Source organism: Aotus nancymaae, unplaced genomic scaffold (genome assembly GCF_030222135.1).
Source record: "Aotus nancymaae isolate 86718 unplaced genomic scaffold, 86718_ANA_hifiasm-v0.15.2.pri h1tg000059l, whole genome shotgun sequence".
Lineage (NCBI taxonomy): Eukaryota > Metazoa > Chordata > Mammalia > Primates > Aotidae > Aotus > Aotus nancymaae.
The window spans coordinates 179,685-320,640 of NW_026988473.1; the positions used below are offsets into that span (position 1 = coordinate 179,685).

Below are 140,956 nucleotides of genomic sequence, written 5' to 3' on the forward strand. Positions count from 1 at the left end.
GTCACAAAGACTTCCAACCCAGAGCCCATGTCAGCAGCCCACCCGGAGCCTCACCTCTTCTCCTGGGAGCCCAGTGTAAAGATTAGAGCCCCAGAGACACCTCGGGGCCCAATGGGCAGGCCTGAGTTCTGGAGGGACAGTGTCCCGGACACTCACCAGGGCCCTGCAGCAGCTCCCTGAGTGTGTTGTATGAGTGTTCACGTGTGGGTGCATCGTGTGCAGACCTGAAGGTCAAGGTGTGTGCAAGGAGACTCGTGCACCAGCACAACTGGAATCTGTTCCATTTTGGACATTTCCACACATACAAAACATTGCAAGCACAGCAGCGCTGGAGCCGACAGGAGATCCAGGCCGCCACCCCGCCTCCCCTGCCTCCCGCCACCGGCTGTCTCTGTTCTCAGACGTATTCCAACAATCACTCAAAACATGGTGGATTACTATGAAGTTCTAGGCATGCAGAGACATGGCTTACCCAAGGAGAGTAAAAAGACCTGTCAGAAACTGGCACGGAGGTGCCACCCAGATAAAAATCCTGAGAATAAAGAAGAAGCAGACTGAAAATTCAAACAAGTAGTGTAGGTGTAAGAGGTGTTGTCAGATGCTAAGAAACGGAACATCTATGACAAATATGGCGAAGAAGGATGAATTGGTGGAGGAAGAGGTGGAAGTCACTGTGACAGTTCGTTCAAGTCTGGCTTCACATTTTGTAACCCAGTTGGTATCTTAAGGGAATTTTTTTGGTGGAAGGGACCCGTTCTCATTTGACTTCTTTGAAGACCCTTTTGAGGACTTTTTTGGGAATCAAAGGGGTCCCCGAGGAAGCAGAAGCCAAGGGACTGGGGTCGTTTTTCTCCACGTTCAGTGGATTTCCATCTTTTGGAAGTGGATTTTCTTCTTTTGATATGGTATTTACTTCATTTGGGTCCCCGCATCATGGGGGCCTCGCTTCATTCTCTTCCACGTCCTTTGGTGGTGATGGAATGGGCAACTTGTGATCACTATCAACCTCTGCTAAAATGGCCAATGGCGGAAGTCACCACAGAGAGAATTGTCAAGAGTGGTCAAGAAAGAGAAGTTGAAGAAGACGGCCAGTCAAAGTCCTTAACAATCCACGGTGAAGAGCAGCTGCTGCGCCTGGATAACAAGTAATTCCACGCAGGCTCTGAACAGAAATGGTAGACTGGAACGAGCACCATCTGAGGATTAACAGGAACTTTTTTTGAAGATTTCAAAGGAACTCAACTTTCAGTATAATAGTACCTAGTCTATTTATAAACAGCTCACTGGAGCCTCTATTTGTCATAGACTTTTGAGTTTATTGTTGGGACCACATAATAGGACTATTTTTTTTTGAGATGGAGTCTCACTCTGTCGCCCAGGCTGGAGTGCAATGGCGCGATCTCGGCTCACTGCAACCTCCGCCTCCTGGGTTCCAGCGATTCTCCCGCCTCAGCCTCCTGAGTAGCTGGGATTACAGGTGTCCACCACCACGCCCGCCTAATTTTTGTATTTTTAGTAGAAACTGGGTTTCACTATGTTAGTCAGGCTGGTCTCAAATTCCTGACCTTGTGATCTGCCCCCCCCGGCCTTCCAAAGTGCTGGGGTTATAGGTGTGAGCCACTGTCTGTGGTCCTTTTTTTTTTTTAAATTGTAAATCTGTGCATGCACTTTGCTTTTTTCATCAAATGTACTGCAAGGTGAGCCTTGACTCTTTAGTGTAGGACAAGATTGCTCACTAACACCAGCATGGACCTGCTTTTCCACCATGTCTGAAAAGTGAGCTGCGTAGTGTTGGCCTACTGTGACGTTCACAGTGCCAGGACAAATCTTCTACAGAAGTCATTTCAATTGTTTTTTAGTATTCAGTAGTGAAAGATATTACTGCATTAATGGTAATACATTTCTGGTTTAATATAAAATAAGGTTGTTTTCTAGTTGTGCATGAATGCTGGCAACTTGGTAAGTTTTGACAATTGTTTACATGTTTAAATATGTAATGTTAAGATTAGGCTTAAAAAAGTAAAGCTGGTCAACTGGGTCTTGGTCATTTGCTTTAAAAATAAATAAATAAAATAAATGTGAATGTGCATTCTTTCCTGAATGGGATCTTTAAAAAAAAAATTACACGTCATGCAGGTAGAATGTGCTAAAAACACCAACGAAACAAACACACATAAACAAAACATCACCAACAGTGTGGTGCTAAGGTGCCCTCTTTCCCCAGAGGTAATTGCTCTTCTGCATTTGGAGACTTGCTTTTTCCACTTCATATACTGTGTGGGAGATTCATCCCTGCCAATGGCTAAAAATTCTTTTTTCAGCCAGGTGCTGTGTCACGCAGGTAGAATGTGTAAAAAACACCAATGAAACAAACACGCATAAACCCACTACCAAGTTTAATAAGCAGCCTTTATCTCCTGGGCTCAAGTGATCCTCCCACCTCAGCCTCCCAAGTAGCTGGGACCACAGGCACACATCAACATGCCTGGCTAATTTTTTGTAGAGACTGGGTCTTGCTATGTTGCCCAGGCTGGTCTGGGACACCTAGACTCAAGTGATCCTCCTTCCGATCCCTCCCAAAGTGCTGGGATTACAAGTATGAGCCAGTACGCCTCGTCAGCTGGGCAGAAATTGCCAGAACCAGGGAACGCTTCACCATGTCCCTGCCTCTGCAGTCGTGGATGAGGTGAACACCATCAGCTTAGGCCCCTCAGTGGCTAAAATAAGCACAACACCCTTTTAGCCCTGGCAGGTCACAGAGGGTAAAAGAAAGAGAAAGTGTGTTGTTTCAAGTACTAAGGTTTGGGGGATGTTTGTTGCTGCAGCATAACCCAGGCCATCCTGACTGCTACATTGTCCACAGGGCAGAACTGTTGCTGGCTCACAGCTGATCATCAGGGAGTGTATTTCCCAGCCACCCTCAGATCTAGGTGCAGGCAGGTGACTACTTCTTGCCAGTAGAATGTGATTAAGCTATGAGTGCCTTCTCCACCCTCTCTTTTCCTGGATGCCAGCAGAGAGTGAAGCATCATGAGACCCCAAGACAGGGCTTGGCAAACCACGGCAAGTGGACAAGCTCTTACTCACCATGGGTCAAATCTGTCACACCTATTTGTTTATCTCTTGTCTGTGGCTGCTTTCAAGCCACAGTGCAGAGTTGAACAGTTGTGATGGAGACAATGTGGCTAATACAGTTAAAAATATTTACCATCGGCCAGGCGCGGTGGCTCAAGCCTGTAATCCCAGCACTTTGGGAGGCCGAGGCGGGTGGATCACGAGGTCAAGAGATCGAGACCATCCTGGTCAACATGGTGAAACACCGTCTCTACTAAAAATACAAAAAATTAGCTGGGCATGGTGGCGCGTGCCTGTAATCCCAGCTACCCAGGAGGCTGAGGCAGGAGAATTGCCTGAACCCAGGAGGCGGAGGTTGTGGTGAGCCGAGATTGCGCCATTGCGCTCCAGCCTGGGTAACGAGAGCGAAACTCTGTCTCAAAAAAAAAAAAAAAAAAATTTACCATCTATTCTTTTGCACAAAAAGCTTGCTGAGGCTGGGCACGGTGGCTCATGCCTGTAATTCCAGCACTTTGGGAGGCCAAGGCAGGTGGATCACGAGGTCAGGAGTTCGAGATCAGCCTGGCCAATATGGTGAAACCCGTCTCTACTAAAAAAAAAAAAAAATACGAAAATTAGCCAGATGTGGTGGCGCATACCTGTAGTCCCAGCTACTCAGAAGACTGAGGCAGGAGAATCACTTGAACACGGGAGGCAGAGGTGAGCTGAGACAGTGCCACTGCACTCCAGCCTGGGTGACAGAGTGAGACTTCATCTCAAAAAAAAAAAAAAAGCTTGCTGACCCCTGACCTAGGAAATAGTGGAACGAAGAGATGCAGGAACCTAGATCCCTGAGTCATCACATTGCACTCCCCTTGTGCAACTTTTATTATGTTAAACTACTGAAATTCGAGAGTCTGTTACATAAACTGGCATTACAGTAATTAACACAGGCTCCAACACTCCAGTGGTGACATGAATTCAGCAGCCATGGGGCAGTGAAAAGAACACTGGCCTGGGCGCCCCAGACCTGGTTTCTTCCACTCATTCATTCATTCATTCAGCAAATATTATTAGTGAGCACCAGCTGCGTCCCAGGCACGTGCATTGCATTGGATACCATTTCTGCCCTCAGACCTTGCAGTGTGATGAGACAGTTGAGACTCTGCTGCTAATTCTGTAAGCTGGGACAAGTTGTTTCCTCCCTGTAAGAGGAGGTATCCCTTTAGAGACCCTGGTCCTGAGTCTGAAATTGTCCAAGGCAGATATTATAGGTTGAATTGTGTCCTTCCAAAATATATGTTCAAGTCTTAAGCCCTGTTCCCTGGTAATGTGACCTTGGAAATATGGTCTTTGCGGATATAATCAATAAATTAAGCTAAATTCATACAGGATTAGGGTGGGCCTCTAATCCACTGGCTTTGTTCTTTTAAAAATAGTACCATTATTATTATTTGGAGACAGGGTCTCACTCTGTCATCCAGACTCGAGTGCAGGAGCACAATCTTAGCTCACCACAACCTCCGCCTCCCAGGCTCAAGTGACTCTCCTGCCTCAGCCTCCTGAGTAGCTGGGATTACAGGTACGTGCCACCATGCCCAGCTAATTTTTGTATTTTTAGTAGAGACAGGGTTTCACCATGTTGGCCAGGCCAGTCTTGAACTCCTGACCTCAAATGATCCACCCACCTCCACCTCCCAAAGTACTGGTATTACAGGTGTGAGCCACTGCACCCAGCCTGTCATTTTTTTTCTTTTTTTTTTTAAAGTAGATATGGAGTTTCTCCATGTTGGTCAGATTGGTCTTGAACTCCCAACCTCAGGTGATCTGCCTGCCTAGGCCTGCTAAAGTGCTAGAATTAAAAGCGTGAGCCACCGTGCCTGGTCTGTTGTTTTTTTTTTTTTTTTTAATAGATATGGGGTCTTGCTGTGTTGGCCAGGATAGTCTAAAACTCCTGTCCTCAAGCAAGCCTCCTGCCTTGGCCTCCCATAGTGCTGGGATTACAGGCATAAGCCACCACCCCTGTCCTGACTTTGTCCTTATAAGAAAACAGAGATACAGAGACACACAATGGTGAATATGAGATGAAAATGGAGGCAGGGATTGGGGTGATGCATCCAGAACCCAAAGACTTCCAGCAACAACCAAAAGCTTGAAGAAGCAAGAAACCTTCGTTCCCTAGAGCCTTCAAAGAGAGCACAGCTCTGCTGGCCTCTGGAACCATGAGAGAATAAATTTCCATTGCTTTGAGGAGCCCAGTTTGTGGCCACATGTGACGGCAGCCCCAATAAACTGGTTCAGCAGGATGCACTGAGGGCCAGCTGGGGTCTACGGGCACTGCAGGATCAGGGAGGCATCTGAGATCTCAAAGCAGAGGGGAGTTCATCAGGTCCTTGTTTGTACCCTCCCTCTGGGAAGGAGCTATTAAAAGAGGCTGTGAGCCCTCCAGTGGGAACCTGGAGGTGGAGTTCATAGGGCTTGTGAACTGGGAAGAGAAAAAGGGGACATATTTATTTTCACTAACTCAATGAAATGTGCCATTTTCTTATTTATTTATTTGTTTATTGCCATTTTCTTCACTTGTGAGTGTAGGCAAACCACAGTATGTTAACAATACCATTGACTCTGTCGTCATGAAAAATTACAGGTATTTTCATGTTATGTTGCAGTTGTTGTATAATTCCAAAATATTCCTTATCCTCATCGTCACTTCAAAACTGTGGTTAGCAGATTTGCCACGTGATCCTGCTGTAGGAAATATTACTAAAGAAGCATAAATGGCACTAAATCACAAACTTATTTTTAAAATATATTTTGGTAACTGTATGACAGTAAAATTGGTTACTATTGTCAGACTATGTATTTTACTTTAAGCATTTTAAAACATTGTTCAGAGAAAGGGTCCATAAACCTTCCCAGGTGCCAAAGGCTTTCATGATTCAAAATATTTTTATTTTATTTTTATTTTTTTTTTTTAAGAGACAGGGTTTCACCATGTTGGCCAGGCTGGTCTCGAACTCCTGACCTCAGATGATCCACCTGTCTCGGCTTCCCAAAGTGCTGGGATTACAGGCGTGAGCCACTGCGCCTGGCCAATTCAAAATATTAATAGGTTGAAAATCTCTGTTGTAAAGTAATAGAATCCCCAACTTTGAGCTGGGCACATGGCTGCCCAGAATAAAGACTGCATCTCTCAGACTCCCTTGCAGCTAAATGTGAATTATGTGACTAAGTTCTGCCCAATGGGCTATGGCTAAGGGCAGCCATGTGAGAAGGTTCTGACCAATGGGCTATGAGTAGAGAGAACTTCAACGTTATATCCTTCAAGTGGAGGTGATGCACAGTAGCTTTCTCATTCTCCTATTTGTGTGTCCTAGCACTTGAAATGCAGTTATGTAGGGGAACCATCTTCTATCAAATGGGCGACGACCAAATCCCTAGGGAAGGGGGAGCAGCAAGATGGAGAGAGCCTCGGCATCTGGGTGATCCCAGGGAGCTGAGCTACCGTTTAACTCAGACCATTCCAAGAGAAAGAAACAAGCTTCTAACTTAAGGCTCAGTTATTTTGGAGACTTAACAACAATCACAACAACTGAAACAGTTACTGAAGAATATAGAGTCTAAGGCAGGGCCAAGCCCACCTTTCGGAAAATGAATGGTGCTAGAATGGGGCCCCTAGCCCTGCCTGCTTGCACTGATTCCTCCCACTCTTGCAGCCAAGGTGAGAATGGGTTCTCCTAAGCCCAACTTACTTTGGACATTTTGGACCTGTGAACAGGGGCCAAGACCCTACAGGGAGTGGGGTCCCTCCAGGTAAGTCTCATGCTAATATTCTGTCTCTCAGGGTAGAGGACAATGACATGGGGCAGCATGCCCCTGCCCCCCACAACCTCCAGAAGTGACTTACTGCTGAAAAGGGAAGAGAACTGCCTGAAGCACAAGACATCAGCTGTGAAAACGGATTTACTTGTTCTCAGAAAAAGTCCATTTCACGCCACAAATTATTTTCTGCTCCTCCCATCGTGAGGTGGCATCCATCTCTCCCTCCTCTGAGTCTGGGCTGGCCTGAGACTTGCTTAGACCAACAGAATGTGGTGGAAATGATGCTTGGCTAGTTCCAGACCTGGGTCTGAAGGGCTCTGTCGGCTTCTAGTATCTCCCTCTTGGAGACCTGAGCCATCAGGTAAAGAGGTCCAGGTACCCTGCTGAAAAGACTGGGCAGCAAAAGACCATGCAACAGGACAGAGAGAGAGGGAGAGGGAAAGGGAAAGAGGAAAAGATGGAGGGAGAAAGAGAGAGACAGAGAGAGAGAGACAGAGAAAATGCCCAGCCAGCTCCCAGCTTGTCCAGCCAGCCCAGCCAGCCCAGAGGAGGCACCTAGCATGTGGATGAAGCCGTCTTGGAACTTTCAATCCCAACCAAGCTCCCAGCTGAATGTACCCATGGGAGTGACCCAGCCCATCACACGGATCCAAGATGAGCCGTCCCTGCTGAGCGCCCCCCCCAAGCTGCAGAATTATGAGCAAAAAAAAAAAAAGATGGATGTTTTAAGTCCCTAAGTTTTGGCGTGATTTACTATGTAATAAGATGTCATGGAAAACGTTAGCCACCCTGTAAACACTCCAAAAGTTTGGTCATAAAAGCAAACCATGAGCCTTATCCTGCCCCAGATACAATCACTAAGTATATGTAGCCCTTCCCCATCCCATGGCCAACTTGATCATGCTCCATCTACACTGCCCCCACAATCAACTCTCCTTTTGGTTGGAAGAGGTGGGTGGGCAGCAGAGCTAGGTCTTGACCTGCCAGGAGGAAATCCACAGCCTGGGCAGGACACTGATGCCGGATGCTGATACATTTCATCTTCAAGGAAGATCTGAGAGGGTCCCTGGCACAAACCCCAGCCAAGGGGTCCCCATACAAGTTTTTCCTCCCAAATATTCCAACTGGGGCAAAAGGAAGTGGTTCATGGGGAATCCCTGGGAAAGCCACAGGAAAAGCCAGCACAGCCTTGGGCGGTCTGAGAGGGGAGAATTTTTTCTGTAAAGGGTCACCCCATCTCCTGCATTCTTTCACTGCATTTCCAGCCACCACAGCATCTATGAAAGTCCTTATTCTTCCTCTCTTGGCTCCACCCAAACATTCGCTGCTGTAGTGGAAGATGGACTCCAGCTGCAGGGGGTTGGGGAGAAAGAGACCTTTCGTTCTCTCTTCTCTCTTTCCTTCCTTTTTCTTTCTCTTTTCTTTCCTTTCTCTCCCCTTTCTTTCTCACTCTCTTCATAGACAGACCTTGTCAGTTACTCCAGGGCTGGCTCAGGGTGTTCCTGCTGGGGTTGCAGAAACCCCACAGAGACCCGGTTTTCAATGAGTAGCTGTCTCACCCTCATAAGCCACAGCAGCCCTGGCCCCAGCTCCCTGTCACCTGCGTCTGACACTTCAGCCATCATTTAACATCAGAAAGTTTATTGCTGGCCCACAGGGGCTCAGCCCTGCCCTAATGGGCCTACCTCAGGGGTCCTGCCCTTTGAAGAGGGTCTTTATGGTAATTGATGGTAATAGCAGGCAGCCTGGGGCCCCAGGTAGAAAGCCCCCCTGGGGGTAATCAAATTAGCCTGGAAAACAAATTACTTTCAGCCAAACCAAATAACTTTCAATCACAGAGCAACATATAAGACCCCGCAAACCACAAAGCCTTTCACAGTTTAAGGAACAGACAAGGGGTTGGGAGACCTGGGACAGTGGGCTGATCACAGCACAGAGATGATGTCAAGCCAGGCCTCCTTCCCCCTATCCAGTGGCCAGGGCTGGGGGCCAGTCTTGGGCTGGGTTTACCTGTGACCAAAGTGTGTGTATGCTTTGTTTTTTGGGGGAGGCAGTGGTGTTCCCTGGTCAAGCTGTCACTAAGTTTTCGGTGAGAGGCCCTGTCTATTGTATACGAATACATTGCGGGTCTCCTCTCGATGGAGAGATAGCTGTTTCCCAAGCGAATCATAAGCACAGCCCTGGGAGGCAGGTGCTTTGATACCTCCCAGGTGTATCCTAAAGAGAGAATCCCACTCAGACTCACTGGTCATGTTACAAATAAGGTGACCAGTTCCAGCTACGCAGGAGGCTGAGACGAGAGGATCACATAAGCCCAGGAGGTTGAGGCTGCAATGGGTTGTAATTGCACCACTGCACTACCGCCTGGTTGACGGAGCTAGACCCTGCCTCAAAAAAACAAAAAACCCACAAAAAACAAAGCCCCAGAGCCTCTGTGCACATGCAGGAGGGACCTACACAGTCCACGTCTATAGGATGTAGGTGGTCTAGGGAGCTCCTGTTGCGGGTATAGGCAGCTCACCTGGTGGACCCCCAGAATCTTCCACCCCTAAGCCAGGGTCTGCTCCGGCTTCCAGGCTGGCTGACACTGGAGGTGTTTGCCCCATCTCTGCCTCTGTGGATGGCGAGGAGGTCGGAGGTCCTGCCAGGAGCAAGGAGAGCTAGGCCCGGGTTGGCAAATGGAATCAGGCAGGGCTGACCTCCTGCCCAGGTGTGGGAGGCTCCCACCTGCCTGCACAAGGGAGATGCGCCGAGGCTCTCATCTGCTCAGCAAGCACTTAGTGAAGCACCTCTGGGGACCAGGCCAGCACCCAGCCCGGGTGGGGGTCAGTCATCGAGCCCCCCACGGCCTCGTAAGGAGGCGAGGGTATAACCAGAGGCCAACTGGCCACAGTGGATGCGTGGCCCAAGGACGGAGGGGCACCCTTGAGGCAGCAGCCCCTTGGTTCAGGGGATCCCTGAGAGGACCCAGGTTAGGGCTAGTGACCCAGGGAAGGGGCCTCCAGGGCAGAGACCAGCAATGTCAGGCAAAGTCACAGGTGGCCAGATCCAGGGCCCCCCACAGCCATTCCTAGCTGGAGGGCACTGGTCCTGGCCACAGGTTTGCCACTGGTCTGTGGGCGGGCAGGAACTCTGCGGTGGCCAGGACCTCTGCGGTGGCCAGGACAGGTAGAGGTGAGGCGAGCTTGGAGGCAGGAGTGCAGAGAGGAAGAGGCAGCCGCCGTCCCATGAGCTTCACTCCACAGCCCTCAGGGTGAGCCCAGGTTTTCTAGCCCTAGCCTTGGGACATGAGGTCCAATCCACACAGGGCCCCTTGGACAAGTGGCTTAACCTCTGGTCTTATCGCATGAAGCCAGGAGGTTGAAGCTGCTATGGGTTGTGACTGCGCCATGCACTACAGCCTGGGTGACTGAGCCAGACCCTGTCTCAAAAAATAAAAAACAAACCCCACAGAAAAAGCCCCAGAGCCTCCATGTACATGCAGAAAGGGCCCGCAGAGTCTACAAAGAATCTTTTAGAAGATTCTTTCCCATCACGCCTCCTCTCCTCCAGACAGCCTGTATGCAGCCCCTCCTCACCCTCTGCCTCCTGCTCTGGGCCCAGATGCCTGGCCCCTGACTGTCGTGGCTCCCGCCTGTGTCCGACCCCAGCACACGGCTCCACACTTGCCCCATCTCTTGCCCGGCCCCAGAACGCAACTCTACGCTTGCCCCTCTCTCCTACAGCATTGGGTGTTGTCCTCTGCACTGTCCTTCCCCAGCCCCGTGAAACCCACCCAGCCAGGCGGGCCCCTCCCTGGGATCCCCGACCTGCTCTTGGCACATCCAGCAGCTGCTCCTCAGCCCTCAGCCTGCAAGACCTCTGATCACCCCTTGTCCCTACATGCTTCATGCAATGTGGGTGCCTCTCACCCCCAGTCACCTCCTCCTCTGTCCCCTGTGCTGCTTTCCCTGCATTCGCTGACCTCCTAAGGCCACAGGGCTGCGGCTCCATCTGACCCCTCTCCCCCATGTTCACCGGCCAGGCAAGCTCCCTCGTATGGCTTGGCTGTGTCCCCACCCAAATCTGATCTTGAATTGTAGCTCCCACAATTCCCATGTGTTGTGGGAGGGACCCAGTGGGAGATGACTGAATCATGGCGGCAGTTTCTCCCATGCTGTTCTCGTGGTAGTGAACGAGTCTCACAAGAGACTCCTCTTGTGAGCTATCTCTCCATCGAGAGGAGACCCGCATTCTCAGTGTGAGAATGAACTAATGCACTTCCCAACGCCCTTGAGTTGAAATTCATTGACTCTGGCGACCCCGAATGTCTGTCTCTCTGGACTCCAGACTCTCACCTCCAGCTGCCCGGAGATTGCTGCATGGAGGTCTCACAGGATCTCCAACTCCACAAGTCCAAACTGTGCCAGGACCTCCCACTCAAACCTGCCCCTTTCACCCACCTCCCAGCTAGGGACTCAGCCACTCCACCCTCCGGCCCCCAGGCCAGAAGCCGCGTCCAGCAGTGGGCCCTGTCCCCTCATCCATCAGGATGGAGGCAGAATCTGACCACGCCTGGTCCCAGCCACCATCGGGGTCCACCTGTGCCCCTCCCTGCTCTGTGCACTCTCCTTTGTGCTTTACACTCTGGGACTCTCTTGCTCAGGACAAAAGCCAGGGTTCTTACAAGGCTTCCAGGCCCCCACAGATCTGTGAGCCAGAGCCCAATCTCAAGCAGCCATGCTGTGGAGAAACCCACGTGTGGAAGAGCCCTGGGGTCCTTGGTGGAGGGGGGCGGCTGCCTTAGACCTCTGACCAAGCCCGGCCTCCTGAGGATGGAAGTCACGGAGGGAGGCCAGTGGGCAGATAGAGCAGGCATGAGCTGACCTTGCTGAGTCCCCAGTTCCTGTGCACAGAATTGTGAGCAATGCTAGGGTTTTGTGTGAAGCCACTGAGTTTGGGAAGGCGGCAGCTCCTGATGTATTGCACACTTAGCTGTTCAGTTATTTTTCAGTCCCCACCCCCTCCACCAGAATGATAGCTCCTCAAAGGCAGGGACTTGACTTCGTTCCCTGATGAGTCCCCAGCACCTAGACGCTGGTGTTTGGCTGGTTACTGAGGCACTCGGTAGATATTTAGCCTATCTGAATATTAACTGAGGAAATGGCAATGGGGCATGTTGCCTGGCACTTGGCTGCTAGCAGGCCTCAGAGAATGTTGCCATCAGGTCTCTGGGGCATGCTGACAACAAGGCCCAGCCCCCTAGTGCCAGGGGAGGAGGCAGCCACCCTCCCTCCCAGGCCCGGGCTGGCCGGCAGAACCCATGTGCAGCTCTGATGACGGAGACATCAGCTGCTTCTCATCTGTCCCCTCAGTTCACCTTCTGCTTCTCTGACTCTCAAATGGTCCCTTAATTGGCCATTTGGCCCTTAAATTAGGGGTGATTAGGATCAACCCCAAAGCATCATTTCAGATGGCGGACAGGGATCTGAAGTCCCTCTTTGGGGTCCTGGGGGTCCTTCGACTTAGTCAAACAAAGGTCAGCCCTCTGGCCTGGCATAGGAGCCTTGGTAACCTCTGACCCTCAGCTCTTAAACCTGACCCTGGTGATTCAGACCCAAGAGACTCACTGCAAATGGCCAACTAGGAAATGCCCTAGGATGCAGTGTGGGGATGGCCTCTCGAGTGCGTGGAACCTACAGAATGTCCCCCTGCGCCAGCGTTGTGCTGGTCACCCTTTCCTTCTGCCCCTGAGCTCCCAAGGGACAGAAACGCACGCAGATCCCACACCCAGCCCAGGAGGCCACAGCACCCTCTCTCATGGACTTGAGGCTCATCTTGCAGCAGCCACTGTTGTTGCCATTCCAACCTCCTACCTGCCGCCTGGACCTGGGCAAGTCTGCAAACATCGGCAAGCCTCAGTCTCCTCATCTGCAGAATGGGGACGGTCAGGGTACCTGCAGCTTTGTAGTGTTGTTCTGAGGGTCGTATGGCTCTATGGGCATGCCATTCTTTCTACACATGAGGCAGAGTGAATCCAAGCTCCTGGCCGCTCTAGAACCACCATCCCTCCCAGTTCCCAAGTCGGTTCCACCAACCAGGCTAGAGAAGGCTTGGTGAGCTCAACTGGCCCAGGGAACTTCCAGCGCCCCGTCGTTCTTGCAGTCTTTCTCCTGGGCTTGTGTGCAGGATGGTGTGTGCAAGTTTGTGCACCCGTCGAGGCATTTCTCTGGGCAGCCCGCACCCTTACGCACACACACACATGCACACAGGCCCAGGCAGGCCAGCCCGGTACAGCTGCGCGGGCTGCACCTGCCCCAGGACCCCTCCTGGCTGACGTCCAGCCTCCCACTGCCTGCCAAGCTGCATGCCCAGAGCGAGGGGCACCTTTTTCTCTGTTGCACAGACACTGCGAGTGCAGAGCACCTGCCTGCCTTCCCCTCCTGGTGATGCCCATCTCTCTCAAAGGCTTGACTCTGGCTTCCCCAACCCCCAGCCCCACTCCTCACACTTGCGGCTCCAGCCATATAGGTCGCTCCCCACCTCCTGTTCTATGACCTCTCATTCTCACCAGCTGCCCTCAGTTCAGCCTCAGCCCTAGGGTGTGCCACCCTCATTGTGGCTCTGACTGCCCAGAACCTGCCCTGCTCATCTGCGGCACCCTTGAAGGCAGGCAGCGCCAGTGGAGTGCGGCGGTTGGGCAGGTGGAACTCACGCCCTGGGCTCCACGTCCCTGGGCCTGGCCTGGACACACAGACTGGGCCATCCCATGGGAGCAAGAGAGGCAAGCTGGCTCTGTCCGGGAGATGCCTCAGAGCCAGGCCTGCCACTAGCACCCATCCGGTGCCATGGAGGGCAGCCTGTCAAGCACCGGAGGACACGGTTGTGTGGCCTTTGAGCTGGCCCAGGACAAACACCTAACACAAGGCTAAATGGGGACAGTCATAGCACCTGCAATTCTGTAGGCTGTTCTGGGAGTCATATGGCACAATGGGCATATAATTCTGCCCATATCATTCCACCCCTGAAACACTGCTGGGAGGCAGAGAGCCACACACCCTGTCCCTGGGAGCTCCTGCGTGTGCTCCTCAGAAGCCGAACAACCCAGAGAAGATGGATGCCCACAGTGGGGCGACAGCATAGTGGGAGCTGGAGGCCTTGGGTGCCAGCCCTGCTTGGCCTCGGAGAGTAGGGCTTGCTCTCTGGGCCTCAGTTTCCCCTCAGAAACACAGTGTTCCTTCCCCCTCTGATGGTGGATGCGGCCGGGACTTTGCAGACAGGAAGTAGGTTCACCCCAAGCATGAAATCGCAACCGCGGCTCCTGACGGCAAGGGGACAGGGATGGATATTTCTGCATATTCCAGGTAGTGAGTGCAGGTGTTAGCAAATGCTTACCGGGTTACCTCAGAATCTAAACCGTTCCCAGGGCCCACGCCCAGCGCCAGCGCTCCCCATAGGTTTATTTACACCTGGAAGCTGCAGGCGCTTGATGTGGTCCCTCTGATGTGCGTGTACTCTGAAACCTAAACCCCCTTTGCTGCAGGCCTAGGGAGCCTCCGCAGGGACCCAGGGAGAGGCCCCAGCAGGGCAGGCGCCCGGTCCACCCTGACTCACAACGTCCTGGGGTGCCTGCCACCTGGCCCGTTCCATTGGGGTCTCGTCTGCGTCCACCTCTCCTCCAGGTTCCTCTCCCTCTCTGGGGGTCCGAGGGCCATCGCCCTGTGGAATGCCACACCTCGAGAAAGGAGCAGCTTCCAATGAGCTTGCCTCCCACCTCTGGGCAATTTATGGGGTCACGAACCACCTCAAGGGTGCAATTCCTTGCCCTGGTGCCAATTGGCCTCCGAAGTGCTTTACAACCTTTACAACCTGCTTATAGCACCGAGAAAGGGAACTGGCCCCCCTGGACAGCCCGAAACCCTGGTGGCCCCGCCATTTGGCACCCAGGGCCAGGCAGGCCTGGAAGCTGCCCTGAGCCCAGTCACCGAGACAGCCGCCTCCCCTCTTCTGCCCGGCATTGCAGTCATGCACCGTCATTCTTTAAGCAAAAGCATCAAAGGGCGTGGCTCTTCAGAGGGACAGGAGCGTGAATCCCCCCGTCTCTTGCTTCAGGTTTCCAGGTGTGAAAAGGAGACAAGAAAAGCGATTCTTCAAAATTGTCACGGGGTTGAAATTAGTCGACAGCTGTCAAGCAATGGCCCGTTGCAGACACTTCATAAATGGTGATGGCTTTATTAACATCAAAGTGGAAACGGCCAGGAATCGCACCTTCCAGGGGTAGGCATGGCCACTGGTTTATGGCTGCGCCTTGCAGACCTGTCCTGGCTAAGATATCATGCATACTGAAGGTGCATAAAAGGCACACAGCAGTTTTTTGTTTCGTTTCTTTTTGTTTTGTTTTGTTTTGTTTTGTTTTGTTTTGTTTTGTTAGATGGAGTCTTGCTCTGTCGCTCAGGCTGGAGTGCAGTGGTGTGATCTTGGCTCACTACAACCTCCACCTCCCGGGTTCAAGCGATTCTCCTGCCTCAACCTCCCAAGTAGCTGGGATTACAGGCACCCACCACCGCATCTGGCTAATTTTTGTATTTTTAGTAGAGACCGGGTTTCACCATGTTGGCCAGACTGGTCTCAAACTCCTGAACTCAGGTGATCCGCCCGCCGTGGCCTCCCAAAGTGCTGGGATTATAGGCATGAGCTACCGCACCTGGCCCACACAGTGGTTTTGTAAATAATTTTAAAGAGAAAACTCACAGAACCAATGGCCGTGCAGGAGACAGACCCTCCCATCTCCTTCCTGATCCCAGCTGATCCGTCTCTCCCCAAGGGAATCGCTGTTCTGACTTTGCCGTGCTTTCCTGATCGCTTTACAGCCTAGGCATGCTTCTCTAAAAGATGTCTTTTTTAACTTTTCCCTATTGTGGCTCTTGCCTTTTCCCGCTTCATTATATTTGTGAGGTTTATTTGTGTGAATGAGTGAACTTGTAGTTCGTTTATTTTTCCTTGCTGTATCATTCCACAGTGTGAATGTGCTGTTAGGTTGCTGCAAAAATAATTACGGTTTTTGCCATTACCTTCAGTGGCAAAAAAACGCAATTACTTTTGCACCAATGTGATACAATTGAGATTGGGACACATGGGCTGTCCTAGTCTGGAGCTGTTGGAATCTGACTGCTCAGCTGGGTGCTGAGGGGAATCCACCCAGCACTCATACAGCACAAGGATCTTCAACTTTACCAAATGATGCCAACCTGGCTAGGTGTGGTGGCATGCACCCGTAGTTCCAGCTACTTGGGAGGCTAAGGTGGGGGATCCCCTGTGCCTGAAAGGTCGAGGCTACAGTGAATGATCACACCACTGCACTTCGTGTTTTAAGCAGACTATTTTGCCCTTCAGATATGTATAGATCTTTGAAAAGGAAAGTTAGATGCAAAACGTAGCCAGGCGTGGTGGTAGGAGCCTGTAATCTCAGCTACTCTGGAGGCAAAGGCAGGAGAATCGCTTGAACTTGGGAGGTGGAGGTTGCAGTGAGCTGAGATCCAGACGTTGCACTCCAGCCTGGGCAACAAGAGTGAAACTCTGTCTCAAAGAAAAGAAAAGTTAGGGTTAGTATGTGGCTACACAGATATCAAACAAAAAGGCTTTCGTATAAATGCTGTGTGTGCAGAGAACACTCTTGGACACATACAACAAAAATCTGGTAACAGCAGGACCACTGAGCGCAGTGCGGGGGTTGCTTTCTTATTTCATTTTATACCCTCTTTATGGGCTCATATGGCAGGTGACGTTCTGAAGCCTGGTTTTATGGAATGCCAGGGACATCGTCTCTGTCAGCAAACATCTTGCTATTGCTACAGACTGGCACAGCCACTCAGGGTTTGGGTACCGAAGTGTCCCCTGAGACTGCACATTGAGATCAGCTCCATTGTTTCACTATGATAAAGAAGAGTGTAACCTGTTTATCGGATAGACATTTTTACACACTCAGGTGATCTCCCCCACCCAACTTCCAGCTGTTATATTTTTCAAGTATTATGAAAGTGCTGCACAAGGCCCGGCACGGTGGCTCACGCCTGTAATCCCAGCACATAGAGAGGCTGAGGCGGGTGGATCACCTGAGGTTGGGAGTTCGAGACCAGCCTGGCCAACATGGAGAAACCCTATCTCTACTAAAAATACAAAATTAGCCAGGTGTGGTGGTGCATGCCTGTAATCCCAGCTACTCAGGAGGATAAGGCAGGAGAATTGCTTAAACTCGGGAGGCGGAGGTTGCGGAGAGCCGAGATCGTGCTGTTGCACTCCAGCCTGAGCAACAAGAGCGAGACTCCATCTCAAAAAAATAAAAGCACTGCACAGTCTTTAGAGAAAATTAGAAAAAAAACTAAAGAGAAGAGCCCACCAGGAGCTCCCCACCAATGACCTGATGTGCTGGGCGTGTGTTTTTCCCTGAACTGGGAGCCACTCTGCACCGAGGTTTGCATTCTAAGCCACAGTCTTTCCTGCTGCTTAGAACCCAGGCAGAGCGGCCCTGGGAAACCCTACCGCCATGACCCTCCTGCTTGGGGTTGAAGGTAGTCTAAGCTTCCTCATCTGTGGCAATAAGCTCAGGCCAGTGCCCAAGGCAGTTCACCCTGAGCTCCTCTCCCTGGGGTGTTTGTTGGGCTAGCCAGGAGCTCAGAAAGTTTCTCTTTCTCCTATGTCATCTCCCCGACTCTGACTTCACTCACGCCACAGACAATCATCGGGCACCTCCAATGATCTGAACGCTGAACGAGTGCTGAAGAAACAGCAGTGCTCAGGTGAGCAAGCTCCCTGCCTGCCCCATGAGGTCACAGTCCCCAGCAGGAGAAGCACACTGAGTCACTAAGTAAATGCACAAATAAAGAATTCAGCCCGGGCGCAATGGCTCATACCAGAACTGTGGGAGACCAAGGCAGGAGGATTGCTTGAGGCCAGGAGTTTAAGACCAGCCTGGGCAACGTGGTGAAACCCTGTATCTACCCAAAATACAAAAATTAGCCTGGTGTGGTGGCATGTAGTCCCAGCTACTTGGGAGGCCGAGGCAGGGGGATCCCTTGAGCCTGAAAGGTCGAGGCTACAGTGAGCGGAGATCACACCATTGCACTCCAGCCTGGGTGGGTGACAGCGAGACCCTGTCTCAAAAAAAAAAAGTCAGGTCACGTCATGTTAGAGCCAAAAGTCAGGCACTCTGCACTCTGTTCTTTCCCTACATCTACCCTTTGCCTGAGCCCCCCAGGCCGCCATATCACACCCCCTCCCATCTGTCCACCAACTGTGGGGTTATGCAGTGCGAAGCCTGTGCCACTGTGCACGGCAGCCTTGTACGAGGGTCCTCGTCCTCCCTCGCCCCTTTGTCTCTCAGAGACCAGGAAGCTGGTAACCAAAGGTTCGTAAGGCCTGGTGTCTGCCAGCCCACCCTTCCTGGAAGCTTCTGCATTACAGAAAAAGCACACAGGAAGGGCACCACTCTGCCCTCCGATGGCCTCTCTGGGTTGCTGGGAGGTGCCGCGAGAGAAGAACAGCACCTGCAGTGTGCCAGGTAGGGGGCTGGGTGTTTCCGCCAGCTTTCATTTACTCTCCAGGTGGTTCTCTTTTATGGGTTAGGAAACTGAGGCTCAGAGAGGACAAACAGCACGGAAAAGCTGGCCAGTGGCAGACCCAGGAGCGCAGCAGCTTTGGCAGCCGGTCCCTGGCCTGTAAAGGGGGTCCCCTCCCCCTTTGGCGGAGGCACAGGTGGTGATCCCCAATTTGTTCCCCGTCCATTAACAGCCGACCTCTGAACCATATTGGGCGTTAAGGAATTAGAGCCGAGATTGCCACCTTTTGGGAGCTGACACCCCTATTCTTATGTAACCCCGCCCCGCCTCCCTCCGCCCCTCCGAGTGTCGACTGGCAAACATCTGTCCTGTAAATCAAAGCACTTCCAGACTCGCCAGGTTTGACAGGTCTCCGAGAATTTCATGGAGCCCTTTGGAGAAGACACCATCACGAGCTGCGAAAGCATTTGAAAAAGTTAAAAGCCTCCTTCGCAAGCACAAAGTGGCCCGGAGAGCCTGGCTCCGAGAGGTCACAGCCTTGGGCAGCCGAGCCAGTGAGCCAGGGAGCGGTGGATTCCATCCCAGGAGGCCAGCTCCTCTGACCCTCTAAGGAAAACATCGGGGAGGTTCCGGCTGGAGGATCCTGAGTAGAAGGCCATTGTGCTGGAGCCTGGGTATTTGTTTGGGAGGAAGGTGACATTCGGGGACGGGCAAGACAGCGCTGTCTGCACACCTTTGACCACTGAAGCTGCACGGTGTCCCGGCATGTGGTCGCTCACTGCTGACTGATGGGACTCACTCAACCACTCCACAGGCCTCTTTTGTCCTGGCCCCAAGTTGACATTTTTAAAATATCTCTTCCTGGTTTAATAGCTCCTGTGTTGTGATGATAAAAGTGATCCATTTTCAGTGTAGGAAACGCAGGAAAAAAGAGGCGGATAAAAATAAGGATTAAATGGGTGCATTCTCTTACTCCTAAAAAGGATGTACTGGGATGGGTGTTTTGTTCTTTTCTCTCTCTCTCTTTTTTTCTCTTGCTTTTACAGAATCAAACTTTTTTTTTTTTTTTTTTGAGACAGAGTTTCCCTCTTGTGGCCCAAGCTGGAGTGCAATGGCGAAATCTTGGCTCACTATAATCTCCACCTCCCAGGTTCAAGCAATTCTCCTGCCCCAGCCTCCTAAGTAGCTGGGACTACAGATGCCTGCCACCATGCCAGGCTAATTTTGCATTTTTAATAGAGATGGGATTCCACTGTGTTGGCCAGGCTGGTCTCGAACTCCTGATCTCGTGATCCTCCCACCTCGGTCTCCCAAAGTGCTGGGATTACAGGTGTGAGCCACCGTGCTGGCCTATAGAATCAATTTTGCTGTAGAGCTGGGTGTCCTGCTGTCTTCACCTTGCCTCACGTTAAATCAAACCCATTAAACTTAGCTTTTCTTAGTCTGTCTCCTACTCTAAACCCGGGTGGCAAACTGTGGCCCATGGGCCTTAATCCAGCCTGCTGCTTCTTTACATACAAGCTAAGGAGGTTTTTTAAACTTTCTAAAAAAATTTGTATATTTCTTGAGATAGGGTCTCACTCTATTGCCCAGGCTGGAGTGCAGTGGTTTGATCTCAGCTCGCTGCAACCTCTGCCTCCTGGGTTCAAGTGATTCTCGTGCCTCAGCCTCCTGAATAGCTGGGATTACAGACTCCCACCACCACGCCTGGCTAATTTTTTGTATTTTTAGTAGAGATGGGGTTTCACAATGTTGGCCAGGCTGGTCTTGAACTCCTGACCTCATGATCCACCCGCCTCAGCCTCCCAAAGTGCTGGGATTACACGAGTGAGCTACCCACGGAGCCTGGCCCCAGATTTCAGTTTTTAAAAATAAAGGTTTATTGGCGCACGGCCATGTCCACTGGTGAATGCATTGCCTGTGGCCACTTTCATGCCACGACAGCAGACTTGAGGAGTTGCGAGAAAGGCCTGTGGCCCTCAAAGCTGAAATTTACTGTCTGGCCCCTTACAGGAAGAAATGGCTGATCCCTGCACAAAACTGAGCCCTGCGTATTTCTTTAAGGACGTACTTTATGTTAAACTCCTACAAGTAGAATTGTGTGGTTAAAGAGGATGAAGTTTGAATGTATTCATTCCCTGAATCAGCTCACTTTGTGCTGATCCCAGTGCCAGGGTGGGAGCTGCGGCGAAGCCCATGAGACTAGGCCCTGCTCTCCTCAGCTTGTCTCATTCCGAAAAAGCCAGGCACCAGCTGGGGAAGTCCGTGGGCATCAGGCAGGGTCTCCTGGGCCCTGGCCGGGACTCTGGACTCATCGTGATGGCAGTGTGGTTTCCCACGGGAGTGGATTGCGATGGATGCTGCAGGGGTCTGCCAGGCTGGAGACCCTCACCAATTTGCATCTCCACCCACTGGCCTCGGGAAAAGCTGCTCCCCTGACACCCAGGAAGCTCTATCTAGCAGGACTTCTCAGACAAGTTTCTGTCGGTTTGCTAGGTAAGAAGGAAGGCTTCCCCTCCGGTTTGAACATCCTCATCTTTGTTGGTTCCGTGTATTTCTTCTTCTGCAAACAGTTTCTCGTGACTTTCCAGGCGGATTTGGGAAGTTGTTGAATGATTTTGCAGAAAACAGGGATGCTCAGAAAGGAAGCCAAACCTCCATCCTCACCCCTGCTTGATTCTGCATGGAGTTTGTCTCTGCATGCACCGTCCTCAGGAGGGGGAAGTTAGCAAACTACACCACACCTCCCCTGCCAAGGGAAGCCAAGGGCCAGCTTCCAAACGTGGGTGGCTTCACTCGATGGGGACACACCCAGGCTGCAGTTGCTGGGGACCTGGGAGGCAGCTTTGCAAGGCTGCCAGGCCAAGAGAGGACAGGGCCAATGAGCCTATCGGCTCCCAGGGTGCTTGGAGCTGGGCCCCTCGTGAACCAACATCAAAGGTGTCCCTGGCCCTCTGCTAGGAGGACCTCTGCTGGGAGGACCTCTCTGAGTCCATCCTCAGGGGCATCTGGACCTGCCATCTCCCTCCAAGCTGCCTCTGCCCAAGGTCCCCCAGAGTCCCCGACAGGTGTGCTCTCTGCAGATGTGCTCCCCACAGTGTGTGCTCCGGGACACTCTGGGGACCCACTGCCCACTCCCCCTCTTTGGGGAGCAGAGGAGCTCCCGGGATTGGGGTCCATGTGCTGAGAAGGATGAGCACTGACTCATGGAGTCAGCTGAGTGATGCCCCCAAAAGATGTGTCCCCCAGAACCTGTGGGTGTCCCCTGATTTGAAAGAGGGTCTTTGTGCATGTCATAAAGTGAAGGATCTCAAGATGCAATGATCCTGGATTGGGCAGGGGGGACTAAATCAAATGATGAGACTCCGCAAAAGAGAAGTTATCCGCAGAAGAGAATGGCAGAGCGAGAGCTGAGACAGAGAAGGCAGGGAAGGCAGGGAAGGGGGAGGCTGACCCCACACTGGAGAGCAGGAAGCCTCTGCCCTCGGGCCCCAGGAGCCCTGACCCCTCCAACGCCTTGCAGCTTCCAGCATGGTGAGAGCAGAAATCTCTGTTGCTGAAGCCACCATCTGTGATCATTGTCGCAGGAGCCCAGGGGACTCATCAGAGTCCCACCGTCGGCCGGCCGTGAGTCCCCACCCTGCAGCTGAAGAGCTGTGTGGCCTCAGGCAGGAAAACCTGCCCCCTTGTGGGCTGGCGTGAGACCTGCGGTCACTTGTTCCGCTGATTAGAGCCTGAGGGGCCAGGGGCCCGGTGGGCGGCCCTCGCTGTTCTCAAGACCGGACCTGGAACGCCAATGCACGCTGCTACCACTCAGAAAAGCCCCGAGTGCTGCTGATGCCTGGTGGGTGGGGTGCTCCCTGGGGGTCTTCGTGGGTACAGGAGGTGCCCCAGCTGCCACCACCCCTCACAAGACCCCAGCTCAGCTCAGCAGAGCCCAGAGCTCAACCAAGTCTCATCGGGATGTCACATAAACAATCAGGGTCATTGGTCCCAAGTTCAAGAGGAGCAGAGACTGTGACTCCGACTGTCACGTGTGGAAGCTTCTAGAAGAAACCGTTAAACAGAGTTCATGAGAATCAGATGCTGGAGATGGAAGAGGAAGCACCGCTCACAGAGGCCAGGTGTTCCACACTGGCGGGGTCACCCCATCCTCGCTTGGCTCACCTTGCCAGCCTTGCCATGAGAGGCACCCAATAACCCACCGGGAATCAGGCTGTGTACAGGCTGACTGCACCATCATAAATGAGGCTTAAAAGGAAATCCATGTGTTTTCCACCCTGGCTACGGAACATCTGGGAATAAGCCCCTAGCTGCAACCAGGACCACAGATTTAATCCCAGCAAAGGACCTCAAGCCCCAGCAGTGAAGGCAGTGTATAGGGAGAGGCAGGAAGGAGGAGAAGGAAGGTGGGAGGAGGAGGAGGGAGGAAGGAGGAGGAGGGGCGGGTGAGAGTCAGGGAGGGGAGGAGGGAGGAAGAGGGAAGGGGGGAGGAGAGGAGGGAGGAGAGGAGAATGGAGGAGGAGGAAGAGAGGAGGAGGAGAGGAGGGGAGAGGAGGACGGAGGAGGAGGGGAGGAGGAGGAGAGGAGGAGGAGAGGGAGAGGAGGACGGAGGAGGAGGAGAGGAGGGGAGAGGAGGACGGAGGAGGACAGAGGAGGAGGAGGAGGAGAGGAGGAGGAGGGGGAGAGGAGGACGGAGGAGGAGGAGAGGAGGAGGAGGGGGAGAGGAGGAGGAGAGGAGGAGGAGGGGGAGAGGAGGACGGAGGAGGAGGTGGAGAGGAGGGGAGAGGAGGGGGAAGACTGGAGGCAGCGGGGTAGGGAGGAGGAAGGAAGGAGGTCTTTTTCAGTCTCCACTGATCAAGGCTGACGGCCTCTTCACCTCAGTGCTCTCATCTGCAGAATGGGGCTGTGCTAGATTCCGCACACAGCCTAGGCCAGGCACTTGCATCTGTTCCCAGTCCCACGGAGGACCTGAAACAAGAAGCGAGATGGTCGGGGGGAGAGGATGGTGGGGGAGGGGATGGCAAGGGTTCAGGGCAGGCACCATCCTGGGGCAGAGGGTTGAGCAGCTGACGAGAGCTCCTTGCAGGGTGGCAAAGCATGGCATGTCCTGGGGGGACTGGCAGCCCTGGCTGGGGCTTTGGGAAGAGGCCCCTCCTTGTCCAGTCTCCCACATCCCAGCCATTTTGCCTGGCTCCCTCTGACCACCCTCTGCAACCCCGTGTCCATCCTGTTTCCTAGGTGGGAAAACTGAGCCAAGGGCTTGTCCCAAGGCACACAGTGGGAGCCTTCGGCAGGAATTCTCCAGCCCCCTTGATGTGTGGTGTGCGCAGCCAGAAACCCTAGCTGGAGCTGAGTCCAGAGCATCTGTTTAAATACCTCAAAGCGGCTGGGCGCGGTGACTCACACCTGTAATCCCAGCACTTTGGGAGGCTGGGGCGGGCAGATCATGAGGTCAGGAGTTTGAGACCACCCTGACCAACATAGCGAAACCTGTCTCTACTAAAAATACAAAAATTAGCCTAGCATTGTGGCGGGCACCTGTAATCCCAGCTACCTGGGAGGCTGAGGTGAGAGAATCACTTGAATCTGGGAGGAGGAGGTTGTGGTAAGTTGAGATCATACCACTGCACTCCAGCCTGGGCAGCAGAGTAAGACTCCATCTCAAAAATAACAATAAACAAACAAACAAATAAATAAATAAATAAGTGCCTTAAAGCAGGAACACCCCTGTCCTCCCCTGACCTGCTCAGGAACACCCCTGTCCTCCCCTGACCTGCTCGAAAGGCAGTGCGAGAAGGAGGCTGCAGCCCCTGCTTTCTCTGCCCTCCTCCTTCCCTCCCTCCCACCCTTCTCCCCTCCACTGAAGGAGATTCATCACACCCATGCCCTTCCAGGGCTATGCTGGGCCAAGGGAGTCAGGAGTGACCAAGACACACACACACGTGTGCACCACCGTGGAGCTTACAGACACCAGGCAGATCACGGACAAAAAATCACGCAGTTGATTATTTTAAGGGAATTATGGCAAGCGCAGCAAAGGAGACAAGAGCTCTCGCTGGGCCTTTCTGAGCCTCTGTCTGCTCTTCTGCAACATGGAGAAGGAGCCTGAAGAGCCGCTGTTGAACTACACAGCACAGGCGTATACACATGAGCACACGGCTGTGTAATACGCACACACACGCACACACAAGCACATGCACTCACACAAATGTACACATGAGCACACGGCTGTGTATACTCACGCACACACGTGCACACACGAGCACATGCACTCACACAAATGTACACATGAGCACACGGCTGTGTATACTCACGCACACATGTGCACACACGATCACATGCACTCACACAAATGTACACATGAGCACACGGCTGTGTATACTCACGCACACACACGTGCACACATGAGCACATGCACTCACACAAATGTACACGAGCCCACGGCTGTGTATAGTCACGCACACACACGTGCACACACGAGCACATGCACTCACACAAATGTACATGAGCACATGGCTGTGTATACTCACGCACACACACGTGCACACATGAGCACATGCACTCACACAAATGTACACGAGCCCACGGCTGTGTATACTTACGCACACACACGTGCACACACGAGCACATGCACTCACACAAATGTACACGAGCCCACGGCTGTGTATACTCGCGCACACACACATGCACACACGAGCACATGCACTCACACAAATGTACATGAGCACATGGCTGTATATACTCACGCACACACACGTGCACACACGAGCACATGCACTCACACAAATGTACACATGAGCACATGGCTGTGTATACTCATGCACACATGTGCACACACGAGCACATGCACTCACACAAATGTACACATGAGCACACGGCTGTGTATACTCGTGCACACACACGTGCACACATGAGCACATGCACTCACACAAATGTACACATGAGCACACGGCTGTGTATACTCGTGCACACACACTCACACAAATGTACACATGAGCACACGGCTGTGTATACTCACGCACACATACGTGCACACACGAGCACATGCACTCACACAAATGTACACATAAGCACATGTGCACACATACTCAAACGGCACACACATGAGAGCACACACACACACACACACACACACACACAGAGCCTGGCCCCAAGAGAGCCTTCAGCTGTATGGTGCTTCTCAATAATAAGAAAACAGTTGCAGAAAGCTCTGGATCACAGGACGTGGGAGCTGGCCTTGGCCTGGGCGTGGATTGGCCTCTCAGCTTCCTATCTGAGAGTGACTTCAGAGGGGACACGGACTCCTCCGTGCTGAGGAAGACCCAACAACCAAGTTTGTAAAACTTTCCTGTTTGAAAAAAAAAAAACACTCAAAGCGTGCCTCTAACCCAAAAGGAAGCTGGCAATTGAGAAAAGACTGAGTCCCCTGTCCTTGTTCAGGGCAGGATGAGGATGGAGGGATGAACTTGGGTCACTCCCCAGGGACCAACTGCCTCAGAAAATACGCCCCCTGCCTGTCACAATGGGCATGCAACATGACTCCCATGACATGCCCCACAGGAACCCGGAATAGTTTGCATGGTCCTCTCTGCACCCTCTTGGGTGCTGGGCCTTGCCACGTGGGTCGGCGTGTAGCCTCCCAAACCTCGGTTTCCTGTTCTGGAAGCTGGGGCCAGTGACAGTCACCTGAGTGGGTTCCCAGAGCGGTTGCTGGGCTTCCGCAGGAGCGTGTCTGGAAACCGATGTGTGAGCTGCACGCACCTGCCCATCGCGGCTGCTGAGGGCTCTGGAGAATGACACAGGCCAGTACCTGGCAGGGGGGTTGTGTTTCTTCCCCTCCATCTTTTTTTTTATTTTGAAAATTTCAAACCCACAGAGAAGTCTCAAGAATAGTATGACAAACACCTGCGCAGCCTCCACCTCCAGTCCCCTGCGTTCACTCTCATCACACACACCTAGGCACACACCTGGGTTTTCCTGGGTCATCTGGAAGTTAGTTGTGGATACGACACTTTTCTCTCCAAACGCTCCCGCGCTTGTTTCTTACCAGGACATTCGCTACATAATCCTCATACAAGCAGCAAGCCAGCAAGTTCAACCATATGAGGGCTGCTACCAACTCCCACTCCATAACCAAGCTACCCTGAGGGTCTCAGTGTCTCAGTGAGGTCCTAGCTCTTTCCTTTCTTTCTTTCCTTTTTTCTTTTTTTTTTTTTTTTTTGAGGCTGAGTCTCACTCTGTTGCCCAAGCTGGAGTGCGGTGCCACGACCTCAGCTCACTGCAACTTGCACCTCCCGGGTTCTCCTGCCTCAGCCTCCCCAGTAGCCACCGTGCCCAGCTAATTTTTGTATTTTTAGTTGAGATGGAGTTTCCCTGTGTTGGCCAGGCTGCTCTTGAACTCCTGACCTCAGGTGATCCACCCGCCTTGTCCTCCCAAAGTACTGGGATTACAGGCGTGAGCCACCTCACAGGCTGTTTCCTTTCTTTTTATTGAGGTGAAATTCACATAACGTAAAATTAACCATTTTAAAGTGTACAATTCACCATGGCACTTAGTACCTTCCCACAAACTCCCTTCATCAAGTCTCTAGATATCTTCATCATGCTAAAAGAAAGTCCCTGACTCATGAAGCAGTGACTCCCCTTCCCTTTGCCCGACCTCTGGCAACCCCCAATCTGCTCAGGCAGGGGTTTTTTGTAAGGTCCCTTCTAAGTGTGCAGCCTGGGGCTTTCTTATTTAAAAAAGACTTTATGGCCAGGTGCAGTGGCTCACACGTACAATCCCAGCACTTTGGGAGGCCAAGGTGGGTGGATCACTTGAGGTCAGGAGTTAGACACCAGCCTGGCCAACGTGAAGAAACCCTGTCTACTACAAATACAAAAATTATCCAGGCGTAGTGGCACATGCCTGTAATCCCAGCTACTTGGGAGGCTGAGGCAAGAGAACGGCTTGAACCGGGAAGACGGAGGTTGCAGTGAGCCGAGATCACACCATTGCACTCCAGCTTGTGAGACAAGAGCAAATTAAATGTGGAGCTGTGCCACGTGTGTGCTTATTTTGAGGGGGGAAGGCCTGCTGTTTTTGAGTAGTTCCAGCCTCTTTGCTGCAGCCGGGTGGCTGGATGTCTTTGGGCAAATCCTTTGTTTTCTCTGCTTCTATTTTGCTTGGGTGAGGATAAAGGGCTTGGAGGAAATCTTTGTTTTGTTTTGTTTTTGAGACAGGAGTCTTGCCCCATCACCCAGGCAGGCGTGCAGTGTGCAACTCACTGCACAACTCACAACCCACTGCCGCTTCGACCTCCCAGCACCAGCCATCCTCCTACCTCAGCCTCCTGAGCAGCTGGTATTACAGGTGCACACCACCATAACTGGCTAAATTTAAAAAATTTTTTTGTAGAGATGGGATCTCCCAGTTGGGGGCAGTGGCTTATGCCTATAATCTCAACAGTTTGGGAGGCCGACACATTGATCATGACATCAGCAGATTGGGACCATCCTGGGTAACACGGTAAAACCCTGTCTCTACTAAAAATACAAAAATTAGCCAGGCGCGGTGGCACGCACTTGTAGTCCTAGCTACTCAGGAGGCTGAGGCAGAAGAATCGCTTGAACCTGGGAGGCAGAGGTTGCAGTGAGCTGAGATCGCGCCACTACGCTCCAGCCTAGGAGACAGAGCCAGACTCCGTCTAAAAAAACAAAAAAACAAAAAAAAAGAGAGAGAGAGAGATGGGATCTCCCTATGCCCAGGCTGGTCTCGACCTCCTAGACTCAAGTGATCCTCCTGCCTCAGCCTCCCAAAGTGCTGCGATTACAGGTGTGAGCTGCCACACCTGGCTGAGAAAATCTTTTTGAAGGTCCTTTCCAAGCCTGGAATTCTGAGCTCATCTGTTTCAAGTGAACTGGAGTAACACCATCTAGACTCATTCAAGCTTAGCCTCTTGGAATCTCTGTCTGGCCTGCTGATCTCTGGCCAGGCCTAGGGGCAGCTGGACAGGGTAAACCCTGTCCATGAGGCGTCTGCTCCCTGGGTGACCACAGGCCAGGCACATGGCCTCTCAGAGCCTGCTCTTGGTCCCCTTACCCACAGGTGGGTCCTACAGCCAGCCAGGCTGTGTGGATCTCTCACCTGTAAAACGGAACAGCACCTGGCCCTCGGCCTTGCTGCAGGAATAATTGCATCCCGCTCTCCAGGGGCGAGGCCTGGGTACCCGCAAGCGGAGGCGGACAGGCTGAATCTGACTCAAGTGGAAGTCTCCGTCTTCACCCCGCCACAGGATACTGGCAGGTTACTTTCTCTCCTGTCAGTTTTTCTTCAAGAGGAATACTGGCATTTACAAAGTCACAGTGACGATGCCCGTGGGGAACTCAGCATCTGGAAGCACCTCTGAAATGAAACTGTGTGCCGGGGACAGCTCCCGGCATGTGTTCTGCTGTGGACTTTGAAGAGAGTTCTTGTTTATGGAACCCCCATTAGCCCGAAACAGCCCTCGGCAGAGAATGGAACATCAGCCTGCACGAGACTTCCCTGCCTGCACCCCCAGCTGCCCCAGGGATGAAGAGGAGACACGTCGGGTCAATCTCCACCCCAAGACATGATGTCCAGGTGCCACATGGCAGAGCACGTGGAGCTGAGAGCTGCACTCAGAAGGGGGGCTCTCTGGCCATCTTGCTGGAGTCACCCCAGGGTCTCCAATGACCACTCTGGGAAGCACCTGGGCAGGTCGTGGGGCCAAGGAATGGAGGGTAGGGTCAAGCCCTAGCTCAGGCTCTGAGTTTGGTCAGGCCTCCTAACTTTCTGAAAGAGCGGCTGTTTGAGTTTTGCTTTTTTTTTTCTTTTTGCAGTGGTGGCTCACTGCTCACTGCAACCTCTGCCTCCCAAGTTCAAGTGAACTTCCCACCTCAGCATCACAAGTAGCTGGCACTACAGACTCACGTCACCACGCCCAACCAATTTTTGTATTTTCTGTAGAATTGGGGTTTTGTCATGTTGCCCAGGCTGGTCTTGAATTCCTGAGCTCAAGTGATCCACCTGCCTTGGCCTCCCCAAATGCTGGGATTACAAGCGTGGGCCACTGCGCCCAGCCCGGTTTTGCTTCTTTTTTAAAAAACATAAAGAGAGTAATGATTAAACAGCTTTGTGACTGAAATTCAGTTGGAACTGTGTTCAAATCCCAACTCTGCTGTTTATTGGCTTTATTGGTGACTCTGGGCAAGGTGCAGTTTCTGAGCCTCACTTTCCTCCTCTTTAGAACGGGTGCCGTGAGGCTCACACACCATGAGACACGTGAACGCCCAGCACTTCCGCACACTTGGTGCCAGCCATTACCACCACCGCTGCCATGACCAGAGGATTTCAAGCACCCAGCAAATGGTGCTAGCCAGGCCTGTCCCAGGATTTCCTAACAATCTCTGGCAGAAGAAAGAAAAAGGACACCATGGAAAGGTGGCTGAAGTTCTGGAGAGAAAGGACCATCTTTTTGTGCATGAAGTTTGAAGAACCGTCAATGTGTACAGTCATGGGACTCCTCCTTCTCCACAAAAGGTTTGTGAAGCCGGCAGAGGCCAGGGCTGCTTAGAATTCCCAGCCTCGCTATTTTCACTTCACGGGTTTTCATGAAATCAGCATGAACACTGTTAACGTCTCCTCATTAAGCTACTTTGTGTTTTCTTTCAATAGGGGACATTCAAAGCCTGGCTGCGTTCTTCTATGACGTTGCTGCTCTTTTTTTTTTTCTTTTGTCACCAGGCTGGAGTGCACTGGCGCCATCTCTGCTCACTGCAACCTCTGCCTCCCAGGTTCAAGCAATTCTCCTGACTCAGCCTCCCGAGTAGCTGAGATTACAGGCATGCACCACCATACCCAGCTAATTTTTGTATTTTTAGTAGAGACAGTGTTTCACCATGTTGGCCAGGATGGTCTTGATCTCTTGACCTCGTGATTTGCCTGCTTCAGCCTCCCAAAATGCTGGGATTACAGGCGTGAGCCACCACACCCGGCCCGACGTTGCTACTCTTGACAGCTCAACACGTTTGCTATGGGAACTCATTTCTGTTTCGTTGATGGAGACCAGAGGGAAAAGAGAACTCACATACCAGAAATAACCCTTTGTGGCTGCTTCTGTCAGCTCCCGTCCTCACAGGTGAGGACAGTAAGGCTCACACCACACGGAGGCCCTCCCAGCTAGTGGAGCTCACGTCCTGGGCCTTCTGAACTGGCAGTAAGAGGAGGGCTCCGATCCCAGCTGCTATGCTGCGTGGTGCCTGCTGGTGGGGGCACACACAGGCAGACCCAGGCTCACCGCAGATGTCTGGAGGAAGCTTTGCTGCCCTTTGTGTGAACAGAAGTGGAGCGGCTTCCTGAACTCCACCCTGATCCAGCATTTACACAGGGCCAGGGCCTACCTGGGAGAGACGGCAGGGTCAGTAATTACCTTTCCAAGAGTGGATAGGTGTGAGATGTGTCTCCAAGAATGTGTTCCCTGCATGGTCTGGCAGGGGACGCGAGAAACTGTCTGAATGTCCAGCAGTGGGGGACAACAGATCGCATCCCTCGGATCTGCTGGTGTCAAAGGATGTGCCTGGATATTTAATCCCAAGGGAAATGTTTACAGCTGATTAGGGGAAAGGAGGTTACGATTCTTTTTTTTTTTAAGTACATACATACAATTTTTTTTTTTTTTTTTTGAGACAGTCTCACTCTGCTGCTCAGACTGGAGTGCAGTGGTACAATCTTGGCTCACTGCAACCTCTGCCTCCTGGGTTCAAGTGAGCCTCAGTCTCTGTAGCACCTGGGACTACAAGCATGTGCCACCACGTCCAGCTAATTTTTGTTTGTTTGTTTGTTTTGTTTTGTTTTAGTAAAGGCAAGGTTTCGCCATGTTGGCCAGGTTGGTCTCAAACTCCTGACCTCAAGTCATCTGCCTGCCTCAGTCTCCCAAAGTGCTGGGATTACAGGTGTAAGCTACTGCACTGGGCCCATACATGCTTTTTTAAAGTCTGAGGAAGAAGTTCACCCAAATAGAACTACTTTTACAATGAAAATGCTGGAAGTCAACCATATTGAGGTATAACTTAAAATACAATGCACTCTTTGTAGAGTTTTTCTTTTTCTTTTTCTTCTATTTTTCTTTTCTTTTTTTTGAGACAAAGTCTTGCTATGTCGTCCAGGCTGGAATGGTTCAATCTTGACTCACTGCAACCTCCGCTTCACAGGTTCAAGCAGTTCTCCTCCTGTCTCAGCCTCCCGAGTAGCTGGGGACTACAGGCTCACACAATTATGCCTGGCTAATTTTTGTGTTTTTAGTAGAGATGGGGTTTCACCATATTGGTCAGGCTGGTCTTGAACTCCTGATCTCAGGGATTACAGGCCTGAGCCACGGCGCCAGCTGAGTTTCATTTTTAGAAGATGAAAAGAATTCTGGAGATGGATGGTGATGACGTTTGACGCAACTTTATAAATGTATTCGTTCCTCTGAACTGTACGTTTAGAAGTGGTTAGGATGGTAAATTTTACGTTGTTTGTGTTTAAACACGGTAAGACGATTGGAAAAAGAAAAAAAGTATCTGTTAATGCTTATTTAAAATTCAGACACAATTTACTCTAGAATTTAATAGAAATGACTCTGAAACAAACACAAAAATGCACCTTAATTTGAAGGGAACAGCTCAATGAGTGCTGACAAAGGTCATTGGCTGTTTATCCATCACCGCAATCGAGAGAGGATATTTTCATCTTCCGTTTACCCTTTGCCAGTGAATCTCCATCCAACTTTTTGTCACTATATATCTTCTTCTAGACTTGCCATTACATTTTAAAATAAGTCATAAATGTAGCAAAGATCGCCAGAGAGCAGCATTTCCACAGATAACAACAGCCACCCTTCTGTTACGAGCTTTACATGTGCCCAGCAGCCTCTAGCTTATCCATACTGATCACTTGATAGATGGGGATGTCTTTTCTAATGCTCGTATTAACCCTGTAAATTAGGCATTCCTTTTGCTGTTTTACAAATGAGAAAATAGAATCTCAAAGACGTCTTCCTTTTTCTACCCTGTCATAGTCTCTGCCAATTTCTGGGCTAGCTGGGTGGCCTCATTTTGGAATAACGATGCGTATAGGGGGAAAAAATGGGTGTTGGCGAATCAGAAAGTCTTGGGGGAAATAATGCATGTTCTAGCAGGTTCTAGCAAAAATACTGGGCTGAGATTCAGAAACCCCTGGGTCTCAGCCTCCGCGTAGCCAAGAACCAGCTGTGGGGTGTGGCCTCGATCACCTCAGCGTTCACAGCTCTCTTCGTCCCACGCTATCCTGCAGTTCTTATTTTCTGATAAAGATTTTTACCACACCCAGAAGTTTCTCCAACGACAAAATAGCTTTCAATCACAAGTTGGGGGCAGGGGGTTTGGGAGGGGCTCCAGGGAGTGCTTATGTAGCAGAATGCACATTTGACAGCGTAACGTACATTTCTAACTGTAAAATGAAAGGAAAACCATTATTTTCATAATGTGAAAATTGGAGGTGAAGCCAAACAGGATTTTACTTTTCATTTTTTTCAAACGAGATTCTCTTAGACGTTGGGACACGGGTTTAGAAATAATGGAAGTCGGCCGGGCGCGGTGGCTCAAGCCTGTAATCCCAGCACTTTGGGAGGCCGAGGCGGGTGGATCACGAGGTCAAGAGATCGAGACCATCCTGGTCAACATGGTGAAACCCCGTCTCTACTAATACAAAAAATTAGCTGGGCACGGTGGCGCGTGCCTGTAATCCCAGCTACTCAGGAGGCTGAGGCAGGAGAATTGCCTGAACCCAGGAGGCGGAGATTGCGGTGAGCCGAGATCGTGCCATTGCGCTCCAGCCTGGGTATCAAGAGCGAAACTCCGTCTCAAAAAAAAAAAAAAAGAAAGAAATAATGGAAGTCACTCACTTGCCCAGTCAGGAAGAAGGAACCTCTACAGCCCCAGATAGAAGAAGGAAGACCCCCGAGAAAGGATTTACAGTTCTACAGGGCAGTTAAAGAAAAAGTAATAGCTAACATCAAATCCAGAACAAAGCCACCAAGCCAAGTCCTTCTGGTGACCTGGGCGGGAGACCCCGTGCCCCTGCCTGGGTGAGCAGGACATTGGGGTGCCTCAGATTCTATTCGCCATTGCCCATGACACTCAATGAATGAAACCCCACCTGGGCAATTCAGCCAGCCTAGCCACCTGAGGCAAATCAAATGCAATCTGAAAAGCGAAGTCAGCCCATTGCAGCCCAAGTGGCTTTGGAGGCCCCGGGATGCACAGAGCAGCATGGGAGGAGGACCTCAGCCCTCACCACACCTCCGATGTCACCTGGAGAGCCCCCTGCTGGCCAGCGCTGCCTTGCCCTCTGCCTGCTTGGCTCCCTCCAACCACATACACCAGGGAGCCCAGCAAACACCCAGGCTTGGGTACCGGGTCCACCTGGGGCAAACCCTCGAGGCCTGGCCATCCATCTCTGTAACCCGAAGCTTCCTCATATGAGCAGGATCCATCCCCTAAGTCCTCAGAGCAGTGCTGTGCCTGTGAAATGGCCGGTACACAGCGGACCTCAAGGCCTGCCATCACTACCTTCATAAGCACTACATCCCAGGCCCTCTCTGTCCCCTCTTCTTTGTGACCCTCAGGACAAGCCTGAGAGCAAGCTGAGAGGGCAACAAGCCAGCAATCACAATCTGCCCAGGGCGTGGCCACGGTGGGTCTGACCTGGGGAGCCCCTGTCCCGGGATGAGACTAGCACAGCCTGGATTTACAAGCCCCACTGTTTGGGTTCAAATTCCAACTTTACCACTCACAGGGTGTGCAACCTTGGGTCACTCGGCCACTTTTCTGGGGCCCCTATTTCCCTCCTGCTCCATGGGGGAGTGGGGAATAGAATCTCGTGGGGGTTCTTGTGAAGGCTTGAGCTGAGAACATCCAATCTTCATTGATTACACGAATGTGCTCAGAACAGCGCCTAGGGCACAGAGGCCACCTTCATCATTTCCCCACGCTCCCTGATCGCATGGGTCACTCTCTTTCCCATGTCCCTGGAAAGGGCTGTGGATGGGTAGGGGTGGAACCAGAGGCTGCCATCGCCCCCACTGTTTTGGGTCGTGTCCCCCAGTGCAGCCTCTGCCATCGCCCTCAAGAGCATTTATCACGCATTTACTACGGATCTTTAAAACGAAGCTGCAGGGGAGGATAATTAACTTTAATAGGAGCCGCCGTCGATTTAAAGCTACAGGGGGGAAGTAATTAGATTTAACAGAAGCCACGGCTTTCTGAACCAAGACACACAGCGTGAGGGTCCCTGGTCTAGAAAGCCTTTGGGATGATGTCTTTTTGTAAAGACTTTCCTGGTGACATTTGCTGCGCCCTCAGTCATTAACGCCAGTCACTGACTAGAGGATGAATGTGGCCTCTGATCGTTGAAATTCATTAGGCCTGGCATTTCTCTTGCTGTCTCTCCCGTTTGCCCTCCCCATCGCCTGTGCGCCAGGCCAGGAGAGCTCTGCCCCAAAACCCCAGCTCCTGGGGCCTCACATCCAGGAGCTGGGGGTTTGGAAGAATAACAAGAAATAATTAGAGTGAAGCCAAAGACCCCTGGGATGACCCCTTTATTCCCCGCCAGGGTATTCTCTGGATGTCGTTTTCTTTATTTGCAGGAACCACTTCATGGAGTGGGCCCTGTTTCTTTCTTCACCTGGCACCTGTCTGGACGCCAGGAGCGCTCATCACCGTTCCTTACCCCCTTCCCGACCCTTCCCCACCAGGTAAGGCGCTCCGGACCTCCCAGACCGTGCTGCTCCCCTCATCCTGCGCGCAGGGACTCGGGGACTCAAGGACCAGACCCCCGACACAAGACAGCTCAAAAACCGGGAAACGGAGGCCCAGGCCTCCCTCTTCGAGCCCCCGCCTCCACCACCCTCCAGCCGAGAAGCTGGGGTTCAGTCCCGCCGCTGACCCGCCCACCCTGCCCGAGAGCCTCCTTCCCAGTGCCCGCTTTCACGTTGCATCCCGGCACAGCCGCGGGGCCTGGGCGAGCGCGGAGCAGGCAGGGGCGCGCGGCCAGGAGCGCAAAGCCCAGGTCGATGCCGAGGCTGCGGCGCCACCTACAGCCCGCGCTGCTCCCATTGTTTCCCCGCCAGCGCCGAGAGCGCGCCGGGCCCCCCGTCGGGGGGCAATTAACCCGGATAAAAGGGGCGGGGCAGGAATTGCAGGAAGATAAAGCCAAGTGAACCTGAGACGGTCGGAACTGCGGGTGAAATTCTATTGGACGGCTTTGGCATCAGATGTGCGGGGCTGGGAAAGTCGCGCGGTGGGGCCGGGGCGGGGAGGGCGAGTGGACTTTTACGAGGAGGGGCCCTAAGGCCGAGGTGAGGCTTTTCCCGACAGAGGGTGAAGGAGGCGAAGCTCGGGGGCCCCCCCAGCCTCTGACCCCGGGGTTCCTGACCCCGCCCCTGCTAGTGCCCAGCGCCGAGCGCATCAACCGGGAGCCCCAGGCCTGGGGAGGGGCCCCAGTGGTCGATTGCTTTACAGAATCAAACTCTCCCAGCCGAGAACCTCGGGGCCGTTGGCCGGTGAGAAGTTCCCCGAAACCCAGCCGCTGAGCGAGGCCTCCTCCTCCAGCAGATCGGAACAGCCTGGGCGGGGTCACCCGGGCTGGGACGAGAAGCCGCCGCCTGCTTGACTGCCGCGGGTCCCGGGGGCGGGGGGCTGGGGCCGGAGGCGGAGTGTGAGTGGGTGTGTGCGGGGGGCGGAGGCGTGATGCAATCCCGATAAGAAATGCTAGGGTGCCTTGGGCACCTACGCGGGCCCCGTAAGGCGCTATATAAGGCTGCCGGCCCGGGGCTGCCGCGCCGTCGGAGCAGGAGTGCTGCGTCCAGGATCGCGGGCCACGGCCATCCCAACCCGGCACTCGCAGCCCTGCAGCGCATCCCGGTCGCCTCCCTCCCTCCCGCACCCCCGTCGCCGGAGCTACGCCGAGTGCTCCAGGGAGGTGCCATGCGGAGCGGGTGTGTGGTGGTCCACGCCTGGATCCTGGCTGGCCTCTGGCTCGCTGTGGTCGGGCGCCCCCTCGCCTTCTCGGACGCGGGGCCGCATGTGCACTATGGCTGGGGCGACCCCATCCGCCTGCGGCACCTGTACACCTCCGGTCCCCACGGCCTCTCCAGCTGCTTCCTGCGCATCCGCACCGACGGCGTCGTGGACTGCGCGCGGGGCCAGAGCGCGCACAGTGAGTGCCCGCCGGTACCTCACCCCCGCCCCGCAACGCGCGCCCCACCCCAGCGCCCTTCCTTCCTTTGCCACCTTAAGCCCCCGAGGACCCCTCAACTCCTAAAAACCCCAAGTTTTGGTACCTGAGCGTTAGAATCCCTCCCTTAGTCCCCAAACAGTGCGGGACACTGGAGAGGGGCACAGGCGCGTGGACCGACCCCACCCACTTGGTGCGGGCCCCGCGAGTCCAGGCTGCAGCTTCTCGCTTTCCCTGCGCCCAGGTTTGCTGGAGATCAAGGCAGTCGCTCTGCGGACCGTGGCCATCAAGGGCGTGCACAGCGTGCGGTACCTCTGCATGGGTGCCGACGGCAGGCTGCAGGGGCTGGTAAGTGTCCCTACGGAGAGGATGCCCCGGGGCAGGGGACCGACCACTGTCCCTGGGCAGAGGCCTGCACGGGAGAAAGGTGCTGGTTCGAATCCAGGGTTTCCTCACCTCCTCCGCCCAGATCCGTGTGTAGCTTCGAAGGAAAGATTGCAAGGATCGACTAAGCGCATGTCCCACGATTTTCTACGGAAATTTGGGGTCTCCGCCAGTAGCTGGAGAAGAGGCAAAAGCTGCCTTTGCATTTCCAGTTGAGCCAAAGGCCGGCCCAGCCGGACCGAGGAAACCCATTATTCGGCCTCCTTTGATATTAAGCATGAAAACCCATCTCGGGCTTTTTCAGCCTCGGCCTGCTCGTGTGTGGTCCTCGCCTCCGTTTCCCTCCCTCTGGCATAAAAATAAGAAAAAAAGAACAGAAAAGAAAAAAGAGGGTCTATCCGCAACTATCGTTTAAGAACAAATCGATTGTCAAGTAAGGCAGAAGACAGTGCACTGGGGATGGGCGAGTTTTTTTAGAATGAATTTGTAATCCACCAGGAGCATGATGTGGCTCAGACGCAGATGCGCTGGAGTCACGTTCCACCCGAGGAGGGCTTTTCCTCCCGCGGGCCTCACCTGTCCTGTGAACGCTTTCTGGTGGGGGCGGGGGTGGGGGCTGGCTGGGAAGGCCCAGGTAACTGCAGAGGTCCCCGCCGGAAGTGTATGAGCGCCGAGGCTCTGATGGCCGGGAACAAAGGCTGGGAGTTCAAAGGAACGAACCCGCGCCCCTCCCGCGGCCCCGCGCGCAGAGGAGGCTGTGTGAGGTCTGGCCCGCGCAGGCCTCACACGCAGCCCTGGGCTCCCTGGCGGAGCAGGGGCCAGGGCGGGCGTGGCCGCCCCTGCCCGGGCCCCCCACCCCAGAAAGGATGCAGAGGCGGGGCCGCCTCCGGTCCAACCAGCCCCTTTGTGAACAGTGGGACAAAGCATTTTAGAGTCTCCAAATTGCTCGGTGCTTGTGCGGTGCTCCGTGTATTCAGAGTGCCTGTTTCAGATTTTATGGCGGAGCCCTGCGCTAGAAGACTGCAGGGAAAGGGGGTGGTCGGCCCGCTGAACTCTGACTCCCACTCAGAGCCGCTCAAACCCACCCTTGCAACTTTAATTTGACATTTATTATGGGGGGGGCTCCTAATGATGGGAGGGCAGCAGGGGACGTCAACCTAACCCGCCATTCTGTCCAAATTGGGGATGGGGGTGCAGATCACCTAAAATCCCTTTGTGCCTTTTTTTTTTTTTTTTTTTTTTTTTGAGAGTCTTTCTCTGTCACCCAGACTGGAGTGCAGTGGCCCGATCTCAGCTCACTGCAACCTGTCCCTCCTGGGTTCAAGTGTTTCTCCTGCCTCAGCCTCCCATGGAGCTGGGATTACAGGTGCCCACCACCATGCCCAGCTAACTTTTTTATTTTTACTAGAGACGGGGTTTCACCATGTTGGCCAGGCTGGTCTCGAACTTCTGACCTCAAGTGATCCGCCTGCTTCGGCCTCCCAAAGTGCTGGGATTACAGGCGTGAGCCACCGACCTGGCACCGTTGTGCCTCTTGATCCCCTGTGCATGGTCTAACACGGATTGAGGATCTTTTTCTTTCTTTTTTTGAGCTGGAGTCTCACTCTGTCCCTCAGGCTGGAGTGCAGTGGTGTGATGGCTCACTGCAACCTCTACCTGCTAGGTTCAAGAAATTCTCCTGCCTCAGTCTCCCAAGTAGCTGGGACTACAGGCGCACACCACCTTGCCCAGCTAATTGTTTGTATTTTTAGTAGAGATGGGGTTTCACCATGCTGGCCGGGCTGGTCTTGAACTCCTGACCTCGTGATCTGCCCGCCTCAGTCTCCCAAAATGCTGAGATTAGAGGCATGAGCCACTACACTCGCCTCAGTCTCCCAAAGTGCTGAGATTACAGGCATGAGCCACTACACCCGGTCTCTTTCTTTCTTAAATAGAAATTCCACATTCTTCTAGAAGCTTGAAGTCATTTCATTTTTGTATGGAGAAAGCGATACTAATTTCTCCCAAAGGACTAGCTGAGTAAATAGAAGCAGGTCTCCAGTCATTCGGTTTTCTGTTCCTTGTTTATCAGTTGGCATTTCTGGGAGCTTGGGAGAAATCGTTCGTGCTGTCCGGTGCTTTGTCCCAGCTGTCCGTGGGCTCGGCAGGAGCCTGGTTGCTGCAATGCGGCTCTTATCAGGAGCTTATTGGCACAGGCACATCCTCACTCACCTGCAGTTCAGTGACCTTTGCAGACTTAGGCAGAAACCTGACTGAGGCCGGCCTGCCGTGTGTTTACTGCCTGTCCTGGGTCGTCAAGGGGTCATGACACCAGTGTGGGACTGCACTTGCCCACTGGCACCTCTCAACCCCATGGACTATGAGTGTTCTAAGACCAGGCACTGGCTTCCCTCAGCACACATTTCCGGCCACCAGCTGGGCGCCTGCCTGGCCTGGCCTGGGGGAGGGGCTGCTGAGATCTGGCTCTGGCAGCAGGCCTGAAAGGCCCTTGGTGACTAAATGGAGGAGACAGGAGGGCTGATGCTGATGGTTCTCAGAACTGCTGCAGACCAGAAGGCCTTAGAATGATAAAGGCACACAGTGATTTCTGAGATAGGTGAGGAACCCATGCGTTAGTCTGGGCTCCAGATCGGATTACACGTCATTTAAAAGACCTATCCTGAGATGATAACCCGGTGTTTCTGTGTTTCCCAAAGTGCCAGTGAAATACCCAGGAACTTTTTAAATGCCAGGAGTTATGTATTTAATGCAAAGGGTACGGGAAACATGGACAGCATTCCTGTGAGCTGATGGATACTATTGCTCAGGACAAGACTCTTGAAAAAGTGAGGCAATTTAGTGGAAATTATTTGGGTCTATATGTAGTATTACGTATATGCATAAAATATACATATATGAAATATATACCTCAATTTTGTGTGTGTGCATGTATATATATCAAGATTATAAAGAATGTATAAAGATATATAAATATATTTAATGTATGTTGTATTAATATAATGTACATATTATATATACTTACATATACAGTACATTTATATTATATGTATGTGTTGTGTTTATGTGTATGTATATATATATTTACACACACACACACATATATATATACATATGCATATATATATGGGGTTTTTTTTGAGACAGGTTTTGCTCTGTCACTCAGGCTAGAGTGCAGTGGCATGATCATTGCTCACTGCAGCCTTGACCCCCCGCCCAAGACTCAACTCATCCTCCCACCTCTCAGCCTCCCCAGTAGCTGGGACTACAGGCTCCCACCTCCATGCCCCACTAATTTTTGTGCTTTTTGTAGAGATGGAATTTTACCACATTGCCCGGGCTGGTCTCAAATTCTGGTTCAAGTGATCCACCTGCCTGGGCCTCCCAAAGAGCTGGGACTACAGGCATGAGCTGCTGTGCCTGGCCTTAAAATACACTGTATATCATATATATTTATGCATGTAAAGGCATGTTTTATATATACTTACATATACAGTGCATATATCAGCAAGCATATATAAAGCATGCAAGTGACGCTCATGTGGAAGGCCACTGCTGGTGGCCAGCAGGGACAGTCCGAAGCACAAATGTCCACGTGTCCCCGTGTTCCTCGTCCACTGTGGATTGCTCAGAGCTGCCTGTTTTCTCTGCAGCTCCAGTACTCGGAGGAAGACTGTTCTTTTGAGGAGGAGATCCGCCCCGATGGCTACAACGTGTACCGATCCGAGAAGCACCGCCTCCCGGTCTCCCTGAGCAGCGCCAAACAGCGGCAGCTGTACAAGAAACGAGGCTTTCTTCCACTGTCCCATTTCCTGCCCATGCTGCCCATAGCCCCAGAGGAGCCTGAGGACCTTAGGGGCCACTTGGAATCTGACGTGTTCTCTTCACCGCTGGAGACTGACAGCATGGACCCATTTGGGCTTGTCACAGGACTGGAAGCGGTGAACAGTCCCAGCTTTGAGAAGTAACTCAGGCCAGGCCCGGGCCCCCTCACTGCTGCCAGGGGCTGTGGAACCAGCAGAGTGGGGGCCATGCGTCTACAAGAACCGTCCTGAGTCCACGCTCTGTTTAGCTTTAGGAAGAAACATCTGGCAGTTGTATATATGCAGAGTTATCCATTGGCCGTGCCAGTTTCTAGCCAATAGACTTGTCTGAGCATAACATTGGAAGCCTGACGCCTGCCCAGCTGCTGCCCAGGTCCCCATCCCACTCCCCCGAGGTTGCCGGACAAGCTGCTGTGCTTGAATACCTGCACTGATGGGGAACTTACTTCCTTTGGAAAAATTCCCATGTTGAGCTGAAATTCTCTAATGTTTTCTCATCACTTCCCCAGGAGCAGCCAGGAAACAGGCAGTGGTTTTAATTTCAGGAACAGGTGATCAGCGCCATAAAACAGCAGGTAAATTTCACTCAACCCCATGTGGGAATTGATCTAGATCTCAACTTCCAGGGACTGTTTGCCCTTCCCGGACCCTCCAGGCCAGAACTGACTGGAGCAGGCATGGCCCACCAGGCTTCCGGAGCAGGGCAAGCCCAGAGACCCACTCCAGCCCTGGGACGTCTGAGAATTCCCCCTAAAGTCGGTTCTGCCGTGGATAAACTTCCCTGGGCTACTCATTAGTCTGCCCCAAGGCAGATAAGATCATTCTCCTACTTCCCTTCCTCTTCTTGAACACCATCATCCTGTATATAGCTGACTCTTGTAGGGCTCAGAGCTGGTTCCCCGAAGGCGGACGGTGGAGCTGCCACCTTTACCTCCAGCTCAGAGGGACGAGCGGTAAGGACAGCCAGTCCCAGCCATGGTGACACGGGGTTTCCAGGGAATAGGATCTGCCCAGCTCGTGTGGATGTAAGGGGCCCTCTGGGATGGAACCCACAGGCCTGCACCCCTTCCTAAATCTCCCACACCTCACCTGGGCTCTCTCCCTCCTTTCATGAGAGCTGTGGATGCTGTCCTGAGAATAACTGCTGTCCCAGGTGTCACTGCTTCCACCTCCCGGCCCACCTGGCCCTCTGCCGTCCTCACACGTCTCCCCGTGGACTGGGGTTTCCTAGGCCCCTGCTTTTTATCAACCTGCACGTCTCATTCAAAAATCAGGAAAAGAAAAGGTTTGAAGACCTCAAGTCTTGCCAGCGACTTGCGGTGCGGAAGCAGCGGGGAAAGACTTCCACCCTTTTCCCCGGCACTTAGTTTTCCGACATGCTATTTATGAGTAATTTATTTTGATATGTACATCTCTTATTTTCTTACATTATTTATGCCCCCAAATTATATTTATGTATGTCAGTGAGGTTTGTTTTCTACATTAAGACGGAGTTTGTTTATATCAAAAGTTGCATTCTGTTATCCGCCTGGAATGTTGGGGAGGGCGCGGAAGGGGCTGGTGGGGGCAGTGCCGTCCACAGGAGGAAACCCTTGATGTGTTTGCCCCTTGACACCAAAAGCTCAGGTGAGAAGTTCACCAGGTCTGGGCTAGCTGGCACTAGTGGCAGAGGCTAGTTCGGGCCCTGCTGTCCTGCCCTCTCCTCATGCCTAGGGGCTTGGCTTCCCCAGACCACCTTCCCTTTAGCAATCTCAGTGGTTAGGGCGGCCTCTCCACCAGGAGTGTTTTAGGCTGCAGGAAACAAACGCCAAGGAACACAGAACTCAGTCCAGGCCTCTCACCCTCCGCCCTCTTCACTGGGGGGAAGGTGCTCCTGCAGCCCCCACCCACTAGATGCCCGTAGCAACCCCCAAGTTGCGAGGACCAAAATACCTCCAGAAGTTGTTGCACATTCTTGGGGGGCAAAATCGCCCTTGACGGAGGACCACTGACCTGAGCAGATAGGATGGTTTTTGTCCAGCGACAAATCCAGAGGGACCCAATGGCCCAGCGATGCCCGGGCTGTGCCCTCTGAGCTTCCTCGGTGTCTCTGTCATGCTGTGGCCTGGTCTCCGCAGGGCTGCTTTGGCTTCAGCTGAGCGCTCTGTACTCAGGGAAAGGGAATCATTTTGCCTGGGCCTCTCTCGCCAAGAAAGCCAAAACTTCTTTAGAACCTTTCAGCAAATTCCAGTTACATCCTAGGAGCCAGGCTTGCATCTCAGGGCCAGGCCAGCCCCAGCTGCAAGGCAGACCAGCGGTCAGGGTGACCAGGTGTGGGTCCACAGCCTGAGTGCAAGTAGGAGCAGGTGCAACCGCAGACCAAAGTGTGCAGGAAACATGATTCCAAGCGAGTGTTTGCAGGGATGAGGGCTGCTGGAGAGAGCCCGGAGGAGGGTTGGGTCGCTCATGGCAGTAGCTCCCAGGTGCTTCCATTGGCAGTGAGGCGGATAAGGTCATTGTTCAAGCCTATGAAGGCCATTTCAGATAAGCCTCCAAGCCCTCCAGCAAAGGGGACCTCATTCTCACTGATGACACTCCCAGGACACCCAGATTTGACCCTTGGGTCATTCCCTGTCTCCATTTGCCAATCAAGATGCCCTCTTGGCTGGACGCAGTGGCTCACACCTGTAATCCCAGCACTTTGGGAGGCCAAGGCAGGCAGATCACAAGGTCAGGCATTCGAGACCAGCCTGGCCAACATGATGATACCCCATCTCTACTAAAAATACAAAAAAATGGGCTGGGCGTGGTGGCATGCACCTGTAATCCCAGCTACTTATGAGGCTGAGGCAGGAGAATCGCTTGAACCTGGGAGGTGGAGGTTGCAGTGAGCAGAGACCGCACCACCATACTCCAGCCTGGGCAACAGAGTGAGCAAGACTCTTTCTCAAAAAAACAAAGATGCCCCTATCACTCTTTGAGCCCCTCGCCACGTGGCCACACTGACTGGAGAGCTGGCAGGCAGGGCTGGATGACACTTGTGGGCACAGACTTCTCAACATTTGGCAGGGCCAGACATGAAAGGCACTCACCTGGAGCCACACAGCCTGGGGGCAGCACAGGGGCCGTGGGCAGGGCCCTGCCCACATGAGGCCCTTCCCTGCAGACACCATTTCACTGGATTCCTCTGTAGCCCCACCACGCGGACCCTGTCCTGCTGCGGGCATGAGGTTAACAGGGTCTCCATGGTGGGGCTATAGAGGAATCCAGTGAAATGGCGTCTGCATGACGCCTGGCACAGAGCCGGCTGCCTACCCACAGCAGCCCTTGCCAAGGATACAACCAGCTGTCCAGAGTTATTATATCCACTGGTTCTCAAATTTGGCTGCACACTGGGGTCACCTCGGGAAAAATATGATGGCTGGAACCCACTCATGGAGATTCTGGGTTTTGTTTTTGTTTTTGTTTTTGAGATGGAGTCTTGGTCTGTTGCCCAGTCGAGTGCAGGTGCAATCTCAGCTCACTGCAACCTCCACCTCCTGGGTTCAAGCAATTCTCTGCCTCAGCCTCCCTAGTAGTCGGGATTACAGGCACATGCCACCACACCCAGATAATTTTTGTATTTTTAGTAGAGACGACAGGATGGTCTTGAACTCCTGACCTCATAATCCACCCGCCTCGGCCTCCCAAAGTGCTAGGATTACAGGCGTGAACCACCACACCTGGCCGATTCTGGGTTTTTTGTTTTTCTTTGTTTTGTTTTGTTTTTTGAAACAGTCTCACTCTGTCATCCAGGCTGGAGTGCGGTGCGCAATCACGGAAGGCTGCAGTCTTCACCTCCTGGGCTCAAGTGATCCTGCTGCCTCAGCCTCCCAAGTAGCTGGGACCAAAGACCCAAGCCCAGCTTGTTTTTTTTAAAAAAAAAATTTGTAGCAATGGGGTCTTGCTATGTTGCACAGGCTGGTCTTGATCTCTTGGGCTCAAGTGGTCCTCCTGCCTGACCTCCCAAAGTGCTGGAATTATAGATAAGAGCCACTGTGCCTGGCCAAGACTCTGATTTAATGGGAATGGGTGTGGTCTGGACATCGGGATTTTTTTTCAAAGCTCCCCTGTGGTTCTAATGTGCAAGGAACCACAGGGAACCAGTTCGAATTCCATATTTGTGCTCTGAAGACCAGCACTTCAGGTATTCCCCAAACTCCTGCACCCCCTACCCACTTCGACATTTTTAGTGAGGTACAAGAACCTTACCTTCACTTAGGTCTCTTTCTCTCTCCACTTTTAAAGTATCATTACATTATCGGGGGAAATGAAGAAAGAGGCTCATCGGCACCTCTCTCTGGAGTCTTATTCCTTCTGCACAGCTGATGATAACAAGTAAATGTATGGCTTCACAAACTAATTCACACTAGAGTGTTGATGGTTAAGATGTTTGCTCTCTAGGCCACATTTTTACTGACCTGGCAGCTGCGAAGCCCTGACGACAGACTGTGGGTAATGCAGGCATCCTGGCAGGAGACGGGGAAGATGGTTTTTCTGAGGCTACATCTTAGCACCCACCCTCCCTCACCTTTCCTCTGCTCCTCATAAAGAGATAGGCTTGCTTCCTTCCTGCACCTCCGACCCTGCTTTAGATAACACTGCCGAATAAATAAAAATACAGCCTCCAGAGCTGAAGCTGAATTTCAGATGAGCAATGCATGCCTTTAGTAGGAATATGGCCTGTGCAGTGTTTGGAACACATGATCAGCAATGCATGCCTTTAGTAGGAATATAGCCTGGGCAGTGTTTGGAACACATGATGAGCAATGCATGCCTTTAGTAGGAATATGGCCTGTGCAGTGTTTGGAACACATGATAAGCAATGCATGCCTTTAGTAGGAATATAGCCTGGGCAGTGTTTGGAACACATGATGAGCAATGCATGCCTTTAGTAGGAATATGGCCTGTGCAGTGTTTGGAACACATGATAAGCAATGCATGCCTTTAGTAGGAATATAGCCTGGGCAGTGTTTGGAACTCATGATGAGCAATGCATGCCTTTAGTAGGAATATGGCCTGTGCAGTGTTTGGAACACATGATAAGCAATGCATGCCTTTAGTAGGAATATGGCCTGTGCAGTGTTTGGAACACATGATAAGCAATGCATGCCTTTAGTAGGAATATAGCCTGGGCAGTGTTTGGAACACATGATGAGCAATGCATGCCTTTAGTAGGAATATGGCCTGTGCAGTGTTTGGAACACATGATCAGCAATGCATGCCTTTAGTAGGAATATAGCCTGGGCAGTGTTTGGAACACATGATGAGCAATGCATGCCTTTAGTAGGAATATGGCCTGTGCAGTGTTTGGAACACATGATCAGCAATGCATGCCTTTAGTAGGAATATAGCCTGGGCAGTGTTTGGAACACATGATGAGCAATGCATGCCTTTAGTAGGAATATGGCCTGTGCAGTGTTTGGAACACATGATAAGCAATGCATGCCTTTAGTAGGAATATAGCCTGGGCAGTGTTTGGAACACATGATGAGCAATGCATGCCTTTAGTAGGAATATGGCCTGTGCAGTGTTTGGAACACATGATAAGCAATGCATGCCTTTAGTAGGAATATAGCCTGGGCAGTGTTTGGAACTCATGATGAGCAATGCATGCCTTTAGTAGGAATATGGCCTGTGCAGTGTTTGGAACACATGATCAGCAATGCATGCCTTTAGTAGGAATATGGCCTGTGCAGTGTTTGGAACACATGATCAGCAATGCATGCCTTTAGTAGGAATATAGCCTGGGCAGTGTTTGGAACACATGATGAGCAATGCATGCCTTTAGTAGGAATATGGCCTGTGCAGTGTTTGGAACACATGATAAGCAATGCATGCCTTTAGTAGGAATATAGCCTGGGCAGTGTTTGGAACTCATGATGAGCAATGCATGCCTTCAGTAGGAATATAGCCTGTGCAGTGTTTGGAACACATGATGAGCAATGCATGCCTTTAGTAGGAATATAGCCTGGGCAGTGTTTGGAACTCATGATGAGCAATGCATGCCTTTAGTAGGAATATAGCCTGGGCAGTGTTTGGAACTCATGATCAGCAATGCATACCTTTAGTAGGAATACAGCCTGTGCAGTGTTTGGAACACATGATGAGCAATGCATGCCTTTAGTAGGAATATAGCCTGGGCAGTGTTTGGAACACATGATGAGCAATGCATGCCTTTAGTAGGAATATAGCCTGGGCAGTGTTTGGAACACATGATGAGCAATGCATGCCTTTAGTAGGAATATAGCCTGTGCAGTGTTTGGAACACATGATCAGCAATGCATGCCTTTAGTAGGAATATAGCCTGGGCAGTGTTTGGAACACATGATGAGCAATGCATGCCTTTAGTAGGAATATAGCCTGGGCAGTGTTTGGAACACATGATGAGCAATGCATGCCTTTAGTAGGAATATAGCCTGTGCAGTGTTTGGAACACATGATGAGCAATGCATGCCTTTAGTAGGAATATAGCCTGGGCAGTGTTTGGAACACATGATGAGCAATGCATGCCTTTAGTAGGAATATAGCCTGTGCAGTATTTGGAACACATGATCAGCAATGCATAGCTTTAGTAGGAATATAGCCTGTGCAGTATTTGGAACACATGATGAGCAATGCATGCCTTCAGTAGGAATATGGCCTGTGCAGTGTTTGGAACACATGATGAGCAATGCATTCCTTCAGTAGGAATATAGCCTGTGCAGTATCTGGAACACATGCATACTAAAAAGTTACTTGTTGCTGATCTGAAATTCAAATGGAATCAGGTGTCCTGTGTTTTCTCTGGCACGCCTAGCTTTAGGCCCACACCACTGACCTGGAGTTTACAGTAAGAGAGGAAGGGGGCAAAAGTCTTTCCGTTGAACAAGCCTCTCCGCTGTTGAGAACCCAAAATGGAATTCAGAAGATCCCATGGGCTGGGAGGCCTCCAGTGAATCCAATTCTTTCTTCGGGCCTGTTTCTCCATCTGTAAACTGAGAGCCTTTCATCGCCTCAAGGCCTGTTCACTTCTGGAGATTCTGGCAAAGCGCCCAGGAGCTAGGCAAGGCCTCTCATCCAAGAAGGCTGGAACCCAGACCCTGGCATTAGGACTCTCATGGTTGCAAGTGACAGAAAACACGACTCAGGCCGGGCACGGTGGCTCACGCCTGTCATCCCAGCACTTTGGGAGGCTGAGGTGGGCAGATCACGAGATCAAGAGATCGAGACCTTCCTGGCCAACATGGCGAAACCCCATCTCTACTAAAAATACAAAAATTAGCCAGGCGTGGTGGCGCGCACCTGTAGTCCCAGCTACTCAGGGGGCTGAGGCAGGAGAATCGCTTGAACCTGGGAGGAGGAGGCTGCAGTGAGCTGATATCGTGCCACTGCACTCCAGCCTGGCGACAGACAAGACTCTGTCTCAAAAAGAAAAAAGAAAAAGGAAAAAAGAAAAGAAAACACAACTCAAATTGACTTGAAGTGGGAAAAAAAGGGAACTTACTGGCTCACCTTACTGAAAAGGCCAGCTGGTGCCGGGCTTTAAGTGTGCAGGATCTGGCCGCTGGCATGACACCAGGCATCATCTGTCTGTCTGTCAGCTTTCAGGTATCTTTCCCCTTTGTGGTGACAGGTTGGCCCCAGCAGCTGCTGCGGAGGTGATGGCCAGTTTTCTTCTCTCACCAACAACTCCAGCAAGAGCCCTGGATTGGGTCTCAGGGATCCTTCCTGTGTCCCTTGTTCATTCCAGCTGGGCACAGGAGGCTCCGACCGGCTGGGCTGTGTCCCCTTCTGCAACCCAGGGAAGAGTCAGCCCCCATGGGATGCGAGGACTAAGTGGGAGAGACACTTCCCCGGAGGAAAGCCCAGGGCACAGGTATTCCCCAAGCTCCTACAATTCAGCATCCACTGGGCAAGCTTCCCTCCTGAGACTGGGAAAGGCCAGCCAGAAATGTTCTCTAAGACCAAAGAGGAGAGGCAGTGGGTGGGGACAGGGCCACCCAGATGCAGGAATTGTCCATTCAGTTACGGAGGGCAGGGCACTGCACCCTTCCTGCCTTAGTCTCACACTCCCTACCCCACTGTCAAGGTGACCAAAAAGGAATTCAATTAGGGGAGTGGGGAGAGAAGGTATACCTTTTGCTACCAGAGGCAAAGAAAGAGACAGAAAGAGAGAGAGAGAGAAAGACAGATGGACAGACACTGGGTGTTTTGATACAGCCGTGCACCCCGTGGTGATGACCTGTTCCTGGTGGCCACATATACCACAGTGGGCCCATGAGATTCCAATTCCACATTATGACTATGCCTTTTCTATGTTTTTAGCTCATGTTTAGATACACAAATGCCCTATGTTTTTAAATATATTTAGATGTGTTAGGTACAAAAATCTAAACATATGTCAACATATCTAAAACACTATATTTTTAGATATGTTTAGATATAAAAATCACCCTTGACAGAGAACCACTGGTCTGAACAGATAGGATTTTCTTTTTTTTTTTTTTTGGAGACGGAGTTTCGCTCTTGTTACCCAGGCTGGAGTGCAATGGCGCGATCTCGGCTCACCGCAACCTCCGCCTCCTGGGTTCAGGCAATTCTCCTGCCTCAGCCTCCTGAGTAACTGGGATTACAGGCACGCGCCACCATGCCCAGCTAATTTTTTGTATTTTTAGTAGAGATGGGGTTTCACCATGTTGACCAGGATGGTCTCGATCTCTTGACCTCGTGATCCACCCGCCTCAGCCTCCCAAAGTGCTGGGATTACAAGCATGAGCCACCGCGCCAGGCCTAGGATTTTCTTTTTTGTCCAGCAAGAAATCCAGAGGGACCCAATGGCCCAGCGATGCCCGGGCTGTGCCCTCTGAGCTCCCCTCGGTGTCTCTGTCATGCTGTGGCCTCGTCTCCGCAGGGCTGCTGTGGCTTCAGCTGGGCGCTTTGTACTCAGGGAGAGGGAATCATTTCACCTGGGCCTGTGCTGGCTTTGCCTGCAGTGTTCGGTGTGGTACCACGCCGTGCAATGTCGCCTGGGAGCAATCAGCTGGACTGGACAGCCCAGGTGTGTAGCAGGCAACACCACCTGGGGTTGTTCGAGTCCACTCTATAGTGTTCGCACAACGGCAGAGTCACCCAGCGATGCACTTCTCGGGATGCGTCCCCACCGTTCAGCTTTGCGTGGTTGTGCACATACATGGCTGTATGTGTAACGTACCATGGTCTGATGCCAGCAGCACTTCGACGTTGTGAGTGAGGCGCAAGGACATTTCTTTTACTTAGGCCTCTTTCCCTGTCCAAACACGGAGCACCACATCAGATGCCATGATTTTTGGTGTCAGCCATCAAAGATGATTGTTAAAAGGCGTGAGAAAGACAGTCTCATATTTTTACTAATGCCTCCCCCTCCCCGCCGTTTTTTGAGACAGAGTCTTGGTCTGTTGCCCAGGCTGGAGTGCAATGGCGCAATCTCGGCTCACTGCAACCTCTGCCTCCTGGGTCAGGCGATCCTCCTGCCTCAGCCTCCGGAGTAGCTGGGCTTACAGGTATGCGCCACCACCTGGCTAATTTTGTAATTTTAGTAGAGATGGGGTTTCTCCATGTTGGTCAGGGTGTTCTCGAACTCCTGACCTCAGATGATCCGCCCTCCTTGGCTTCCAAAGTGCTGGGATTACAGGCGTGAGCTACCACACCCAGCCTGATGTGTGAATTTTGATAGCTTCCTTCACCCCCGCTCCACCCTCTCTCCCACCCGCCTTCCCTTTCTCCCTGCTCCTTCCTTCCTTTCTTCCATCTTCTTCATTTCCACACTAACGTCAAGGCTGCCTGCTTGCTTTCCCTTGCTTTCATTTACAGCTTAAGGCAAAACATCACCAATTTTCATCCTTCTCTGTAAACCGCCCACGGTTCAGATTTTCCCTTCTGTGTCCTCCCTGTGCCACTCTCCTCCCGGCAGTCTCATCACTGAAGTTGAAAATAAAGAGACCTGGCTGGGCGCAGTGGCTCACACCTGTAATTCCAGCACTTTGGGAGGCCGAGGAAAGTGGATCACCTGAGGTCAGGAGTTTGAGAGCCGCCTGACTAACATAGTGAAAGCCCATCTTTATTAAACACAAAAAAATTAGCCCTGCGTGGTGGCGCACGCCTGTAATCCCAGCTACTTGGGAGGCTGAGGCAGGAGAATTGCTTGAACCAAGGAGGTAGAGGTTGCAGTGAGCCAAGATCCTGCCATTGCACTGCAGCCTGGATGACAAGAGTGAAATTCCATCTCAAGAACAAACAAACAAAACCTTAACCTCCAGTGCACCTCAGAGTATGACTGTACTTCGAGACATGACCTTTGAAGAGTTGATTAAGGTTAAATGAGGTCATATGAGTGAGACTATTTAAAAATAACTTTAAAAAGGCAGTTTTTAACTATTGAAATACATAGAAATGATCTGGAAACTGAATTATATTGTTAATTTGCTCAGTGGGATTATGTATGATGGCTGTGTGAAAAATCCATGTCTGTTAGACATGCACCGAAGTATTTACACGTGAAATGACTCAGCAAAAATGAGGTCATTGTTGGAACAAGGACAGTTAAATATTGACCCTTGCTGAGGCTGTATTAGTAGATGGGGGTCCAATTATATTACCTCCACTTGGGAATGTTTGAAATGTCTATGACAGAAACTAAAAAGGAAACCAAAACCAGATGTGGATTCTTCATGCTCTGTCTTTCTCTACCAAGCCACGTGGAAGAGGCTACAATGACTGTGCCACAAACTGGTGAACCTCCTAGGCCTGGATCCCTGCGTGACCACGTGGAGCAGAGCCCCCAGTGACCTGTGCTGGACTTGGAGGAGAACAGTGGAGAAATAAACTTTTGTTATATTGAGTCTTGCCAATTTCACTGTTGGTTTTTTATTGAAGGTACATTGTGGAGTAGAAGAGGTAAATTCAGGACACTGTCTATAGTGTAACATAATTTGTCATTTAAAAAAGCATGTACTACTTTGGGAAGCTGAGGTGGGAGGATCACTTGAGGACAGGAGTTTGAGACTAGCCTGGGCAATATAGTAAGATATCATCTCTACAAAAAATGCAAACATCAGCCAGGTGTAGCAGTGCATGCCTGTAATTCAAGCTTCTTGGGAAGTGAAGTGGGAGGATTCCTTGAGTCCAGAAGTTCAAGGCTGCAGTGAGCTATGATCATGCCGTTCATCTCCAGTCTAGGTGACAGGGTGAGGCCCTGTCTCAAAAAAAAAAAAAAAAAAGGCCTACACATCTGTATGTTTGTATATGAAGATAAACTTTCTGGAAGGAAGTACAGAAAATGACAAAACTGTGGGTGCTTCTGGGACAGGAATTAGAGGATGGAGACAGGGTTGGAAGGAGAACTTTCACTATAAGCTTTTTCTCCAGTTTGAGTTTCTTTTTTCCAAAACCATATGTGTGTGTGTGTGTATGCATGTATATATGTATGTGTGTATGTATATACATATATATGTGTATGTTTGTATGCACACATGTGACTGAATTGTGTCCCTAAAGCTCATATGTTAAAAACTTGACCTCTAGTGCACCTCAGAGTATGACTGTACTTGAAGATACGACCTTTGAAAGATAATTAAATGAAGTCATGTGAGTGAGGCTGTGAAAAAAAAAAAACCTTAAAAAGGCAGTTTTTAACCACTGAAAGAAATGAAAATGGTCTGGAAATTGAATTATATTGTTAATTTGCTAGGTGGGATCATGTGCGATGGTTGTGTAAAAAGCCTATTATTTGCTAGATATGCACTGAAGTATTTATAGGTGAAATGACTCAGCAAAAATGGCAGGGGTGGGGAATGAGGTCATTGTTGGAACAAGAACGGTGAAATATTGACTCTTGCTGAGGCTGGATATTAGTAGACAGGGGTCTGATTATATTACCTACACTTGGGAATGTTTGAAATGACTATAACAGAAACTAAAAAGGAAACCAAAACCAGATGTGGATTCTTCACGCTCTGTCTTTCTCCACCAAGCCACGTGGAAGAGGCTACAATGACTGCCACAAACTGGTGAACCTCCTAGGCCTGGATTCCTGCGTGACCACGTGGAGCAGAACCCCCAATGACCTGTGCTGGACTTGGAGGAGAACAGCGGAGAAATAAACCTTTGTTATATTGAGTCTTGGAAATTTCATAGTTGGTTTGTTATCTGAAGTATATTGTGCAGTAAAGTGAATTCAGGACAACGTCTATAGTATAATTTGACATTTCAAAGGACATGTATCACCTTGGGAGGCTGAGGTGGGAGGATCACTTGAGGCCAGGAGTTGAGACTAGCCTAGGCAATTTAGTGAGAGCCCATCTCGGCAAAAAACGTAAACATCGGCCAGGTGTGGTGGTGCATGCCTGTCCTAGCTTCGGCCACAGACTGCAGCCTGCACTGTTGGCTTCCCAACTTCAGAGGTTTAGGGACTCAGACTGATCCGCCGCTGGCTTCCTTGCTTCTCAACTTGCAGACGGCCTGTCGTGGGACTTGACCTTGTGATCATGTGAGTCAATTCTCCTGAATAAACTCCCTCTCACATGTACATCTTATTATCCCCACCCCCTGGAGAACCCTGGCTAATACACACATTCATCTCTATACTTTCCGTTAAGAATGAAAAATAAGCGAGAAAATGGAACCTGCACTTCTCCCTTCTTTCCTAGAACGTTCTCTGCACAGGCAGGTTTTAACGCTCCATTTTCTGGAGGACCCCAGCCCACCCTCCTTCTGCTCCAGCTCCTCTGGGCTCCTTGCTGTGCCTCCGACCTGACCACTCATCTTTAGGGTCTTTCATTGCCTCTGCCTAGAAAGTTCCCAAATGCTGCCCAACTTCATCTAGTTATTCCAGTGTTTCTTCCCGGATCATGCCGACTAAAACAGCCCCACCTTGGCAGCACTGGTTAAGCCACAGATGGGCAAGCTGGGAGCACACGGACGGTTGCCGCCCACACTCTGGAAATGTCCTTGAGTATAACTCACTGTGCACATGGGCAAGGACTTTTCTAAGCTGCCGTATATATTTCCTTGGCTGCCATACAAATACCACAGACTGGGAGGCTGAGAACAGGCATGGATGCTTCCACAAAAACAAGAGTCAGCAGGCTCGTGCTCCCCTGGAAAGCCCTGGGGGAGGCTCCTTCCTGCCTATTCCAGCTCTGGTAGCCCCAGGCCTTTGTTGGCTGTGTCCACATCACCCAGTCTTTGCCTCTGCCATCAGATGGTCCCCTCCGCTCTGTCTCTCCTCTTTTTATAAGGACACTGGTCATTGCATTTAGGGTCCATTTGAGCAATCCAGGACTGTCTCATCTCAAGCTCCTTCCCTTAGTTACATTGATTGGCAAAGACCCTTTCTTCAAATAACGTCGCATTCTCAGTTCCCAGGCTTAGGACTTGGACATGTCTCTTTGGGGGACACCGTCGCACCATGGAAAGACACGAGTGATGCTAGACTGAAGAGTGTGTACCTCTAAAATCTCCCCCAGAGTCTGCCAAATCACACTCTCAATTTTCCCCCACGAATTTTTTTTTTTTTTTTTGAGATGGAGTCTTGCTCTGTCTCCCAGGCTGGAGTGCAATGGTGTGATCTCGGCTCATCGAAACTCCACCTCCTGGATTTAAGCGATTCTCCTGCCTCAGGCCCCTGAGTAGCAGGGGCGGCAAGGTGTGTGCCAGCATGCCCGGCTAATTTTTGTATTTTTAGTAGAGATGGGGGGTTTCACCATGTTGGCCAGGCTGTTCTTGAACTCCTGACCTCGTGATCTGCCTGCCTTGGCCCCCCAAAGTGCTGGGATTACAGGCGTGAACCACCACGCCCAGCCATTCCCCAGGGAAATTTTAATGCTCACTTGGGCATGGATCCTGAGTCATCAGCACCGTGTATGCTCTGCTTACTTTTGGGAAGACTGAGAATGATCATGACATCTCCAGGCCCTGAGTTTTCCCCGCCACCAACACTTTCCGGGGCTGGGAGGCCCCTGTCTCAGGGAGTCCTGCCTTCTCCAGACACTGGTGGTGGTGGGGTCCTCGCCAGGCAGGGGCAGCTCAAGGCAGGCTGGGGTGAAGTGGGGGCCCCCTTCCTTGTCAGCTGTCCTGCCCTGTGGCTCCTGGGGCCCCAAGTGGAGTGACTGATACCTAAGTGGCCTGGGGAGTCTAGACCTGGCTGAAGCCTGGTCCCCAATCCCGACCCAGTTGGGGAGGCTGAGACTTGGTGGGGGGCAGCCCAGCCCCAAGCAGGCTGATGAAAAGAAGCAGAACCAGAACAGGCAGGGCTCCATGACCTCGCTTCTCCCCTCAGAACTGGGTAACCGGTCACTGGGCCCACGTCTCCGTCTTCCCATGAGCCATGTGGGGCCTCTGAGCAGGGACCCCAGCAGTAGACCAGGGCCCCTCTGGTCAGCCTCAGCCTAATGGTGTGGAGGAGGCAGGGACTGGGCCAGTGGTGACTGCGATGGGAGGGGCAGCCTGGTGTGGCCCAGCCTTGCCACCTGCCTCTAGGAGATGTGTCCCCCCGAGCAGGTGTCTACTCCAGTGAGGCTGGTGATGTCCATCTCCAAAGCAGGCTATTAGGATCTTCAAGTGAGGATCCGAGAAAACTGTCCTGGCTGGGCGTGGCTCACTATAATCCCAGCACTTTGGGAGGCCAAGGCGGGCGGATCACCTGAGGTCAGGAGTTCGAGACCAGCCAGGCCAACATGGTGACACTCCGTCTCTACTAAAAATATAAAAAATTAGCTGGGCATGGTGGCGCATGCCTGTAATCCCAGCTACTCAGGGGGCTGAGGCAGGAGAATTGCTTGAACCCAGGAGGCGGAGGTTGCGGTGAGCCGAGATAGCACCATTGCACTCCAGCTTGCGTAACAAGAGCGAAACTCCGTCTCAAAAAAAAAAAAAAAAAAAAAAAAAAAAAAAAAATTAGCCAGGTGTGGTGGCATGCGCTTATAGTCCCAGCTACTTGGGAGACTGAGGCAGGAGAGTTGCTTGAACCCGGGAGGTTGAGGTTGCAGTGAGCCGAGATCGTGCCACTGCACTCGAGCCAGCTCTGGGCAACAGATAGAGACTCCTTCTCAAAAAATAAATCATAAATAAAGTAAATGGTCAGATCCCCCGTAGGTCTGATTATGAGGATGACGTCTGGCTGGGGCAATGGAGGTTCAGAAGAGAGTTCCAGCAGACACAGGGACACCGTCCCAGGGCGGCGAGGAGAGTGCCGGGGAGGGAGGCGGGTAGGCAGCTCCCCGGAGGAGCGGGGCCGTCCGCGGCGCAATGGCGGCCCCTGGTGGCGGTGCCTGGAATGGGCCCCGCTCAAGGCCGAGGGGCAGGATGTGCAGGGCGGGGTCCGCAAGGTGCCCCGGGTGCCCCTTTACCGCGCGGGGCCGGGAACTCGGAAGCCACGAGGTTGCCCCGAGCGCACCCAGCAGCTGCGCGCTCACTCTCGCCCCTCCCGCAGGCCGATTTGGGGATTGACCAGCTGCCCTCCACCCCGCTCCACAACTTTTACAGACAAGCCCTCCAGGAAGCAAAAGAACACTGGATATACACAAGCACCGACAAAGCCCCTGCTGTGTGCCTAGACCGCAGCAAAGGGCAAGCGAGGGGCAGGCGCCGTCACCTCCACAACTTCTGCTGATGTGTTAGGAATTTATTATGTTCACAGTGTTTATCTATCAATATATTTCTTCTATTTCCTACGTGCAGGTATTCCTCCTCATGTTGATTCTGAGAAGGGGGTACCGGTATCACTCCCATTTTACAGATGAGCAAACTGAGGTGCAGGAACATGAATTTCACTAACGCTGTCAAGAAACGTTCGGAGTTTGGCAGGGCTTAGTGGCTCACGCCTGTAACCCTAGCACTTTGGGAGGCCAAGGTGGGTGAATCACTGGAGCCCAGAAGTTCGAGATCAGCATGGGCAACATGGCGAAACCCCATCTCTACACAAAAATATTAAAATTATCCGGGTGCGGTGGCATGCACCTATAGTCCCAGATACTTGGGAGGCTGAGGTGGGAGGATCACTTGAGTCTGGGAGGCAGAGGTTGCAGTGAGCTGTGATCATGCCACTACCCTCCCGCCTGGGTGACAGAGTGCTACTCTGTCAAAACAAAACAAAGACCAAAAAAACATGTGGAGTGGTGGAGACTGCATCTCAGAAGCCAAAAATCCCTGGCTTCCTGGACCAGCACAGCCCGCGACCAGGGGAGGACACGGAAAGGCGGGTAAGGAGAACCGCTCATCCTTTATTGCACCAGACTTCATGTCGGAGGCCCCGCACTGGACAAGGCTGGGGGCACCGAGGTTTGGAAGGCCCACAGCCCTGCCTCTGGGATGCTGCTGTCCGGTTGGGGAGGGGAACGGTCAGTGCAGAAGAAAGAAGGTGGAAACGGCAAGGCCGCTCCTCACAGCCCTCCTGGTGTGGGAGAAGGAGCCCAGCAAGAATTTCTGCTCCACCAAGGGAGGAAAGAAGGAGGCAGCTCCCCCAGGCTGCAGGGATGATAGGGGACAGGTGGAGGAGGAGGGGCTGAGCCTGGGAGGCAGAGGGCAGAGGAGAGGAAAAGCCAGGGAGGAGCCCTGGCCGGAGGAAGGCCACAGCCCTTCGAGACAGACGCTGGAGGCCCAGGGTCAGGGCCTTCTAAGAATGAAGGGGTGTTGGTCAAATGGGGAGCCCTCTTAGAGCCTCCCTGGGGGTGCATGACTCCTACACACTCCCACCTAGAGGGACAACACCTCAGGCCGTGGCAGGGCTGGGTCTCCGGGAGCCACTGTGCGTCCTGGCCACCAGGGAAGCAGGTGGAAGACGGCACTTGGCAGGCTCCCAAACCCAAGCAGGTCCGTTAGGGAAGGAGCAGAGAGGAGGCTCAGCTGGAAAGACAGAGTGTGACTCAGGCCTCGGGTTCTCCTCCACCTGCCCCATGGGGTCGGACTTGGATTGGAAGCCTGCCTGCATCTGGCCTCCTTTTCCAAATGTGTTATTTATTTGTGATGAACAGAGCATGAGATGAAGCCTTCGTTCATTGAAGTGAATTGTCATTTAATGACTCCTTTTCAGAGTTTAAAACCACTTCTTTTTCTTTCGGATTATGAAAGCTGCACTTGCTTCATGCTATTTTTTTTTTTTTTTTTGAGACAGGGTCTTGCTCTGTCACCCAGGCTGGAGTGCAGTGGTGCAATCATGGCTGACTGCAGCCTTGACCTCCTGGGCACAAGTGATCCTCCCATGTCAGCCTCCTGAGTAGCTGGGACCACAGGCACACACCACCATGCCTGGCTAAGTTTTGTATTTTTAGTAGAGACGGGGTTTCACCATATTGCCCAGGCTGGTCTCAAACTCCTGACCTCAGGTGATCCACCTGCCTCTGCCTTCCAAAGTGCTGGGATTATAGGCATTAGCCACCATGCCCAGCGGCTTCACGCTTTAAAAAATAAACCCAAATCAGAAAATACAGAAGCATACAAAGGAAAATAATTAAGATGACACATAATTCATCACCCAAACGTGACCACTGCAACCTCAGGGGCGCAATCCTTGCAGATTATTCTATATGTAGATAAAAACCTGTTGCCATGCTCGAGGGCTTTTTCCCTTTTCCCTGTACCAAAATAAGAACAAATGATATATGTTTTTAACTTGCTTTTTCCCCCTCTTTCTGATAAAATGGGTGTGTTTCCAGGTTACACAGTAGATACATATCGTCAGGTTTAGTGTGGTTTGAAAACTGCCTCGTATTTTGCTGCTAGAAGAAAGTTCACCAAAATGTTAATGGACGCTGTATCTAGATTTTGGAATTACTGGAATTTTAAAAATGCTCTCTTTTTTTTTTTTATTTTTGAGAGGGAGTTTCACTCTTGTTGCCTAGGTTGTAGTGCAATGGCGCGATCGCGGCTCACTGCAAACTCCGCCTCTCAGGTTCAAGCAGTTCTCCTGCCTCAGCCTCCCAAGTTGCTGGGATTACAATGATGCGCCATAAGGCCCAGCTAATTTTGTGTTTTTAGTAGAGACGTGGTTTCGCCATGTTTGTCAGGCTGGTTTTGAGCTCCTGAGCTCAGATGATCCACCCGCCTTGGTCTCCCAAAGTGCTGGGATTACAGGCGTGAGCCGCCGCGCCCGGTCCTTCTTTGTCTTTAATGTTAGGACAGTCTGGCTTCAAAACAAAATATTTTAGGAACAAAACCAAGGAACAAATTGACGACTAGGGACGGGAAATCTCTCCAAAGCTTTATTTCAGATTAATAGTTGGAATCAATAGTGCTGATTTGTATAGAGCACATATAATCGTTGAATGCTTTGCAAATTTTTTTAAAGTTGGAAATTAAAACCTATGCTTTTCTGTATAAGCCTCCGTGTCCACTGGCTTTATTCTGTGAGTGGTCATTTATTTTTCTCACAACATTAGCTGTTTTCCTGTGCCAAAAGATGTATCTATTTTATTTCAGCTAATGAAATTTATGGTGAAATTGTGTTTTAAATATGTGCTGATAAGAGAAGAGTTCCCTTATTTGTGGGGTGTGTGTAATCTAATGTTAGGCGGGCAGGGGGAAGGATATTACATTGTTTATATATTAAAATTATGTTTATGTGAAAATTCAAGGGAAAAATAACAAATTAGCAACAATCAGTTGGGGGACAGAGTGAATTTTTGTTGCTGTTTGTCTCTGCCTTTTCCCTACATTCCCAGTGTTTTGTGATTTCATTTGCTTATTAAAAAATCCTAAAAATTAAAGACATCTTAAGAATAAAAGTCTATTTAATTTCATCCACCAAAAAATTTTGTTTTTATCATGCTTATAAAATAACTTACATTCATTGTGTAAACAAACATGAGATGTTCCAAAAAATATAAATGAGGACTTTAAAAAAATCACTGTAATTCCAAAATCTAGCTATACTCTCTATTAACACTTTGGTGTACTGACTTTCACTCTTTTCTATCGTTTCCTTTTCTCTTTTCTGTTTTTTTTTGTTGTTGTTGTGTTTGTTTGTTTGTTTGTTTTAGACAGAGTCTCATTCTGTTGCCCAGGCTGGAGTGCAGTGGCATGATCACGGTTCACTGCAGCCTCAACTTCCCGAGATCAAGTGATCCTCTTGCCTCAGCCTCCTAGGTAGCTGGGACTACAGGTGCACACAACTGCACCTGGCTATTTTCTTCTATTTTTTTGTAGAGATGGAGTCTATGTTGCCTAGGTTGGTCCTGAACTCTGGGCTCAAGTGATCCTCCCGCCTTAGCCTCCCAAAGTGTTAGATTATACGCATGAGTCACCTCACCTGGCTACTTTCATTCTTTTAAAGTGTTCAGTGTAATTGGAATTTGAGTATATGTAGAGTTTTTTCTTTTTCTTTCTTTCTTTCTTTTCTTTCTTTTTTTTTTTTTGAGACAGAGTTTCGCTCTTGTGACCCAGGCAGGAGTGCAATGGCGCGATCTTGGCTCACCGTAACCTCCGCCTCCTGGGTTCAGGCAATTCTCCTGCCTCAGCCTCCTGAGTAGCTGTAAATAAACTCTTTACCAGAAATATTATTCCTTTAGTTACAATATTTATGACAAAGATTTCCTCATATTCTTTAACTTTAAATTTTGCTTATTATCACTTTTGGTACACACAAGTTTGCATTTTCACACGGCAAAATGTTGGTTTTGCTGGTGGAGAATTCCTTCATGGCTTGTATGTGTTAAAAGAGCATCTTCATACTCATCTGAATGTTCCACCTAGATTTTTGTTTGTTTGTTTGTTTGTTTGTTTGTTTTTTGAGATGGAATCTCGCTCTGTCACCCAGGTTGGAATGCAGTGGCGTGATCGCAACTCACTGCAACCTCAGCTTCCCGGGTTGAAACAATTCTCCTGCCTCAGCCTTCGTTGTAGCTGGGATTACGGGCGCCCTCCACCACGCCCAGCTAATTTTTGTATTTTTAATAGAGACGGGGGTTTCACCATGTTGGTCAGGCTGGTCTCGAACTCCTGTACTTGTGATCCGCCCTCCTCGGCCTCCCAAAGTGCGGGGATTACAGAAGTGAGCCACCCAGGTGATGACTTCTCATTTCTTCTTTGGTTTTTTTTCGGAGTCACTTTGGGAAATTCGGTTCCATCTGTAAAATACAGGTCGGTTGCCCCCCTCGCGCGGCCAATGGACGCTCCCAGTGAGGACAGACCGGCCCTTTGCGGGAGCGGGGCGGGGCGAAGGGGCCCCAGGGCGGGGCTCCGCCCGAGCCCGGCCCCTCCCACCGCCGCAGCCACTTGTGCGCCCCGAGCCGGCTGCTTCTGGACCCTCCCGCGTGCCGTTCTTACCCGGCCTGCCCCGCGCCGCTGCTTCCGGAAGTGGACCTCGTTTCCTCCCAAGTGGAGCGTTTGTGCCTGAGCTTGGCGGGTTTGCTACGGCACCGAAGGGCTGGAGAAGCCTTGGGGTCAGGGGCGGGCCGGTTGCCGCAATGGCTGGGAGTCAGGACATGTTCGACGCCATCGTGATGGCGGATGAGAGGTGGGTGGCGAGGTCGGGCCCGCACCCTGCTCTGTCTGGTTCTCCCCCAGCGGATTCACCGCCGGCTGTGGTCCAGGGCGGCTGCTGGAGCCTGGCGTCCCGCGGGCGTGCGCATTGGGCGAGCGTCTGATGGCCGTGGACGCTGGGACAAGTGTGGGCCGAGATGCTTTGGTCCTCCTCCTCTCCTCGCCAGCCCCGGCGGGGCACGTGCCCAGCTGCTCTTCCAGACCCGCCTACCCTGTCGGGGCTGCCCTGAGCATCTGCTCGGTCTGTGGTTGCCCTCCTCCGGGGCCGCCCCGTCCTCTGGGAGGACAGACCTTTGCCATCTGGGAACTGCCTCTTTTTCTTGTTCCTCGATCGTAGGACATACGGCAGTATTCATGGATGTGCTGATAGATGTGCCCGACCCCACCCCTTTTCCTCCAGAGCCCCCGGGGAGCCCCTCCTGCTGCGACAGTGGGGGAGCTGTGAGGTGCCTCCTGGCTGACTTCCAGTGCCCGGCCCGCAGAACACGCCCATAAATGTTAGTTCAGAAAGCGATGGAACATTTAGCAGTCAGTCGCTGACGTTTATTTAGCTCGCGCTGTGAGTCAGACTGAGCTAAACGTTCCACCCTGGTTATCCGTTTCAGCCCTACTTGGTAAATGGATCCTATTCTTCTTTGGAATTTACGGAGGAGGCGGCACCGTCACTTTCCAGAGTCACACAACTAATACGTGGGGAGCTGTGCAGTCTGCTTCATGGGGTGCTGCAGCCCACTCCTTGCCTCTTTGGTGACTGCAGGTTAAGATAGTGCTAGTCCCACTGTTGGTCTTCAGGGTCGGTCGTAGAACATTTGTGGTGATTGGATGGCATTTCTCGCTGTTGTCCACTGATGTGATGTAAAACCCTGTGAATGTTGCAGGTTTTTGGAAGTGGTTGACCTGAGCTAGTGATACTTGTGTCCACTACAGAACTGTGGCTCCCTCCCGCTGGCTGCAAACCAGACTCAGGAGACTGAAAAGTAGATTCGCGGCCAGGTGTGGTGACTCACACCTGTAATCCCAAGACTTTGAGACGCCAGAGCTGGAGGATTGCTTGAGCCCAGGAGTTTGAGGCTATAGTGAGCTGTGATCGTACCACTGCAGTCCTGGCAGGGCAACAGAGACCCTATCTCCAGACTTAGTGAATCACTGGGGCTGAGGCTTTTGAGTTAATATCTTTGAATTTTCCTTGTTTGTTTCTAGTACTCTATCAGGTTTGGGATTCACTAATTTAGCCCTTTGTTGTAGATGAAGAAACTGAGCTACAGGAGGTACAGTGACTTGCGAGAGGAGACTCGGGAAGGGGTAGAGCTGGCACTGGAATCTGTGTCTTCTGATTGAATTTTAGGCTTTTCCTATTTTACTCTGACTTGTCTTACTGGTTCTGGGTAATATATAGAAAAAACTTTTTCTGGAATAGGTATTCTTTCTCCTGTTGATTTGATGAAGCATGCTTCTCCTTCACAGGTTTCATGGGGAAGGGTATCGGGAAGGCTATGAAGAAGGCAGTAGTTTGGGTGTGACGGAGGGAAGGCAGCATGGCAGGCTGCATGGAGCCAAAATCGGGTCTGAGGTAAGTGGGAACCCCCTTTTGGAGATGAAGCCTCTTCATTTACAGTTTATAATTTATTTTGATATTCAGTGTGATGGAGTAAGAATGTCGGGCCTTTTACAATCACAGTGCCTGACTCATGCCTGTAATCCCAGCACTTTGGTGGGATTGGGTGGATCACCTTGAGGTCAGGAGTTCCAGACCAGCCTGACCAACATGGTGAAACTCTGTCTCTACTAAGAATACAAAATTAGCTGGGTGTGGTGGCTCATGCCTGTAATCTCCCGGTTACTTGGGAGGCTGAAGTATGATAATTGCTTGAACCCGGGAGGCGGAGGTTGCAGTGAGCGGAGATTGTACCGTTGCACTGCAGCCTGGGCGACAAGAGTGAAACTCCATCTCAAAAAAAAAAAAATCCCAGCGTTTGTGTGGAAGTTAATTGACTACATGTTCTGTTGGTGGAGTATTCTTAGTACAGAACCAAGAATGCATTTTGCTGTGTAGACATAATTAAACTATGCAGGCTGGATAAGAGAAAACAAATTCCTGGTCTCCTTAGTTTACTTGGGAGTGTCATGGTGCTGGCTCATACACCAAGCCAGCTGAATCACTGTCCAAAGAATGGGTGCCCTCTGTCATGTGAAAATATTCCATTTATGTACGTTGAAATTTCATTAACTTCGTGATATTTTTTCTTTTCTTGTCTTTGTGCTAGATTGGACCTCACTTACAGATAAGTGGTCCTTACTGGCAAAGTCTGAGTTGAGGCAGTTACGAGCATATTAGATGTTTGATGCTCCGAAACAGATCACCACAAAATGCGTGGGCTTAACACAGCAAATATTGATTATCTCACATTGTTTCTGAGGGCTGGGAACTCAGGAGCAGCTTTGCTGGGTGGTGCTGTCTCAGGGTGTCAGCCAGAGCCGCGTCACCTGAAGGCTGGACTAGGGTTGGAGGATCTGCCTCCAAGGTGGTGCTGTCACCTGACTGTGGGCATGGATGTCTCCATAGGGATGCTTGTGTGTCCTCGTGATGTTCGAGAGCGAGTGATCGGAGAGAGCTGGTGAGGCAGGTGACATTGGCTTTTGTCCCTGGACTCAGGAGCTTTGTGCTGCTCCTACACATTCTGTTGGTTATGAAAGCCACCCTGGTAGAGTGTCGAGGGACCTGCACAGGGCATGGGTACCAGGAGACGAGGACTGGGGTGTCTGGGAGGCTGGCTGCCCCACATTGCCCAGTGCTCAACAGGTACTTCCGGAACAGTAATGTCAGAAGCACCGCTGCCCTCTGCTCCCACCTTTTGTTTTGAGATCTTGGTAATTAAAGTGTACTTAGTTGCTTATGAATTTCACTCTTAAATGTTTTTCAAATTCACAGATCGGGTGCTACCAAGGTTTTGCTTTTGCATGGAAGTGTCTGCTGCACAGTTGCACCACTGAGAAAGACAGGTAAAGTTGGAGATGTCTTACTGTTTCAGCGTAGGAACCAGGAGTTCCAATTTCATAGGCTACCAACATGACCTTGAATAATCAATCTGTCTGTTCCTCATCTGTAAAATGGAGAAAATAATAAATGTCAAGCTTGAGTGTTGTTAGGAGGTTTCATGGAAATACCAAATAGAAAGTGCCAGGCACATTTGGGGTGTTTGAGGAACGCTGGCCATGGTTGCTTCTCAAGAGGTCTGTGCTCCTGCCTTGTACCTGGAGTCATTCGTGCACCAGGTGGCTTTTAGGTACCCTGCCAATAAAATAAGGTTGACATTGATTCTATTTTCCCGTTCATCTTTCCCCAGAGCTTCTAATAAACAGATTACAACAGTTTTGGTGTGACTTGGGCTCAGAAATGATGACGCCATTGTCACCAGTTTCTTTTTGACACAGCCAACTAAGTCTGTTAACAAGAAAACGCGTTTACGTGTGTTTAACTCCTTTCTGGAACTCGTCAGCACTCAGTAACGGTTAGCTGTCGTTTGAATTGTTTCCAGCCTTTCAGAACTCTTCTTCTTACATTCTACTTACTGAAGCCCCACGTGACCCTCTTTATCTGTCTTCATTCTGAAGCTGCAAATGAACCCTTAAGTAAAAGGCAGAGATGGTTTGGACACTGCCGCTTATGGGCGGCAGCAGACACGGGGCCTGTGCTGGTGCTCTGCATCAGTCATTGTGACACCTGGTGGCCTCGCCTAGCATGGGAGGGGCACAGGGAGAGTGGGTAACACTTGCCCTCACCATGTGACCTGAGCTTTTATTTGAAATAGCTTGAATTTCTAGAAATACCTTGAGTATCTTGAATATTCAAATGCTTAAGAATGAGGATGCTTGCAAGTGATACGGGTGGTTCTTTCTCCTCCGTTTGTACGAGCAGTTGGGGGTTGGTGGGATTCTGGGTTAGCAGAGGGGCACTGGAGGGCATTTTCTGCTTGGTTCTCAGGGAGCAGCAGGCAGCGAGGGCTCCGACGGGAATCGTTGTTGGCAGCCTGGGCTGCCACTGGGTGGCAGTCAAAGCTGGGCTTGGTTCTCAACTCAGGCCACGAGAGGTCGTGTGTTCTTGAAGTTCTTCACCTGTCTTCTCCCACAACATCAGAGTCTGTCTGCTCCTGGGGAAGTGCTTGGCTTTGTGTCCACCGTCCCATGCCAGGAGGTCGCCAGCCCTTACCCCAAAGCAGGGTTTGCTGACTTCTTAAAGCAGCACACTCAGCTTAGCTAATAGAGAAGAAGCGCTTTGGTTGATGAAGAGCTGGTGGAAGCCCTGCCAAGTCCCCTCGAGGGCCGCCCTCACCCCTTGGCAGTACCCAGAGGTCTCTTTGGAACCTGAGCCTTTATGTAGGCAGTGGTTCACGGATATTTGGATCTTACATGTCAGTATTTTTTTTTTTTGAGACACAGTCCACGATCTTGGCTCACTGCAGCCTCTTCCTCCCAGGTTCAAGAGATTCTCCTGCCTCAGCCTCCCGAGTAGCTGGGATTACAGGCTCCTGCAACCACGCTTGGCTAATTTTTGTATTTTTAGTAGAGACGGGCTTTCACCATATTGACCAGGCTGGTCTCGACTCCTGACCTCGTGATCTGCCTGCCTTGGCCTTCCAGAGTGCTAGGATTACAGGCGGGACCCACCACACCTGGCCAGTATTTTTTTTTTTAGTGGTGAAGGGCTGACATTGCATCTTCTACCTGTAAGTTTTTCCACATAAGGATGTTAAGAGAAAAACACCTGCCCCACTGCACTGTCATTCAGCAAAATGCTGGGCATTTTAACACCAGGGAAACCATGGAGAGCGGCATCTCAGGCCAAAAGATGGTGCTTTCCATGGAGTAACTAGCTTCTGGTGAAACCCTTCTGCAGAACAGCACGCTCCAGGGCTGAGCATGGGGGCTCTAGCACCATCACTTCTGTTTCGTTGGCCCTGAGCTGCTCACACCTGGCTGATGTGTGCCGCTTCTGAAGATGCGCCTGGTTCGGTGTGTCTGAGCAGCATCGCTGACCAAAGAAGTCCCTGCTTGCCCAGTGGAAAGGGGGTGGTACTCCATCGGGTCGGCATCCAGCCACCTCCCATGTTTTGGCATCTCCCTTTTGTCTCCCTGGAAACCAGGTGCTTTGTTGCTAAAATTGACTTGCTTTGACCTTTCACAGTTTTGTATTTTCTCAGAGAGGTGGCCATTGTTAGCTCCTGTGAACTGGTTTGCTGCTGCAAACTTACTCTTCTCTGTATCCAGAAGGACCGGCCATTCACATGGACACAGGAGGTCTTGGATGCTTTGAATTGCTGTTGATTCATCCTAACCATCAGTTCTTTAAAATTCCCATAAATCGGCTAGGTGTGGTGGCTCACATGTAATTCCAGCACTCTGGGAGGCTGGGGCGGGTGGATCACTTGAGATCAGGAGTTCGAAACTAGCCTGGCCAACATGGTGAATCCCTGTCTCTACTAAAAATACAAAACAATTAGCTGGGCATGGTGGCGCACGCCTGTAATCCCAGCTACTCGGGAGGCTGTGGCAGGAGAACTGCTTGAACCCAGGAGGTAGAGGTTGCAGTGATCTGAGATCACACCACTGCACTCAAGCCTGGGCAACAGAGGGAAACTCCATCTCAAAAAAAAAAAAAAAATCCCGTTAATTGAGTATCTTGCATACTCTGGCCACTCACGTGGTCCGATGTGGTGTAGGGGCAGCATGCTTCTCAGGACCACCTGTGGTTCATTGACCAGACCTGGCCCCACCAGATGTGCACGTGTGTGGACTGTTTCTAAACTCCTGCAGATGAGAGCCGTCATCTCCAGGATCCGGTGGAAACCAAGAGACTAACATTTATTGAGCGCCTACTCTGTGCTAGAGACCAGGCTTCATGTCAGTTAATTAATTAATCAATTAATTAATTTTGAGACAGAGTCTCACTTTGTCACCCAGGCTGGAGTGCAGTGGCAGAATTTCAACTCACTGCAGCCTCCACCTCCCAGGTTCAAGCAATTCTCCTGTCTCAGCCTCCTGAGTAGCTGGGACTACAGGGGCTCATCACACCCGGCTCAATTTTGTATTTTTAGTAGAAACGGGGTTTCACCATATTGGTCAGGCTGGTCTTGAACTCCTGACCTCAGGTGATTCACCCTCCTTGGCCTCCCAGAGTGCTGGGATTATAGGCATGAGCCACTGCGCCAGGCCCATGTCAATTATTTAATCCTCTTGAAAGCCTATGACGTTGCTGTTACTTTCCCCATTAAAAAAAAAAAATAACAGAAATGAATTTCTCACAGTCTGGAGGCTGGGATGCTCCCCATTTTACAGACGAGGCCAGAAGGATTGAGAGCAAGAAGATAGGTGCTGGGGAGCAGTCATGCCCAGGGCTGCTGTCTCCTGGGCACACACCCTTTCTGCAGAACCTCCTTGCCTACCCAGCAAAGCTCTGTCCTCCCTGGGGAGGGGACGGTGCCGATTTCCGCCCTTTGGAGGGAGCGGTTTGCTGGTTTACCTAAAGCTGACCTCCAGAAGGCTTTGTGCACAAAGATTCCAGATACTGGAAAATCCGCAGACGGAGAGCAGGCCTGCTTGTGCCCTGCCCCAGTCCCGCTTGTGTCCTGCCCCAGTCCCGCTTGTGTCCTGCCCCAGTTCCTCTTGCCCGGTTCTGTCTGTTCCTGCTTGTGTGACCTCAAGAGTCAGCAGGGCTTCAGGCGGCCTCAGCCATGCAGCCCCGTGGCCGGGATGGAGGCATGTGTGTAAGCGAGGCACACACTTGCTGTTGAGGCGCCGGGTGTGGGCATAAGCATGTTGCTAGGTAAATAAATTCGATTTCGTGTAATGAGAAAATCATCAGCTTCGGAACGACATTCTTAGTGCACCTGCTGGGCGTCAGTAAGCGAGCGACATAGCCATTGTGTAAGTTGAGCCTGTTGTGTGCACATGACTGAGAGAATCTGTGTTTCTATGCGTTACAGCAGAAAGATGAAAGTCTTAGAATCATTGATTGGAATGATCCAGAAATTCCCTTATGATGACCCTACTTACGATAAACTCCACGAAGACTTAGACAAAATCAGAGGGAAATTTAAACAGGTGCGTGCGCTGTGCTTTCCTCCTGCTGGGAACGCCTGATTGTGCCTTTCCCGGGTGGGGCGATGCGCTCCCGTGGCCGCTGCAGCAGTGGCCTGGGGCTGCGTGCCCCGTGGAACTGTCCACAGAGGCGCCTCATCCTTGAGTCGCAGTGTAGGGAAACTGAAGACGGTCCAGAGAACAGGAGTTAGAACTTACTCTTGGGTTGGCCACATAGACAGGAAAAGCTTTAGCTAGAGATAGAGTTGTCTTCTCATTTTTCAGTAAAAATGCACAAGATTAAAAATACCATCTCTTTTCTTTCGTGTTTTTAGTTTTGTTCATTACTCAACGTTCAGCCAGACTTTAAAATTAGTGCAGAAGGTTCCGGACTTTCATTTTGAGGACGATGGATGAACAAAGACCAGACATTGAGGACCAGCTGTCTATGTGTGAAGTGTTTAGAAACGCAGTGAAGGGCCAGGTGGTGCTGGGAGGGGACTGTTGAGTGGGGAGGGCGAGGGTTCCAGTCGGCCGTGGGAGAGCCTCCTTCCCAGGGTTTTCAGCCCGTCGGCTCGGTGCCCGTCGTTGGGCCGAAGCTGTCCCTGGCGGAGCCCTTGCTGGCTGCTCCTGGTGGCCGCCCCGGCAGCACAGGCTTGGCTGGTTCTGGGCTGGGGTTGGCTCTGGTGAGGGTCACTCCCTAGGCCTGGACTTGAGGCAGTTTGGTTTTTTTTTCCAGTGAGAGAGGCGGTTGCCCTGAACTAGGCTCGTGGGAGGTTTTGACGGGTGCTGTGCCGCATGTTGAGGCTGTGTGCGCCCGGCGCTGCAGGACATGCGTCCTGTGTTTTATTTAATCCCTTGCGGAGCCCGCAAGGTGGCTGTTATTCCCATTTTGCAGAGGAGGAAGCTGAGACGTGAAGGGATTGCCTGGCCTGAGGGCACCCGGCAGTGGAGCTGGGACTTCTGTCCCGAGGCCCATGCCTCTCGCCACCACCAGGCACAGCCTCCTCTGGAATGCACAGGCCGCCACCTACAGTGCTGGGAGTCACTGCCCTCCCTCCCAGGCCACACAGGTCCTGCCGAGCCTCATGGAGCACAGGGGAGTCCGTGGGGCCAGCTTGCCTGGGCGTCTCGCTGAGAGGAAGAGAGGCCAGCCCAATCCCGAGGGGACCCGGACATATCCTTCACACTGTCCCCAGAGGGGCGATGAACTTTGCAGCGTTAGAAAGTGGTGAAGGGGGGAAATGTATTGAACCAAAGACCAAATGTTAGGCCATCATAATATTTGCAGAAACTCTGAGAACGTGTGTGCAGGCTCCTGCATTCTCCCCGCTGTTAGGAGCTCTTCTGTCTCTGTCGGTCCTTACAAGGTGTCATGCAGAGGCAGTGAGGTGGGCACAGATGAGCGCAGTGGGTGGTTCCGTGGGTCCCCATGAGCTAAGTGGTCCTATGCAATGGCATGTGTTCACACACCCTCCTGTGTGTACTCCAGGGTCAACAAAGTCCCCACACGCTGGCTCTCCCCACCTCTCCTGTTCCAGGAAGCATGTCTGAAAGTAGTCCATGAGATTACTAAGGAGTCGCCAGGAATGCACTTCGGTTTTAAAACCATTCCGAATGTCCTATGGATTGTGCAGCTGCTGGCTGCAAGAGCCAGAGCAGGGACTCCCACGGGGGCAGCAGCAGGCAGACCTTGCCAGTGGCTCAGGAGGAGAGAGAGGGTGGTTTTGAGATGGAGTCTCACTCTGTCACCCAGGCTGGAGTGCAGGGGCGTGATCTCCGCTCACTTCAACCTCCACCTCCCGAGTTCAAGCGATTCTCCTGCCTCAGCCTCCCAGGTAGCTGGGATTACAGGGGCCTGCCACCATGCCCGGCTAACTTTTGTATTTTAAGTAGAAATGGGGTTTAGCCATGTTGGCCAGGCTAGTCTCTAACTCCTAGCCTGAAATGATCCACCTGCCTCAGCCTACCAAAGTGCTGGAATTGCAGTTGTGAGCTGCCGCGCCCGGCCTGCTGTTTTAAGTGCTGGAATTGCAGGCGTGAGCCGCCGCGCCCGGCCTGCTGTTTTGTTTTTAAAGATAAGACTTAGGTCTCCTCCCCCCGAACTCTAAACCCGCATGTGTGGCTGTGCACCCCTCGTTTGCAGCCTCGCTTCGCGTCTGGGGAAGTCTGCATTGGGCTTTGCCTCGTGCCTTCATCCCAGCTGCTGCCTTCTGGCCAGAAAGACTCCCGTTCTTTCTAGATGGTGGGACCGGGGGGCCTCTGTTGTGTTTTTCTTGGTGGATTTTGCGTTTTGTAAGTTTTCTGTTTTGATAATGTGTTATTTTTATAATTGGAAAAAAAATAAATAGTATTATTTTAAAGCGAAAGTTTGTCTGGGACCATTTATAACACAACATCCAGCCAGTTTACTTCCTCCTCCGAGGTATTTAGGATCCGGATACGATGGAAGACGTGCCTTAGATTTCCACCAGCTCGTCTCCTTAACCCAGCGTAGGCACGGCCACTGCCAGAGTGGTCCCATTGTGTGGGGACTGGTCAGCTCCTGCGAGGCCACCTGTCAGCAGCTATTACTAACCCACCCTCCCCGAGACATCTCTATCCCCCATCCCCACCTTCTCTCCCCTCTTCTCTTTTTTCTTTCTTCTCCCCTAGGTCTCCTATTCTCTCTCCCTCCTCCCTCTCAGCCTCTCCCTGTTCCCTCTCTGCCTCTCCCCCAGCAGCTGGCTGAGTAGCAGGCTGCCACTTCCTCCTCTGCTTTGCGCCACATGGAGGCAGGGCTGCCTCATCGTCTTCAAGGTTCTCAAACACTCTCCTGACCTGTGCCTGCCTGCCTGCCCTCTTCCTAGAGGACGAGACCCCGTTTCCAGGATCCCTGGGTCACCCCTGACGTTGCAGACAGAGCCTGCAGTAACAGGCGCTTCCATCCCGTCCAGGCGGCGCCATCCTCAGCAGTCGCACCAGGAATGAGCAGTTCTGTGTCTCGTCTTCCGCTAATGAGGTGGTGGTAGAGGGCCCGACCAGTCCCCAGCACGGTGGGTTGTGTCTGTGCTGAGCTAAGGAGATGAGTTGGCAGGAGGTCCTGCAGGGGCTGCTGGGAAAGTTACATCATGCCAAAGAAGGTGCTGGTGCTATTTTGGACACGATCCCATTGGGCTGTGACAACTAGAACTGCTGCAGGCATCTTGCAAGCTGGCGACCGCTGCAGCCACCCCTGAGCCTGGCAGAGCAAAGAGCTGGGAGAACCTGCGTCCTCGATGCCGGCAGTGCCTTCCCACCAGCCTCGAGCCGCCTGGCTCGCACCTGTAAGCGCCGCACGTCCCAGTCCTTGGATGCTGTTGCCCCGGGTTTGCGCTGTTTGCGGACGAAGTCTTTGGCTGTCTTCCCCATCCCTGCCGGTCCCATCCTGTCCCACTAGTTCTGGGTGTCAGCCTTTGTCCAGCGTGGCCTGGGGTTTGGGAGCTCCTGGGGTTGGACTCATCCCTTCTGGTTGCTTTCCCAAGGCTTCGACCTGCTCCTGCCTTCCTGTCGGAGCTCCAGCGTGTTTCCTGCCACGGTCTCAGCTCGGGCTGCTGTAACAGCACCACTGGGGTGGCTTCAGCAGCAGTCCATTTTCCCAGTTCTGGAGGCTGGAGTCCGAGACCAAGGCGTCACCGGGCCGCCGCCTCCCGAGGCTTCTCTCCGTGCCTTGCAGGCAGCTGCCATCACGACCCGTGTCCTCACGTGGTCGTTCTCTGTGTGTGTCATCTCTACAAGGACCCCAGTCAGACTGCATTCGGGCCAACCCTTACGGCCTCATTTGAACCAAGTTACCAGTTAACCTCGTTGTCAAACACAGTCACATTCAGAGGCACTGGGGGCTGAGGCTTCCACACAAGGTTTGTGGGGACACAGTTCAGCCCCTGCCAGGACCCTGGCTGTGCTGCTGGATACATTGTTAAATTGGGAGAAAAGAAAGCCATTTCGTGTAAAAGTTGAAGTTACTTCAATTAGTTTTTCTAGAATGTTAACCTCGAGGCGCCAGCAAGAGTAGTCAGCCCTCTGCTGAAGTCCCCACCTCAGAGTCACCTCACTGGGTGGCCAAAGGGAACTGCCCAGGGACCATGCTGCTGTCCTAAAACACGGCCACGTTTCGCTTCATTTTACATTCACCCCTTGAAATGTTTTCTCTGACCAGCGACAAGAAAAGAATGAGGAGATACAGAAGAAGGAACGAGAGGCCTGTTTGCTGGGTGGCTGCTGGTGGCCCACCCTTTCCCTGATGACCCACCAGTGCTGGAGGCTGGGCTACCGCCCTCGCTTTGCAGAGACAGGCGGCCCGGCTGAGGACGAGTCCAGCGGTCGCAGTAAGTGGCGGACTTCAGGCTTGCAGCAGGGCTTGTGCAGACTGCTTCAATTGCTCGCTTCCTGACCCGTTATTTTACATACGTCTTCTTCACCGAAGCAGAACCTTGTTTTTCTGAGAATCTTGCAGCCCGTCTTTGGGACCCATCCCCGGCCTTTTTGACATGGGGGACAGTTTTTCCATGGCTGGGGCTTGGGGGTGGGGTTGCTTTGGGATGAAACTGTTCCACCTCAGGTCATCAGGCAGTAGATTCTCATAAGGAGCGTGCAGCCTCGATCCCTCACGTAAGCAGTTCGCAACAGTGTTCACGCTCCTATGAGAATCTAATGCAGCCGCTGATCTAACAGGAGGCGGAGCTCAGGCGGTCGGTCATGTTCACTGGGCTGCTGCTCACCTCCTGCTGTGTGGCCGTTCCTAATAGGTCATAGACTGGTGCCGGCCCACGGCCTGGGGATGGGGGACCCGTGATCTAGCAGACTGAGGCCAGACTGAGGCAAAAACGAGTTTATGGAAGACCCACGCTGGCTGCCTGGAGGAGAGGCAGTGACTGAATGGGTCCTTAGCTGCCCCAGACCCTGTGAGCAGATCTCACCTAGGGACACCCGTGGCACTTTGGGAGCCCAGGGGAGGGGAGGGAATGAGAAGATGGGGAAAGGAGGAGGCGGCCTTCATACTGAGCTTTGCGAGCACTCATCTGGCCTCACGCCACCACAGAGGAGTCTCTTCCACTCTACCTGAAAACACCAGTGTCATCTGGAGATACCCAAAAGTGTAATTAATATGCACGTTTATCCTAATTCCCACAGTTATTCTGATCCTGAATGGATCAAATGAGGAACTGGATTGTGACTCAGGAAACTGAAGTCATAGAACTCTTAAGATCTGAGAAAAATGGGTCACTGTGTTCGGTGCTTCACAGGACATGGGGCCTGCAGGCGAGGAGCCAGGCCCCGAGCGTTCAGTGAGCTGTCCAAGCCAACGTGACTAAGGAGTTCAGCCGGGACCTCTCAGATTAACTCCAAGAAGGTTAGTCGCTCCTTGCTCATAAACTTTTCCGTAACTCTCTGGCTGGCACACTCAGCTGGCATCGAGCCCTTGCCCCGTCTGCCCCTTAGTGACCCCATCAGGACAGCGCCTTGGCTGTGTCTCCCTGGCACCCTTTACCAGAGTGGCGGGGCCTTGGATTGCAGCGATGGCAGCCTCTATTTCAGGCGATGCCTGAACGTGGAGAGCATGTGATACACGCTGAGGGAGAGGCTCACAGACTGACGTCCTTCGGCTGGCTCCAGTGACCATGTGCCCCTGGAATTCGAGGGGACTGTGGAGCCTGCTTCCAGGCTTTGAGAGCTCAAGTCTGTTGCAAATTGAATTGTATCCACAAAGAGAAACGTTGAAGTCCCAGCCTCTGCTACCTGTGACTTTATTTGGAAATAAGAAATAGAGTCTTTGTAGATTTTATTAAGATGTAAATTGGCCGGTCACGGTGGCTCACACCTGTAATCCCAGCACTCTGAGAGGCCAAGGCAGGCAGATCACAAGATCAGAAGATTGAGACCATCCTGGCCAACATAGTGAAACCCCATCTCTATTAGAATACAAAACATTAGTTGGGTGTGGTGGCACGTGCCTGTAGTCTCAGCTACTTGGAAGGCTGAGGCAGAGGAATCGCTTGAACCCAGAAGGCAGAGGTTGCAGTGAGCCAAGATCACACCACTGCACTCCAGCCTGGGCAACAGAGCAAGACTCTGTCTCAAAAAAAAAAAAAAAAAGATATAAGTTAAGGTGACATCAAACTAGAGTTGGGTGGCCCCTTCGTCCAATATGACTGGTGTCTTTTTGAGGAGAGGGGAGCTGGTGGCACAGGGGAGACACTGCCATATGAGACACGGCTGCTGGCCCTGTGAGGATGGAGGCAGAGTTCGGAGCAGCACATGGAGCAGCCGAGAAGAGCCGAAGGTGGCCCGAAACCGGCGGAAGCAGGAGACCTTGGGCCCTGCACATGCTGCTGGCATCTGGAATGATGAGAGAAATTTTGGGTGTTTTAAGCCACTGAGTTTGTGACAATTCATTACAGCAGCCATAGAAAAAACCTACAAGGCCCCTCTCTGTGCCTGGGCGTTTGTTTGCTGGTCTGGAACTGCTCTGTCTGAAGGGACAGGTCCCTTCTCCACAGCACGTTCTGTGTGTAATGGAGCACACATGTGACCAAACTGACTTGGAGAAAGGACCTGCCCACATCCATCTCCCGAGTTCCGAGGCCGGAGAGCGCCTGCAGGGGCTGAGATGGGGCCAGGGGCAGCTCAAGCCTGCTCTGGTGGAGCCCCTGTGCCAGGCGGCTGCACCATAGGATCCAGACCCTTCCGGCCCTGCACGCCGGACCTCTTCAGGGATTTGCCTTGGCTCCCCTGGTCTCGGCCACCACTGAGGGCAGGTGGCAGGAGCCCCCAAAGGACGCTGTTACCTCAAGGCTCCCTCCCGGAGAGGCCTCTGCCTTCTGGGAGGCGCAGCTGCCCTGCACAGGGGCCTGAGTCAGTCTCCACCAGAGCAGGTTGGCTTGAGCTGCCCCCCAGTCCCAGCCCCTGCGGGCACTCTCCGGCCTCGGAACTCGGGAGACGGGTGTGGGCAGGCCCTGTCTCCAAGTCAGTTTGGTCACAGAGTGTGCTGTGGAAGACGGACCTATCCCTTCAGAGACAGCAGTTCTAGGCATACCTCTGGGCACTGGTGGCCCCAGGAGGAGTCATTCCCTGACCCTGTGGAACTCCCAGCCAAGCAAGATGGACATGTTAAAATTCCAAGATCAGACGGTAACTGTCAGCAGCTCCTGTTGTTTATATCGGTCATACTAGTTAAATCTAGAAGAGGTAGAAAACACACAAGCTGTCATAGTTAAGGGTCTTTGAAAACCAGGTGACACAGTGCCCACATCAGACTGACTTGATAAAGGACAATGATTGGCTCTTAGAACAAAAGGGGGATGATTTCAGGAGAGGCTTGATCCAGCAGCTTGTCTGGAGACCCATTACCCATTCTCGGCTTTCCCTCAGGACTGGCCTTGTGCTCAGGCTCCACTCAGAGGTCCTGGGGGCAACCCAGTCTTCCCTTGGGGCTGCAGAGGGGCAGCGCCCTCCCCGGGCTCATGTTCCTCTGCTGGGAATCCTGAGGAAGATGGGGAAGCATTCTCTTTTTCAGAAGCCCCAGAAAATGTCTCCCCAAGACTCATTGGCTCTGTTTGATTTCTCACCCATCCATGAACTTGCCGCTCTTCTGGTGGGCGTGGATGTGCTGTTGGTTAGAGCCTATCAGGTCCTGGCCTGGAGGTGGGGATGGCGTTGGTCCCACTCAAGCCACAGATCTGGCAATGGTGGAGCAAAATCTGAGCACTGTCAACAGCAGGAGTGGGTATCGTGGTGGCAAGAAAACCCAGAACTGCCCACTTGATGGACCAAAGGAGGGACGTAAGGTTGGCCTCAGTGCCACCACCCAGGGGGCCACCATGGCATGGGGCCTGTGCTTCCAGGCCCGGGTGGCACGTGGAACGGCGATGGTGATTATGCCGACGCGCCGAGGGGGTGATGGCGTTCCTGGAGCAGTCACTGCACCCAGGCTTCATGCTCCGCAGTGCTCCACACACCCTGAGCCAGTAAATCCTCAGCACCCGAGAAAGAATTCATTTATATGGAGCCCCTGTTCTGTGCTGGTCACTGTGGGTCCCAGATGGAGACAGCTCCCCATCACGGGCTGCGTTCTCGCAGGCTTTCTCCATGCCACAGATGTGGCCACTGAAGCCGGGAGAGGCGAGGCCACTCAGATCTGAGATCCAACCCCAGGGCCTTTTACTCCAAAACATGTGCCTAACATGCGACTATACATGCTTGTGAGTTTTAAACAGCTGCTCACCCTCTGACGTCCACTGCCAACCTGCTTGGCTGCCCTTCTCCAGGCCAGCGGCCAAGACACTGCTCACAGGGGCGGCTGCCTGGGAGCTTCGAAACAGGTGGAGCTGGCGAAGCAGGGCCCTGGGTTGTGTGCGTGGGGCCTGGCTGCAGATGGCCCGACGAAGGCTCCGTGTTTCCATTTTTGCAGCTTGAGCCCTTTCTTCTCCATGCAGCCGACCCAGCAGGCAGGCTGGATCGCACGCTAGCTGTGCGGTCCTGGCTCAGTCACTTTACCTCTCTGGGCTTCGGTTTGCTCATCTACAACAGGGGTCGGCAAACGACCACCCTCAGCCCGAATCCAGTCTGCTGCCTATTTTTGTAAATAAAGCTTTATTGGCACACAGCCAGGCTCACTCATTCACAGAGCGGCTGCGGCTGCTTTGGCACAGGGCAAGAGCCTGAAGCCTCTGTGTGGCCTTTACGGAAAACCCGCCAGTCCTTGACCTAACAGATGGGATGACTGTGTGCAGCAGAGTGCAGGCGCTGGGAGGGCCGGGCTGTGTCGGTGGCGCTCACCAGGGTGGTGTCCCCTCCCTGTCATCAAGCCATGGGGTTGTTTCAACACGTGGAGAGAAACTGCTCGGCACTGAGCACAGGCCTGCTGCACAGGCCTGGTACACACGGTGCCTCCCATGATTAAACAAAGGCAAGGGGGACTGCCCGACGGGCTCAGAGGGCCCAGGGTCCCGAATAGAAGCTGAGCCTCGGGTGAGACCACTCAGCTCTTAAAGTGGCTGTCGGTTGAGAGGCTTGTCTCAGCTGCCGCTAGGTGCAAATTAAAAGGATTAATGGACACGGCCGTCTTTGAAAGGCTCAAGGCCCACCGAAGCCCCTTCAGCAGAGGGCTCCGCATTCTGTCTTCCCCAGCCCTCCTTGTGTGCCCCTGAGAGTGGCGGTGACAATGCTCCCGGATGTGGGCCCCAAGGCCAGCGGCCCCGGAGCTGCCCGCCCACCCGTCCGCTGGCTATTGTCTGCTCCGGCCTGGCGGTGTGGCGCTGGGTCTGTGGGGCCCCGGCAGGCAGGGGACTGTGGGAACGGATTAGAGGTCTCGGGCTTGCTTTCCTCGTCTTGCATAAACTCTTGATCAAAGACATTCCTGGGATGACAGAGCCCTGTGAGCTGCGAGGCTGGCCCAGCGTGCGGGACACACGCCCCACACTGCTGCCCCTGCACAGGCCTGCCCTTGCTGGCCCTCGCTGGCCCTCACTGGCCCTGGCTGCAGCGCTGACTCTGGAGACCAGCCTTATGGTGGGACCGGTGAAGGAGCGGGTGCCAAGAGGCAACCCAGCCTTCCCCACCAAACTTGGAGGCCAGGCCCCCGGCGCTGTGCGGAGCGAGGCTGTGACTGCTTCCTGGGGTGCTTCGAGGAGGGTCACACCGCATGCAGGGTGGCTGGAGAGAGTGCCGGACGCACGCCACTGTGCCGCTGCTGGGCCTGGCTGCTCTGGAATCCCACGGGCGGGCACTGCCCTACCCCTGCAGCAGCCCCACCCACTGTTATCCCACAAGCGCCATCTGAAGTCCCAGTGCCCACTCTGCCCAGCCGCTTTCCTCTGTCCCCTCAGGGCCTCTCAGTCCTCGTTGTGATAACTCTAGGTGCTGTCTGGGTCCCTGGGGAGCCCCCAGCCCTTCCAGCTGTGGAGCCAGCAGCCAGTACGCAGGGCAGGCCGGACCCACGGCCCTGCCACTCAGCCCAGCAGCTTGGGGCTGCCCTGTGGAAACTGGCACTCCTCCCTTCCATTCCACCCCCTTCCTAGGACCCACTGTTTTTCAGGGTGGGACGAAGGGCGGCAGAGAGGAAGCGGTGAGATTTCCATCCTGGAGGGGCTCAGCCCGAGCAGGAAAGCACCCAAGCATGACAATCCTGGGCTCCCAGAGCCACCTGTCCGGTGTGAGGTGGGGAAGCCTTCAAAGACTGTCCTCACAGGGAGTGTGGAGATGAAGGTTCCTGTGGGCAGAGGACGGACACGTGATGCCATCTGGTGTGTCAGGAGCCCCTGGGCAAAGACATCGAGGTTGGCGGGCGTCAAGGCTGGGGAGAGATGGGCTGAGTCCCAGGGACCTTGGGTGGAGCTGAGGGGAAATAGGAAGGTGGCAGCAGGTGGGCAGAGGGCGAAGAGTGGATAAGGGCTGTCTGCAGGAAGATGGGTCAGGAGGCAGGGCAGGGCCCCTAATGAGCCATAGGGGTGGCAGGGTGCATGTGAGCAGGCTTCTGGGAAGGGGCTGCGGGGAGGGCCGACTGCTTTGGGCTTTGTCTCTGAAGCTCCTCAAGGGTCAGTTTTTACTGTCACCTCCTGGGCAGCGCAGATACCCCAACAAGGGACAAGGTCTTCACTGTATCCCAGGAGGCGGGGGCAGGCACCCAGGTGATGTCACTGGAGTTTGAGAGTTGGGAACGAAGGCCCAGAATGGCCAGATGACACCTTTGATACGGTTTGGCTGTGTCCCCACCCAAATCTCATCTTGAATTGTAGCCACGTGTTATGGGAGGGACCCCGTGGGAGATCATTGACTCATTGGGTGAAATCTGATGGTTTTATAAGGGTTACCCTTTTACTTGACTCATTTCTCTTCCCCGCCTCCATGGAAGACGGGCCTTTTGCCTTCGACATGGCTGTGAGGCCTCTCCAGCTACATAGAACTGTGAGTCTATTAAACCTCTTTTTCTTTATAAATTATAAATTACTCAGTGTTGGGCATGTCTTTTATTTTATTTTATTTTATTTGAGACGGAGTCTGGCTCTGTTGCACAGGCTGGAGTGCAGTGGCCCGATCTCAGCTCACCACAATGTCTGCCTCTAAGGTGGGTATGTCTTTATCAGCAGTGTGAAAAAGGGCTAATACAGCCTTGGAGCTCATGGCATAACCAGGGGGATGTACAGACCCACCCATCTTGGCACAGCTCGGGGTGGGGTGTACAGACCCACTCATCACCGGATGCCACAGATACCAAGACAGAGAGACAGGGCTGGGGTGAGGGGGAGCTTGCAATCATTTCACTCTGGCCCCAAGCCCTCTCTACACTTGGCTATGAACCCGCCTGACCCACACAGGGCCCCTGCCCTGCGCTGCCAGCCTGCCTGAGCCCCGCACTCGGCTCCCTCTCTCCCAGTAGATGCGTCGCTGCCTTTTGGCTCTGCCAGACCTATCAGCCTGCACATCCCTCTTCCATCTTAAAAAACTTCCAGGGGCTGGGCGCGGTGGCTCACGCCTGTAATCCCAGCACTTTGGGAGGCCAAGGCGGGTGGATCACCAGGTCAAGAGATCGAGACCATCCTGGTCAACATGGTGAAACCCTGTCTCTACTAAAAATACAAAAAATTAGCTGGGCATGGTGGCGCATGCCTGTAATCCCAGCTACTCGGGAGGCTGAGGCAGGAGAATTGCCTGAACCCAGGAGGCGGAGGTTGCGGTGAGCCGAGATCGCGCCATTGCACTCCAGCCTGGGTAACAAGAATGAAACTCCGTCTCAAAAAAAAAAAAAAAAAAAACTTCCAGACACTGAAGTACCTTCCTAGACCCATGTGGCTCCTCTCCTTGCCCGGCAAAGTGGCTCTTGGGCTTCTTCCCCACATCCTTGCTCAAACCTAGCAGGATCTGCTGGCGACCTTGCCTGCTCCATGAAACAACCAAAGAGGTTCCCTGTGCGATGGTTGGAGCTCCCTGCTCGGGCCTCCTGCTACACCCGTGTGCTCTCGGGGGATGGATGTGAATCCAGCTGCAGGCCGGGGGTGTGGGTTCTCTAGGACCTCAGCCCTGACACAGGGCCTGGCCCTTGCCCGATGTCTGGACAGCTGCAATGATGCTGACCTGGCCCCTGCCTTCAGGACGATTTGCCCCAGGAGAAAGGAGCTGGGCCTCGGAAGCCACCCGAGTGGCCACCAGTGTCCCCTCTGGCTCCGACTGTCCCTTGAGCTCTTGCTGACGTGACCTGTCGGGGCCACCTGCAGGCCCCCCACCCACTCAATATGGGGTTCCCTTGGGGAAGGCTCCTGGAGCCCCCACCCTCAGGGGAGAGGCTGGTGACCTACAAGGGCCAGGTGTCCCCTCCACACCCCACCTTCCTCCCAGGGCAGCCGCCTGTGGAGCCAACACACTGACCACCCCGGCCCCACTGTGGGCCCTGGGAGAAGCGCTCTATGAGGCAGAAAGGGCAGACAGCAGGTACTTCATAAAGGCCATGGAGATTTGACCTACAGCTGACAAGTAGCACCCATCGGTGGCGTGGGACCTGGGCTTCCACCTGGCTTGGGGTGAGGATGGGTCCAGGAGGTGTGACCAAGGTCCATGGACACCTTCCCAGGGCACTCCCACTGCCCACCTCCACCCGGGGTTTGAAGTTAAGTCCAGTCACGTGCCCCTAAAATCCAAAGGGGGAACGTCATGGACATCCTATAAGGCAGCCTCCAGGTCCCTGGATCATGACCCTGACACTCTTGATCAAATTTTTTTTTAAAAAACTTTGCTCTCCTGGAGGCGTCACCAAAGGACCGTGTTTCACCCAGAGCAAACAGAAGTTTGCGCCGGAAGAGGGTTAACGAATGCGGGCTGTATTTATTCTCCTATCTGCAAATAACCTGGGAAGACAAACTGCTGAGGCAAGGGGCGGGAGACAGTCCCAATCGATGGGCACCGCTCATGTCACCTGGGCCAGACCTGTTGTCTCTCGTGGGTGGATTCACCCAGCCAGGCTGCCTGCAAACTTCTCTGGAGCCTCCCTGGGACAGGAGACCCCTTCCCACCTCACACCTGGGCTCAGGGCTTCCTACCAGTTGGAGGAGTGCCCGATCCTGGCTGGATTGTCCCCAGCCCCCGGCTTGTGGCAGTGTCAGGAGACACTCATGGTTGTCACAGTGGGTGGCGTGACGATCGTCTTGCGGGTGGAGGTTGGGGTGCTGCTGAAGTTCCCACAGCACACATGTGGCTCCTGCACTGCTGAGCCTGCCACCCTGCCTTGGTTCCGAGGCACCAGGATGCACGCCCCTGGCTTCCCGCCAGCCCAGGAAACAAACAGGCTGGCACCATGCTGGGGTTTTACCGGTTTTATTTCTAGACTTTCATGTTTGTCTTTTGTCTTCTGCTGGAAACATGCCGGTTACATGTTGGTGCTGGGAAGCGCCACGGTGCAACCAGAAACAGACCCAGCCGCCCGCCGCCCAGACTCTCAGACTTGTGCGTCACAGGACAGACTCTGCAATGCCCCGTGCACCTGCCACCAGCCTTTGGCCTCTTGACACACACATCCAGGACTCGTGCCCTTGCCCCATCACGATGGACAAAGTGTCCCTCAAGGGCCCTGCGTGGTTCAGATAGACGCCGCAGCCAGGATGGTTGAGGTAAGCGTGAGCCATGTTCCGGAGGGGTGGGGCGGGACGGGCCTGTGCCCGCGATGGCCTCTGAGCACAGGATGACCCTGCCAGGGCAGGGCTCCAGCCATGCGGGCCCGGTGGCAGTGGGGGGGGTGCAAATTCTTTTGGTTCGGCAGCTTGCTAGGTGACTCGGGCACACAGCACTGTGAGCTGGCTTCATTGAGATTTGGAGTCTCTTTAAATCAGCACTATGCTGTAATTAACAAAACAATAACGAACAGAACACTAGTACATAACAGATTAAACACACCCAAAACTTGAACAAATTCCAGAAGCTATTCCAATCATCCCAAAGCAGAGTCCTACGGGCCCAGCACCGTGGCGGCACGTAAGACACACTTGTTATAATAATAATAATAATTATGCAACTTCCATAGCTACACGCAAAGAATGACACAGCTGTAAAAACTATGATGACGCTACGATCCGATGAAGAGCCCAGTATCACAGGCGCAAGGAAGAGAAGATGGACACAGCCTGGTCTCCGGGGACACCGGTGCAGGATCGCGCCCGCGTGTCTGTGTGCCGAAGCAGACAGAACCTACCAGCTGGGTCCACCATGGCTAAGTGAAGCATGAGGTATTGTGAAACAGGAACCTTTTTGGAATAGAGCAGTAATCACATTAAGTCAAAATTGATCACATAAAAAAAAAAACTACAAAAAAGGCATCCATAATACAATATTCTAAGAGAAAATTAAAACTAGTACATGGCAGTATATGACATTGTAAAACAAAAAACTGATCCTCCAGTAGCAGCAAACAATGTGAAAGAGATACAGAGACGCGATGTGAATGTTTCCAAACCGTGCCTGGAAGTCAACGGTAGCAGCGCAGAAAGAAAACGCAGCTGCAGCCTGTCCCTGGCGTGGGCACCGCCCCGTCCCCCCGGGAGCTGCAGCCCGTCCCTGGCATGGGCACCGCCCGTCCCCTCGGGAGCCTCCTCCTCACTCCTCCCGCCCATCTTCCCTCACACATCAGCCTCCACACTCTGGCCACCTCCCTTCAACACTTCCTAAATAAAAATTACAAGAATTCCATAGCCAAGATGTGCAAATTGTCTACTTTGTCACTAAGTTTTTTTAAAGGAGGGGGCAAGGGAAAAGAATATCTAGGAACTGAACTTATGTCAAGTACCCTAATTTTCCTTGTGACACCTTTCCAATCAGAAGACTTTGGGAAACGCCGAACAGTCTTTGTGTGGTCTTCCTCCAGATTGTTTTTCTCACCTATAAAAGGACCTAGCTTTAAAACAAACTGTATTATACCTGCAACGTCAAAGGCAGAAGGGGTGTGTGTGTGTGTGTGTGTGTGTGTGTGTGTGTGTGTCTAAATCAAGGGGAGATTGCATTACTTTATAAATCATACTGGCCTTATGAACATCCTCTGCAATAAATATACTTTTTTAGCCTTAACTATAAATTATATATTTTAGTGTTTAAAAGCCTTCCGGTGTGAAACATCTAAGATAACCCTTAAACCACCTGCTCTCTAGGTAAACCTCTGAGGTCCCTACTTTCAAACACCAGTTGGCACCAAAGGATTCCTAAACTTCAACTTCTTTAAGAGGAAAAAAAAAAAAGGAAAGGAACTTATCATCCTGGCAATGTGAGAATGCAAACCTTTTTCTTCCTGACTGGCACGCAGCCTCCCAAACGCCCACCTCCGCTGCCACCACAGTGGCCTGCACCCGCCTCACAGTCCTACTCACACACAAGTACACGGATATTCCCAAACCATTCCATTAGAAACCTGCTCTCCCACCGCACACACAAAAACAGCGCTATTTCCTACACCTATTGGACTGAAAGTGCTTGGAAATGGAATGGTTTTAGAATATGGAGAAGGAAAAAACCAAGTAGCTGTGGATTGAACCTGGACGTCAGCTGGCTGCAGGGCCGCTGGGTAGGAAACCAGCGTCTCATAAACAGGTCACTACAAAAATAGGAAGAGTATAAAAATAGAATATATTATGTCACTATTTCGTCTTCTCTTTCCAGTAGCGTATCGCAGGAGTGGGACAGGTGGGCTTTCCCGACCCCGCCATGCCGGCTGTGCCTGACAAACCTCCGCTGTGGTGTGGCCACAGGCACAGAGGACACACACACGGGCACGCTACGCTACTGTAACCGAGAGGTGACTTCAGCCATGGATAAGGTGAAGAGGTTATACATCTACCTACGGAATATAATAACATACAATGACTTATAAAGTGACTACATGCAGATGAGCAAGCAAGGTACAGACGCTACAGCCGCGCTACCTTTTTCTACCTAAAACCCTCTTCTACTTTAAAAATGCTTTGCTGAATTTTTCTATTTTTTTAAAAATGTTTTTATGCTTTTTTTTTTTAACACGCAAAGAATCGAACCTAATCCTCCCCGAGACCTCTCCTTTGTGTTAATACCTACGCTTACAACAGAGAAACAAGTATGTTAATATAGAAACTAGCTGATTATTGGGGTGTAAAATCCTCCATTTCTGTAGCACAACTCTCCTGTCCCCCGCCGCTCAGGGTTACGCGAATACTATTTTTTCTCTCTCTCTTTTAAAGACAGTTTTTGGGTAATCTTTTTCTTTTGCTTAAGTCAGAGATGGAAGGGAGAAAGAGCAAAGGAAAAAAAAAAACCAACAAGGAGAATGAAGCTTTCCCTTCTGGTATCAAAATGCCCCGGAGAGGAGGGGCTGTCAGGGGAGCACCTGGGGCCGGCTCCACCCTCACTGCGGGTGGCGGTGGCGCCCACCTTCCTGGCGCCCTCAGATGTCCACGTCCCGCACGTCGGTGGGTGTGCAGGCCAGGTCCACCTCCTCCTCCTCCTCTTCCTCCTCCTCAGAGGCCTTGGGGTCCTGGTTCTGCTGGGCCTGGCGCAGGCTCGACTCCAGCAGGCCTTCGATCTGCTCCTGGCAGGCCCGGAGGCAGTCCTGAGATGGGGTGGGGAGAGGCGGGAAGAGGGGGCCTTAGAAGGGGCCTGCAGCAAGGGCCCCTTCCCCGGTGCCATGACCTGGAAGGCTTTTATAAGGGCAAGACTAAGCCAAAAACTCTTCCTTGGCCCATGCTGCCTACCCCGAACCCGAGTGAGACGACGGAGCTGCCATCACCTGTCAACGGGGCACTCAGGACCGAATGTCTCCACCTCCCACCTGGCCTCCCGAGCCTCAGGACACCAGATGCTGCCCACCTACCCCGCACCGCCCCTGCCCGTCCCCATGCCCAACAGCGCCTAGACCTTCTGTTCCCACTGGCCTGCCAGCTCCCTGGGGAATTCAGTGCCATCTGATCTGATCTGGACAGAGGCCCTTTGAGCCCTGCTTTTTCAGATTTAACCTCTCCACGTGGCGGCACTCGAGGTGAACCTGGCCTTCCATGATCAGCTGCTGACCAAGCCTTCGGCCGTGCATGACTGAGGATGAATGCTGGGCGGCCAGAGGGACCTGGAACCCTGATCTCTCCCCCTCCAACCTCTCCTGCTCAGACCTGCGTCCTGGGCCACCCATCAGCCCGGCACAGCACGCATCCACCTGCTGTGGCCGCAGAGATGCTTGGCCCAGGGCGGAGGTCAAGACAGAAGCTCCTGGAAGTCCTTCCTGCACCCTCGGGGGCTCCACACTTCCTTGGCAGCGGCCACACCATGCTGGCAGTGGGAAGGGGCAGCCGTGAAATATGGAACCCCTGTGCCCAGGGGCCTCTCCCAGGCTCCCCTACGGGCAAGTCCCAGGCAGCCTTAAGCAGCTGCTTACTGCCCCGGGGGCTTCTGGATAGAGAACCAGCTCCACATGCTGGGGCTATGTGCGTCCCAACTGCCAGGAAGCCACACGAGGGCTTGAAGCCAGGTCTCTAGGCAGCCCTGGAAACAGACTTTCCACTAGGAGCAGAGCGGGGCCACAGCCCTCCACGCGCCACGCAGGGGCCGTGGAACTCACAACCAGATGGGACTGGAGGTGCTGGATGAAGGCATGGCATGACAGGCGAGGACCCAGGCCAGAAGGGCTTCTAGCTAGACCCCTGGAGTCATGACATTTTAGAGCCCCAAGCCTCTATGGGGAGGCCTTTCCTCTCCTGCCTTTCAGATACATTCTCATCATGGCAAATGAAGCTGGCCAGGTTGGCAGCGCAAACAGTCTCACTGTACAGATGGGGAAACTGAGGCCAGAGACCCGGAGTGAGACCCAAGGCTCCTGATGTTCAACCTAAAACTCCAGCCACCCTCAGTTCCCAGCCCCAGGGGCCTGGCAGCTCCACCCAGGCACCCTTCACCTGCAGCCCTCCGCCCCCCTATGACCCACTCCAGGCCCACACCTGCAGCTGGACTCCAGGCCCTTCCCTCATCCTTCTGGCCCCACAGCTGCGTGCAAGTCTGCCCTGGTGGACAGAACCTTTCCCCTACAGCCAGAAGCTCCGAGGAGGCAGCAGGCTTATCAGCAAAAATCCACTGGTGTGTGGCACAGCACACCCGATTCACACAGATAAACATTTGCCCACCAAAGAAAATTCTAGAACACGCCAGAGAAAATGTGGGGGCTTCTGCTGTCGAGGGTTTTCTGAGTCTGGGCTCAGCTAAGTGGGTCACTGGATAACCAGGCAGAGTGGACTCGGCCTCGGGGAACTTTACCCATGTGCCAGCCGTGAGGCACCTGCTTCGGGTGTACTTAAGATGTCTCTACTCAAGCAAGGGCCGGCGCCCGGCTTCCCACAGCTGCCTGAAGACAGCAGCGTCGCAGGGCAGATGCCCCTGGGGGGATGCGGTTTCCATTCAGGGTGTGGAGTTTACAGTGAGAAGTGCAGATGCTGAGTTTCATGAAGAATGGGAAGGGGGTGCGGGGGGGCGCTTTCCCTTTGCTGGGCTTCTGGAGGCCTTGTTGGTGTTTCTGAACCATTTTTCTGAGTGAACTGTGGGCTGCTGCCTTCCACCCTCCAGCAAGTGAGGACACCTCACCACCCCCATAGGATAACATGGGGCAGGGTGCGAGGGAGGCCATGGCACAGGACGCAGGAGGGAGGGGACAGCGCCCCGGCCGCCTCCAGCGTCCCGTGACAAGAACACTTCCTCTTCCAGAGGCACCGCTCGGCAGGGGACAGGCAGGTGGACCCGAGACAGCATCTGCTGAGACCTGTGCAGAGCCCCCAGGAGACTGGAGGGCGGACCACCAAGAGATGGCCCAGGCCAGAGCCCAAACAAGCCTCGCAGGTCCACCCGGCCCCGAGCAGGGGTCAGGCGGTCATTCCCTCACACACCGTGGGGCCTGCGGCTGACCCGGCCACCTCTCTGGTCTAATTTGGTAAATGCCACAAACCCTTTTGATTGTCATTTTAATTCTTTAAGAAAAGACTCGGGAATAAAACAATGGCATTTTTAAGAAGAAAGACACAGTCATCCCCGGGTCTGACAGCAGCCGCCTCTCAGAGGCCGTGAACAACAAGGCTGTCGCTATCCGCCCGCTGTCCGGCGTCTCGGACCTCACAGGAGCCCCTTTCAAGCATCTATTTATTGGCCACGCACATTGTGGCCCAAACAAAGCTCGCCTGGGCCTACCCCCACACACCATCACCACACGGATCATTGGCTGGGGCCGCGTGGGGCCTCCGTCCTGGACGCTTCGCCCAGGAAGACTCTACAGCTCCTGGAAGCCCCAGGGGATGCGAGAAACCTGTGAGAACCCCCCGCCGGTCAGTGAGTTCTAGGAGCAGGGGAAGAAGCTGGTGGCCCTCCGAGTCCATGGCCTGGGGTCCAAGGGGCCTAGCCCAACCTTGTCACCCTTGGGGGCCTTGGCACCAGCCTCAGCATTTCCATGGCACTGGATGTCTGCAGCCCGCCAGCCCGCCTGGCCATCGCCCTCACTCACCGGGTCACACTTGATCACTCTGGAGAGGAAACACGTGAGACGGTAGTAGGACAGGAAGTGGTTGGGGCTCCCCAGGTTCAGGCCTTGCACTGCGGCCACCACGCTCCCCGCTGCCACCATGGAGGGCGGATTGGAAATGAACTTCACATCTGCAGCAGGAGAGAGGCAAGGGGGCTGTGGGCAGGGGACCCTCACACAGGGCCTCGGTGATCTGGGCGTCCCTGAGTGCTGGCTCTGGGCAAGCGACCCGGCCTGGAGGGAACCATAGCAGGAGCCCGGCCCAGGGACCCTCCTGGAACGTCAGCCCCGCTGTTGACTCAAACACAATCAAGCAAAGAGAAAGCCACGGGAAGGGAGACGGGGACATCACTATCAGCATCTCGAGCCTGTGAACATCATTACTTATTCACAGAAACAAAATGAGATGATATTAACACGAGGACACAGAGATGGTGCCTCTGTGACCCTAATCCTAGTACCTGCCACCCTCCAGCAGCAGGGATTGGAGACAAGTCATATTCTGAAGGGACATCACGTGGATGACGCCTGGGCCAGGCCACAAGGCTGTAGGGCACTGATGAAGCCATTCCCGGTGCCCATGATGGTGTGGCACCCTCTCAGGCCCTGGCACCAGGAGAGCCTGGCTTGGCTCACTGGGGAAGGAAGAGCTCTCCAGCAACCCACGGCCCTTACCATGGGACCATGACTGTCACAGTGACTTTCAGAATGCAGATCAAGTACAACCCGACTCCACCCCGGCCCTCCACTCAACGCTATCTGGCAGGTGACATAAAGGCTTCTCTGGGCCGTTTGATGTAGCCCAGCAATTCCAGCGACTTCCTAAGTAAGGGAAGAGGTGTGGGGTTCCCACCCCCAGTCACCGTGGGACACCCCTGGAGGACTGGGCCAGGAGCCGGGGCCAGGAGGGAGCAGCTTTCCTAGGAAGGTGCCCATCCCCCACCCTGGGGCTTCCTGGGGACTGTTCCCCACATCTGGGCCCACTTCCAAGGGGGACACCAATCCAGGGCGGCTCATCAGGCTCTGTAGTCTGCAAAAAACTCCCCCTGGTCACCGTCAGACACTGGAGCTCATTTGCCCACCAGGCCACAGCAGTGGGTGCCTGAGGGCTGCCCCGTCACTCCACGACTGACCTCCCAAAGAGCAGGCCGGCTGTTTCCATAGAGAGTGTTGCCACCAATCATGTCCCCATTTGTGGCAGGGAACGCTGGCCACCCCTCCTCAGGGCAGCCGCGCACCTACGGTGGACAGGTGGGCTAGCGTGGAATGTGCCTCTCGGTCTGGCCCCTACCCCAGCGGAGCCTGGGGGCAGCTTTTGGGTCGCACCCACAAGGAATTCTGCACAGGAACCAGGGGCCTGGTGCAGGAGCTGGACGCCGACCGGGCCGTGTGTGGCATCTTTGCCGGCCCCATCGCCTCATCTCGCGCCACTGAGCGCCCGGGAACAAGGGGGGTCGGGGGAGCTGAATGGGAGCCGACCCAGGCACAAAGGGAAAGGGGCCCCCACGGGCCGCCAGGGGTGCGGCGGCCCATCGGAGACTTCATCCCGAGAGAATAAACAACTTCGGCCTTGTTAAAGAGAGAGGGGCGCCGGCGAGGGGCTGGGAAGAAAGGCAGCCACCCTGAAGGGGAGACAAAGCTGGCTGCTGGGCGCCGCAACGACTTAAAAAAAGAAATCCTTAACGAGCTGAGCCACCTCTTTCCCCTTTAAATGGGAGCAGTTCCACACAGTCTGAGAGCCGGGAGCCATGAATGAAAACCTTTTCATTGAGGCAAATCAGAACTGCACACAGAGACCGCTTCTGCAGGGAGCGGCGGGCTTGAGCTGGCCCTGCACCCTGAGAGCACCATCTCATCCAGGGGCACACGCAGAGTGGAGTCACTCCCACATCATTCCGGAAGCTCCTGCCCCCGCAAGTGTGCAGCAGTGTGTTTAGATTAGGAGCCACCCAGAATGAAACACCAAAGCTCCAGGATTGCCCAGTTGTAAAGGGAGGTGACAGCTGTCCTGACAGCTCTGTGGCACTGGATGTTTCTCACCTGGCCCCCTGCAGCGCCGAGGGCACGTGCCCCAAAACCCACATGTGTGAGTGTATGTGGCATGTGCACACCTGCCGGGGACCCGGGGCCAGGGATGCCTGGCGCAGGGAGAAGCTGCCCTGGCATCACCTTTAAATGTAACCCGTGCCACGTGGAGGGCAGAAACACCTTCCTAGACTCTCTTCCACGCCTCCATCTCCTTCAACCCGTTTCTGACTTTAAGCAGCCCTGAGTCACTCTCCACGGACGTCCAGCAGGGCCCAGGCAGTTATGTCTGAGGCTGTTATGCTCAATGGGGTGCACATGGGTCAGGACCTGGAGCACTTTGCAGGGGTGGGTCCCCCGGCCTCCTGCCCCTCCCTCGGGGCCCACCCTGGAGCAGATTCCACAGCCACGGAGAGCAGCTGGGTCCCCGAGTGTCCCTCTTCCTTTACCCACCACCAGGGGAGCCTTTGCAGACAAAGCGTGTGCAGTAGCGGGGAGGGCAAGACTCTGCACCTGCCCCCTGCCTCCCACCAACACCCAGGGATCCTGGGAGGGGAGCTCCGCCGCTGGAGCCACCCTGCAGGGACGCTGTGCAAGGACGGTGCCCCACCATGTCTCCAGGAAACTCTGCATTTCTCTGAAGCCACTTTCAGCTCCATAAAAGGCTGCGTGGAGTCTCTGGAGGCCTCTCTCCTCTGAGGAGCACCAGCCAGAGAACGCCTCCCTGTCTGCCGCAGGACCACCCCCACCCCTTAGATCCATCCAGGCTGGATGGCATTCTTGGCATCTTCATTTGACCACTGTGGGGACTTGCTTGGAAATGTGGGGGAGGGGTTCATGCCCCAAGCAGGTGGAGGAGGTGGGGGAGCTCTCATGCCTAAACCAGAAACCATTCTGGAATACCAGCTGCTGGCTACCTGTCAGAGGGTGTGCTGAAATAGGCTTGGGGGGCTCTGCCCTCACAGGATAGGGGGAGAAGATGCTATTGCCTCTTTGATGTCCCGGACCTTGTGGCCTAGGTCACCCAGAGTGAGCCCACAAACAGATGTGACAACTGAGGCTTAACCAAAAGTGGGCCACAGCAGAGCTGGGTGGGATGGGGGCATGGGCCCTCCATCAGGGTAACCAGGGAAGGAGACAGTCACAGGGGGGTCAGAGGCAGGGCTGGGGACAGCAGGAGGCAGCACCCTGTGTATGCATGTGTCTGTCCCTACTGGGTTCTGGGGCCAGGGCCATGCCAGGGAGGGGCCTGGGGGCGATGCCAGCGGAGGTGAGGACTGGGTACTTCTGCTGCCCACAGTGGTGGCCCAAGCTGAGACTGCTCTGAAGTGCTCCCCAGGGCTCAGCTGAGCCCAGCAGACTGGCAGCACCCCTGGCAGGGCCTCAGGCAGCTGAGCTCCTCTGCTGGACACCCCTGCACTCAGCTGCCCAGAACACGTGGTGCAGGCGGGCCGACAGCTCTCCTCGCCCCTGGAGGCGCCTCTGGCAAGTGGCCCAGCCTGGGAGAGGCCAGGAGGGGGCCCCCGCAGCTCAGGCTCCTTAAGGACACAAGAAGGGCTGGAGGTGGGTGGGGAAAGGAGGCGGCCCGGCGGCCAAGGTAAACCCCTTTCGGCATGGAGTGGCCACAGGCTGCCTGGCCTAGAGGATGAGGCCACAGCATCTAGACACAGGCAGGCTGGCTGCGTGGTGGCACGGCCGTAAGGGCAAATCCCCTTCAATCCAGCGCAAACAAGCCAGCGCCTCTGCTCACCAGAGCTGGAAGAACTCTTCCCAGCGCAGGAGGGGGCCTAGGGACGTCCTCCCGGACAGCACCCAGGTGCACAGCAAGAAGCTGGCCAGGCCACCTAAGGCGCTGGCTCTCAAGGGGAGGCTGGGGGCTGCTGGGCCTGCCCTACCTGTGGCGCAGAGGGCAACAAAGGTCTGCGCGTGTTTGCGGATGATCTGTTTGTTCTCCTCCGCCTCTGGCATTTTGGAGAGGAAGTGTTCGATGAAGTCGTGCGGGGTCATGGCGGCCAGGTTCCACTTGAGCTTGTTCACCAGGAGCAGCTCCATTTGCTGCGAACACAGGGTGAGCGGCTATCAGGGGAGGTGCGGGCCGGCCCGGGGACGAGGGGAAGTCGGCAGCATGGCCCTGGCCCCTGAGTCTCGTGCGGTCCTGGGGGTGGGGGAGCAGGACTGGCGAATGCTGGGGGGTCCAAGGAGCTGGGGCAACACACGATCCCAGATCAAAACAGAAAAGGCGCCCGCCACGTGAAAAGGCTCTGCAAGTGGAAACAAAAAGACCTCCCACCACCTGGAACGGAGGCTCAGCGCGGAGCGCGGCGTTCCGGGTGCAGCCGCTGGAGGGCGCGCGCCGCCCACTTTTCGGCCACACGGCGGAGCGCGAAAGCGGTGGGAGTCGCAGGCAAGCGCGAGCGGGGCGGCTAGGATCCCACCCGCTCCCCGGACAGGGACAACCGGCAGAGGGGCCGCCCTCCCTCGGGACGGACGGATGTATCCTAGGCGGCCGGCTGCCATCCCCTGCACCTTCCCCAGCTCAGTGGTCCTGAGGCTCGCGGGAGGCGGGGGGCGGGGGGCGGCGGGGGTCCCGCGGTTACCAGCAGCTCCTCGGGCTGGATGGAGTTGTCGGTGTAGATGCACAGCTTCTCCGCCGTCAGGGGGATGGTCTCCTTCATCTTAGAGGCCACGAACATGCAGGTGGCCCCCAGCAGCTGCAGGCGGCTCTTTTTCACTGGCTCCAGCGACAGGAAGCGGTCCAGGTAGTTCATGGCCAGCGGGAAGACCTCCTCCTCGCACTTCTGCTCCTCGCAGACCTGCGGGGGCACGGGGCCCGTGACCGCCGCCGCCCGGTCGCGCCACCCCCACCCCACCCCCCCGCCCTCGCACGCCCATCGCGCTTGGCAGGACCACCAGTTCTGGAGGGCTGAGGGGTCGGGGCCGGGGGCGGCAGAAGCTTCCTGTGATGCGCCCCCTCTCGCGCGCGTCCCCAGTATCCACCCTCCCCGAAACTGAAAGGGAAAGTCCCCGCAAGGCTGGCATGGTGGGGGCGGGAGCTGGCACAGCTGGGCGGCGGCGCGGGCTGCCGGCCCCGGGGACCCCGGCCCGCCCTGGAGCTCCATGGCCCCTCTGGCTGGGGGTCGACACCCACTGGGGTGCGGGGCCGCGCAAAGGGCCGCGGGGTTGGGCGCCGCGCCTGCGAGACACAAAGGTGGCGTCCCAGGCCGCCGCGCCGCATTTCCCCAGACGTCATCTTTTCAAAAAATATTTAAAAATATTTAAAAAATAACTAAGTGCGTAAAAATACCCTGAAAATGACCCTCGGACGGCCCTTTACCCAGGCCGGGGGTCGAGAGTTTGTTACAGGCTCCGGGGGGAGCCCCAGGAATTCAAACTCCGGGGACCCCCTTTCCCCTAGGCGCGGGCGGCGTTTCCCTCTCGCAAGGGCACCACGCCGCACTTTCAAAAATTATTTAAAAATACTTGCGGGCCCCTCAGGCTCCCACTGAAGGTCTGAAAATGTGCACCCAGGCCCCTGGCTCTCTCGGAGAAGGTCCCCCAAGCCGAGATCCCTGCAGACGGGGATCCAGCCCTGGCGTCTTGGGGGCCACGCGACCTTGCAACTCGGCGTGCTCTCCGGCCCAGGCTGCCCGTGCGGGGCGCCCCGGGACCCGCTGCTTGAACAAAGGCCTCCCCCTTCCCCAGCGGGGTCCCCCCAAAACTACCCATGCTGCGTCCCTGCGCCCCTCCTGCGGGCTCCGGGCGGCCGCCGGGCCCCTAGTTGCGGCCCCAGCGCCCGGCGGCCGCTCCCCGCCCCCACCCTGCCCCCAATTATTAATAAACACTTTTGCTGTGCAATAAAAGAGCAAAGATGGCGCATAATACTGGCACGAGCAGCCCTTGCATACGTGTCCATGGATATTAATTTAAAAATCAAATCTATGCCCCCTCCCCCCGGAGTTGGAGGCTCTCGGCCGCTGCGGCCGGGAGAGGAGCCGCAGCACGGCTGGGGCGCAGGCGGGGGGCACAAAGCGCACCTAGCCTGCCAGCCCGTACCCTCGGGCCAATTGGGGTGCTCCTGGCACTGGCTTCTCCTGAAGGCACCCCTCCCCGACCCCCTCCTCCCGTCCCAGGAAACGCAACTCCTAGCACCCCCACCCCCACCCCTTCCTCCTTCAGAAAATACCCACAATTTTTATTTTGAAAATACGGATCCCTAGCAACACCCCGGCAAACTTCAAAGGTCTAGCGGGAGAAGAGAGGGGAGTGAGGAGCAAAGAAACGTGGGTCTGGGCAACAAGTTGCAGGGAGGTCTTAAGAGAGCCGCCCGAAGCCCCGCACCTCCAGCATCCAGGTGGCCACGATCTTCCGCATGGACGGCAGGACCTCCTTCTGCACACATTTGAAGTAGGACACGGAGGGTGCGCAGGTCTCCTCCGCCTTCAGCATGGCCCGCAGCACCCGGTCGTTGAGGAGGTTGGCATCGGGGTAGGCGCGGCGGATGGCCTCCACTTCGCAGCACAGGAGCTGGTGTTCCATGGCTGGGGCTCTGCCTGGGCAGCTGGGGAGGGCTGTGGGTTCCGGCTGCGTCCGCGCTCGGCTCTGGCTCCTGCTGCCCCGCGCTCCCTCGCGCTCTTCTGCCCCCTCGCCGGAGCGCGCGGACTCTGCTGCTCGCGGCTACTGCGCCGACAGCCCTCTGGAGGCTTCAGGACTTTGCAACTTCAACAAAACTCCCCTGTAGTCCGTGTGACGTTACTGTTGTTAAGCAGAGATCAAAGCCGGGCAGAGAATGGGAGCGGGAGGGGGCGGGGGCGGGCGCAGGGGGAGGGGGCGCGGGCGCCAAACGCCGGGAGCAGCGAGGGGCAGAGCCCAAAAGCCATCCCCGAGGCGCCGCGCCTGCCCTGCGGCTGAGTTGCCCCCGTAGTCCGGTTTTCATAGAAATGCAAATCGCCCCGCTGCAGCCTTTCTCCCCGCCAGAAAAGAGGGGTGCAGGGGGCCCCGTCCGACTCGAATGGGTCCCCCGGGATTTGGGGGTGGGGTGGAGGTGGCTCTGCAGTAGGGGACAACTGGGAACTCCGACAGGCCACACGCAGCCGAGGGAGACCACGAGGAGGGGGTACTCTGGGGCGCGGCGACACCCCATATCCAAGCCGGCAGAACCGGCGCATTTCCAAGAACGCCACGAGGGCACCCACGAGCGGACAGACGGCCAAAGAATCTCAGCGTCTGCATCTTCTTTCATTTTCATTAACACGTGTAAATTTCAAGAACCATTTAGCATGCAGGGACGGAGGACAGGGCACACCACCCGGTGCACTTTTCATTTCGGCGCACATGGGGGTTGTTGCAAATGCCCAAGGGGGTAACCCTAAACATTTAAGGGATTTCAGCTTAGTACGCGCTCGCTCAAAAAATAAAATAAAATAAATGCCCGAAAATTCCAGCTGCAGCCCAAGATGGTGGCCAGCATTTCCTTCATCTTGTCCTTCTAGCCTGGAGACTCTTCGGGCTGTCTTCCTACCTTGACCAGTCCATCCTCGCGGGGGTCCCCAAACGCACCCCCTCCCTTCCGGTGCCGGCAATTTAACCGGGCCAAACACACCTCTGAAAGGAAAGCTAAGAAACAGTGATCTCCGTCCTGACTCATTTTTTAATTAAAAAAGGAATTAAATTGCTCGAAATATTAGTCGCCTCTGCCTGGGACAAGACCGCCGGAAGATTCCTAATTGGTTTTGTTGGGGGTGTAGACGTCCCTTCACCTTTATAATTTGCCCTGGGTCTGCATTGGTGAGCGTGAGGGGGCTGGCAAGGGCGGGCATAATACAGGACAATTATCAATTAAACAAATGAGTGTACTAATCTGATTTTTAACAAAATCGATAGGCGTTCGTGGTTATATGAGAGGGTCCCTAATATTATCGCAAACTTAAGCAAATGTGAATTAAAATACATGTTTTTTTTTTTTTAATTACAGGTTTTGCCTCTTTGGTGCATTAAAAAAATAAAAGGACATTTTACTGTCTTAACTTTTTTGTTTTGTTTTGTTTTACAATACCTGCCCCTAATTAAGAAAACTGTTCATTTACTTCCTTCTGAATATAGTTTAGTGTCATCAAACCACCGTATCCTCTTAACAGTAAAAGCTCAAAGAAAACGTATAGAAAAAGTCCCCTCCCCTTAGCCAGGGTGCTCGCAGCAAGATGCGACCCCCCTCCCACCCCTACCTTTCAGGGCGAATTCCTCCCGCGTCCCCTCCCCCGCCGGGAACTAGGATTACTAATATTCCGGGTTCTGGGGGGTAATTACCCCTAGATTGCGCATGGGGAGCGGTAGGTGGCCCCAGAAGGGAGCACCCACCGACGTGCCTCCCCACGCCCCGGGCACCCACAATCGCGTCGGCCCCGGTATAGCTAAGCCTCAGAGCATCCGCCCGCGCACGAGGGCGGCCCAGCTGCTTTTTCATTCATAAAATCCCGACCCGGCGGCCGCCTGGATGATTTATGGGGCCCCGAGCTATCACCCGGCCTCTCCCATCCCAGGGGGCTAGGGGCCCCGATCCCCGCGTGCGCCCTAGCCCAGCCGGAGGCGCGAAGCGGCTGGAGTCGGGTAGGGGCAGCAGGGCATAAAGAGGCTCGCCCACTCCGGCAAAACCGGCTCTGGGTCCAGGAGGGAGCTTCACCCCCCATCCCGGGCGCAAGACAGAGGAAACTGGAATTAGCATGAGCCAATGGGGGCGCGGCGCTGTTACTAGGCGGACCAGGCAGATCTCGACTAGGAACTTCGTTGATTTCCCGGCTCAGGGACGGGCGCAAAATTGCAAGCCCGGCTAGCGAGCGTAAAGAGCCGTCCAGGAACCCGCGGGGGAGGCGCTGGAATTTGGGGCCCGGCGGGGCGCGGCAGCTGCCCAGCCCCCACCCCAGGGAGCCCTGCTCGGGGCCCCTGGGTCTTTCGAGGGGGCCAACAGCTCTGGGCTTTTGAGGGCCATTGCTTCAAGAGAAAGCATTTTGATTTTATTTTTTTCCAAAGAGAAAAGCAACTTTAAAAAACTTTTCTGTTGCAGTTTTACTTTACACTGTCTTTTAAAAACCCACCACGAAGCAGGAATTGCGGATTCTGGGCTCATTTAAAGTACTCTGTTCTTATTTCTTGGTGACCATTTGGAGACAAAGGGCAAGTGGCCCAACGTTGGTTTGAAAGAGAATCCAAAAGTGACTTAAATCACCTTCCCGCTTTCCTCGCCCCTTGGCCCCCGCCCCGGTGCCCGCGGCCCGGGCGGAAGGTCTGCCCCGAGAGGGCGAATTCCGCTGCAGGCGCGTGTTCGCCACCGTCCCTGGCTGTGGGAACCTTCATTCAAGCGGGGGAAGGGAGCGCGTTCATTCAGGAACCGGCGCGCCGCGGCGCAGACCCCGGGATTCAGCGCGACTGCGCGCCGCGGGGCTGGGGGCTTGGGTTGGGGGCGGGTGGTGCGGGGCCCAGCGCCGACCTTTCGCCGGCGACCTCCGGCACCCGCCTTTCTACTGTGGGACCAGGGCGGCTGGCTGGCGGGCGGGCGCACCCATGTGGGTTCACCTGCAGCCGCATACCTGGCGGCGACTTGAAAGGACTTGGCTCCCGCTCCGCGAGTTTTCCATTGTTAAGCCCTTAAGTCGCCCGGGAAAACGCTTCCGAAAGCCGGCCCCTGGATTCCGAGGGCGCTCGAGCTCCCCTTCCCCCCACACGACTCGTTTTTGGGGTGCGCGTGGCGGCCCACGTGCTTCGGCAGCTCTGCTTGGGTTACCTAGCGCCGATCCCGAGCGCCCCAAAACTGCGAGGAGGGCCGGGGCGAACTCCGGTCCCAGTGCCCACCCGGGACAGCCACACACTCGGCACATGGACAGCTGCACCCCCTATCGCCCCAACCGCAGACGTGCGTTTCCGCTCCTGATCAATTAGTTTCAGTCACACACAGACCACCCCTTCCTCCAGCGCCCCAGTCGTTTGTCCGGCGGGCCGCGGGGAAACGAGACCCTTCCCCCAGCTCCGAAGGCTGCGGGCGCGGTGGGCGCGGGAGTTAAAATTCAAACCCAACAGGTAGGGGGCGACCCTGGCTACAGCGACACAACTGGGATCCCGAGGCTAAAGGCGATCCTAATTCCTTGACTCCCGCCCCTCAAGACGCTTCGCGTGGTACCCTGAGCAATATGAACCCCCAAATCCACTAGGGATTTCCTGGCCTTCCAGCTGGCCCCGGCCCATCTCAGACCAAGTGGTGGGGAGTAGGCGCCCAGATTGAGAAGAAAACCACCTAGGACCACGGGAGAGAAAGCGGACTGGGGGTGACCCCGGAGGTCACGTCCCACCCTGCTCCCCTGCAGTCAGGCCTGGCCGCGGCCCACTAGAGGCTGAGCAGACTTCCGCGCCGCACGGAGACGCAGGGCGACGCTGCGGGCCTCGGGGGGCCTAGGAAACCTGCGGCGGCTTACCGGAGCCAGTTTTCCCGGCGGAGGATCCGCGCCGAGGCCCTCGGGGGCTCCCACGGCATGCCCCACTACGGAACTTGCCACGCCCTCCCCCACCCTTTCCGGAAGACTGCAGGGAGGACCCCGCATGCCCGCGCCTCTCCAGTGTGCGCCTTAATGCCCTTGGAACGTTCGAAAGCGCTTTCATCCCTCGCCTTGGCACTTCGGGGTGGATGGAGGGACAGGGTCGTCATTGCGGGGCGCCTCGGAGTTCTGGTTCTCGGGACACTCACCCAGCAGGGGAGGGGAGGGAAAGGGAGGGTTTTTTTTTTTTTTTTTGCCGGGAGACTGGTTGCCTACCTAACGCCCCGCGCCCTTCCCCTGGGGTCCCTCGAGCCCGTGCTTTAAGGGCCGGGGGCAGGACTCGGATTCGGACCCCTTAGGGAATTCTGGGTTCACAGGGTCTGAGGGACCGATGGGCCGCGCTCGGTCCCCAATCCCCTCCCAGTGTTCACGCGGGGCACGACTTGCTCAGCGAGTCCTGGGTGGCAGGGCCAGGGCCGGGGTGCGGCCAGGAGAGGTAAAGGGGAGGCGAGAGCGTGCGCCGCCAGACCCCGGGCCGAGGCTCGGGAGCCGCGCGAGGCCCCGCCGCGCATTCCGCGCATTCCCGCCGGGCCTCGGTTCCACCGCCACGTGGTTGCCCTGCGTCCGCCTGTACCGTAAGGCTTAGAAAAGGCGCGCATTACGGTTCCCGAGCGCATGCGGACCTCCCAGGACGCTGAACGCTAGTGCCGGTTCCACGGTGGTGCCGAACTTAGTCCTTCCCTGCTGGTAGATGGGGACTGCTTTTTTACGTAATAAGGCGGGTTGTACTGCTGGAGCGATGGCATGTTCATCTGTAAAGACCGGCAGGAAGAAGGGTGCTTGGCCCTACTGGAATCTGTAATAGGGAGATCGAACATCTGTAATAGGGCAACTGTCTGGTTGAGGAATGTGACAGAACCGGGCCGTGACTATTCCACCTTCTCAGCCGCCGGTAAAGCACCGAAGAGCAGCTGCAGCCTTCTGATGGTGTCCAGTGCACTGTGGTTGGAAAGCACGGAGCAAGAAGGTGCTTAACAAATACGAAAACGTCCAGAAACTCCTATAGCTACTTTTTTTTTTTTAAGTCCTGAAGAGTGGCTTTTTTTTTTTTTTTTTTTTTTTTTTTTTTTTGCCTGAGGGTCAGTTTAAGATGAAGAATCTAGTGCATCCCTGGACCCTGTGAGCCCGACCTTAACCAACAGGATGCCTGCCTGGGCTCATGAGGTTCAGGGGATGGATGATTGGGGCCCCTGAGACCCAGGCTAGGTCATGTTGCCTCCCCAGGCTTGGATGGGTCAGAGGAATCCTCAGACCCCTCCTGGACCATCTCGCTGAATCCTGGCTTGGACAGAGGGCTGTTTCTGCTATCTCATGGGAGGGAGACAGGTTATGTGCCCTAGGGTGGAGGGGGCTGCATTGGTCCCCATGCTCCTAGACACACCTCTAGCCCTGAGCAACACAGTTCACTCAGTCTAAGGGAGCATGGTCATTTGCTTTGAGGTTCATCTCCTGTAGGGTTTGGAGAAAAAGCCTTCACTCACCACATACTACTATGAGCTGTGTCCTCCAGCCAACTTACACTTTCACACACTGAATTTCAGGGAAATGCATTTAATGGCAAGGAAATGGAGGCACAAAGAAACCAGGTGCCTTGTTCAGGTTCACGGCATTGGCAATGGTGATGGTCTGCCGGGGCTACACCCTCCTCCATCTCATGGGCACTGTCAGAACAAATCCAGCTTGCTTAGAAGCTGATAAAGATAAAAATCTACTTTTTCAAGAATTTATGCAAAGCCAAACCACTTTTTTTTTTTTCTCAAAATTTCAGGCAGGTGGCAGCCACATTTATGAAACTGAACAAGAATGTCACACATAGACCTACATCTGCCACTAGTTGTGTGGCCTTGGACAAATCTCTGTCCCCATCTGTAAAACGGGCTATGATAGTTTTCCTCGCAAGGCCGTGGTGAGGAGTAATTAAGGTAATATGTGGAAAGCATTTAGCACAGGGCCTGGCGTGTGTCAAGGCCTGCCCGATTTATTCATTCATGTATTTGTTCTTAGGCAGGATGAAGGCCATGTGCCACATGCAGTATGTGGAATTAATTAAATGTTCAGTTTATATTCAGAAAGAGGATTTTACAAATGACTTTATAATCTGTCAGCTTGCTTCTCTATGCTGACTTCTCCTGAGCTGTTTGTGGACATGAGATTTAAATCATGGAACAAACTTTTACCTGAAAAAAAAAATAATCACATGAATCTTTGCTTCTTCTCCCCCAACTCTTCTTTCTCTTACTCTGCAAAAGGAGTAGAAACGTTGATTTAAAAAAAGAAGTCTTTGAATTAAGGGCACAAGTTTCAATGCCAAGATGAGAGGCAGAGACAGAGGGAGAATTTCTGCTGGCCCAAGAGCTCTGCCCTGTCTCTGGATGGACTGGCCGGGTTCCTGGCACCGTTGCATAATAGGAGCCATCCTGCTCAAGCAAGAGGGGGCAGTCACAAGGGACGCTGGCCAAAGGTGTGGGTCAGTAAGTATCACCGCTGGAAACAAAAAGACACTGGTGTCAAGAAGTCACCAAGGCCAAGTTGTTCAGGACCTGGACACAGACTGCCAGGCCAGCCTCTGCTCTTAGTATCTTGCTATGGTGAAGGTAGGGGGCAGGCGGACGGGGGGCTCTTGGGGAGAGAGGGCTCCTGGGCCCGCCAGCCTGGAAGGCATTCCCTGTGCCCCTAGACTCTGAGCATCAGTTATCTGCTGGCCCTCTGGGCTGAGGGTTGGTATACTTCTAGGCAAAGGCAAAGGTATCCTGAGGCCTTCCCTTAGCTGCCTTGTCCAGGGAAAATATATTGTTTCCTCCATCCCTTTTGAGTTATTGAAAAAAAAAATTCCCGGAATCCCTTTTATAGCATCCCAGGAGGGGAATTACAACTGCAAGAAGGGAGCCACTGAAGGTTATTGAGGGGCCAGGGGCGTGGGGTCATGGCGGTGAGGCCAGAGCTGCTTTCTAGGAAGATGGACCGGGGCTTCTCCAAAGGGAGAGAGATCCTGGAGCTCCCTTGCCTCCCAGGCCTCTGCCCTTTGGTTGCCATCTGATGAAGCCAAGCTTGGAATCCACCCACCAGTGAGTTCCCATGCCAGCTCCAAGGTGCTAGACAGAGGCTTTTTGGAAAGAAGAGATGAGAGGTAAGACAGTAACTGGGGAGGTGCAATATAGGGGAGGCACCGGAGGACTTGGGGAGTCACACTGCCAGGAGGGTGGGTGGGCGGGCGAGAAACAGGGAGGAGATGGGAAAGTCAGGCGCCTACACAGGGAAGCAGCCCTTCTCCCTAGATCCTGGCTGCTCCCCAGGCAAAGATACCGATGAGTCCTGCTAGCGGTGATAGCTTAGTCCCCTGAGATGCTTACTGTGCTCTCTAGCTGCACTGCGCCCTCACAGAGGGCGTCTAATTCAATCTTCATGGCAGCTCCAAGGAGAGGCCCTTTATCCTCATTTTACAGATGAGAAAACTAAAGCCCACCACATCATTCAGCTATGGTACAGCTGAGATACCTTCTCACTCTGACTCCAAAATGCAGAGAAAAACGGTAAGCTACAAAGCACCTAGAAAGAACAGAGATCACCTTTTTATTTTTTACAAAATAACTTTATGGAAAAATAATTTGCATACCATAAAGCTCACCCATTTCAAGCATGCAGTTCAGTGGATTTTGGAATACTGGACAGCTGCCATCACCCTCTGAGAACATTTTCATCAGCCGCCGAAGAAACCCTGTACCCATTCGTAGTTACGCACCTTTTCCCTCACCCTTTTCTGCAGCCCCTGACAAACACTCATGTCCTTTCTCTGTGGATCCGCCTGCTCTGGACATTTCCAATAGATGGAATCGTGTGCGCTGCAGCCTCTCGTGTCCGGCTTTTTCCACTTAGCATCATATTTTCAAGGCCCACATGTAGCATGTGTCCATGCTTCGTTCGTCTTAATGGTCGAATACTATCAATAGTATTGATAGACCACAGTTGCTTTATCCATTCATCAGCAGATGGGCCATTGCACGGTTTCTACCTTTGGTTACTGTGGACAATGCTGCCATGAACACAGAGGTGGAAGTGTATGTGTGGATGCTGTTTTCATTTCTCTCTCACAAGGTTCATCCTTTTTTCCCCCTTAGCTACAGGGTCTTGCTCTGTTGCCCAGGCTGGCGTGCAGTGGCATGATCAGAACTTCCTGTAGCCTTGACCTCGTGGTCTCAAGCAATCCTCCTGCCTCTGCCTCCCAAGTAGCTGGGACTATAGGTGCTTGCCGCCTCACCCAACTAATTTTTTAATTTTTGTAGACATGGGGTCTCACTATGTTGCCCAGGCTGGTCTCAAACGCCCAGGCTCAAGCAATCCTCTGACCTTGGGCTCCCAAACTGCTGGGATTACAGGCAAGAGCCACCACGCCTGGCCTTAATTCTCCTTTTTCCTCTTATTATCAACCTGTTTCCCCTTTGAGGAATAAAATTTCTGCACTTGAAAGAAAGAGAATTTTTCCACTTTTTAGCTATTATGAATAATGCTGCCAAAAATGTATTTGTGGAATAAACTTTACAGCATATTGTCAGATGCATGTACATAGTAAAATGGCTACCACAGTGAATCAGATGGACATACCTGTCAACTCACGTAGTTCCTTTTTTTGTGTGAAAAGAGCAGCTAAGATCTACTTATTTAACACGAATCTCTTGTTCCTGGTCTTTCTGTCCTGGTCTCTTTTTCAGTCCTTGACCCGGGAGCATCACTGAAGCTGTATACTATGAACTCTTGGTATCAGGCAGTTTAAGTCCTCCAGCTCATTTCTCCTTTACGATTGCCTGGGGCTACTCCTGGCCCTTAGGGCTCCATAAACATTTCAGAATCAGTTTTCACATGCGCGTGCGCGCGCACACACACAGACACACGATGCTGGGATTTTGACGGGGATTGTATTGGATCTACAGATCAATTTGGGGGAAGAGTCATTCAATCTAGTGATTCCTGGGCGTGCTGCAGCCCTCTGTGGTTGTTTAGGTCATCTTTAATTTCATCGTGTGTGTTTTGTGTTGAGCATCTTTTATTAGATTTCTTCCTAAGTACTTGATATTTTGATGTCATTATAAATAGTATTATTTATACATTTTGTCTTTTTTGATAGAGATTTTGAATTGGGAGCTGGGGGTGGAAAGAATCAGAAAAAGTAGGAAATGTCCTCTAGTGTAGAACTGGGTGGGGCATCCCGGGTTAGGAGCAGCAGTATCTGTGGTGTGCCTCACAGAGTCATGGGCTCTGGTGACAAGGTCTGGGCCACGGCAGTTTTACTGGAGGGTCTGGTGTCGGGGTGGGGAGGGGTGGCCCTGGCTCCTCATGAGATTAGATATGCAGCATGATTTCATTGTGATTCATGCTGTCTTGCCTCCCTTGTTCCCGCCTATCTTCTGCATCTGGTTTTCCTTTTCTGCTGAAATCTGCCAGCACTGGTTTCTGTTGCTTGGAACCAAAAACTAGGATGAGGAAGATACCAGGATTGATCACTTTTGCAAGTTGCATGGAGATCTGTTACATCATTGCTAATTATATTTGCAAGAGACACCCTAGAAACAATCTCATGTTCAAGGACACGGGAATAGTAAATTACGGTGTGTTCATTGGGTGGAAGAACATTCAGCCAAACAAAAGCCAGATACAAAAGATAAAACCAGCATCAATTCAGCAAAATAAATCCATAGCTGCTTTGAAGGACATACAGCAAAAGAGTAGGAGCTGAGACTTTTGGAGTGATCGGAGTGATTCCCCCCGACCCCGCTTCTTTTTTTTTTGAGATAGAGTCTTGCTCAGTCACCCAGGCTGCAGTGCAGTGATGTGGTCTCAACTCACTGCAACCTCCACCTCCTGGGTTCAAGTGATTCTCCTGCCTCAGCCTCCCGAGTAGCTAGAGTTACAGGTGTGTCCCACCATGTCCAGCTTTTTAAAAATTTTTTTGTATTTTTAGTAGAGATGGGATTTTGCCGTATTGGCCAGGCTGGTCTCGAACTCCTGACCTCAGGAGATCCACCCACCTTGGCCTCCCAAAGTGCTGGGATTACAGACGTGAGCCACCGCACCCAGCCAAATTTTCCCTTTTCTATACTCAGTTATGTGCTTCCACATACTGTATTCTATTCTGAACAAACACTACCTTTATAGTAGAGAAAAGAATCCAACTAGAAACAACTGCAAAAGACACCAAGGTATTTTCCAGGCCCCAGGCTCCCTTGCTGTCCTGGGAACACCAGAGCCAAATCCCTTGTGGTTTATTGGGCAGTAGTCACATGGGATTCTCTCCATCACAGAGGGAGGAGCCACTTGCCCAGCCCCCCAGTTACCAGGATCAGGAGGATCCTAAATTCCCCATAACCTCCTTTCCAGCAGACAGTGGAATGGGAGGCTGGTGTTTCAGGTAGAATTTAATTGGTCTGGTCCCAGGGCAGATGCTGCATGTAAACGTGTCACTGGATGATGACAACTTAGAAGCACAGGAGGCCTGGATTCTGCCTCCTAAGATGCAGAGCACAGGCCAAAAGCAGCAGGAAATGCAAAGAGAAATGACAGACACAGCATCAACGTACAATGCTCTTGCCACAGGGCCGGTGGGGTGGCTGCTGAGAAAGAAGCAGTAGGGCAGCCATGTTTTCCTTAGCGTGAACTTTGACCACACTACCTTTAAGAATTCATGAGGTCCTTGGGAGACACATGTGTGTCTGATCCAGCAGCCTGCTGTCTACTAGGGCAAATCAGGACACCTTGAAGGCCGCCGGACTGCCAGAGTCTCCCAGCCCCTCGACTCCTCCCAGGAGCATTGTACAGACTGATGGGGAAAGGTACAGCTGGGGGATAGGGTTCTGGGTGTCAGGCATTGCTCAGTGTCCTTTGATACCTTTGATACTCTCCTTCTTCCATAGCAATAGAATTTTTAACAGGGCACCTACTGCTCAGCTAAAGACTATATTTCCCAGCATCCCTTGTAGCAGAGGATGACCATGTGACTAAGTCCTAGCCAATAGGGCAGTGAGAGCCAGTGCTGATTGAAACTCCTGGGTTGGGGCATTAAAAGACAGGGACATGCCTTTCCCTTCTTTTCCTCTTCCTGATGAGGCGCAAACATAGCAGTGACTTCTTGAATGATGTGGATGAAGAACGTCACAGCAATGGGGGTGCTTTACTCAATTACAGAGTAGTGCCACCATACCAAGTCATACTTGTACACGAGAGGAAAAAATAGATTTATCTCTTATTTCAGCCACTTTGTATTAGTGATATTGGCAGTGGGAGCAGTTTCCTTGAAGACAGGCAGAGATTGGAAGGGCAAGAGGCTTGAAGAGGGCAGTGCTCTAGATGAGAGGAAGAGACTTGGAATTGCCCACGCTAGGTCTTAGGGCACAGGGACCAGGATGAGGGGGCCGTGTGCAGGGCTGAGCTTCCTGCGATGCTTCCCAGGAATGATGGGCAGTGACTCAAGGTTTGACACTTAATCTGTTCCCTTCCACACTGTGATCCCCTTAGGTTTCCTGGCCCTCAGTGAGGCCTGTCCTCTGCTATGAAGAATATGAAGCAAGAACACTGACATGGCAGAGACTCAGTCAATGACAAAGGACAGTGGCCGTTAGCAGGGTCAGTATTTGTGGGGAGGAGCAGGAAGTCTGAGAGCAGAGCTGCCAGGGGAGAAACCAGCTTTGCTGGAAAGGGAAGGAAGTTGATGAGGAGAATGGGTCACAGGGGTTTTTTTTATTTTCTTTTCAATGGGAGAAATAGCAGCATACTTGTTTGTTGATGGGAACATTCCAGGAGAAAGGGAAAATGATTCAGGGAGAGGTAAACATTGCAAAGTCCTTCAGGAGGCTGTGGAGGGGGCACAGTGCACAGGCAGAGGGGCTGGCTCTAGCTGGGAATGTGAATGGTTTGTCTGCCTCCGTAGAAGAGACAGGAGAGTCAGTGGGCACAAATGCAGGGATGAGGGGCTTCTGGGAGTGTGGGGTGCATATGAGGACAAAGTGCCCAGACAAGGAGAAAAGTCTTGGGTCTGAGGGATGAAGCGGGACCCATTCTGAGCCACAGCAGCCACTAGGGACAAAGGAGGTCCAACAAGGGCTAATGATAAAAGAGGAGACGGGAAAGCTGGAGAGTTTTTAATTTTACACTCAGGAATTTTTTGTGTTTTTCAGGGCTGATCATGAATTTTTTAAATAACACAAATAGGCTCTGATTTTAAAAGTTGTGGCAGACTGTCTCCAGAATGGCACCTGATGGTCCTGTCTCCTGACACTAGTCTCCTTTTGCAACCCCCCACTCCTTCATTGTGGGTGAGGCCTGTGATTTCCAAGGAAACGTGATAGGACATCCCTTCCAAGACTGGGTTCTGAAAAGGCTGTGCCTTCTGCCTTGCTGGCTGTCTGGGAGCCCTTGCCCTTGGAGAAGCCATTTGCTGTGTTGTGAGTTGTCCTCTGGGTGGTCCACATGGCCAGGAACTGCAGTGTCCAGCTTACAGCCAGCAAGGCCTTGCAGGCTGCTGACAGCCATGGGAGCGGGCCTGAAAGTCCACCCTTGAGATGGCTGCAGCCCCCCAAGACCTTTTTATTGCATCCTGTGAGAGACCCTGAGCCAGGGACCACGCTAAGCCCCGCACCGATTCCTGACCCATGTCAACTAGGTGATAACAGATGGGCATTGTTTTAAACAACATTTTGGGGCAGCTCGTTATGCGGCAGTGACTAACTAATACAAAAGGAGAGGCATGTTTCCACTTCCTGATTTAGTCCTTTTATTTCTAAGCGAGCATACAGGCCTGTCCTCCTCCTCGCCTCTGGGTCTGCTGAGGGATGACAGCTCAGCCAAGCAAGGATGTGCAGCGATGGTGCGTGTGGCTCTGGGGCCAGACCCCTGGTTTCTGGCTCAGCTCTGCTGCTTGCTGGCTGTGTGGCCTTGATTAAGTTGCTTTCTCCATGTGCCTTGCTTTACTTCTCTGTAAAATGGGGTGATAACAATGGGAGGATTTAACAAGTCAATTCCTGTAAAGTGCCCAACCAGGGCCTGGCACACAGCTGGTGCCGAAGAAGGTGTCGGCTGCTGTTACCCTCATCACGCGGTGTGGCATTGGGCCTGTGAAGCTTGCTGTATGTCACCACTCCCCTTGCCCATCTGCCTGGCAGGCTACACCCGAGGACTTGTCTCACGATGCTACTCTGCACTCAGGCACCGTCAGTGGCTCCCCGGGAACCCCTGAAGGTGTTCTAAAATCACTCCCTGGCATTCCAAGACCCTCTTCACCCAAGTCAACTTCTCCCCACCCCCACAGGCCTACCACACCTCTTTTCCAGCCCATGGGACTCAGCTGTCCTTGCAGAGGTGCCCCTGCCCCTAAAAGCCCGGCACCTGGGCCTTCAACACGAGACCCCACTGCAGTCCCACCCCACCACGACGTGGCTCAGCAGCTCGCACAGCTACCTGCACTGCTCTACGGAAGACTGACTTCCTCAAGTCTGTGACCACCCATTCCCTCCCACCACCATCCCGGGCTCTCCAAGAGCTTTCTGTTAACTAGCTCTGGAGAGGGATCCTACATGGCTGGCAGCTCAGGGGAGACTTCTCTTTAGAGAAGGTGAAGTGGCTTGAGGTTTTGTGTTTTTTTTGAGACGGAGTCTCGCTCTGTCACCAGGCTGGAGTACAGTGGTGCTATCTCAGTTCACTGCAACTTCTGCCTCCCGGGTTCAAGTGATTCTCCTGCCTCAGCCTCCCAAGTAGCTGGGACTACAGGCGCATGCCACCACGCCTGGCTAATTTTTGTATTTTTAGTAGAGATGGGATTTCTCCATGTTGGCCAGGTTGGTCTCGATTTCCTGACCTCATGATGTGCCCTCCTCAGCCTCCCAAAGTGCTGGGATTTTACAGGCATGAACCACTGCACCGGGCCCTGCTTGAGTTTTGAAGCAGGCATGGAGGACCAGGAGGTAGGGAGTCTATCTGCAAAGTCAGCTGGTGACAGGTTATGAAAACACAGAGATCATGGCCTTCCAGCTTCTCATGCTAAGATGCCCAACTGGAGCACCAGGGCTGGATGGAGCCAGACTCCCCGGGAGCCTCGGCTCAGGCAGAGGCTCAGCAGGCAGCTCTCTGCCGCTTTCTGCATTTTGTCCTCGTTATTGTCCCTGTTGTGGGTTTTTAAATTTTTTTTTTACCATAGAACCTCGACTGGCAATACACAAACCTCCTCAAAAGAACATGAAAAAGAAAATTAGAGGGAGCCTGCTGAGGTACTTTGCAAAATTGGAAAAATCAGCATTCTCCCCATCACAGAGTTCACCGGCTCATCCACTCCTGATTAAGGAGCCTCGGTGTTCGTGGGGGCGTTCGGCAAGAGGCCTCTGATTGGGAGACAATTTTGTGGCTTCAGCCTGTAATTTGAGTGCAAAGGATCAGGCACAGTTAATGTGATAACCTTGCAAACCTCTGCTTGTGACCGAAGCGCATGGCCACCATGAGCAGTCATCAAAGACATACTGCAAACACTCCTGGGCTGGGCCGGGTCGGGCAGGCAGCACTCTCCCAGGCAGCTGGGAAGAGCCCCTTTCTGGCTGGCTTTGGGAGTTTGGAGATAAAAGTCACTGGTCATGTTTATCATCTAGTTCTAAATGCACCCGGCTATTGAGTTTCATATTTGCTGGAGATCAGTGTTTGATATCATCCATGCCCCAGACGAGGGCTGTGCAATCCTTTGGCTTCCCTGGGCCACACTGGAAGAAGAAGAATTGTCTTGGGTTACATAGAAAATGCACTAACACTAACATAGCTGATGAGCTAAAAAAAAAAAATCCCCCCAAAATCTCATGATGTTTGAAGAAAGTTTATGAATTTGTGTTGGGTCACATTCAAAGCTGTCCTGGGCCACATGCAGCCTGTGGGCCGTGGGTTGGACAGGTTTGCCTTAGACTAGAAACATTTCGAGGCAGGAGGGAAACCATGTGTGTCCTGGGGTGCTGTGCACCATAGGAGCTTCACACAGATGTGGTGGACCAAGGAATGAAGGACTGAATGGACTGGTGTTTGAAGACATGTTTTGGGCTTGAGGATTGATGGTCATTCCAGGTAGGGCAATTGCCCAAGAAACCTTCCTGATTACCAGGGCCATTTGAATGTTGCCAGGAACACATGGGTTCTTTTTGGCTAATGACTGCTTTTGTGCATTTTACTTGATTTCTACATCACCAAGATCAGAGGCTACTGAGAAGACAAACTTTGTGTTTGTGTGTGTGTGTGTGTGTGTGTGTGAGAGAGAGAGAGAGAGAGAGAGAGAGAAAATGTGGAAAATAGGGAGGGATGAGGTGGAAGCAGGATGGGTGAGGGAGGGAGGGATGGAGTGGGGTGGGGTGGAAGGTTAAATATCCACAGCCGAGGCCCAGGCTTCCTACCCTCTCTCTGCCCCTGCAGAGCACCCCTGGCCCTGCATTCAGCACAGTGTCTTTGCGAGCATATGTCACACATCGGCGTTCGTAGAGCCTTCTAGGCTCTGGTTTTACATTGATATTTCTGTGGTTCAACTCCTCCTAACCAATTGTGACCAATATGGGCTAAATTTCTGCTGCCCCTCCATTTGGCTGGGAGAAGATCGGACACTTTCAAACAGAAATGAGTCCTAGGAAATTGAAGGCAACCAAACCAACATGACACAAGAATGAATAGAATGAATAAGACATGAATGAGTTGATACGGTGCAAGCTCCTCATCCTGACTTTAAGATCTAATCAGGGGTCAGTGAGCCGAGCTGATACCACTGATGGGGAACCGGGCTCCAGCTTCTTCCCCTTTCTAAAGGTTAACAAAGACATACAAACCTCTGGCGCCAAATATACTTTCCGGTTTGACTTCAGCAGGGCATGTGATTTTTGATAACATCTCTGGGCTAGATGAGAATACAGTCCTGTGGGTATTCCCAGTTAAGCAGGGACCACTGAGCAGTGGCAACCAAGGAAATGGGTCTCTAGTGACAAGCCACGGGGCTCTCTGTTCCTGTTCAATTCCTGGCTCAGCGACTCAAGTAGAAGTCTACAAAGCCTGCTTATCTAACTGGCAAACGAGAGAAAATTTACACTCAAAGAACTGTTACTAAGTGCAGATGAACTGGATAAACTTCCCTCGGCTGGCAGAAATCTAGATTGTTTCAAAGATTTTTCTTATTCCAATAACATCTTTACACAAAATAAGTTTCTTGGTCAGGTGTGGGGGCTCACACCTGTAATCCCAGCATTTTGGGAGACTGAGGCAGGTGGATCACGAGGTCAGGAAATCAAGACCATCCTGGCCAACATGTTGAAACCCCATTTCTACTAAAAAACAACAGCAAAAAAACGAGCCAAGTGTGGTGGTGCAAGCCTGTAATCCCAGCTCCTCGGGAGGCTGAGGCAGGGGAATCCCTTGAACCTGGAAGGCAGAGGTTGTAGTGAACTGAGATAGCACCACTGCACTCCAGCCTGGCCACAGAGCAAGATTCTATCTCAAAACAAAACAAAACAAAATACTTTTCTTATTCTCAGTCTGATCGCCAGCAGCCTAATGCTCTGTAAGCTGTTAATAAAGTTACCATGAAAAAGATTCTGGGGTCAAATTAATTGGGTAAATGCTACATCGTTTGGGAGATGCACAATGCACATTAGCATGTAAAAGGCACTGACACGTCCTGAAATATAGAAACATCCGTGTTTGTGATCAGAATACTCTTTTAATGTAATATCTATCGACATCCTTTGGAAGTGTTCCAGAAATATGACTTGGAAAATGCTGCCCAGAACATATTTTCCAAAGTGATAAAAAAAAAAAAAAGGATATAAATAGTTTCTCTGTTCTTTTCTCAAGAAGCCAAGAAGGGCTGTTAGTATATTCTCCAGAAAAAAACCCAATTGCGGTGAGCACCTTAGACAGTGTGGAAACGACACAGGTTCTGTTTCCTCCAGCTGGTTCACAGGTGTCTAGCGACACTTTCAAATTGTTTTGAGTTGTATTTTCTCAAATTGCTAGTGACGCTTTGCATTTTTTCATGGGATGCTTTGTTGTTCGAATTTTCTGGTGTATAAATCGTATTTTTTTAATTCTCTGATCACTCATTAACTCGAAACTGGATCTTGAGCTCGTATATTTCATGGCAATACTTCATATCTCTAGAGAGTTACATTTATTACATATTTTCCAATGCTGTTGTTCTATTTGTGTTTTATTATGCATATGATTGTGTAAGAAGTTCCCAACTTTTTAACGATGCCCCACAGGCCCCCCTCATCTTGTCTCTAATGAGATGCTTCCATTTCTTTTCTTTTCTTTTTTTTTTTTTTTTGAGACAGAGTTTAGTTCTTGTTACCCAAGCTGGAGTGCAATGGTGCGATCTCGGCTCACCGCAACCTCCGCCTCCTGGGTTCAGGCAATTCTCCTGCCTCAGCCTCCTGCTTCCATTTCTTTAGTCAGAATTTGTTTCATTTACACAGATGGGCAAAAAACGTGATTCTGTTTTCTTCTAGCTTGTTAAAATAAATAAAAAAAAAAAAAAGGAGAATGTTTTCTCATCACACAAGTAATGTTTATTATATGTTTGTTTATTACATGTTTATGATAGAAAAAATAAAAATAATTAAAAATAAGGGGTCCAGGCATGGTGATTCACTCCTGTAATCCCAGCACTTTGGGAGGCTGAGGTGGGCAGATCACCTGAGGTCAGGAGTTTGAGACTAGCCTGGCCAACATGGTGAAACCCGGTCTCTACTAAAATTACAAAAAATAGCCGGGCATGGTGGTGGGCGCCTGTAATCCCAACTACTAGGGAGGCTGAGGTGGAGAATTGCTAGAGCCTGGGAGGTGGAGGTTGCAGTGAGCTGAGATCGTGCCATTGCACTCCAGCCTGGGCAAGAGCGAGATGCTGTCTCATAAATAAATAAATAAATAGAAAAAAGCACTTGAAATCTCAGCACTCAGACAGCATTGGTGATGTTTTTTGTAGATCTTTTCAAACTTCTTTCAATGTTTAAATACGAATTAATTTTTTCCCCCAGGATGAGTAAATTCTGGATCTCTCTCGTACCACATGATGACTAGAATTGGTAATAATGTGTCACAGACTTGACAATTGCGAAGAGAGATCTTCAATGTTCTCACCGCGAAAGACAAAGCAGCAACTCTGTGAGGGGATAGAGATGTCAATCAGCTTGATGTCAATGGTACTTCAAGCTAGAGCAATTTTAAGTAAAAGTTTAAAATAATATAGTGGGCCAGGTGTGGTGGCTCACATCTGTAATCCTAGCACTTTGGGAGGCCAAGGTGGGGCCATTGCTGAGCCCAGGAGTTTGAGACCAGCCCGGGCAACATGGTGAGACTTCATCTCTAAAAAACGTCAAAAAATTAGCCAGGCATGGTGTTGCGCACCTGTGGTCCCAGCCACTCTGGAGATTGAGAGGTCAGAGGATCACCTGAGTCCCAGAGGTGAGCCATGATTACACCACTGCACTCCAGCCTGGGCAACAGAGCGGGACCTTGTCTCAAAAAATAAATAAATGAATGAATGACTAAAAAGAGGAATTTGTGATTTTTTCGTCAATTTATTACGTTCTTAAGAGTAATAATACAAAATCTTTTGGCCTTTACTAAATGTGACGGTATGTAGGAAAAACGGCCCTCTGGAAAGAAAAGCCCTGACTGGGGCATTTGTTGACTGCTTGGTTGAAGTATCCACACTGTGGCCACTTTCAAGCTATACATGACTTAACAAATGGCTGGCAAATTTTCTGAAAATTTTATTTATTTACTTATCTATTTTTTTGAGACAGAGTCTTGCTCTGTCACCAGGCGCCAGGCTGGAGTGCAGTGGCGCTATCTCGGCTCACCGCAACCTCCGCCTCCCTGGTTCAAGCAATTCTCCTGTCTCAGCCTCCGGAGTAGCTGGGACTACAGGCGCCCACCACCACGCCCGGCTAAATTTTGTATTTTTAGTAGAGATGGGGTTTCACCATGTTGGCCAGGATGGTCTCTATCTCTTGACCTCATGATCTGCCCACTTTGGCCTCCCAAAGTGCTGGGATTACAGGCATGAGCCACTGTGCCCGGCTAAATTTTCTGAATATTTAAGTGTTGTCTCTTGCCAGCTGGCAGAGATAAATTTGTCATCTTTATTATGCTGCTTCTTCCTAACTGAAGTGGGGAAAATTCTGTTTTTTATTTATCTTTCTATATTTCTCCTATTAGGGTCTCACAATGCCCTTGGGGTAAGCGTCTTACATCCCCAAGTAAATGGATATACAGTTATTTGATTTTTAAATTGCTCTTCAATTGTCTTTTATTTTACATGCATTTTCTAGTTGCATTACATTCATATAAGACAGTTGATTAAATTTTTTCTTATGTACTATATCTTCTGGAATTAATTTACTGGTGCTTTTGGTCACTTTCCTAGGTTTATAATCATGGCTACAAGAAAATTGACATTTTAATGTCTTCTATTCTTATGTTTAGCTGTTATTGATTTTTCTTATTGTATAGCTTTTGCCAGTATTTCTAATTTTAATTCAGTTTTATATTAAAATAGGAGTGTAACTGGACAAGCGAGAGCATGTCCAGATTTTTAGTGCTAAGACTTTCTATTCCTTAAGCAATAATTGGCCTTTCTTTCTTTCTTTTTCTTTTTTTTTTTTTTAAAGAACTAGGTCTTGCTATGCTGCCCAGGCTGGATTACAGTAGCAATTTACATGCACAATCATAGCTCACTGTGCAGCCTTGAATTCCTGAGCTCAGTTGATCTTCCTACCTCAGCCTTCTGAGTAGCTGGGACTACAGGCACGCACCACTGTGTCTGGTGGCTTTTGATTTTAAATACATAATCTTGGCCGGGTGCAGTGGCTCAGGCCTGCAATCCCAGCATTTAATGAAGCCAAAGAAAGAGGATTGCTGAAGCCCAGGAGTTCAAGACCAGCCCAGGCAACAAAAAATGCAAACACTTAGCTGGTGGTGGTAGAGTGCACCTGTAGTCCCAGCTACTCATGAGACTTGAGGTGGGAAGATCACCTGAGCCTGGGGAGGTTGAGACTGCAGTGAGCTGAGATTGTGCCACTGCACTTCAGCCTGAGTGACAGAGCAAGACCCTGTCTCAAAAAATAAACATAAAATTCCATAATCTTTATCATATTTAGAATAAAACCTGTCATACAAATTTCTAGTGACTTTTTTTCAAATGCCTCCTTGATATTTATTGAGATAATTAAGTGGCCTTTACTATTTCTCATGCTAATATAATAAATCATGTAAATCATTTTCCTGCTTTAATGCCACTGATGTAGTCTTGGGATAAACTCCTCTTGGTTGCTATAGACACGTTTTTCTTTTAAGTGGCAAGAGTCTCTGTTTGTATTTGGAATTTTAAGATAAACTTTTTATTCTGAAATAATTTTTTTTTTTAGATGGAATCTCACTCTTATCATGCAGGCTGGGGTGCAGTGGTGTGATCTCAGCTCACTATAACCTCTGCCTCCTGGGTTCAAGCAATTCTCCTGCCTCTGCCTCCCAAGTAGCTGGGATTACAGGCATGTGCCACCATACCCAGCTGATTTTTATATTTTTAGTAGAGACGAGGTTTCACCATGTTGGTCAGGTTGGTCTTGAACTCCTGACTTCAGGTGATCCACCCACCTCAGCCTCCTGAAGAGCTGGGATTACAGGCATGAGCCACCATGCCCAGCCCATTCTGGAATAACTTTTACTAGTACAGAGAGTTCCCATAGACCTCTCACCCAATTTCTTCTATTGTTAATGTCTCACATAACCACAGTACATTGGTCAAAGCTAAGAAACCGACATTTGTGTATTACTGTTTGATATAGCGTGGCTCTGTGCTCCCACCCAAATCTCACCTTGAATTGTAATAATCTCTGCATGTCAAGGGTGGGACTAGGTGGAGATAATTGAATCATAGGTGTGGTTTCCACTATGCTGTTCTCGTGAGAACGAGCCACTTCTCGTGAGATCTAATAGTTTTATAAGGGGCTTTCCCTTTTGCTCTGCACTCATTCTCTCTCTCCTGCCGCCCTGCGAAGTGGTTCCTTCTGTCATGATTGTAAGTTTCCTGAGGCCTCCCTAGCCATGCAGAACTGTGAGTCAATTAAACCTCTTTTCTTTATAAATCACCCAGTCTTGGGTATCTCTTCGTAGTAATGTGAGAACGCATTAATATACGGTTTGTTGAACCCCAGACTTCATTGGATTTGGCTGGTTTTCTTATTTGTGTTTGGATTGCCAAGGTCCGTGTTCATGTTGTAGACTAACCTTTAAAGCTTCACTGTTCTCAGCTTGATTCAAAACTCTAATCGTGCCATACTCCCATTGAGTCCCCCATTTGGTATATTTTTGTAATGATTGATTTAGTTGAAGGCTTATTTGTTCCTTGAAGGACACTCATTTTTCATGATTTGAGCAAAGTTGATGAACATATGTGGAAGGTTAATATGCTGTGATATATTCTGTGTTCTTGCTATTCTAGAAGGATCCAAAGAAAACAAGAACTATTTTTCCCTTTCCTACTTCTCCTTCCAGAGGGCAAGTGAGTCCCTGAGATAAGAAGACCAAGCCGCTCTGGCCCCAGGGAAGAGTTAAGACACTCTTCTTTTAGAAAAGGCTTGAAATTTCTCAAGGGTTAGCGGAAGCTCTAGGGTTTGCAGCAGGGCCTGGGAAGGAGTGGCCTAACTAAATGTGGCCAGACCTGGCAGGCAAGATGGAGGCTTTATTTAAAAGAGGGGACATTCCAAGAGTGGGAAAGACCCATGTGGTGGGTCCTCCAGGGCACCCAGGAAAGCAGCAGGTCTCCGAGAAGTGGGGGAGGGAGAAGGGGGCAGTTTTGGGGTGGGGCTTACTTCCTAGGATCCCTGTGTTGTTACCTGGCATGGCAGGATGGACCCACCTTCAGTTGACCAATGAGAGCCACTCGTGGGCAGCCCAGAAGGACCAAAGACCAGCAGCCTCTCTCCCAGCCCGGAACCGTGTAACCTACCAAATGCTCCTGTGACCAAGATGATGCTAACTTTCCTGGTTCCCACGATTGTCCTTGAACCTGGCCTTTCTTCTGTGGACATGCATTCCCTCAGTGATCTCATTCAGCTCGGGGATTTAAGCCCCATCTCAACACTAACCACCCACCCCTACATTAATGTCTCCCACCTGGACGCATCCCCGGTCCTCACATTCATTCATGGGACACCTGCCCCGGCCACCTCGTGAACGTTTCGGACCTCATGTTAATGAGACATCCCAAACACGTCTGCAAGTGAACCCGCGATCCCCTCCCTGCTCCAGCCTCCCCATCTCAGCTGGTGGAGACTCCATTTCTCTAGCTGTTCAAGCCCAAACCTTGCAGTCATCCCTGACTCATCTTTTCCCCTCACACCCCATGCCCCCCCAGCTCCCAGCTTTCTCTTCAGAATGCACCTATCCCTGACTGCTTTACAGCACCTCTTCTGCCCCTTTTCTGGCCTTAGCTACATTATCTGTCACTGGGATTACTGCCACAGTCCCCTAGCTGCCCCTCTGTCTCTGTCCCCATATCAGAGTCAGGCTGGGTTTCACTGCAGTAACAAAAAAAACCCATCTCAGTGGCTGGAAACAACAAAGTCTCTTTTCTCTTTCATGCTGGGAACCCGCTGTGTGCAAGGGGCTCGGGGCCCTGGCCACCAGCTTTCACCATGTCAGAGGAAGAGAGGGTGTGGCCGAGCCATCCCGGCTCTGAAAGTGAACGCGTGTACTCAAGGGACATCACCCTTACTGACATTTCGTTGGTCTTCGAGTGGGGAGGATAGTGCGATCTATCCTGTGTCTGGTGTGAGCCGGAGCTAGGACATCTGTGGCTGGTCCCCATGCCCCTCATCCCGCAGGCTGTTCTCTGTTTCACTCAGAGAAAAGATCAATTCCTTCTGCTGCCCCGAGGTCCTGCGCAGTTTCTCCCCAGCCTCGGTGGGTCCTCCCACTCTCTGTGGCCTCTGCCCCTAGTTTCCCCCACATTCACCCCGCTGAGCCCAGCCAGCTTCTCTGCTGAGCCTCCGATGCACCAGGCACACTCCTGCCACAGGGCCCTTGCACCAGCTGCTCCCTTAGCCAGGAAGGCTCTTTCCCGAGATAGCTGCACGGCTGGCTTCCTCCTGGTCTTAACTCTTCAAATGCAGTGCTCTGGGTGTGGCTGTCCCGGTCACCCCATCTGATGCTGTGGGGCACCCCTTGCCCCATGCACCCCACCCCCTTGCCATCTTCTTCTGCTCTGTGGATGCACTGCTTTCCAGCATGCTCTGTAATGTATGGTATTTATTGTGTAAATCCTCGCACTAGACCGTGCACTCCGTGGGGCAGGGCCTGGGTTCGGGCTCAGGTATGAGCAGGTGCTCACGGAAGCAGCTCTCTGCCAGTTTGTCGAGTAGATCAACGCCTTGAGCGCTTAGGATGCCCCAGGTGTCTTATGAAGGATTTTGCAAAGCGTGTTGCCAGGATGACCCTTTTACCTGGATTCTTCATCCCCAAATGGCATTCTTGCCTCTTTGGGTTCAAAGTTAAATTGAATTTGATTTTGAAAGACTATGAGGCCTGGCAAGGATGTTGGAGGGCAGCTGGGGGGTTCCAGGAGTGTCTGAGGAAAGAGTCAGGAGAGGACGTGGGAAGCGTCGGCCAGGCCTGTGTGGGGGCCTCCGGGCTGGGCTCTGTCCACCTGTTGGTCAGCAGGACGCACTGGAGGTGTTCGGGTTAGAGAGCTGCGTGACAGGGTGGGGCCGTTTGGAAGATGCATCCGTGAGAGGCAGGAAGGCGCTCCCCTGGCCTCTCCAGCCAGCCCTCTGCAGTCAGCGTCCGCCCGCAACTCTGCTTCAAGAATGCATTTCTCAGAGCTCTCTCCAATTTGATTGCCAAAGGCACGAGAGGGAATAAACCCCACTAATATTAGCATTCTTTGGGAGCAGGAAGGCCTGCCGTGGAAACCTTGCGTGTGGGTTTATCCAGGTCTTACGGGCAGCGTGAGAGGCCCGGGTCACATTTGCAGGCCCCTCCCGGCCCAGGGGCCTCTGCAGCACCCGCTCTCCTTACATGCTTCAGAGGACCCTACTCAAATACATGCTGGGGCGTGTGCCGCTACCCAGGGCAGAAGACAGGGCAGAGGTTCTGCCTCCTGGGGGCTGCCTGGGGGAGGGCAGGCTGGGGACGACCCAGGCGCTGGTTCCCGACCCAGGGGAGGTGAGGACAAGCATTTTCCGATTCCGCGTCCTTGACTTGTGTCTGTTAAACCCAAGGCAGGTGGGGGTCAATTCCAGGACCCCGAAGTCTAGGACTTATACCCCAGAACTTCATTTCCTCTGGGCCCCTCTGCTGGAGCTGACAGTCCAGCGCCGTTGACTGTGTGTGGCCGCAGGGCCATGCTGGTGGTTCTGGTGAGTGCTCAGCACAGGCCCCCGGTCCTGAGTCTGGGCTCCCAGAGGCCTCTCCAGCCCCTGCGTGGCCCAGCCTCCCAGCAGGTGTCACCTTTCCGGTGCGGCTGCCTGGCCCAGGGCGTGCAGGATGGGGCCGGAGGTGGAGGCTGTGTAGTGTCTGGGTCTGTTTCTAGGGACCCCTGGTTCAGGGGTTTCCCGGGCAGTAACTGTGCCTCTCTGCACACATGGGTCCTCCCCAGCATCCGGTCACACTGGTGAATCAAGCCTTTGGGGTTTGGCACCGGGTCAGTCTTGGCGTCTTACTCCAAAATCGACCGAATGTTTCCAGTATGACATCGGAGAAGCCCCGTTCTCCTAGTCTCTTGCCTGTTGATGAGAATCCTGGCTTGATCTGCAGCGTGCGCACGGTCTTTCTCTTGAGCCCCGACTCCTTTTAGTCTCAAAGGTCTCCTCGTGAACATCCTCACTCCATCTCTGCTTTTTTGGAGGGGCTGCGTGCTGGGTGGGGGAGAACTGGGGAGCCTGGCCCAGTTCTGGGGAGCAATTAGCAGCAGCCAACAGCATTGGGGCTTCCATCAAAGCCCTGTGGGAGCCCGGAGGAGTTTGGTTACCATTAAATGGCTTTACCATTAAACGGCAGACTCAGTGACGAATCTCAGAGTCAAACTGCAGAAGCCGCCGGTAGGGCAACTGGCCTGCCCATCTGTAAATTGGGAGATGGAGCCTCCCCCAGCGCAGGGAAAAATCGTGGCTCAGGAATCGAAAATAATGTGGTCAGCAGTAATTTAGAAGGCTTTTCACTAAGCAAGGTTTAAAGAAAAAAAGAGAGAAAAAAACAGCTCATAAAAGTCTGTTTTAGAAACCTCAATGGAAGTGGCTGCTGTAAATGCTGCCATTGTTTCTATCTTAATTCAGTAAAATTTTTATTAACTTAATTTTTTCCCCTCTTGTTTTTGCACTCCATAAAAACCCTGAAATCGCTTTTTTAAACATTCCTCAATCAAGCCTTTTATCTTCACAGGGCAAATTCCACCTGCCAATTTGCAAATGGGCTTGTTTTGGTCAGCAGACCGCAGGCAGCATTCCCTCGCTGCGGAGTTTCCATGCGTAGACGGGCCCGCCTGCCACCAGCCCTCTCCCTGCCCTTCGGAAGAGGTGCAGTCAAAAGTGGCCTTCTTCTCTTTCTTTCTTTCTTCCTTCCTTCCTTCCTTCCTTCCTTCCTTCCTTCCTTCCTTCCTTCCTTTCTTTCTTTCTCTCTCTCTCTCTTTCTTTCTTTTTTTCTTTCTTTCTTTCTTTCTTTCTTTCTTTCTTTCTTTCTTTCTTTCTTTCTTTCTTTCTCTCTCTCTCTCTTTCTTTCTTTCTTTCTTTTTTTCTAGACAGAGTTTTGCTCTTGTTGCCCAGACTGGAGTGCAGTGGTGCGATCTCGTCTCACTGCAACCCCCGCCTCCTGGGTTCAAGCGATTCTCCTGCCTCGGCCTCCCAAGTAGTTGGGATTACAGGCAGCTGCCACAATGCCTGGCTATTTTTTTTGTATTTTTAGTAGAGACAGGGTTTCACCATGTTGGCCAGGCTGGTCTGAACTCCTGACCTCAGGTAATCTACCCACCTCGGCCTCCCAAAGTGCTGGGATTACAGGCGTGAGCTACCACACCCGGCCCACAAAAATGGCTTTTTTAAAAGAAGAAAATGTTTGAGGGTGTGTGTGGTGGGCGAGTAGAGCACAGACACCCAAAGCTACTTTTTTGTCCTATCTTATGGCATTCACAGCTTTGAACATTTCAAGGTAGAGAGGGAGGTCCATTCCTGAGGTCCTCTTGTGCCCCTCCCTGAGACCTCAGAGGGGCAGGTTTCTGCACACTGCCCTCTCACCTTGCTCGGGGGCCCTTCCAATGCCCCCTGCCCCGCTCCTGTCTCTTCTGCGCCCTCTGCCACTGTGGCCAGCACCCTGGGTCAGGCACTCACCTGAGAGCACCTTCCTGCATCCTGCAGTGGCCTGGGTTGGGTACCCCTGCTGGGGTGGAGGTGGGGGGCCCTGACCCTGCATTGGAGAGCCAGGTTCCCAGCCGGGGCTGGCCTCCTCTTCCCTAGCCCACCTGAAACCGTCACACTCCCTTAAGGAGTAAACCGTCATTGGAAATAGATGCTCAGTGCCGCAAAGAGAATCACTGAGACAAAGGATCTTTCAGCAACACAATTTTTACTTCTTGGACCACAGGAAGGGTACCCTCGCTAGCCATCATGCCACGAGAGTACAACGAACAAAGGAAGACACAAATTTATCCCTCATGCATTTGGGGTCGTTCTTACTGCTGTGTCTGATCTCCGTTGGCTGGAGCCAGACCTCACAGATGAAACTAAATCCCGATTGGCAAATAACTTAAAACTTTTCTAAGCAGGTAAAAGCAATGGAGAGCTGGGACATGCCTGTGAGCATGTCCAGCACAGATATCTTGACTAAAGTGCAAGAACACAGAATGTACTACGTGCCTGTAAGCACGGCATCTCTAACAGCTACATAGGATAGGACATAACAAAGTTATTATCACACTTATTCTTTAACAAGAAAGAAAGGTTTAAAGATGAACTTTTTTACTGTCCACAAATGTGGACCTGCTTAAGGGAGGTGGCACACTGCATTCCTTGCATATCCATCTGTGGAGCAAAGATGTCTGTGAATCAAGTTCACCACTGTTAGCCCCTGTCTGTGAAAGGGATCTGATATGATAACACGCCAAGACAGGGCACCATTTTCAAAATGCTGAACTAAAGCTCCAGCCCCAGTGTGGCACGTTAAGGCTTTGTCCAAGGGAGGATCTTTCCATTTCCAGCTGGTGAAGGAATTCCCCCTGAGGACCAGGGTGTGTGGAACCGTGATTTTGCCACCACCACTTGCTAATATGATGGCAGCCAGACACGTATTTCCCAACATGTGACGAGGTCAGGAGCTCCTACCCTGGGGCCCATGAACCTGGGGCAGGGGACAGCTACATCTTTCTTTTTACCAACCTCTAATTGCACTTTGGCATTTGAAGGCAGGCAATGAGTCGCAGCCACAGCAGCAGGGCATGTGGCTTTGTCGTTTGTAGAAATTGTGGATTTTTTTTGGGTCGCAGGACAGTTGTCCCAGGTATCTGGGAATGTGGTTTGTGCTGACGTGTCCTGCAAAGTCATGGAAGTGACTGGCTACTGGCTTTATCGCATGTGCTGGAAAAGCAGGGCAGTTTCCATATTATACACTTATTTTTTTAAATTTTTATTTTAAATTTATTTCGAGACTGAGTCTCACTCTGCCACCCAGGCTGGAGTGCAGAGGCACAATCTTGGCTCACTGCAACCTCTATCTCCTGGGTTCAAGCGATTCTCCTGCCTCAGACTCCAAGTAGCTGGGACTACAGGTTGCGCCACCACACCCAGCTAATTTTTGCATTTTTAGTAGAGACAGGCTTTCGCCATGTTGACCAGACTGGCCAGGTATTTTTAGTAGAGATGGGGTTTTGCCATGATGGACCAGTCTGACCTCAGGTGATTCACCCACCTCGGCCTCCCAAAGTGTTGGGATTATAGGTATAAGCCACTGAGCCCGGCTTTTTTTTTTTTTTTTTTTTTTTGTTGTTGTTGTTGTTGAGACAGAGTCTCACTCTATTGCCCAAGCTGGAGTGCAGAGGCACCATCTCTGCTCACTGCAACCTCCACCTCTTAGGTTCAAGCAATTCTCCTGCCCCAGCCTTCCGAGTAGCTGGGATTGCAGGCAGACACCACCACACCTAGCTAATTTTTTTATTTTTAATAGAGATGGGGTTTCCCCATGTTGGCCAGGCTGGTCTCAAACTCCTGGCTTCCTGTGATCTGCCCGCCCCAGCCTCCCAAAGTGCTGGGATTACCATGCCCAGCCCACTTATTTAATTAAAAACAATTCAGCTAACTGATTCCAGTGTAATTTGCTTCCTTTGTAGTCCTATATATTTTATATTTTGCACTGCTAAGTGTTATTTAAAAGGGGTCCATGTACTTTAAAAATTTCTCATAATGTCTACGTTGCAGAAAGGGCTCAGAGCCCCTGTCCTGGTTGTCTTTTTTATGTGTCCACCGAATGAGAAATGCCAATCTGAGCCCTGAAATCAGAAGCATCCAGATGATTCCAGATGATTCCATGTGGGTGTGGTGTGTGGAGGACATGGTCACTGTAATGAACACAAAATTTAAGAACCTCATGGAGAAATCATGGGTGGCCTACTCACCCAAGAATATGCCCTCCAGGCCTCTGACTCTCAGCTAACTGGACAGACTCTCTTGAGGTTCCTTAGCTTCGTTTACATTGTTCACTGCCCTCCCCCCAGCCCCAACCACTCCCTACCTATCCCAATGTTTCATGTTTCTCAAAGCTCTTCTGGGCCTCACCTCCTCCAGGAAGTCTACCTGGATCTATAGAGGTCATGACAGCACATTCTCACTGCTCAGGCCCGGTCTCCCCTGGTGCCATGATGCCAAGGGCCCTAATCTCTTGAACAGGGCTCCCTGGACTTCAATTTTGGTTCTGTCTAAGCCACATGGTTTCCCTGAGATGCTTGGACTTCTCTCCAAGGCTGGGGAACCCTGAAGGAAGGGGATGTGCTTGGGGTTTCTGCCCCTACCCCTTCGCTGGTGCACAAACACCATGGTGATGCCTGTAGAAAATGATTGCTTGGGGTCAGGGTGTGCGGAGCCCAGGGCATCCTGAGCTGCCAGCGGTCCTTTGTTTCCTAACAGTGGGAGTGGGCTGAGGCTGGTGACCCTGCAGGCTGTGACCTCGAGGACAGCACTTACGAGGGGCGCTTTGGTCTTTTTCCCTGTCCCTCTTGCTGCGAGGGCTCCCCGGCCAGGTGGGTGCCCATGCAGACAGGGAAATTGCTGGGCACACTGGCATCATCAGGAAGTTCTGATGGAGACAAGCAGAGTCACTTTGATCCCAGAGCCCGGAAGTCCAGCTGCCTCCTCCTCACTTTCCATTCTCTCCTGGGTGGGCAGAGATTTCACAACTTCCCTCCTGCCCAGATGTCCAAATATTTCTCTTATCAAAATGTATATTTTCAGCAAATTGTACAGCCAAAGAGGGAAATCCCACAGAATACAGAAGAAGAAGAAAAAGGCTGTGTTTTCACTTTAGAAAACAATCGCTTGGAAAAAGAAATCTCCCTGGCCATGAAGGCCAGAATATGGTTCTGGTGGGCTCATGTGTGATCTCAGACTCAGATGAATCCACTGATTTAATGGATAATTTCCCTTAAACGACCCTGAACCTCACTTACCTCGCCCAAATTATTCTTCAGATAATTTGGGGTCTGTTTGGGGTTGATGGATTCTGGATTCTCAGGACAAAGTTCTCAGCATGGTCTAGTAGGGGAAGCAAGGACTTTGGAATGAGGCAGACTCTAGTGTGAATTTCGGAACTTCTAACGGATACCTGTATATCTTTAGATCCCAGTATTTTTACTTATAATATGAGCAGCATGTCATCTGCTCATGTAAATTTCCTGTCCTTACCTAAATAAAACAAAGTACATGGTTTTTTGGAGGGCTGGCTGGGTCTGGAATTGGAAATAAAACCAATGTCACACTTACAGGTGGGCTAGGACTTCTTCTCTTTCCCCTCAAACTCAGGGAACTGAGCCAAGGATGAGAATAATTCTGATCCCAAACTCTTTCACCTCTGCCTAAACTTTGCTCCTGAATTTAAGATCCAGGCAGGTGCCTTAGTTTCCTGCCTCACAGTTAAGACGTGAGCACCGTTGCAGTTTGTCTATCAGCCAGCAGATGTTTATCAATTTGCAATGGCAGGCGTTTGGAGGCGAACCAAACGACACGGGTTGACTTGGCTTTCCCCTCTTCCCTGCCTTGTTCCCCGTCTCCCTCAGCCCTGTTCACCCATTCTCACTTCCCAAACACGTATTTGCAGTTAAGTCTTTGTTTCAGGCTTTGCTAAGAACATCGGGCTAAGATAGTTCGAAAAAAAATAACCTCTGAAAGCAGAACCTCAGGATGGGATTTTGGTGTTTGATCATTCGCTAGTCAAACATCAATGAGGGCCCCATTCCTGGCGGTGGTGATGGTTATGGTGACTCATGCCCATAATCCCAGCACGTTGGGAGGCCAAGGTGGGCAGATTGCTCAAGCCCAGGAGTTTGACACAGCCTGAGTAGCATAGTGAAATCCTATCTCTACAAAAAATAAAAAATTAGCTTAGCCAGGTGTAGTGGCATGTATCAGTGGTCCCAGGTACTGGGGAAGCCCTGTCTCAAACAAAGAAGCAAACACGCACAAAAGCAGACGGTAATGTCAGACCTTCAATAAGGTCTCATTCCTTGAGGGCTCCGATCAACCGCTTAGTGGAAAGTTGATTATATTGGTCCTCTTCTAAAGGAGATAGCACTTGTCTTTTGTGGAACTGGCCTTCCTCTAGACACGCATTTGCCTTCTCTGTTCACAGTGCTCTGCCCGGTCCATCAAAGGGCTGACACAATTTGTCTCCAAGGAATTGTCAGATGGCCTGGAGCAAGGACACATCTTACAGTGAGACACACACTCTATGGAGCCCACGCTGGTGGGATCTGTTGGGCTTATGACAGATATGCTCCTATAAGCCAGAAGCATCAGCCAAGGGAATCTGAGAGCATCTTGCTAAAGACTCTGCTAAGGTGTCAGCTCAGGGCAACACTCGGTGGCATTGGGACCCCATCTTCCAGTGTGTGGTGAATGCACTGAGCTAATGGCCAGCACACGGGGCTGTGTGCCCAGGTATTCATGGATTCCAGAACAAAGGTGGGCAGTAGGAATGACGCCTCTCGTGGCCACACTGTGACCCACTTGTGCACCTTACTGGAGTTTGTGAGATGCCTCCAGCAGAGAGTGGTCGCTGATGGATGAAGGTAGAATTCATGCTTTGGCTTCTCCAGAGGAAAGTCCGGGAGCACAGTCACACGCTCCTCGGGAAATCCCTTGGTTCGAGCCACCAGTAAGGGTAGCAAGAGCAGGTTCCAGGCCTTTGTGTTTCTCTCTGTCTTTCCAGCCTTGCTCATCCCACCACAGAGGGCTCACAGGCAATCCTTTGTTTCAGCCTCTGCGTCCTCCACACCGCTGGGTGCTGAGGCCATTTACCGGGCAATACTGATAGGGCTCTCAAGATGCGTGACATAGTATACTCAGGCTGGGGACATTGCCAGCAGTTCTTCCTGCTGTGGGTGCTGGCCTTGGTCAGTGCCCATGGAAGGTCCCTTCTTTGGACCCTAAGTGGCCAGTTGGCTAAGGAAGGAAACTGGTATTGACTCATCACCCTACTGAGTCCATCTGGGCTCCAGGGATGGAGACACGGGGTGGAGGGTGGTGCAGACCCAGGTTAAATCTTGCCCAGCCTTGATTCTGCTTGTACGATGGAGGAGGATCCCAGGAAAGTCCCCTCCCCACTCCCCCTAGGGTGACTTAGGAAAGCACTGATATTTTGGTCTCATCCTTCCAAAAGTAACGAATTACTTGAATTAAACAGCCACCTCTCCTCATCACCTTATGAATGCTGAATTCTCAAGGGAGGGACAGATAATACCATGTAACTGAATGAGTAATAATACAAAGAGAATAAGGCCAGGTAAGAAATTGAAGGTGACAGTGGGTGGAAGGAGAGGGGGCAGGGGAGCAGTTATCACAGGGAGCTGAGGGGATTTGTATGGACCTCCAAGTGGCCCAAAGAGGGAGCCAAGTGGCCATATGGGAACAGGGTGTCCTGGGCAGAGGGGACACGAGAGGCCACATCAGGAAGGTGAGGGTCACTTTCTTTCCAGCCCATTCATGGTGGAAAAATTAACCAAAATCTCTAGGAGAAAGCAAAGATACATTTTGCTTCTTGGAATTTTTTTTTTTTTTTTGGATGGAGTCTCACTCTGTCACCCAAGCTGAAGTGCAGTGGTGTGATCTTGGCTCACTGCAACCTCCGCCTCCCAAGTTCAAGTGATTCTCCTGCCTCAGTCTCCTGAGTAGCTGGGATTATAGGCACCTGCCACCACACCCAGCAAATTTTTGTATTTTTTAAAAAATATATATTCTATTGCATTTTAGGTTTTGGGGTACATGTGAAGAACATGCAAGATTGTTGCATATGTACATACATGGAAATGTTTGCTGCCTTCCTCCCTATCACCTATATCTGGCATTCTCCCCATGTTATCCCCCCCCAAGTTTCACCATGTTGGCCAGGCTGGTCTCAAACTCCTGACCTCAAGTGACCCACCCGCCTGGGCTCCCAGAGTGCTGGGATTACAGGCATGAGCCACCGCGCCTGGCCGCTTCTTGGAAGTTGAGTTGCTGAGGAGTCCGTTCAGATCTCATGTCCATCGTCTTGGTGCATTTACATATAAGTAGCCTGGAGCAGTGAAAGGGCAGGGTTGAAAGCAGGTGTAGTGGACAGAAGCACATCTCAGAAGTCCCCACTGCTGGCAGGGACAAAGGTCAGATAACGCCCACAGCATTGTGTTGCAGAAAAAGAAGGCCTCCGGTAGGAGCCTATGATAACACCCTGCATCTGTGGTCTGTTTCCATCCAAATATCTCAAAACATTTTCAAGCATTAATTAAACTTCACAACGATCTGAGGCCGTGGGTCTAATTAGACCCATTTCTTAGCTGGGTCGTTTGAGGACCATTAAGACGAACCGATTTGCTTAGAGCCGTGGAGTCTGACTTTCCTGACTTAACCCCCAGCTTGCCAAATGTCTCCAAATCAGAGAGGAACATGCAAATTTAAACAAATCTACTCAGAAACCAGTTACTTAACAAATTCTTGGGCAAACGCTCCATGGGTCTCCGTGACCACGGTCTTATCATGTTCTTTCATCACAGCCAATTAACCAAGGTATTTTTTTACATGGCCTTATGAAAAGTCACTGTTTGAAATATTGAAAGGCAGGACGCTGGTCTCAAGAAGCAGTGAGAAGTGCCCCTTTCCCATGGCCTGAAACTGACTCCCTCCTGGGTGGAAAGGAGCCTCCAGCCTGCCTTTGGTTTCCCATCATGTTGCCAGAAGCCTCTAAGATGTCTTTTCATCTTAGGTTACATAAGTATTCAACACATAAGAAGGCTGTTATTACGACGACAACCATACTGGGGGGAAAAAGGGTTGATTTATTCTGAATATCTGCACGTAACGCTTTTGATGTCTTCTAAGAGACTTCTGAGTTTTAGGAAGGAGAAAAAAAATGCACAAACATTCTTTTAAAAATACAACCTGGCTGTGTCTAATGTTGTCTGGCCAGAAAGCTGCTGTTCATCAGGCCAGGGCCGCCCGGTTATCATTCATCCTGTGATACACCGAATTGCCTTCCTCCAGCCCCACAGGCTGCTTATGCAAAGCAGCGCCCAGTATGCCTATGGAGGGTGGGGGCAGGGAGACTCTCCTGCGTTTACTTCGAAAAGTCTCCTGACAATCAAAAACATTTTCAGGAAACATGCCTTGCCGTGACGATCCCCGCACCCCCCTGCCCTCCTGCCTTCAGAAAAACAAATGATTGGTATTTCTACAGAGAGGTGTACAGGTAACCGAAGGAAGTGTGTGATGGGAAGGAAATTCCCTGCTTTTCACGTTCCCCTTATAACCGAGGTGCTCCACTGCGCTTCATCCTGCCACATTCTTTCCCCTTGACTAACTCTCAAAGGATCCATTTCAACTCGGAAGAAAAAAACCCCAGCATCTTGGATGATGGTCGCTGATTCTGACACTCAGATATGTTGTCTGTTAAACAGATAGCTTTGGCTCAGTGATATTGGACAATTGACCTCTTGGTGCACAGACTCCCGGCAGCCTCGCTCCCGAAGGGGGTCTTCGGGGAAGCCAGTCCTGCAGATCAGGAGCCCCTGGGGGACCTGAGACGGGTCCAGGGTCTCAGTTTCATCTGTGGTCTTTTCGGCGAGGTGTGTTCAGTCAGCGACTTCCTAGGAAGGCTTCAGCTGCATGGAAAGAAATTTAAGTTCCTAATCTCTGTCCCCAGAGTCATTTAAATGGGGCTGGTGTCGGAGAGCAGAGCGTGATTCTGTTCCTGCTCTGTGCCCATGTGTGATAACATCCGACCCACCACTGAGCTTGGCCTGCTGGGGAGGAGGAAGGTGGCCTGCCCCGGGGAGTTGAGGAATTTAATCCAAGTCCATTTTTAACTTGACAAACATTGATTGACAATTTAGTAGGTCTTGCATGGAACGCAAGGATGAATCTGTTAAAAGGCAAAGTCTCTGCTGAGGGTAGGAATGTAAGTAACTAGCATAATGCAAGTAGGGGTGTGGTATGTATATTAAGAGGGGCATAAGAATGCACTGCAGAAATGATTGTTTTGGAGAAGCGGAGAGGCATGGATGACTGCTGGATCCTGAGGGACGGTGGTGTCAGTGAATGTGGCCTTGATCCGCTGGGCTGCCATGATGAGCCATTGTAGATGGGGAGGCTTAAACAGCAGAAACTCGTCCTCTCACAGTCCTGGGGCTGGAAGCCCCAGATCAAGGTGTGGCAGGGCTGCTGCTCCTGAGTCTTCTCTCTTTGGTTTAGACATAGCTGCTTTCTCCCTGTGTCCCCCAGGGTGGCCTTTCTATGCGTGTCTGTGTCCTCATCTTCTCTAATAGGGACATCAATCAGATGGGGTTAAGGCCCACCCATGTGATTTCACTTATTTCCTCTTCAAAGCCCCTGTTCCCAGAAACAGTGTCACATGCTGAGATACGGGAGGTTAGGACATCAACACATAAATATTTGAAGGACACAATTGAACCCATGATAAGGGAGAAAGAGGCCTTTCCATGGAGGGGACAGAGGCAGCAAAGCCAGAAGGATATGAAAGGGCAGAGTCCCAGGCCAGGCTTCCTGGATGCAGAGCCTGAGACAAGGGTTTGGGTCCAGGGCATTGATTGACAGAGGGCTCTCAAGAGAAAGAAAGTGAGAGAGGCTAGACAGGGAATGGGGAGGCACAGCATGGTGGTGGTTTCAGCCCCACCGGGGGCTCTGGAGTGTGACCTGCATCACAGAGTCAGTTCCATAGTGAGGTGTGGGGGCTCTTAGACCCCCAGGGTTAGTCAGTCAGTCAGGCACTGTCTATGGCCCTCCCAGGCAGGGTGGTCCCGGTGGGTCCAGGCCAGGAGGCTCCCACACAGTCGATGGCAATTCTCAGCTAAGGACATGGCTGTGAGTCCTCAGCAGCTTTCATCAGAGGCTGGGCGATGCTTCCAGAAGCCAGGCAAACACAGGGGACCTGGACAGTGAGCTTGGGGATGAGAAAGCGGCTGCTCTCTGTGGACCACAGGGCCCTCGAGTGGACGCTGCAAAAGTAGTGGGTCTACAGAGACTTAAAGGCCAAGCCAGGAATCTGGACTTTGTAGGAGGGGAGTTTCCACCTGAGCCATGTGGCCTGTCCTGCACACTGGACCCTCTTGTAAACATGTGGATTTCCCAGGCTCAGCTGAGCCTAGGAAGCTGCAGGTCCCTACCTTCAGGTTTCTCCCGGCCAGGCTGGCCCTCGAAGCTGGGCGTGAGGCAGCATTGGCTCCCATGGCTCTGCTCCTGGTCTCCTCTCTGCCACCGTGGTCTTGCCCATGTAGGGACCTCATCAAGTGGTTAACAGGAAACTCATGGGGCCCAGTGCCTGCATCCGGAGAGCTGCCTCCCTTCGACTCCTTGGGCTTTCATGAAAAAGAGGTCATTTAAATCTGATGAATAAGTCAAGATGAATTGAATAAATAAACAAATATGTGCATCTCTGCAGAGGACGCAGCTGCCTGGTGGAGAGGCCAGTGGGCCTGCCAAAGGACAAAGGCAGGCGAGGACTGGTCACAGTCCTGGGGTCTAGAGGGGGTTCCAAGCAACAGCTGCTCCTGCATAGGTCAGAGCACACGTCCTGTTCCCAAGACCGATGCAGGGAGGGACAGTCGGAGGTATGGAGCCCGGGAGTATTGAGGGCCAAGGCGGAGTGGAAATGTGGTTGACTTTCTTCCTTCCCAGCTCATCAGCGGCGGTCTTATTGACACTTGCCCGCTCAGCTCCACCTACGGTTGCTTTGAGTGAAGGCTTCCCAGTGACATTACCGTCATCACCGCATGTCGGAGAAGGATAATGTGTTTGAATTTCCTGAGTACACATGAATTTCTGAGGTCTGAATGTGGCACAGGGTCCCAGGCAGGGCGGGGTTTGCATGGCGAGTGTTCTGTTGGGAACCCACCATGTGGGTGGCACTCCACAGGCCACTGTCCTTCCCAAGAGGCGTGGATATGGGGTCTGGAGCTGCCCATTGCCAGCAGTTCTTCCTGCTGTGGGTGCTGGCCTTGGTCAATGCCCTCAGAAGGTCTCTTCTCTGGACCGTAAGTGGCCAGTTGGCTAAGGAAGGAAACTGGTATTGACTCATCACCCTACTGAGTCCATCTGGGCTCCAGGGATGGAGACACGGGGTGGAGGGTGGTGCGGACCCAGGTTAAATCTTGCCCAACTTTGATTCTGCTTGTACGATGGAGGAGGATCCCAGGAAAGTCCCCTCCCTGCTCCCCCTAGGGAGGAAAGCACTTAGGCTTAGGAAAGCACTCACATTTTGGTCTTATCCTTCCAAAAGTGATGATTTGCACATATCGGGCAATTTCTTTTGGAAACAGAGACCCATGTTATAAAAGGGCAAACCGGCCAGGCAGGGTGGCTCTCGCCTGTAATACCAGCACTTTGGGAGGCCAAGTTGGGTAGATCACAAGTTCAGGAGTTTGAGACCAGCCTGGCCAATATGGTGAAACCCTGTCTCTACTAAAAATACAAAAATTAGCCGGGCATGGTGGCAGGTGCCTGTAGTCCCAGCTACTTGTGAGGCTGATGCAGGAGAATCACTTGAATCCGGGAGGCAGAGGTTGCAGTGAGCTGAAATCGAGCCACTGCACTCCAGTCTGGGCGACAGAGGAAGACTCCGTCTCAATGGTGGAAACAAATAGCTTGTTTTAGAAACTGTAGTCAATTCCTTATAGAAATTGCGTTTCCTCTCCCACGCCCCCCGCAACCCTGACACACCACATGGACACGGATGGGGAACACCTGCAGATCCAATGGACGCTCAGCTTCACGTGTGACGTGGGTGGCAGCCGTGCCACATGGAACCGCAAAGATGCTAGTACTCAAATTTTATAAAAATACTTATTTTTAAAACTGAAAGGCATAAAGACAGACAAAGGAGGAGAGGCAGAAATGCTAATTTAATTCAAGCCGGCTATTTTTTAGTTATTTTTTTTTTCAGCTGACTTTGAGGCATGACAGAAGTCTGGAAAAGATAAAGCGTCAAGTTCAAACGTATAGCGTTTACTTTTCCTCCGCATCAAAGCAAACCAAACATCGAGAAGGCCTATGTGCAGAGCTAAAATACTCAATTGATCCTTTTTTACCCCCACCGACCGGATCCTGGGAAACATGGATGCCTCGGCCTCTTAAATAACGCTGGTAACAGCGGGCCAATTGTGCGGCTGGACCGGCGCTGCCCCAGGTAGCTGATAACTTCCTGTGTTGAAACGATGACTTGGAGATTTCATCATGATATCTTTGCACACCAGGAAATATCATCTTACAGACCTGCCATTTCTTAAAGTAATCGGTGAGAATGCTATTAAAGTCAATGTCTTAATTAAGCCTAGCATTAGCCAAGGAATTACAGGCATCCGAAGGGGTAGCTGTCTGGTGGGATCCAGTTTCACGAGGCAGGGTTAGGTGCAGGGCTGGGAACTCCAAGGGGGAGATCCCTGGCTGCTAAGAGCAGTGGCCTGTGGCCGCCCAGGAATGTCTCTGGTAGGCTGCTCCGGAACCTGCAGGGTGTGTCTGGTGGGGGCAGGAATTCCGATACTCTCTCTGCCTCTCCAGGCTCCTGAACCCATTTTATTACAATTGGTCAGTGCGCTTACACTGAAAATGAGTATGTACAGGCATGCTTCTCTGACTTCTAGGCATTTGTTTAACTCCTCTGGCTTCCATTTTCACTCTGAGAAAAGGGTTTCATTCTCAAGTGCCCAAGTAGATGGATCACAAATGGCTCTGAAATCTAACTTTGGAGTATGGGACGTAGTACTGAGCCAGGGAGCTGAACCCCGGGCTCTGGCCTGGCCCCACCACCCTCAAAGCGTTTGCACCATGGGGTGTTAAGATTGCGAGGTGGGGAAGGAAAGCTTTCTGGTCTTGAACTCCTGGGCTCCACTGATTCTCCCACCTTGGCCTCCCAAAGTGCTGGGATTGCAGGGGTGTCACCGTGCTGGAGTGCACTGTTGCTGTCACGGCTCACTGCAGCCTTGAACTCTTGGGCTCAAGCGATCCTCTTACCTCTCAGTCTCTCAAGTAGCTGGGACGACAGGTGTGCCACCACGCCCAGCTAATTTTTCTATTTTCAGCAGAGATGGGGTCTCACCGTGTTTCCCAGGCTGGTCTCGAACTCCTGGGCTCAAGCAGTCCTACTTTTGCCTCCCAAAGTGCTGGGATTATAGGAGTGAACCACTGTGCTTGGCCGGAAAAGCTTTCTGAATACCTGAATTCATGTACCCGGGTAAATGATTATTATTAGCAAAGCAAGGAGAGCTGTCTCCATCTGCTCAGGGTGTTATAACAAAATGCCACAGACTGGGTGGCTTAAACAGCAGAACTTTCAGCTGGGCACGGTGGTTCATGCCTGTAAACCCAGCACTTTGGGAGGCCAAACCTCACCTGACATTGTGAGTTCGAGACCAGCCTGGCCAACATGGTGAAATCCCGTCTCTACTAAAAGTATAAAATTAGCCAGACATGGTGGTGCATGCCTGTAATCCCAGCTACTCTGAAGGCTGAGGCAGGAGAATCACTTGAACTCAGGAGGCAGAGGTTGCGGTGAGCCAAGATCGAGCCACTGCACTCCAGCCTGGGTAACAAGAGTGAAACTCCATCTCAAAAACCAAAAAGCAAACAAACAAACAAAACAGAATTTTCTCACAATTCTGGAAGCCAGACGTCCATGATCAAGGTTCCTGCCAGGTTTTGGTCCTGGTGAGGGCTCTCTTCCTGGCTGGCAGACTGCCACCTTCTTACCGTGTGTTCGCATGGTAGAGGAAGAGAGGGAGCAGGCTCTCTGGTGTCTCTTGCTCTTTCTATAGGGCCACAGTCCTATCTGACAGAGCTACGCCCTAATCCAACCAGGCCCACACCTGGTCAGTGCCCCTCCAAGGATGACCAACCACCTGTCCAGACCCTCCCAGGCTAGAGGTTGAGGCTGCTGGCTGGACCCTGAACCTGCCACAAGAGTGAACAGAGCCCTGCTATTCCTGCCTGCCGGGTGCCTGTCAGCGCCAACTGTGGGGACCCAGAACCCACGTGCCATGCCTGAGGAAGTGGTTGTTCCTCTGGCTATGTTTCCAGGGAACTTTGCTTCCTCTCAACAGCACACAGAGTCAGTGGCTGTGAGCTCACGAGCAAGTCCTTCCTGCCCCAGGTGCTCACACCTTGGGGGCCCCTGTCCTGATGTCAGTCCTCAGTTGTCACAAAAGCTCACAGCGATTCTTTTGCTCAGAGTAAAATTCAGGCTGCATCAATTCTAACAATGACAATGATAATAATAATGATAATAATAATTTTAAAAGGCTGGCCTGGTATTGCCAGTGTCCCGTGTCTGGCACCAATGCTGTGTCTACTTGGAATCACCATGAGACAAATTCCATGCCATTTCCTCAGCTCCCAGTGCACAGAGGCCTGGAGATTTTGGTGGACTAGAGAGAGAGCTTTCTCCTGAATGTTCTGCACTCTGCCTGGCGTCCCATGGGCCGATGCGCCTCCTGGCATGGTGGGGAGGGACACGAAGCACCGGCCTCCCTGATCCTGTGGGACGGGCTGGACTGTGCCCTCTTAAGTGATGCTGCAGTCCTGAGCCCTGGTACCCATGAACAGCAAAGTGATCTTGTTTGGAAATCGGGTCTCTGCAATGATTAAAATGAGGTCATTACGATAGGCACTGATCCAACCTGGCTGTGCCCTCATGAAAAGGGGAACTCACACAGAGGGGCGATCATGGGGAGACACAGGGAGCGGAGGCCATTGACAAGCCAAGGAGCGCCTGGAGCCCCCAGCAGCAAAGGAGAGGCGTGGCACGGGTTTCCTTCGGATGGAACCAACCCTGCTGGCACCTTCACTACGGACCTGGGGCCTCCGGAGCCATGAGAGGGTACATCCCGACTGTTAGGCCACTCGGTTTGTGAGCCTTGTAATGACATCCTGAGCAAAGGACTGTATCCTATGGGCCAGTCCTCCTGCTCTGACCCGTGGGGGCTGGCACTGACACTACAGGTTGGAGCTGGTCTTTGGACAGAGGTGTCCCCGGGGACAGAGGATGGGATGCTAGCCTGTCCATGGAGAGAAATGCCGGTGCTCCTGGGTGCCTTGAGGCTGTAGGGTCTGTGTAATAAGAAGCTTCACACAGCTTCACCCTCTCCTTGATAAACTCAAGAGTTCTGTGGTGCAACTCTGGAGGCAACTCTCTGTGTGTGTGAGGGTGTGTGTGTACACATGTGTGTGTGAGACAGCATGTCTGTGAGTGTGTGTGTGCATGTGTGTATGTGTGTGAGAGTGTGTGTGCATGAGAGCATGTATGTGAGCATGTGTGCATGTGTGTCCATGTGTCAGCATGTGCACATGTGAGCACGTGTGTGCCTGTGGGCATGTGTGCGACCATGTGTATGCACGTATGTGTAAGCATGTGTGCATGTGTGTACGTGTGTGCGCATGAGAGCATGTATGTATGTGTGCATGTGTGAGCGTGTGTGAGGATGTATGTGAGCATGTGTGCATGTGTGAGTGAACGTGTGTGAGCATGTGTCAGCATCTGTGTGCATCAGCATGTGCACGTGAGCATGTGTGTGAGCCTGTGTGCATGTGTGTGAGTGAACGTGTGTGAGCATGTGTCAGCATGTGTGTGAGACCATGCATGTGAGCATGTGTGAGCATGTGTGTGCATGTGTCAGCATGTGCACATGTGAGCGTGTGAGCCTGTGTGCATGTATGTGTAAGCATGTGTGAGTGTGTGTGCATGTGTGTGCGTGTGTGTCCATGTGTGTGAGCATGTGTGTGTGCATGTCTGCATGTGTGAGCGTGTGTGCATGTATGAGCATGTGTATGTGACCATGTATGCATGTGTATGTGACCATGTATGCATGTGAGCATGTGTGTGCATGTGTGTAAGCATGTGTGCATGAGCATGTGTGAGCATGTGCACGTGTGAGTGCATGTGTGTGAGCATGTGTATGTGTTAGCATGTGTGTTTGTAAGCATGTGTGTGAGTATGTGTATGTGTGTGAGCCTGTGGATGTGAGCATGTGTGTGAGTGCATGCATGTGTGTGTCTGTGTATGAGCGTATATGAGTCTGTGTGTGAGCATGCAAATGTGTGTGTGAGCCTGTAGGTGTGAGAGCATGTGTGAGAGTCTGTGAGAGTATGTGTGTCTGTGTGTGAGCGTATTAGCATGTGTGTGAGCATGTGTGTTTTGAGCATGTGTGAGCATGTGTGTGTATGTGAGCCTGTGGATGTAAGAGCATGTGTGTGGGTGGTGCATGTGAGCATGTGTGCATGTGTGAGCATGTCTGTGTGTATGTGAGCGTGTGTGTGCATGTGTATGTGTATGTGTGAACATGTGTGTACCAGAGAGCCTTCCTAGAATAAGTGACACCAACTTATGCCTTGAAGGCAGAAGAGGAAGGCGGCGTCTGGCCAGTGGGAGAGGGCGGGCCCCCGTGTCGAGGGCGCAGCAGGGGCAGCAGCGCGGAGCCATGACCTGGTGCAGTTGTTGTACTGCTACCAAAACAGACGGCTGGCTTACACCATGGGGATTTATCCTCTCACAGTTCCGGAGCTTGGAAGTCCAAGATCAAAGTGTCAGCAGGGTTGGTTTTCCCCAAGGCCTCTCTCTTGGCTTGTAGATGGTGTCTTCTCCTTGTGTCCTCACAGGGTCAACCTTCTTTGTGTGTCTGTGTCCTCCTCACCTCTTCTTACAGGGACACAGTCATATGGGATTAGGGGACACCCTGGTGACCTCACTTTAACTTAATTACTCCTAAAGGCCCTATCTTTAATGCAGTCACATTCTGAGGCGCTGGGGTTAGGACGTCTACATATGAATTCTGGGGACACAATTGGGCCCGTCACACGTGGGATGAGCTCCAGGGGAAGCTCGTGCGGCAAGGTCCTAGGTCTTGTGACCGCAAAGTCTTATTAGTATTCAGACCTGAGGAGTCTGAGGCCCAAAGAGGACAGGAGACACGGCTTCAGGTCCCCGATTCTTTGCGACAGGACCGCCTCTCACCCAGGTCTCCACTCCCAGAAGACGCCTTCCACACTTGATGCCAGATGTGGAATCACCTGTGTAGGGTCTATTTCACCTGTGTAGGGTCTGTTACACCTGTGTAGGGTCTATTACGCTGACCCCACAGCCTCAAGGGCCCACGTGACCCGGGACATACCCACACCCTGCAGGCAGCAGAACAGTTGGCACCCAGCTAGGGCCACGACAGCTGTGATGGGCTGGGGCGAGCTGCAGAAAGAGCGGGGCCTGTGGAGTGGGTTCCTGGAGGAGCCCATCGTACGTCTAGCAAATGCAGACTTTTTGGGATTGCAACCACTTCTGCTGGGTGGGTGCTGGCTGTGGGTGGGTGGGTGGGAGGGTAAGATGCCGGCTGAGTCATCTGCGTCCCTGAAATAGGCTGTGGAATGGGGAAGTTTGAGCTGTGCATGTCTGCACCACAGAACTCTGGGCTGATCAAGGAGAGGGTGAAGCTGTGTGGAGCAGCCTCCTCTCACACAGAGTCCCTCACACCCACCCCGGCCTCTGGCACTGTGAGGCTGCTCAGTTGAGCAAATTCTTCTGTCATCTGCCCTTTAAATACCTGGAGTCAGCCAGCACAGCGCCCCTTCTTTTTGAGCTAAGCACCCCACTCCTTCGGCCTCTCTGTGTCAGGCCCTTTGCCTCTCTGGTGGCCTCCTCTACACAGTCCTTAGTGTGCTCCGTTAGATGCCTGGCGGCAGGGGGTTGAAATCTACAAAAGCCAGCGTAAGCCAAAAGGATCCCAGTTGGTTCTTGTGACTGGCAGAGTCAAGTGGCTTCAGGGACGGCTGAATCTAGGCGCTCAGGTGATGCCATCAGGCTTTGTTTTCTGCCTTGGCTCTGATTTCCCCAGAATGTTCTCTCCTTTCTCTTTGCCGGTTCACATGGGCATCTGTCACATGGCCAGAGAAGCTACTGTGCTCCAGGCTTATGCTGTTCTCCGGCCCTAGTGGAAAGGACACTTGTCTGTGCCACCACTCAGCGCAATCCCAAGGAGGACTCTGATTTGCCCTGCTTGGGTCACATGACCACCCTGGGCCAATCACTGTGCCTGTGGGAAGAAGAAAAGGAAGTATGGCTGGCTGAGCCTGTCTCTGCCCACCTCGGGACTGAACATACCCAACTGAGGATCCGTTCTCCAAGGTCTCTGGAAGTGGCAGAGCTGGCCTTCAAGGCCAAATCCTCATCCGCCTTGTGTGGCCTCCTGGATCGGCCTCCAATCAGGCCCTGGGAAGGGCAGCAGCTTGGAGACGTGGTCCCTGCTTTCAGTGCTTTACACCTGGCTGGGGAGACAAAGCAATGACACAGGAAACCAAGAGTTAAAAGTTCAGCCACAGAGAAAAAGCTTCAAAGAGGTGCCAATCTGCTCCCCCATGGGCTGCGGAAGGAGGGCTGGACCAGGAAGGGGACCCGGTAGCAAGAAGGAGGCTCCCTGGCTGTCCTCCCGTCACCCCAATGACCGGCCTATGCATGGCCACGGGGCACAGTGCAGGGGGCATGGGGTAAGCTTTGGAGGAAGGTACCTCTGGACACTTTCCCATGGATGCCAGCACTTCATTCATGGAAGCGTTTCCCATTTTCGTATTCAGCAGGCACTTACTGTGTGCGTAGAACTGGGCTGGACCGGTGGTTCTCACCTGGCCGCACAGAAGACTCACCGGGGTCAGTTTTGCCACAAGACAAAGGCCACCCACTGTCATTCTGGCAGAATCCATCTGGGTTTGTTTAAAGCTTCCCGCGATTCTGAAATGCAGCTGCTTTTGGGAAGGACTGAGCCAGACAGACACTGAGGGGAGGGTCTTAGACCAGGACCCGAGAGAACAGCATGTGCAGCCTGGCACGGTGGGCACTCAGAGGGATGCCCTCACTGCCCTGGGGAGCTGCCAAAGCCGCTGGGTTCAGGCCCCGGTGTTGACAGCTCATCGTCTGCACCGGGGTCGCTGTGGGCACCAGAGGGTCAGGAAGCAACACGAGTGACCCGCTGCACCCCGTGGGCCCTTGGAGCAGACTGGACTCCTCGGGCCCTCTGCATGCAGCACAGTCCAGCTCAGTAGGAAGAGAGGGGCGTTCATTCAGCCACACAGAGCGCCGTCCCCGGTCTTGAGAGTTCCGACCGTGGAACAGAACGGAATTCAGGGAGCAGGAGATTGCATTCGTCTGTAATTGCTAGAATGTGATTCAAAGCAAAAATGGGCTTAAATAGGTCTATAAAAAAGAATACCAAAGTCCCCTTAGACAGACGAAAGCATTTGGATGATTTTGGTACAAATGAATCTGGAACATAAGGACTAAATTTTTCTCAGAATACTAGAGAATCCAAGATGGTGCAAAGAACGTGGCTGTGAAGAACACAACGGCTTTCGGAGGCTTTTTCGAGGGGAAGATGGAGCTGAGTAAAGCTCCCAGAGAACGGGTCTCCTGTTTTCCTTCTGAGAAAGGATTTTCCTTTTCTTTGCTTCTCTTCACAGATGTACATGACACCCTCCTTCAAGGACTGCCCCAGCCCCTCTGTCTGGGGAGCCCCTGCCCTCTCTGGCCTTTTCCCCTTGGCTTGTCTGTGCCAGTTCTTATTGTCCATTGAGTCCCATTCCTGAAATCTGTTCAGCATCAGGTTCCGGGTGGGGGATACTCCATGTGGGTGGGAGTGGGTGGAAGGCTGGGAGGGATACATTAATGTGGACGTGAGGTCATTTGGGGAGGGCTGGGCAGTCAAGGCCTGCTTTCCCCTGAGGTCTGTCTCTGGCTTGGAGACTTGCATTCTCCCTGTGTCCCCATGTGATCACCCCCCTGTGCGTATCTGTGGCCTCATCTCCTTTTCTTATAAGGATGCTACTCAGATTGGATTAGGACTCACCTATCTGACCTCATTTTACCTTAATCACCCCTGTGAAGACCTCATGTCCAACTGCAGTCACACTCTGAGGCCCTGGGGCGGTTAGGACTTCAACATAGTCATTTTGGGGGAGCACCACTCAACCCTGACATTCCCCACCAGCAGATCCTCCCCGTCAGCATGATTTGCTAGGGTGCCTGGGATGGTGGCTAACGTTTCTTCTAGTTCTAAAATCCTAAGAGCCTGTTTCAATCTCGTGACAGTGATATCAGTGAATCAGAAATAAGCCTCAAGAGGAAATGAAATCTGATCTCACTGTTTCAGGAGGAGATGGTGGGATGTTGTAAGTGAGTTATATCCACATCTATCAGAACAAGAGATGGTACACGAACAGGACACGGCAAGGGCTGATGGCGTCTTTCCATTCACCATTCTGTGAGATGCTTATGGCTGCCATAACAAGATGCCACAGACTGGTTGGCCTAAAGAACGGGAATTTAGGCCAGGCACGGTGGCTCACGCCTGTAATCCCAGCACTTTGGGAGGCCGAGGCAGGCAGATCACGAGGTCAAGAGATTGACACCATCCTGGCCAACATGGTGAAACCCCGTCTCAACTGAAAATACAAAAAAATTAGCTGGGCGTGGTGGCATATGCCTGTAGTCCCAGCTACTCGGGAGGCTGAGGCAGGAGAATTGCTTGAACCCAGGAGGCGGAGGTTGCAGTGAGCCGAGGTCGGGCCACTGCACGCCAGCCTGATGCCTGGTGACGGAGTGAGACTCTGTATCAAAAAAAAAAAAAA

At 52.3% G+C, this 140,956-nt stretch overlaps 3 protein-coding genes, 1 long non-coding RNA gene and 1 pseudogene across 5 annotated transcripts; 4 read left to right on the forward strand and 1 right to left on the reverse strand.

The window, feature by feature from the left end:
* The first annotated feature begins 426 nt into the window (after positions 1-426).
* Positions 427-1,149, forward strand: LOC105717682 (dnaJ homolog subfamily B member 6-like; annotated as a pseudogene).
* Positions 1,150-36,419: 35,270 nt separating this feature from the next.
* FGF19 (fibroblast growth factor 19) lies at positions 36,420-41,018 on the forward strand. The gene is made up of 3 exons (XM_021669746.2): positions 36,420-36,651; positions 36,914-37,017; positions 40,704-41,018. Exons 1-3 carry the CDS (start codon positions 36,420-36,422, stop codon positions 41,016-41,018), a joined length of 651 nt encoding a protein of 216 aa, XP_021525421.2.
* A 20,191-nt stretch (positions 41,019-61,209) lies between these two features.
* Positions 61,210-70,828, forward strand: LTO1 (LTO1 maturation factor of ABCE1). Its single transcript, XM_012452986.3, has 5 exons — positions 61,210-61,359; positions 62,850-62,955; positions 64,315-64,385; positions 68,366-68,483; positions 68,795-70,828. The coding sequence occupies exons 1-5, from the start codon at positions 61,310-61,312 to the stop codon at positions 68,861-68,863; spliced, it is 414 nt and encodes a 137-aa protein (XP_012308409.1). The 5' UTR covers positions 61,210-61,309; the 3' UTR covers positions 68,864-70,828.
* Positions 70,829-72,719: 1,891 nt separating this feature from the next.
* Positions 72,720-79,922, forward strand: LOC135270053 (uncharacterized). 2 transcript variants are annotated; one of them, XR_010338268.1, is made up of 5 exons: positions 72,720-72,805; positions 73,724-73,830; positions 78,514-78,721; positions 79,330-79,382; positions 79,469-79,922. It is a non-coding gene; the product is annotated as an uncharacterized LOC135270053 (long non-coding RNA). The 2 variants fall into 2 exon arrangements; XR_010338267.1 differs by lacking the exon at positions 72,720-72,805 and having other exon boundaries at positions 73,466-73,830.
* A 1,844-nt stretch (positions 79,923-81,766) lies between these two features.
* On the reverse strand, positions 81,767-94,602 carry CCND1 (cyclin D1). Its single transcript, XM_012452985.2, has 5 exons — positions 94,330-94,602; positions 92,589-92,804; positions 91,887-92,046; positions 87,949-88,097; positions 81,767-85,029 (listed from the first exon to the last, which is right to left on the reverse strand). Exons 1-5 carry the CDS (start codon positions 94,525-94,527, stop codon positions 84,865-84,867), a joined length of 888 nt encoding a protein of 295 aa, XP_012308408.1. The 5' UTR covers positions 94,528-94,602; the 3' UTR covers positions 81,767-84,864.
* Between the last annotated feature and the right edge of the window lie 46,354 nt (positions 94,603-140,956).

What these genes read in the sequence shown, in the direction of transcription:
- LTO1 (XM_012452986.3), top strand. Translation starts at nt 61,310, where the DNA reads ATGGCTGGGAGTCAGGACATGTTCGACGCCATCGTGATGGCGGATGAG. An exon ending in ATCGTGATGGCGGATGAGAG is followed by an intron (nt 61,360 to 62,849) that starts GTGGGTGGCGAG and finishes TCTCCTTCACAG; the next exon opens with GTTTCATGGGGAAGGGTATC. An exon ending in TGCACCACTGAGAAAGACAG is followed by an intron (nt 64,386 to 68,365) that starts GTAAAGTTGGAG and finishes TATGCGTTACAG; the next exon opens with CAGAAAGATGAAAGTCTTAG.
- CCND1 (XM_012452985.2), bottom strand. Translation starts at nt 94,527, where the DNA reads ATGGAACACCAGCTCCTGTGCTGCGAAGTGGAGGCCATCCGCCGCGCC. An exon ending in TGGCCACCTGGATGCTGGAG is followed by an intron (nt 92,805 to 94,329) that starts GTGCGGGGCTTC and finishes GTGCCCCCGCAG; the next exon opens with GTCTGCGAGGAGCAGAAGTG. An exon ending in TCCAGCCCGAGGAGCTGCTG is followed by an intron (nt 92,047 to 92,588) that starts GTAACCGCGGGA and finishes CTGTGTTCGCAG; the next exon opens with CAAATGGAGCTGCTCCTGGT.
- FGF19 (XM_021669746.2), top strand. Translation starts at nt 36,420, where the DNA reads ATGCGGAGCGGGTGTGTGGTGGTCCACGCCTGGATCCTGGCTGGCCTC. An exon ending in GCGGGGCCAGAGCGCGCACA is followed by an intron (nt 36,652 to 36,913) that starts GTGAGTGCCCGC and finishes CCCTGCGCCCAG; the next exon opens with GTTTGCTGGAGATCAAGGCA. An exon ending in ACGGCAGGCTGCAGGGGCTG is followed by an intron (nt 37,018 to 40,703) that starts GTAAGTGTCCCT and finishes TTTTCTCTGCAG; the next exon opens with CTCCAGTACTCGGAGGAAGA.